Source organism: Eleutherodactylus coqui, chromosome 13 (assembly GCF_035609145.1).
Source record: "Eleutherodactylus coqui strain aEleCoq1 chromosome 13, aEleCoq1.hap1, whole genome shotgun sequence".
Lineage (NCBI taxonomy): Eukaryota > Metazoa > Chordata > Amphibia > Anura > Eleutherodactylidae > Eleutherodactylus > Eleutherodactylus coqui.
Genome location: NC_089849.1, coordinates 21,099,580 through 21,243,758, shown reverse-complemented (window position 1 = coordinate 21,243,758; position 144,179 = coordinate 21,099,580). Strand labels below are relative to the sequence as shown.

The window sequence follows — 144,179 nt, the reverse complement described above, 5'->3', positions numbered from 1 at the left end:
ATCTTTGGAGCGCTGCCTTTGTTTTAATTGTATTTCAGTGCATGTGGCCGTAACGTAAAGGTTTAGTCTCCCCATCCCTCTCCTGACATTTTGAGATGTATCTCACATTAACATAAGGCTGTGTCATCACATCCAGCTTGCCGCTGGCTCACATTAAACACACTTATATATTGTGCAATAAAATGGTCTCATTACTCCACTTGTCATCTCCGATGATGAGAAAGACCTGAGTTTCCTTTCCATTTTAAAATCTGCTGTATCTGGTAGCTTGTCAATTATATCTAGACATCCCATTGCTGATCATCGGCAATTTCTACTCTGCTGATTACATTTGTCCAGGGTCTGTTATTACAGCTATACAGACATCTGGAGCCAGCAAAAAAAATGTTCACTTAAAGCATTTTCCAATGCATTATATCAAAATATTAAATCCCATACCTGCTAGTATGTTCCACTAGAAAATTCACAGGGACTTCATAAATCAAAAGAACAAAGAATTACCAGTACGTACTGCTGCAGACCAACTAGATAAAACGTGTTTGCTGAGTGCGCTGTCTGCTCTTCCACTCTCTTCCCAGCACATAATTGTTAGTTTCTTTTGAGGACACTAATAGCAAAATTGGTAATTAAAATGTCAAGGGGTCCATAACATTGTCAAGAGTGACGGTTACGAGGTGTGTTCATTAAAGATTTCCACTGACCTCGTATGTAGAAACTACAAACTTCCTCACCAAACTTGTTGGATTTCAGTTAAAAAAAAATTAAATTTGTGAGTACAATGTCATTTTCTTTTCACCTTACTTGGTCTCCCTTTGTATTGATTTACTAGGAGTCCATTGAATTCCCCGATAATTTATTTTTGCAAGCATCGTAATTATATCATACGGTTGCCCAGCTGCATTTTCTGTAGTAAAAAGGTGACTACGCCAGATCTCCATGTTTTTGGGAGGCTAATGTTGTAACTAGAGATGAGCGAATATACTCGTTTCGAGTAATTACTCGATCGAGCACCGCGATTTTCGAGTACTTCCGTACTCGGGTGAAAAGATTCGGGGGGCGGCGGGGGAGGCGTGGCAGAGCGGGTGGTAGCAGCGGGAAACAGGGGGGAGCCCTCTCTCTCTCCCTCTCCCCCCCCACTCCCCGCTGCAACCCCCCACTCACCCACGGCGCCCCCCGAATCTTTTCACCCGAGTACGGAAGTACTCGAAAATCGCGGCGCTCAGGCGAAAAAGGGGCGTGGCCGAGTAGGTTCGCTCATCTTTAGTTGTAACACAATATTCTACACAATCCTTTAAAGAGGCACGTAAGATAAAACATATGTGATAACCAGCCACACAGGTTCTGTTACTCATTTTTCATTCTGCATGGTTGATGCGAGTGCCCATTTATGTCTGACGCTCGCATTCTCTAGTCTGGGATACCAGTATCATACTAACTACACATCTTACTATACTTCAGAATCTAAACATTCTATATGGAACTTATTAGATGACTGAACTCCCAGCATCGTTGGGCTTTTAAACCACATTTTTGCCTGTTAGTTCATTTTATACTGTTTATAATAAAGATTGATGTTTTATGCTAGGGCAGACATAATCCTGGGCATTTGTTGCCTTGTAGGCAAGTTTGGTAGAACCTAGTGGAGCCTCGTCTGCCTCCTTTTTCCTTGTTGTATGATAGTAAAAAAAGCATGACCAATGGCACTACTGGACGGGACCATCACTAGAAGCTCCCGACACCAGGGTTATGTCCAAAGGTATTTTCTAGACCTTATAGTTGTATACAGTACAACAATTTCAACCCTCTCTGGGGTCTTCATCATGGACATATCTCTTGGTATTTGGAGCTTCCAGTTACAGTCCCATTGGTAATGGATTTCTGCTTATATATCATTGTGCAAAAATTAGAAAGTTTTTGCTCTTTTTCTGCCATTCTCATGACTTTTCTAACAAATGGACTGGGTTTTGGTATAAGGAGTCAGGACAACTCACGGCCCTACTAATTTACTAAATTATATTACAAATCTATACCAGGTTATAGCTGGTCTAAATTAGAACTTTTTGTGCACGGGACAGCTAGAGATTAATTTATTTACTGTATTAAGATGCATTCTCTTCTTAATAAATTTGTTGCATCTTCATCTGGTAGGCACTGTGTATGCAATGCGAGTCCTAGTACAGATGTCCATAAATGCGGTTGGCCCTTGTGACTAAGTCCAGTTGTAGCCTGGGGATATTTATACACACATATACTGCTAGTTGCATAGTCACCTACTTTACCCATAACTGAGCCATAGAGATCACTATGCATAGGTCCTATGAGGAGATGAGTGGAGCCAAATTATGTACCAGCTTACAGCTGCATTGCTTGCATCCAAGGTTTATGGACCTTAGGCCTCATGCATACTACCTACTTAGGTGAACATTGTAGATTGACCAAAACCTGTAGAAAATAAAAGTTATTTAAACTTATACAAAGTTATGAAAAGTTACACAACTTCCCAATAGCCTATCTGTATCAGAAGATCGGAGCTCGGAACACAATAAAGATACATTATGAAAGTAATCTGTGCAGAATTCTGGACCTATTTAGATAAAAAAAAATAGGCATTTGAAACAGGAGGTCTATTTTAGGTGATGTAAAATACACTAGCCCCATACTACAGAGAAATGAACCAAAGTAGACAGTCGGTCCTTGGTCACCGTCTGCAGCTTGTAAGAAGATAATTAGAGATGAGCGAGCATACTCGGAAAAGCACTACTCGCTCGAGTAATTTGCTTTATCCGAGTATCGCTGTGCTCGTCCCTGAAGATTCGGGTGCCGGCACGGAGCGGGGAGCTGCAGGGGAGAGCGGGGAGGAACGGAGGGGAGATCTTTCTCTCCCTCTCTCCCGCCCGCTCTCCCCTGCTCCCCGCTGCGACTCACCTGTCAGCCGCAGCGGCACCCGAATCTTCAGGGATGAGCACAGCGATACTCGGATAAAGCAAATTACTCGAGCGAGTAGTGCTTTTCCGAGTACGCTCGCTCATCTCTAAAGATAATGTGTTGCTTAAGAGCAATATTCTTCTCACATTTTCCTCAAAGAGAATGTTAACATCTGACCTATAACTGCGTAAATGGATTTTGGAAAGTGGAAACTGAGCATCGGAAGTTGCTAACCCTTATAAGAAAATCAGGTAGTGCGCCATGCAGGGGAATGAAGATGGTTGTTCCTCTCATCGTCAATGAATGTTTTATTATTTAATTGTTATTTAAAAGCATTTTGAGGTCAGTACAAGCGCTGGCACGTTCCTGAGTCTCTCCTTTCCAGTGTCTGAGGAAAGTGTGCAGATAACTATCGCCTTCCATTCGCTATGTAGTCCGGATGATGCACAGACAACAGCATGCTAAATCTCGCCCCTTTCTTTTACAGGTTTCAATGGTTTGCCCATAACCAGGTAAAGAATAACGCTCCCTGTGTTATTTTATGCATGGCTCACAAATAACTGTGTTTCACTGCACCCTTTATTATGTTGGAATATATACAGTGTATATATGGCTTTCTTTGTTTCGTGCTTTTGCTTTATTAAATTACAACTGTGGAGGGAAGGATGAGGATTCCGTTATTGACTAAATGGTGTAATGTCCCTTTGGTGGATTTTCTGTGGTTGCCAAGAATCGCAGTGTCTTGTATGGAAATAAAAAAGACTCTATGTGTAAAAAGTAGTACAGAGTAAATGTGAGGGAGTTTCCTGCAGCAACCACTTGCGTTAACGCTGGTAGGGATCTTTCACGTGGGCAGAATTGTTCCACGGGGCACAGAGCAGTGGCTGATTTTATCAAATAATGCTGACTTTGGAGCGTTTTTTGTTGTTGTTTGTTTGTTTTTAAATTGCGGATTGCATTTTGAGAAATGTTTGGCAGAATTTCTTGCCTTTCTTTTTCCACAAATTTTAATTGCAGGATTATATATGCAATGTTAGAAATCTGCAACAAGTCCTCAGCGCTTTGTTAATTCTGAGCAGTAGCCTTTTTTTGCAGCGGAAAAAAAACATGCAGATTTGAAATAAAGGCGCACAGATTTCAAATGATGCAGATTTCAAGCCCCAGAGGATAACATGAGGCTGCAGAATTGGCTTCAAGGACAAATTCCATCCTGTCAAGGGTTGCTTACGCTCCAAATAGCCTCCAAGAAGTTAATTAAAAATTTGCTATGTTCCATGTTTTCCATGCAATAATTTTACTTGGGCCCCCTTCACACGGGTGTAGTTGCAGAACTCCGACTAATTAGCCATTTGAACTGTTTGTTTGCTGTGCGCAAATGAATGTTTCTTGCAAGTGCAAAAGTATGCCAATGCACATGCAAAAAAATCATCATTTAGTGTGCAAAAAAGCTGCGCTGAGGCGCACGCAAATGCACATGTGCTTATGTGAAGGGTGCTTTAGGCTGCCTGTCCACAGGCGGGTTTTCATTGCGTTCCCCGCGGTGATAATCTGGCCGTGGGGAACGCATTGATAGCTCTCCATAGCGTTGCTATGGAGAGCGCTTCCCCCCTGTCCTTGAGCGGAGAATCATTGCGATTCTCCGCTCACGGCCGGCAAATCGCAGAATGCTGCGATTTGCTGCAATTCTCCGGGGCTCCCTGCAGTCAGCCTATCTGTCAGATAGGCTGACCGGCGTAGATCCGTCTGCTGGCTCCTGCTGCCAGGCGGTGGCTCCCGCGACGGAGATCCGCCGCAGTATACCGCAACGCCCGTGGACAGGCAGCCTTAGGCCCCCTGTCCACGGCAGTGATTTCGCCGGCTGATGCTTACCATCCTTGGCATTGCTATGGAAAGCGCCGGCACCTGTCCACGAGCAGAGAATCATTGCGATTCTCCGGCAGCATGCTGCGTATTGCCCCGATTCTCCACGGTCAGCCTATCTATCTGACCGGCGGAGATTTGGCGGCAGCTCCTGTTCCTGGGCAGCAGCTCCACTGCGGGATACCGCATCGCCTGTGAACAGCCGGCCTTCAGGTAGTTATCCCACCAAGAATATTGTTTATAGTTAAATCCAGTCCATAATTATTTATGACTGTTTTTGTATTTGCTCTTATTAAAAATATGTTTATATCCTCAGATATTCCAGGACTAATGTTAGAATAGTGCCACCTGCTGTTTGTACTGTGTCCACTCTTACAGGGTGGTCACACATGCTCCGTCTTGTATCACATACACGTGTCCCTCTCAACTTGGGGACATGCACCTTTCAATGGTCAACAGTTCTGGGAATTAGAACATTCTCACTATGTCCATGGGGGCCATAACAAAGCCTGTTACAAAATAGTAAGTGCTGGTCCTACACAATCATTAGTGGTTATTACATTTTCCTAATAAACCAACATTTGTATAATGCACATTAGCCATGCACACTAAACCTTAGCAGCTGTGCAACAATCAGCTATCATTGCAACATGACTTCTAATAAACTTAAGCGTTTGCATCATAGACACTATTCACTATAGTATTTCTTCTCATGCACTAGCCACAGCTAAGCATACTTGTCAATACCAGAGCATTTATCCCATCAATCATTAGCATTTATATAGCTCTTCTCCAATGAACATTTGCATACCGAGTCACGTTTCTAACCGAATATTGGCTCTCTGCTGTACGTCATGTCTCTAACTAAACCCTACAAGTATAACATCCATCTGACCTGACTTGATTAACCATTTCTTATCCCCCTACTGTGGCATACTTCATTGGATTCTGTATTACGAAGGTATGCTATTAGGGGAGAATACCTTTGTAGTATGGTGCGGTACAGAGGCACCAGGAGTATGGAGACAACCACTGTGTGGCCGTATAGGCTCTGTGCAAACACACAACTCTTCTATATGCATGAGACCTAAAGTTCAGACTTACCTTTTTCTGGTGTTCTTGGCTGTCAGCTGGTGCACTTTCATATATTAAGACTGCCCGTACATGTGCTTGTTTTTGTCAATAGGCGCAGCACCTGCGACTCCCATAGAGTCCTAAACAGACGCAAAAAGTGAAGAAACAAAACTAGTGGGATTCTCATGCGTTAATACTACGGGCGAGAAAAGATAGGGCAGGACCTATCTTCCCGCTTTTCTTACCTGCGTGGAATAGTAGTGTATTAAGTGTAGGATCATACCTTGAGGGCTTAAACAGATGGGCATGTTTTAGCACCCTTTTGCGGTCATGAAAATCATGGCCACAAAACTGGACTAAACAAAATCATTGATTTCAATACTTTCATTTCCACTATTGGGATTCCCGCATGACTTACCCTATCTTTCTCGTACGTAGTTAATACTACCTCCAAGAAAGATAGGGCAGGACCTATCTACCCGCTTTTTTTTTTGCAAATTAGCATGAAGTTTGAATAGGTTTGTGCACTAATAAGCTTCGTAGCGGCGAGCCTTGATAGTTGATCATTTTCTGCAAGTTGGTCACCTCCATAGGACCACACTACGCATTGTTAAGGCCAATCTACTCTTCCTACTACTCACTTGTCTTTATATAAACTATGAAACTATTTTTTTATGAAAGAGAACACCCCCCCTCCCAGGATATCGAATGTAGTTCTGTATCGGTATCATTAACAATGGAGATGTCCTTCTACAAGTCCATGAGCAAAGCCTTCATAAAAGCAAAAGAGCTAGCTTTTTTTTTCCTTGTGGAGTTGCATTTGAGTTTCCCCTGACCTAAGCTTTGCCTGAAGACTTAATCTATATGCAATATTCCACTGTGAGCAGCTTGTTTGTGTACAGCAGACTGGAGAAGGTAAGGAGTGAGATTTAATAGCAGCGTGAATTGCCCAGAGCACAGTGGAATATGAGGGCATCTGGATCAATATGTTCCTTCCCCCTGCTTGCAGGCACCTCCTCTCACCACCCTGAAGACCTCTCACTCCCGGCTGTTCGCTGACCAGTGTGGACACTCAGGTGGGTCTCTTCTCTTTATTTACACTTCTGAATCCTCAAACTTATCCGTCATGAAATGTAAATACCGACGTACTACTTTTCTAGGCATTCAAGATGTCTACCCTACTGTGACCATACTGCTTGGCCGTTCCTAACCTGCCTCTACTGATTGGCATAGAGAATGGCAAATGAACTATTATGCGGGCTCGTCTTCCGTTTCCTCCTTCCCGGCTGCTTACTGGCAGGTAGGTATCAAGATTCACAACGCCACCATAGTCTCAGACGATTGATACAATCTTTCTTCTAGGACGTAATTTTGTATATACGGTAGCACTGTGTATTCTGTGATATTAACTATGTTGCCGAAGCAGATCTCTATCATTTTCCAATCTGCAAGATATATGAATACTCTCTAAATGTCTGGATATGATTTGACACTTGCAATTTCGTAATCAAAATGTTATAAACTATTCTTTATCATTTTAGTATTATCCCCTAAACAATCTAATATCACTATTTTGCATCCTGAAGCCATTTGCATCCGTTTCAATGGATTCTCCGTCATCTATTTTGCTTACCTGATGCTTATCCCTCTTCTGTCAAAACCAACATATGCTACGATGAAAGGTAGACTTCTCTGCATGTTTTTGATACTGTTTTTCAATTCCAACTACCATGAAGGTTTGCTATAAAGTGTTGAATTGCATATTTGAGAGAAAAAAATGTAAACCTCCAAACAAATATTTTTAGAACTTATTTTTAGTTAACAAAGTTTTTATTAGTTTTTTGGAAAGGTCAAAACATGTTAAACAGGACTTTCAATATTACATTCATTTAAATAGTCAGGGGGTTACAAAGTTGGGCGAAATGCCCAAAATTACATATCCGGTATTACTTCTTACAGAGTAAAATAAAGTTTTATTGCTTTATTACCGTGTTTCCCCGAAAATAAGACAGTGTCTTATATTAATTTTTGTTCAAAAAGGTTTAACTTTTTTATATGTATAGCTACCTGGACACTATTTAAATGGACTTTTTTTAATTACCTGTTAGCAGGGCTTAATTCTGGAGTAGGGCTTATATTTCAAGCATCCTCAAAAAGACTGAAGAATCATTTTGCATCCTCAAAATTCTGGAAAATCATGCTACGTCTTATTTTCAGGGTATGTCTTATTTTCAGGGAAACAGGGTAGATAAACCTCTACTGAAACAAAATATAATCGGCCTGAAGAGACCTGAACCAAGAGTAACATTAGGGGTGAAACTAGTAAAGACAGTAAGGAAAACACATAAGGGGAGGATGAAAACTTTTTTTTAAACTAAGTTTATGTTTATAGAGTATACGTTACTTAAATGATGATATATTAACATTTCTGGCCCTTTGGATGATGGAGTAAAAAAATAATTTTATTTATGTTTTCATTTTTGTCTGATTTTTTTTCTAATTTTTGGTTTATTTTTCTGTTTTTAGGACACACTGGAAAATTTTTAAAGTCTATATACTACACCAGCTTCTTACTACTCCTCATACAGTCGTCTTTCCAAATTGCATTTAATTATGTTCCTCCTCAAGGTAACGTACCTGTGAGCTAGGATTTAATAAAAGTGTGCATTGTGAGGCATAATCTTTAGGCAAGGCTTTCATGGCGACAGAGCAACACCTGTGCATTGCAGTGTGAAATGACAAGATTACTGTAAGGATTCATTCAGCCAAAAACCAGGAGCCGCTGCAAAATATGGAACAGATGGAAATCTTTCTATTACAATTTGTATCTATAGTTTCCATTCTTTGTTTCAGCTTCTAAATACAGAGGCAAAAACACTGACCAAATACTGTTGTCTGAATGAACCTAACGCGGCCGTCACACACCGTCATTTTTTCAAAAACAGGACATTTATTGTCATTTTTGACATAGTTGCATTTTTTTTTTGCTGCAAAAAACTCTGCATCCAGATGTTAGCTGTAGGTCAATAGTAAGATATGAAATGCCCTATAAAAATTGTGGTGTTTTTGTTTTCCCTTTCTTATCACTTTTCCTTCATTTTTGGATCCTTGGTGTGGTTTTTCTTGTTTTGTTTTGTTTTTTTTTCAACATACTCAGGATTTGGAGGCTGTTTTGGTGGTTTCCCATTGGCTCTCTATGGAAAAAAATGGCAGGAAAAAATGTATGTGTGACCATAAAATAATACCCACATAATGGCACTAAAAATGTAAGCATGATTTTTTTTTTTTAAATGCCAGAAAAAATGACTATGCCTGAAGGAAGCCTAAAGGCGTTTAAACACATGGGTGAGTATTTATCCCATTAGGATTATCACTGGACAAAAACTAAACTATTGGTTTCAATAGTTTTGTTTTCATTAACAGTATTTTCGCCCGTTAATAGTGCAGGCAAAAAAAGAAAGGACTAGCCGTGTTTCTCCCTACGTAGTATTAACTACTATGTGTAGGAAAGATAGGGCAGGACTTATCTTCTTGCTGTTCTTTTTTTCAAACTCCTGCACTATGGCGCGAAGTTTGAGTGGCCCAAGAAGGAAAATAAAACCCTGTTCATGCGCAACTGCGCTTTGTATCAGCAAGCGTAGTCGTATATACGGCTGTCTGTTTTTTCCTTAAAGAGAACCTCTCAGGTCCCATGATAAACTAAGTTTATGGCCTCGTAGGTCTGAGCCGCTGAGTCCTGCGGTGGTTTTTTGTTATCTTCACCTGCTTACCTGTTCCACCATGTGAATATATACATAGATTAACCTTCGCTGCATATAGTGGTCTGCAAAACATGGACCAACTATGGAGCTCAAATCCGTGTGTCTGAAAGCAGCTTCCAGGTAGTTTCACACACCTTTGTTTTGGCAGTATTTAATACATTTATTTGAAGCAAAGCCAGAAGTGGATCCAGCAGGACAGAGAAGTAGAAGTGTTTTGTTTATATTTCCCATTCATTTCAATCCACTTTTGACTTGTTCTCAAAAAACTTCAGCAAAAAAACGTATTTTTATTGTATTAAAAAGAGCAAATATATTTGGCAGCAGACAAAAAATAAAAGCTGATCAGAATACTTAGGGCGTTTTACCAAAGGATGGAATATTCCACTGGATGCTGCAAAATATTGCAGCAAGCGTCCAACAGGTGGATTTGGATGTGGAATTAAAAATGGCAGAATTCTGCTGGTAATTCTGCGCCAAATGCGCATTTATTCTCACCGATTTTCAGAGCAGAATATTCTCCAGCATCCTGTGGAATATTTCACCCCATGTAAAGGCACGCTTATAATGAATGTCTATGTGGGCAATGCAGAAACTGCTAGCTATTATCATGTATGTGCAGTGAGATTCCTACAATGACTGTGTTATTTGCTACTGACTACTCAGATTACCTCTGGGAAGAAATCCTGAAACACTTTGGAATTATGAGGTAAGAAGGATATTGCAGTAAGTGATTTATGGAACATTTCATTTGTAGATTTTGTGAACATTTGCAAAGCGTCATTCTGGAATAACTGAAAAAGTACTTTTGCGTCCTCAAGCATTTGTGTATATTCAGATAAAGCAGTTATGTCACATCCTTCTACTGTGACTATTGCAAACCCATGGCAAAATTCATTTAGCTGTGGTTTTAGAAAAACAAAAACAACATGGCTGCTGCGTATGAATACACTGTAAGGCTAAGGGCTCGGTCAGACGAGCGAATTTTTAGCATATGAATAGCCGCGCTAAAAAAATCGCAGATTGCGTGTAGAAAAATCGCGTGACTGGGTGCATTTGCACTCGCATGTCCTATCTTTTGCAGGTGAGATTATTTAGCGCCTCTAAAAAAACGGACATGTGACCGCTTTCATTGAAAAGCATTGGTTCTAATAGAGCCCATTTTTAAGCGCGCCTATTCATGCACTAAAAAATCACTCATCTGACGCGGCCTAAATGAGCAGCCTTCCACCTTCAATTTTTATCAATGTGTCAAACAATTTACCAGTAAATGCTTGAACCGTAGAGATAGTGGAAGGTATTTAGTATCGGGGGTGGGAGGAGGGGTTTGATGACACTTTTCTAGCAGTTTTTCTTCTTTTCTTCCATTTAAAATGTGAATAATCCCTGGATCAAACCCCTCTGAAGTTATCAGTGACTATAACATGTAATATTGTATCGCTAAAGAAAGGCGTCCAGACCCCTCTTGTACTCTGAGAGTTCCATAGTCTTACTGCTTTTACAGTAAAGAACCCCCTTCTATATTGTGTAGAAACTTTCTTTCCTCTAGACGTAGAGGACGCCCTTTTGGTATAGTCCTGGGTATGAACAGATCCTGCTAGAGATGTCTGTATTGTCCCCTGATATATTTATACATAGTTATTAAGTCGCCCCTCAGCCATCTTTTTTCTAAACTAAATAACCTCAATCCTGATAACCTCTCTGGGTATTGTAGTCCACCCATTCAATTTATTACTTTAGTTGCCGCCTTTGTATCCGCTCAAGCTCTGATATGTCCTTCTTGAGTACCGGTGCCCAAAACGGGGCTGATTTCCAGCGGAATACCTGCCTCCCAACCTGCACCATTTGGTGCGGGTCTCATTGAGAGGGAGTGAATTTCGCAGCGCAGCCGGTGACATAATCGACATGTCACGGATTTGAATTCCGTGCTGCGAGTACGTTTCCGCACAGGTTTTGTCTGGGTTGTTTCTGCAGCTTGTGGATGAGATTTTCAAAATCTACTCTAAATGCAACTAAATTTCTGTGAGGGTCCGCATGGAACTTTCGCTGCAATTCCGCTCCGTGTGAACCCAGCCTTACATTTGTACTCCGTGTATATTATCATCATCTTGGTTATTTTGCTTTGTTTAGATTGAGTATGGTCGATGTTTGGAACATAATCCGTCTGTTGGCCTCGGATATCGGCATGCTTTTTGGTGGATTTTTCATTCGGAGGGCCTGTAAAAAACTAGTAAGATCAGGAGCTCCCAAAATTAGTGTTCGTGTGAGCAGCAAGGAGGAAGAAGAAGATGAGGTAAGCTCGTGTTGGAGGTGCTAGACATAAGTGTTTCTATGAGGCATAATTTTAATTTATGTGTTTTGAATGGATTTAACTGTAGTTACTCTGAGACTTTTAGTAGCGCGACTTTCCAATTGTAAGAATTTTTTAAAAACACTGCAGATTCTGAATCCACTTCATGTCTGTTAATGCTGCAGAATTCAACCCTTGAAATACAATAAATCCTCACCCGTTTAGGTGCAGATTTGGCCACTGCGGATTTCCAGTGGAATTGCTGCGTGTATTCAGGTGTGGAATGGCCGCATCTATTTCATCGCGTCAATTCCGGTTTTCAGAAGTATTATGAGGGCAATATTGGGCCGCGATTCACCCGTGTGAAACTAGCCTAACTCTGCTGAGTGATAAATCTGTTGAATTTTGAGACTGTCTGGTGTAACTTTATTCTGCCTTTATTTCGCTTAGTTTGCAACAAAAATTGCAGCATTTTATTGGCGCCCAGACTTAAATTAGGCCACACACCATTTAAACAAAAGAATGCCCCTTTGTTAGATACAGTACAAGAAAGTGTCCAAAAGTGTCATAATAAATGTGACGCAAAGCATGTCTGGCAGAAAGCTGATGAATTTTCAATAGTAAATAAACCTCATTGCTTTATGGAAGCAATGCTCTGCTGATCTGTTTGTGCTGGTCACAGGATGAATGCAGCTTTGGGCTACAAGACGAGCTGTAACTCTGCTACATGATAAGTAGTTCATTGAATATCTGTGGGATTATGATTACTGCTACTCAACTTTTTCTGTTGTTTTGATCAACATATAAAATAAATTCATGTTGAAAGATGAATAATTAGAGCAACCAATGTATACTCCTGCCCTGCTAGTTGTACTTGTACTTCTCCACTAGGTGTCAGTATAATGCTGCCTCAGCAATGTAGGTGTATATTACTTAATGCAGGGCTGCAATTCTGTAATTGGAATTTGCTGTCTTCACCAAATATGCACCATTCCAGCTGAGATAGATCCATCATGGCTCCTTATGGGGTCAACAAGTTGCATATTGTACATCTGCAGCAGATTATTACTAAAGTGCTGTGTTCTTTTTCTATTTTGGATTTTGATTCATAGTGTATCTTTGTCTGGTTGTTCATAACAACTATGATTTTACACATACATTTTGCTGTTAGGACGATCGTTACACGTAAATATGATTGTTTAGTTATTTTATATTACTTTAATGGAATTATCTAGCTGCTCTTTCCGCTTGATCTGACATTGGGCATGGGGAGACGCTGCTGCATGCTAGGCAGGGCAGTAGCCAAGGAAGCTCAGCAAATATCAGGCATGTGTTCTATTAGATCATTTTCACACGAGCATATTGTAACATATGTATAATATGGACGTGTAATAGTTGACACTGCAACAGTATGTCATCATTATTTGATCTGCATTTGCTGTCATTGGTTTAACCCCTTAGTGTACAACCCTGTAAAGGTTTTGCGTATCCAAGTAATTCTGACATTGTTTTTTCGCCACATATTGTATTTCATTTAGGCCTCACTCAGACGAGTGTGTTTACGCGTGCATAAAACCGCGCGTCTATTTGGAACCATTCTTTTCCTATGATGTGTTCACATGTCTGTGTTTTACAGGCGTGCAAACACGAGCAGCTGCAAAAGATAGGACATGCGTGCACCATAGATCTGTGCTGCGCATCAATATTTCCCGTGGGGAGTCCCCTTATCACTGAACACTGTGACAGCACTGTCACAGTGTTCAGTAATGATGGCACTCCCCGCAGGGAGTAAAGAATCCCCTGCCACAGCTGTGGCATAGGATCGCGATGTTCTCCCATTGCTTTCAATGGGGCCGCCGCTGCTGTCAGCGGCCCCATTAAAATCATTGGGCTGCCGGCAACCCCTGCAGTGATTTTCGAAGAAGGGCTTTAAATATAAGCCCTTCCCTGAAAATGTTCCCTAGCTTGTGTAAAAAAATAAAAGTATATACTCACCTATCCGATGCTGTGGGGCTCAAGCGTGCCTAGCCGCTTGCCTCCCTGCACTGCTCTGAAGCTCTTACAGCAGACAGGGATTTAAAATCCAATGAATGACTGAACGCTGCTTGTGATTGGCTGAGAGCTGTGACCAATCACAGGCTGTGCTCAGCTGTCGTTCAATGAACGACTGAGTGCTGCCTGTGATTGGCTGAATGCTCAGCCAATCAGATACAGCCCTTTCAGCAGGCGGGGATTTTAAATCCCCGCTTGCTGAAAGAACTTCAGAGCAGTGAAGGGAGACAAGCAGCTAGATGCACCTAGAGTCCCACAGCGGCGGAAAGGTGAGTATATATATTTTTTTAACTTTTTTACTACAGCCAGGGATGATTTTTCGGGGAAGGGCTTATATTTAAAGCCCTTCCCCGAAAATCACTGCGGAGGTTGCAGTGAATGAAGACTTGCAACCTCCGCAGCACCCAACAACATTGCAACATTGCACCCAAAATGGATCTCCCTGTTTGTCCTGTGTTCACAAACATACCCATTGTGGCCCTAATATTATATCTATATGCACAACGGGGCCCAAACCGAAAGGAGCAGCCTTCAGAACAGAAATTTTCCTTGAAGGGGATTTAAGCCCCATTGCCCACTTGTAGAGCCCTTGAGCTGCCAAAACAATAGAGAACCCCCACAAATTACCTTATTTGAAAAGCATGTGAAAAATAAATAAATAAATTTTTTTTCATAAGTGTCTGTCACTTTCATGACAGTTTCCTGTGTTTTCAGCAGGAAAAACTGGGGAGACGCACCCCAAATTTTATAGTACTAGTTCTGTGTTCAGCAATAACACCCATTGTAGCCCCAATCTGCATACAGGACACATGGCTAGGCTTATAATGGAGGGAACACCCTTTGTCTTTCAGGGCAAAACTGACTACATTCCAGGCTCCATTGATCACTTGTGCGGGTATTTCCTGACCTTAGTGGCAGTGATGGGGTGTAAAAAATGGCGCTCTGTGAGGCTTCGTAATCTTGCTGAGGTGCGGCGGTCTCACACAGAAGACACTTAACAAGCTGCTCCTGGATGTGCAGGAAGGCGAGCGTTCCCGGGGCTTCTTGTAAATTACGTTGGCATTACAGTTGGCAATCTGAATAATGCCGGGCTCAGACGGCCGGGTGTGGAATCTGCTTGCAGAGGCACGCAGCGTATCACAGCTGTGAGCCCGGCCGTGGCCCTACGTACAGCCGCGTAATGTTCTGCGCATAACTGCACACTCACACAGGCGGTCATGCGCAGTACACCTTTTTTTGTTTGTTTATATTTCACGTGCTGTCACTTAGCGATGATGCGGGTATCCACAGCCTGTACACAGTGTAATTGTGTATGGGCTGCAAGTATATCTGCAACCATAGAGCACAATAGGCTTTATGTCGCGGATATCCACAATAAACTAGAACATGGTGCATTCTGTTTTCTGAGAGTGTATTATGTCACTCCAACCTGCTAATGTGAGCGGAATTGTATAATCCAATGCATTTGATTGATCCGCGTATAACGGCGGATAAAACGCATGCAGAATCCGCAATTCCTATCCGGTCGTGTGACATTGGCCAAATGGTAGCACGCTACCTTTTTATAACATTTGATAAGGGCGATCATGTGACGGGACCGCTCAACGAGGCCTCCAGTCACCACAACAGGCTCTCTGCTAACTTTGTTACGCAGGAGCAAGGAGATTTCCACCATCTTGCTGATGGGCAAATGCGCAGAAATCGGATAAAGATCCTGTCAGGGGACAAATCCAGGTGCCTTATCTACATAATTTCATCTCCCCCTCACGAATATAATCCGTGAGGGGAGATGAAACTTTAACTTTTTAAAATTTTACATGATCGCCGTAATCAATTGGGTAACGGCGATCACGTGACCAGCGACTGCATGCCACGGCCCCCCGTGACATCTTCTTGCTCTCTGCTATCTTTGTTAGCCAGGAGCAGGGAGATTTTAAATTTCCCAGGCTCTCCAGGCCCTCTGTGCATGCGTCTGACACCTTGCCGTTGGAGCGCATGTGCAAAAGCCGACGGCGGGTCCTTTAAGCAACAGATAGTGAGCCAGTATACTGAGGGGGAGAAGATGAGAAAAGTGCGGGAACAAGACAGGAAGTGAAGGAGAAGTTAGAGGGGAGTCTGCTTTGGGAGTCATCGGAGGAGGACGTATAGGAGGAGGCCAGCAGAGCGAGCAGCTACAACACGAGATTTTCCAACAGGGAAAATCTTTATCCCAGTAACTGCATCAACAACTTCCAGTAAGCCCAACAGATAACTAAGCCTGTGGGAACTTCTACTGTGTCTCTTCTAGAGATAGAGCGTTGTTCTGTAACCCTGTTATTCTGTCAGGTCTGTTGTATAATACTAATTCTAAAATAGCCGTCCCTCTAGTTGGGTCCTGTACAAGTTGTGTAACGTAATTGACAAAAACTTGTTATCTTTATGAGATCTGCAGGTTTCAGTTTCCCAGTTAATATCCGAATAGTTAAAGTCCGCCATAATAATGACCTCATTGTGATTTGCTGCCTCATCTATTTGCCGCAGTAATAGATTTTCAGTGGCTTCTGTTATATTTGGGGGTCTTTAGAGGATTTTATTGTCGTTTTTCCCTCTATGTATCTCTACCCATTGAGACTCCACGTGTTCATCTCCCTCTTATATATCATCCTGTAATGTGGGTTTTAAACAGCTTCTGGTGTGGCACGTGGTACAGGTAGTATTTTAGAAAATACTACTTTGGAGGTCCTTGCCCTAAGCTTATATCCTATTTCCTTGAAATCTTTTTTAAGGACCCTCCACGTACCCCTATCTTTGTCTTTGGTGCCAATGTGTCCCATGAATGCTGGATCCTCACCAGCCCCTCCAGTAATCTATCAACCTGATCCGTGATGTGTCAATCTCGAGCACCAGATAGACAACACACCGTTCAACAATCCTGGTCTTTTTGGCAGATTGCCCTGTCTGTCATCCTAATAATTGAGTCTCTCACTACCAGGACCTGTCTAGCCTGGCCTGCGCTCCTATTCCCCTTCTTACTGGAGCAGACATCCCCCTGGTGGTCAGAGGCCATGTCGTGCTGCAGCAGGGCTAACCCTGTAATGACATCCCCCTCATCTGCCAACTTTTCAAACTTATTGGGGTGTGCCAGGTCAGAACTCGCCTCCCTGGTTCTCTTCCCTCTACCCCTTCTTACTGTCACCCAGCTAGCTGTGTGCTTGTCCTTCTCTCCCAAACTACCTTCCACCCCCACATTTACCCAAGCGAGTGCCCGCTCAGTGAGCAGCAAACTCCTTTCCATGTGGCCAGTGGATCTCAGTGTCACAAGCTGCTCATTTAGATCCAGGTTTTGGGCTTCCAAATGTGCAACACGTTCACATACAGCAGTATGCACGCTCGAAGGCCTGTTCAAGGACTGCATACATGGCACTAGATGTACACTGGACGGCATTGTCAATCATGGACACATTCTAAATGGGGATCATACAGGTAGATTAGATAAAAGTAATTTATGCAGGAATTCAAATAGATAAGCAGCAAATAAATACAAGTGACTCCTCCAAAGTCCCTGAATCCAAAGTCACTAATCCCAAGTCACAGACTTAGGGTTTATGCAGACGACCGTATATCGGCTCGGCGTGAAAATTCAGGGGGGGGGGGAGGATGGAAAAGCCAGGATCAGGAACTGAGCTCCCGCCCCTCGCCATTATTTGCAATGGGAGAGGCGGGATGGGGCGGAGCTAAGCTCCAGGACTTAGCTCTGCCCCGCCCCGCCCCTCCCATTGTAAATAATGGCAAGGGGTGGAGAGGGGGCGGGAGCTCAGTTCCTGCTCCTGGCTCTTCCATCCTCCTCCCCCTGCAGAGGAGGACACCGTATATATCGGCCTATATAAGCCCTTAAGAAACCACACACTTTAGAATACAGCCATGCACACTCACTCAGCTCACATGCTCACTTATGTTTGCTTTATATAGTACTTATCTGTAATACTTCTGCTCCTACTGTGTTTTAACATGGCAACTAAAAAAATGGTCGCGCATAGAACCTAAAAAAAAAGAAATAAGTAACTGAAGAAAGAGAAAAGTTTATAAGTGGTGATTTCTGGATTCTTGGTAGAAACAATTCCCAGATGTCTAATACTGAGCAATAATTGCTATTCCATCCACTGGAATCTGGTAAAAAATAGTATATGGCGCGGTATACATTTTTTTTTTTAACATCGTAGCCTGTGGGTGATGGATGCCAGTGTATAGTATGTGTTATAGGCATCTATTAAACATATATGCCATGAGCTTTTTATGACGTATCGATTAAATGGATGCCATAATAGGCTATGGGTGATGGATATCTTGCAGAGACATCTGTCACAAATAGGCTATAATGGTATCCCTTTAATGGATATGTCATGAAAAGCTCATGAACAGTTCATGACGTATACAATAAGCAGATGTTGTTATAGCCTATGAATGACGAATGCCACTACTAGACATCTGTGACAACCTCTGTTTGACATGTATGTTGCAAGGGTTTCCCAGCTTATAATAGAGACCGAAAAGGCAATGTGAATATAGCCATACTGACGAGAGAACAAGCAGGAACGTTTCTAATATGTTTATTTTTAGTCATGTGATTTTTTTCTTTTCCTTAGGAATCAGAGACAGAAAGTGAAACGGAAGAAAGCGAGAACGAGACTGACTTTTCCACAGAGGAAGACACCCTGGATGGGGACGCCAATGACACTCGAGCAAAACTCATTGAGAAGATTACAACCTTCGTTTCTGCAATGAAGATTTTGTTTGAGGCTCTGTTTACGACAGCCGGAAAAGTGGTTGTCACTCTTCTACTAGGCCTGTCAGGTAGTTGCAACTCAAAATTCCACATGTGCTTCTTTTTTGGGGACACATGCAGTGAGCCCCTCCCTGTAGCATTGCAGTGTATTATCATTAGGGCTTATTCACATGGCCATATTTTTGGTTTGTGTGCTGTCTGTGTATTTCACGGACAGAACACAGACCCAATATAGCCAATTAGATTATACACACAACTGCTTTTTGACACGGACCACTGGAGATGTGTTTGTGCTCTTTCCAATGTGAGTTGTGCCCAAGAATCTCAGGCGCAACTTACAAATGTGTGAATCTGATCTTATCTACACACGTTTGCTGATTTCAAGGCCCATTATATCACCCAATTGGGTCTTGTAAAGAGGCCAATGATCAACTAATAAACGAGCAAACACTCATTCACCAGCTGATCGTGCTTTATTGGAAGTATAAAATTGCTTAGTTATCAGCTGTGTGAACAGGAAAATGTACAACCAACCAATGATAGCTGTATAAGGACAAACGATTGTAGAAACAGACAGGCAGTTATCTGCCATGCATAAGTGGGCACTGATTAATGGCCCTTTTACACGGGCCGACAGTCATTTAAAGCGACTGCAGGACTGTGGTCGTCAGCGCTCATGCACAGCGTTTAGACTAAAGGACTTCTCACTGGGTTCTCTATGGCTTCTCGCTGAGTGGGGAGCATTTACGCGGAACGAGAAGCCAGCGATGTTCCGTCCCATGTACAAGCACTTTGCACAGGCAGAAAACGCTGCAGAATTTCCACTGGCGGAATTGCTGTGGAATTTCCAGTACAAGCCAAGTGGAGGAGAATTTACAAATTTCCTTCACATGGTGCAGAAATTTTCAGCAGCAAATCTGCAGCGTTTTTAAAAAATGCTACAGATTCGAAATCCTCAGAATATGTATTTATGCTGGGGATTTCTACCGCACAATTCAGCCCTTGAAATACAACAGTTAGATTCCGCAGCTGAGCCGCAATTTAAAACGCGGTCAAATCTGCACTATTTAGTGGAATCGTAGCGCAATACTGACAGTGATTTCATCCGGTGTGAAGATGCTCTTAGGCCACTCACACCTGCGCTCTTTACTGCGATTACCGTGGCGTTTTGTACGCCATGGTAATCGTGTTCTAACATTCCCATTGCTTTCAATGGGGCGTCATAGACAAGCGCTCAAATGCAGCGTTTTTTTTAACGCCGCACTTTCCAAGTGCTGCCTGCTCTACTTTACAGCGTTTTCGTGCTTTTTTAAATGCACCTCATCACCCATCACAATGATGGGGTGCGTTGAAAACCGCGGCCCGGACGCAGGTCAAAACGGCGGTAAAATCGCTGCGTTCTGCCGATGCTATCTGTGATAGTGGCCTTACTGTTTGTTTATTATTGGAATTACTTCAACTCCTGTATGATGATGGAGCTAAAAACTGTTCCAATAAATGCCAGACGGGAGAAATGCATGTCCATTCAATTCGCACGTTATTTTGCTGAAGATTTCGGGTTTATTGTTGCCCTGATCCACTCTGTTCTTATTATTGTAACTCGCTACTGATTGTGTTCCCCTCCCTAAACTCTTCCCTCTCCAATCCATCCCGATTGCAGCAGTTAGAGTCACTTTTCTGTCCATCCACTACCTTGGTGCCTCCACCCTGCACCTGTCACTGCAACTGTGCCAGTAGCTGTACTTATGCCTCTACCCTGTGCCAGTCACTACACTGATGTCTCTATATTGTACCTGTCGCTGCACTGGTTGCCTGTTCACTATAGATAACAATTTATATTAATCATTTTGATGTGTACAGGTCTCCACAGTGCTTCACCGCCCTTCCAGTCCTTCACCTCCCTCCCTCATCTCTGCTTACCACCCTACCTGTGCCTCCGTTCTGCTTTTGACCTCAGACTAACATCCTTCATAATCCGAACCTCCCACTCCTGTCTCTAAGACTTTTTCTGAGCACCGGTCAAGTTAATCACCAATATCCACAGTTTTAAGCGTACCCTAAATACACATATCTTCAGGAGGGTCTGTCACATTCCCTAATATAACTCTTCTCTGTTTACCCCATGTCCATGACAAAGGATAGCGCCATTACCCTAGTCAGATCTGGAGGTCAGTTACCCCCTCCTCCTATCTATTTTGGGGTTGGGTACCCAACATTAGTAAATTTCTTCACTCAGGACCTGCGGCTCAGGCTGACCGGTCCCAAAACTAGAGGTGCAAGCTCACCTCTTTGACAGCTTCTCGACAGAATAGTCATACTTATGCTTACTGTGTTTTTGTCGGTGATGCAAGGACCTCCTTTGGGATACAGGTACGCCTGTACTTAACATGGTGGAGAAGCTACTACGAGTACACTTTCCCCTCCCCCTTAGGAGGAGTAATTGTTGTACATTGCGACTGCACATGACTCCAGGTACGGGCAAGCATGTACCACCTCATTACCCCCTTCCATAGGAGGAGTAATTATTGTACTGTGATAGATTGTAAGCTCTTGTGTCACTCCCATTTCCTCATAGATTGTAAGCTCTTGTGACACTCCCATTTCCTCATAGACTGTAAGCTCTTGTATCGCTCCCATTTCCTCATAGATTGTAAGCTCTTGTGTCACTCCCATTTCCTCATAGATTGTAAGCTCTTGTGTCGCTCCCATTTCCTCATAGATTGTAAGCTCTTGTGTCACTCCCATTTCCTCATAGATTGTAAGCTCTTGTATCACTCCCATTTCCTCATAGACTGTAAGCTCTTGTGTCACTCCCATTTCCTCATAGACTGTAAGCTCTTGTGTCTCTCCCATTTCCTCATAGATTGTAAGCTCTTGTGTCACTCCCATTTCCTCATAGATTGTAAGCTCTTGTGACACTCCCATTTCCTCATAGATTGTAAGCTCTTGTATCGCTCCCATTTCCTCATAGACTGTAAGCTCTTGTGACACTCCCATTTCCTCATAGATTGTAAACTCTTGTATCGCTCCCATTTCCTCATAGACTGTAAGCTCTTGTGTCACTCCCATTTCCTCATAGATTGTAAGCTCTTGTGTCACTCCCATTTCCTCATAGATTGTAAGCTCTTGTGTCACTCCCATTTCCTCATAGATTGTAAGCTCTTGTATCGCTCCCATTTCCTCATAGATTGTAAACTCTTGTGTCACTCCCATTTCCTCATAGATTGTAAGCTCTTGTGTCACTCCCATTTCCTCATAGATTGTAAACTCTTGTGTCACTCCCATTTCCTCATAGATTGTAAGCTCTTGTATCACTCCCATTTCCTCATAGACTGTAAGCTCTTGTGTCACTCCCATTTCCTCATAGATTGTAAGCTCTTGTATCACTCCCATTTCCTCATAGATTGTAAGCTCTTTTATCGCTCCCATTTCCTCATAGACTGTAAGTTCTTGTATCACTCCCATTTCCTCATAGATTGTAAGCTCTTGTGTCACTCCCATTTCCTTATAGATTGTAAGCTCTTGTAGCACTCCCATTTCCTCATAGATTGTAAACTCTTGTGTCACTCCCATTTCCTCATAGATTGTAAGCTCTTGTATCACTCCCATTTCCTCATAGACTGTAAGTTCTTGTATCACTCCCATTTCCTCATAGATTGTAAGCTCTTGTGTCACTCCCATTTCCTCATAGATTGTAAGCTCTTGTGTCACTCCCATTTCCTCATAGATTGTAAGCTCTTGTATCGCTCCCATTTCCTCATAGATTGTAAGCTCTTGTGTCACTCCCATTTCCTCATAGACTGTAAACTCTTGTGTCACTCCCATTTCCTCATAGATTGTAAGCTCTTGTGTCACTCCCATTTCCTCATAGATTGTAAGCTCTTGTGTCACTCCCATTTCCTTATAGATTGTAAGCTCTTGTATCGCTCCCATTTCCTCATAGATTGTAAGCTCTTGTGTCACTCCCATTTCCTCATAGACTGTAAGCTCTTGTATCACTCCCATTTCCTCATAGACTGTAAGCTCTTGTGTCACTCCCATTTCCTCATAGATTGTAAGCTCTTGTATCACTCCCATTTCCTCATAGATTGTAAACTCTTGTGTCACTCCCATTTCCTCATAGACTGTAAGCTCTTGTGTCACTCCCATTCCTCATAGATTGTAAGCTCTTGTATCACTCCCATTTCCTCATAGACTGTAAGCTCTTGTGTCACTCCCATTTCCTCATAGATTGTAAGCTCTTGTGTCACTCCCATTTCCTCATAGACTGTAAGTTCTTGTATCACTCCCATTTCCTCATAGACTGTAAGCTCTTGTGTCACTCCCATTTCCTCATAGACTGTAAGTTCTTGTATCACTCCCATTTCCTCATAGACTGTAAGCTCTTGTGTCACTCCCATTTCCTCATAGACTGTAAGCTCTTGTGTCACTCCCATTTCCTCATAGATTGTTAGCTCTTGTGTCACTCCCATTTCCTCATAGATTGTAAACTCTTGTATCACTCCCATTTCCTCATAGATTGTAAGCTCTTGTGTCACTCCCATTTCCTCATAGATTGTAAACTCTTGTATCGCTCCCATTTCCTCATAGATTGTAAGCTCTTGTGACACTCTCATTTCCTTATAGATTGTAAGCTCTTGTAGCACTCCCATTTCCTCATAGATTGTAAGCTCTTGTGTCACTCCCATTTCCTCATAGATTGTAAGCTCTTGTGACACTCCCATTTCCTCATAGATTGTAAGCTCTTGTGTCACTCCCATTTCCTCATAGATTGTAAGCTCTTGTATCACTCCCATTTCCTCATAGATTGTAAGCTCTTGTGACACTCTCATTTCCTTATAGATTGTAAGCTCTTGTGTCACTCCCATTTCCTCATAGATTGTAAGCTCTTGTATCACTCCCATTTCCTCATAGATTGTAAACTCTTGTATCACTCCCATTTCCTCATAGATTGTAAGCTCTTGTGTCACTGCCATTTCCTCATAGATTGTAAGCTCTTGTGTCACTCCCATTTCCTCATAGATTGTAAGCTCTTGTATCACTCCCATTTCCTCATAGATTGTAAGCTCTTGTGTCACTCCCATTTCCTCATAGATTGTAAGCTCTTGTGTCACTCCCATTTCCTCATAGATTGTAAGCTCTTGTGTCTCTCCCATTTCCTCATAGACTGTAAGCTCTTGTGTCTCTCCCATTTCCTAATAGATTGTAAGCTCTTGTGTCTCTCCCATTTCCTCATAAATTGTAAGCTCTTGTGTCACTCCCATTTCCTCATAGATTGTAAGCTCTTGTATCACTCCCATTTCCTCATAGATTGTAAACTCTTGTATCACTCCCATTTCCTCATAGATTGTAAGCTCTTGTGTCACTGCCATTTCCTCATAGATTGTAAGCTCTTGTGTCACTCCCATTTCCTCATAGATTGTAAACTCTTGTGTCACTCCCATTTCCTCATAGATTGTAAGCTCTTGTGTCACTCCCATTTCCTCATAGATTGTAAGCTCTTGTGGCACTCCCATTTCCTCATAGATTGTAAGCTCTTGTGTCACTCCCATTTCCTCATAGATTGTAAACTCTTCTGTCACTCCCATTTCCTCATAGATTGTAAGCTCTTGTGTCACTCCCATTTCCTCATAGATTGTAAGCTCTTGTGTCACTCCCATTTTCTCATAGATTGTAAGCTCTTGTGGCACTCCCATTTCCTCATAGATTGTAAGCTCTTGTGTCACTCCCATTTCCTCATAGATTGTAAACTCTTGTGTCACTCCCATTTCCTCATAGATTGTAAGCTCTTGTGGCACTCCCATTTCCTCATAGATTGTAAGCTCTTGTGTCACTCCCATTTCCTCATAGACTGTAAGCTCTTGTGTCACTCCCATTTCCTCATAGATTGTAAGCTCTTGTGTCACTCCCATTTCCTCATAGACTGTAAGCTCTTGTGGCACTCCCATTTCCTCATAGATTGTAAACTCTTGTATCACTCCCATTTCCTCATAGATTGTAAGCTCTTGTGTCACTCCCATTTCCTCATAGACTGTAAGCTCTTGTGTCTCTCCCATTTCCTAATAGACTGTAAGCTCTTGTAGCACTCCCATTTCCTCATAGATTGTAAACTCTTGTGTCACTCCCATTTCCTCATAGATTGTAAGCTCTTGTGGCACTCCCATTTCCTCATAGATTGTAAGCTCTTGTGTCACTCCCATTTCCTCATAGACTGTAAGCTCTTGTGTCACTCCCATTTCCTCATAGATTGTAAGCTCTTGTGTCACTCCCATTTCCTCATAGACTGTAAGCTCTTGTGTCACTCCCATTTCCTCATAGATTGTAAACTCTTGTATCACTCCCATTTCCTCATAGACTGTAAGCTCTTGTGTCACTCCCATTTCCTCATAGACTGTAAGCTCTTGTGTCACTCCCATTTCCTCATAGATTGTAAACTCTTGTGTCACTCCTATTTCCTCATAGACTGTAAGCTCTTGTCACTCCCATTTCCTCATAGACTGTAAGCTCTTGTGTCACTCCTATTTCCTCATAGATTGTAAGCTCTTGTGTCACTCCCATTTCCTCATAGATTGTAAGCTCTTGTGTCACTCCCATTTCCTCATAGATTGTAAACTCTTGTGTCACTCCCATTTCCTCATAGATTGTAAGCTCTTGTGTCACTCCCATTTCCTCATAGATTGTAAGCTCTTGTGTCACTCCCATTTCCTCATAGACTGTAAGCTCTTGTGTCACTCCCATTTCCTCATAGACTCTAAGCTCTTGTATCACTCCCATTTCCTCATAGACTGTAAGCTCTTGTGTCACTCCCATTTCCTCATAGACTGTAAGCTCTTGTGTCACTCCCATTTCCTCATAGACTGTAAGCTCTTGTGTCACTCCCATTTCCTCATAGACTGTAAGCTCTTGTGTCACTCCCATTTCCTCATAGACTGTAAGCTCTTGTCACTCCCATTTCCTCATAGATTGTAAGCTCTTGTGTCACTCCCATTTCCTCATAGATTGTAAGCTCTTGTGTCACTCCCATTTCCTCATAGACTGTAAGCTCTTGTGTCACTCCTATTTCCTCATAGATTGTAAGCTCTTGTGTCACTCCCATTTCCTCATAGACTGTAAGCTCTTGTGTCACTCCCATTTCCTCATAGACTGTAAGCTCTTGTGTCACTCCCATTTTCCATAGATTGTAAGCTCTTGTGTCACTCCCATTTCCTCATAGACTGTAAGCTCTTGTGTCACTCCCATTTCCTCATAGATTGTAAGCTCTTGTGTCACTCCCATTTCCTCATAGACTGTAAGCTCTTGTAGCACTCCCATTTCCTCATAGATTGTAAGCTCTTGTGTCACTCCCAATTCCTCATAGATTGTAAGCTCTTGTGTCACTCCCATTTCCTCATAGACTGTAAGCTCTTGTGTCACTCCCATTTCCTCATAGACTGTAAGCTCTTGTGTCACTCCCATTTCCTCATAGATTGTAAGCTCTTGTGTCACTCCCATTTCCTCATAGACTGTAAGCTCTTGTGTCACTCCCATTTCCTCATAGACTGTAAGCTCTTGTGTCACTCCCATTTCCTCTTAGATTGTAAACTCTTGTGTCACTCCCATTTCCTCATAGATTGTAAGCTCTTGTGTCACTCCCATTTCCTCATAGACTGTAAGCTCTTGTGTCACTCCCATTTCCTCATAGATTGTAAGCTCTTGTGTCACTCCCATTTCCTCAGAGATTGTAAACTCTTGTGTCACTGCCATTTCCTCATAGATTGTAAGCTCTTGTGTCACTCCCATTTCCTCATAGATTGTAAACTCTTGTGTCACTGCCATTTCCTCATAGATTGTAAGCTCTTGTGTCACTCCCATTTCCTCATAGATTGTAAGCTCTTGTGTCACTCCTATTTCCTCATAGATTGTAAGCTCTTGTGTCACTCCCATTTCCTCATAGACTGTAAGCTCTTGTGTCACTCCCATTTCCTCATAGACTGTAAGCTCTTGTGTCACTCCCATTTCCTCATAGATTGTAAGCTCTTATGTCACTCCCATTTCCTCATAGATTGTAAGCTCTTGTGTCACTCCCATTTCCTCATAGACTGTAAGCTCTTGTGTCACTCCCATTTCCTCATAGATTGTAAGCTCTTGTAGCACTCCCATTTCCTCATAGATTGTAAGCTCTTGTGTCACTCCCATTTCCTCATAGATTGTAAGCTCTTGTGTCACTCCCATTTCCTCATAGACTGTAAGCTCTTGTATCACTCCCATTTCCTCATAGATTGTAAGCTCTTGTGTCACTCCCATTTCCTCATAGATTGTAAGCTCTTGTGTCACTCCCATTTCCTCATAGATTGTAAGCTCTAGTGTCACTCCCATTTCCTCATAGATTGTAAGCTCTTGTGTCACTCCCATTTCCTCATAGATTGTAAGCTCTTGTGTCACTCCCATTTCCTCATAGATTGTAAGCTCTTGTGTCACTCCCATTTCCTCATAGACTGTAAGCTCTTGTGTCACTCCTATTTCCTCATAGACTGTAAGCTCTTGTGTCACTCCCATTTCCTCATAGATTGTAAGCTCTTGTGTCACTCCCATTTCCTCATAGACTGTAAGCTCTTGTGTCACTCCCATTTCCTCATAGACTGTAAACTCTTGTGTCACTCCCATTTCCTCATAGACTGTAAGCTCTTGTATCACTCCCATTTCCTCATAGATTGTAAGCTCTTGTGTCACTCCCATTTCCTCATAGATTGTAAGCTCTTGTGTCACTCCCATTTCCTCATAGATTGTAAGCTCTTGTGTCACTCCCATTTCCTCATAGACTGTAAGCTCTTGTGTCACTCCCATTTCCTCATAGACTGTAAGCTCTTGTGTCACTCCCATTTCCTCATAGATTGTAAGCTCTTGTGTCACTCCCATTTCCTCATAGACTGTAAGCTCTTGTGTCACTCCTATTTCCTCATAGACTGTAAGCTCTTGTGTCACTCCCATTTCCTCATAGACTGTAAGCTCTTGTGTCACTCCCATTTCCTCATAGACTGTAAGCTCTTGTGTCACTCCCATTTCCTCATAGACTGTAAGCTCTTGTGTCACTCCCATTTCCTCATAGACTGTAAGCTCTTGTGTCACTCCTATTTCCTCATAGACTGTAAGCTCTTGTCACTCCCATTTCCTCATAGACTGTAAGCTCTTGTGTCACTCCTATTTCCTCATAGATTGTAAACTCTTGTGTCACTCCCATTTCCTCATAGATTGTAAGCTCTTGTGTCACTCCCATTTCCTCATAGATTGTAAGCTCTTGTGTCACTCCCATTTCCTCATAGACTGTAAGCTCTTGTGTCACTCCCATTTCCTCATAGACTCTAAGCTCTTGTATCACTCCCATTTCCTCATAGACTGTAAGCTCTTGTGTCACTCCCATTTCCTCATAGACTGTAAGCTCTTGTGTCACTCCCATTTCCTCATAGACTGTAAGCTCTTGTGTCACTCCCATTTCCTCATAGACTCTAAGCTCTTGTATCACTCCCATTTCCTCATAGACTGTAAGCTCTTGTGTCACTCCCATTTCCTCATAGACTGTAAGCTCTTGTGTCACTCCCATTTCCTCATAGACTGTAAGCTCTTGTGTCACTCCCATTTCCTCATAGACTGTAAGGTCTTGTGTCACTCCTATTTCCTCATAGACTGTAAGCTCTTGTCACTCCCATTTCCTCATAGATTGTAAGCTCTTGTGTCACTCCCATTTCCTCATAGATTGTAAGCTCTTGTGTCACTCCCATTTCCTCATAGACTGTAAGCTCTTGTGTCACTCCTATTTCCTCATAGATTGTAAGCTCTTGTGTCACTCCCATTTCCTCATAGACTGTAAGCTCTTGTGTCACTCCCATTTCCTCATAGACTGTAAGCTCTTGTGTCACTCCCATTTTCCATAGATTGTAAGCTCTTGTGTCACTCCCATTTCCTCATAGACTGTAAGCTCTTGTGTCACTCCCATTTCCTCATAGATTGTAAGCTCTTGTGTCACTCCCATTTCCTCATAGACTGTAAGCTCTTGTAGCACTCCCATTTCCTCATAGATTGTAAGCTCTTGTGTCACTCCCAATTCCTCATAGATTGTAAGCTCTTGTGTCACTCCCATTTCCTCATAGACTGTAAGCTCTTGTGTCACTCCCATTTCCTCATAGACTGTAAGCTCTTGTGTCACTCCCATTTCCTCATAGATTGTAAGCTCTTGTGTCACTCCTATTTCCTCATAGACTGTAAGCTCTTGTGTCACTCCCATTTCCTCATAGATTGTAAGCTCTTGTGTCACTCCCATTTCCTCATAGAGTGTAAGCTCTTGTGTCACTCCCATTTCCTCATAGACTGTAAGCTCTTGTGTCACTCCTATTTCCTCATAGACTGTAAGCTCTTGTGTCACTCCCATTTCCTCATAGATTGTAAGCTCTTGTGTCACTCCCATTTCCTCATAGACTGTAAGCTCTTGTGTCACTCCCATTTCCTCATAGATTGTAAGCTCTTGTGTCACTCCCATTTCCTCATAGACTGTAAGCTCTTGTGTCACTCCCATTTCCTCATAGACTGTAAGCTCTTGTGTCATTCCTATTTCCTCATAGACTGTAAGCTCTTGTGTCACTCCCATTTCCTCATAGATTGTAAGCTCTTGTGTCACTCCCATTTACTCATAGACTGTAAGCTCTTGTGTCACTCCCATTTCCTCATAGATTGTAAGCTCTTGTGTCACTCCCATTTCCTCATAGATTGTAAGCTCTTGTATCACTCCCATTTCCTCATAGATTATAAGCTCTTGTGTCACTCCTATTTCGTCATAGATTGTAAGCTCTTGTGTCACTCCCATTTCCTCATAGACTGTAAGCTCTTGTGTCACTCCTATTTCCTCATAGACTGTAAGCTCTTGTGTCACTCCCATTTCCTCATAGATTGTAAGCTCTTGTGTCACTCCCATTTCCTCATAGATTGTAAGCTCTTGTGTCACTCCCATTTCCTCATAGACTGTAAGCTCTTGTGTCACTCCCATTTCCTCATAGATTGTAAGCTCTTGTGTCACTCCCATTTCCTCATAGACTGTAAGCTCTTGTGTCACTCCCATTTCCTCATAGATTGTAAGCTCTTGTGTCACTCCCATTTCCTCATAGACTGTAAGCTCTTGTGTCACTCCCATTTCCTCATAGATTGTAAGCTCTTGTGTCACTCCCATTTCCTCATAGACTGTAAGCTCTTGTGTCACTCCCATTTCCTCTTAGATTGTAAGCTCTTGTGTCACTCCCATTTCCCCATAGATTGTAAGCTCTTGTGTCACTCCCATTTCCTCATAGATTGTAAGCTCTTGTGTCACTCCCATTTCCTCATAGATTGTAAGCTCTGTTGAGCAGGGTTCTCACCCCTGTTGCTCAGTTTGGTTATGTTTGCTCCTGTATGTAATGTCTGATTCTATCTGTCATGTTCCCTCAGAGTTTGTTGGTTCTATAGAAATAAAGGTTATTGTTATTGCTACATTGTGAGCCGAACTGACGAAATACTTATAATCGCAGAGCTAGGAAAATATATTGGCGCTGTTAGTAGAAAATAATCGACAATTATTAGTATATCATTTTGGTTTGGAGGGATGAGTATACAGTGTGAGCCTATAATCCATGTTATGTATATGGCAGAAACCTCCTGTGTGTCTTCTGCAGGTATAGTTTTACCCTCTGTGACCTCGGCCCTGTATTTCTTCATCTTCCTGTTTCTGTGTTCGTGGTGGGCATGTAACCGGAGTGTGAGCCTCGTGGTTTTCAGCAGTCTCTGTGTCCTGGCTGCAATCTTTAGTGCTGGTCACTTGACGGCCATCTATCTGTATCAGCTGCCATACTTTCAAGAAGTAATTCCAACCCAGGATTTGTATGCCAGGTAAGATGGTTAATTATAATTCCGTGCGTCATTTCTACATCTTTTTGGGTAACTTTACTAATACTGTATAATAGACAGTGCAAAGTAGACTGGACAGACTTAAAATGTGCCAGGTTATCATACTGAATTATAAATGTGATGCAGCTTCAGGGTGCGTTCACACGAGCGCAGCGTATAATCGCCGGAAAGAACGTTTTTCGCCGATCACGACCAGAGCTAGAAAGCGTATTTTCGTTTGTTCCTACTTTTCAAACGGTCTTTTCGGCCATCGAATATTCGCCGGCACGTATTTCGGTCGCGTATGTCCGTTTTTCCGCGGGTTGCCGTTTTTACGCGCCGTAAAATCGCCCATGTGAATGAATACATTCGAAACCATTGCCTCAGATGGTCACGTATATACGTTTGGCCACAAAAACGCGCCGTTTATGCGCTCGTGTGAACGTACCCTCAGACTGTCTATACCACCTAGTAGGACAATTTTGGTGCAGTTTTTGACACACAATAGTGAATTTAGATTGCACCCTCTTTTCCCCAAAATTATGCCCATTTTTAGATGCCACAAAAAAGTGTCTAAGGGCTAATGCCCACAGACGGATTTCTGCCGCTTTTTACAGATGGACAATTCTGTAATCATTAATGCAATGTCCGGATATCTAAATTACATTTCCAGAAAATAATGCAACTCCAGACCCTTTTTAATGCCAGTCTATAGAGTCCAGTGATACTCATTACAACGCGTTTCATGTTACCATTTGACATGTCCAAGTGATTATTGCAAATCTATTTATTTGTTTGAAATAGGCTTTTTGGTATGACAGCGATTATCAGGAGCAATCAGACAGAATTATGGGTGCTCCATCTTCACCAAGATCTACACTGGCCAGTTTTCACAAACCCATTTATGCTGCTTGTTCTGTATTATACATTGGTTATGTTGGTGCAGCAGTGGTCTAAACATCCAATGGTAGGTCATGAAATGGTCCCAGTACTCTATGCTACTACCGTAGTCATATATTGGAGAGATCTATAATTCTGCAGTTATCTGTTGAAGGAGGAACCTGAAATTTGCAAAGAAGATGGCCCTAAAGACGATCACCATATGGATGGGATGCTTTGGACCTCAAATGCCGATCTCATACAAGTGAGTGTGTCCACGCAATTGTCTCCTGCATTTATGAACAAATCTATTTTTATTGTTCAAATAAATTTTATTATATTTTCAATAAGCAAACAAACTCAAGACATCATTTGGGCTTAATTTTTCTATATGCTCACATTAACTAGTAAAACAATAGCATATTTTTTCAACATCATCTGCCGTCCCCGTAAAGAGGGTCCCAAACATATATTACTATCACTGCATTTTTTAATGCAAATATCAATGGGGACAAATTTGACTTTTAATTTGCAGGAGGCCAAAACATAACAAAATGTAGAAAAAGTGAAAGGGTCTGAAGACTTTCCAAATGCACTGTATATGCAGATAACACAGGATCCACCATACACAATAGATCAGTAGCTGTGACTATCTACTCCCCTCCCTGCAAAATGACCACTGAACACATCACAGAGAATGTCTAGAACAGTTTCCCATACAAGTTCCCATACAATGGTCTCCTTCTGTCCAATGTATGAATGGCCCATGAGGCTGCTGTAAAACATATCTCTTAATGCTGTAAATGTAGCTCAGGTAAGTTGGCCACCCCCATAATCTTGTATAAACAGACAGACAGAAGTTGCTCCAAGGGTGAACTTTCTGAGTCTCATTTGGACTCCGATCTGAATGAGAAACAGGCCTGTGAACGCTCCTCTCTAGTTGATAGCCTGATAGTGGAGGTGAAAGAGACCATCAGTTGAATAATCAGCTACTGACTGCATCTCGTTTAGGTGTCTGAAACATTTTCCGAAAGTCTTCCCTGCCCATATGGAATTTGAAGACGTTTTAGTCCGGGAATGGAACCTTCCCAACAAACGCTTTATCCGGCTAAGCATTTGGATTTCATGTATCCCTTTCTAGGGGATTTGGTGAAGAAGTGATCCTCTTCACCAGTAATGGATCCCCCAGTGTAAAGAACATACTGTCTTGCCTATGCTTAACGCTTCGTCCCTTAAGGAAGTACAGGACACAAAGCTAGAATCACTTGCTAAGTTTCCTTTGAGGCTGTGGGTTTGGCACTTTGGCCTGTGTTTGCCTCTACCTGGGTCAGTAGCATCACTACTGAATGGGCTAAGCAACTATGTCAGAGCATTCTTTCTGGCTCGCCTCAAGACGAATTAGACAACATTGCCCAGCAGATCGACCTAGTGGAAAAGTTTCTCTGCAAAATTCTTTAGATATGGCTAGACTATTGGTTCTCTCCTCAGCTGCTTCAGTAACTTCTCAACAAACACTTGTGGTTCAAATCTTGGGCTGCAGATGCCATCTCTAAGCAGTCATTTACTCACCTTAACTTTGTTGGCTCATGTGTTTGTGGCTCCAGACTTGACAGAGATTATTTATCAGGCCACTATGGGGGAAGAGTTTGCATGTTCCACAACATAAAGCCTTCCATGCAAGCTCTGTACAAAAGAAACGGCCTCCGTTTTGTTGGTCTCATTGCTCCAGCCCCAGGTGTTTGGATATCAAGAAATCCTTGCAGGACCAAAAGAAAGAAGATGAGATTGTCAGACCTGTTCTGGATCTGAAAAACTTGAACCACTTTGTCAGGGTTCACCACTTCCGCATGGAGTCATTGAGGTCAGTCACAGCATCCGTGGAACTGGGAGAGTTCCTATCTTCTATAGACATCAAGGACACTTATCTTCATGTACCCATATGTTGAGCGCACCAGCAATTCCTCCGCTTTGCCATCCACTCGGATCATTACTAATTCATGGCTCTGCCATTCGGGTTGGCCATACCCCCCAAAATTTTCACAAAGGTTCTAGTGTCAGTGGTGGCTCTCCCCCACTCCAAGAGAATAGTAGCCATTCTCTACCTCAGCGACATTTTGGTGAAAGTTCCGACAATCTGTACTTTCATGCATGGCCTTTCCAGTGGGCCATTCTCTCCCGATGGAACAAATCGTCAAGTTCTCTCGGTTTGAAGATCCGACTACCTTGATACCTTTAGCATGATCTTCTCTGGTGGCTGGACTCCCCACAGATTATTCTGGGCCGCTTCTTTCAAACACTGCACTGCCTCTTTCTCGCAACGGATGCCAGTCTACTTAGTATGTTGCAGAAACTCATTGCACAGGGCACTTGGACAGTACAGGAGTCCACCCCTCTAATTAAATGTCTTAGAACTTTGGGCCATTCTTCTTTCAATTCAACGCTTCACACCCAAGGTAAGAGGCCTCCCCGTCCAGGTCCAAAATGAAAATATGACAGCCGTCGCGTACATAAATCACCAAGGCGGGACTCACAGCTCGACGGCCAGGGCAGAAGCATCACTCTGTCAGGTGAGGTCATCTGGACGTCGATTTGATGGCTTCCAGATTTAACTAAAACTTCCAGTCTATGTGTTTAGGTCTCAGGACCCTCAAGTTCGAGCAGTGGATGCTCTAGTAAATCCTTGGGCAGAATTCCAGTTCCCGTTAAACTTCCCTCCCTTTCCTCTCATACCTCGACTTTTCAAGAAGGTCAAGATTGAGGGCCTGCCCGTGCTACTTATTGCACCAGTCTGACCTCATCACACATGGTCTACGGACCTCGTCAACCTGCTTTATTTCCAATTGGAAATTGGAATAATCCCTGGATCACCAACGCTTCTGAAGTAATTAGTGACTATAACCTGTAGTAATGTAACGCTCAAGAAAGGCATCCAGGCCCCTCTTAAACTATTTTATCCAATTCGCCATCACCATTTCCCCAGGCAGAGAGTTCCATAGTCTCACTGCTTGTACAGTAAAGAACCCCCTTCTATGTTGTGTAGAAACCTTCTTTCCTTTAGACGTAGAGGGCGCACCCTTGTTACAGTCACAGTCCTTGGTGCAACTAGATCGTGGGAGAGATCTCTGTATTGACCCCTGATATATTATACATTATTAGGTCAACCCTGAGCTGTCTTTTTTTTTTAAGCTAAATAACCCAAATTTTGATAACCTCTCTGGGTATTGTAGTTTGCCCATTCCATTTTACTTTAGTTGCCCACTTTTGTACCCGCTCACTGATATGTCCTTTTTGAGTACTGATGCGCAGAACTGTCCACAATATTCCATGTGTGGTCTAATCAGTGACTTGTAAAAAGGAAGAACAATATTCTTGTCATAAGCCCCTAGAACTCTTTTGATGCACCCCATGATCCTATTTGCCTTGGCAGCAGCTGCCTGACACTGGTTGCTCCACTTAAATTTACACTTAACTAAGAATCTTCAAGTCCTTTTCCATGTCAGTGTCCCCCAGTGGTTTCCCATTTAGTTTGTTAGGGCTCCTGTCCACGAGCGACTGTGCATTGCGTTACTCGCGGCGATAATCTGGCCGCGAGTAACGCAGTGCACGCTTTCCATAGCGTTGCTATGGAAAACGCAGCCACTTGTCCACAAGCGGAGAATCGCTAAATCGTGGCATGCTGCGATTCTCCGCGGTGAGTCTATCTGTCAGATCCCCAATTTATCCAGATCGATTTGCAACCGAATTCTGTCCTCTCTTGTGTTAATTACTTTTTATAGTTTTGTATCATCTACAAATATTGATATTTTACTGCACAATTCTTCTACCAGGTCATTAATAAATATATTAAAAAAGAATGCTATGCATTCCTCTTCTTCATATCTTAATTACATGTAGAACCACATCGCACAACACAAGAATAGTAAAGGCCCTTTTACACACAAAGATGATCGCTCAAAACTTGGCTGTTGAGTGATCATTTTGCATAGTCTACTAATTGGTACTAATGCAAATTAGTAGCTTATTAATGCGTGCGAGCTGCCAGGAGCTGTATTCAGAGAACAGCAGGTGGTCTGTTCTCTGAATACAATCCCTTTATTCTGCCAAGGGTCTGACAGCCGAGACAGTGTTATCAGCGATCCACGTGGAGAACACAGCGCGAAATCCTTGCTACCAGCTCTTCTGCCGAACATTGGATTTTATGCCAAACATAAAATCATCGTTCGGCAGAAAAGTAAAAGATGGGCACATTTACACGCAACGATTATTGCTCAAAAGATTCGTTGTTGAGCCATAATTGTTGTGTGTAAAAGGGCTTTAACTCCATTCCTTCTATTACTGACATAATCAAATTACTTAATAGCAATTGTTGGTTTGAAAGTATGCACACAAGTGCTTTAATTAGAAAAGAAAAATTTAGAAGAGATTGGACGGCCGGGATCCAAAGCTGCTTTTGCTATTTGCCTTAATAATTTAATATAATTTAATTGTCTATTTACTTTTATCTGCCCTACTTTATTTTGCTATTTATTTACAGTAAGAAGTCATATACCGATAATCTGTTAATTTATGTTTTTATGCTATTATTTACCTTTTTAAATATATTGTTATATTTGTCAAAGTGCCTACGAAGATTTTAATTCGTATATCAATGTTTGCATTTTGTCTTGCATCTGTTGAAAAATGTTCACAATAAGGCCTTAGTCAGACGGGCGTTTTTTCGCGCGATTTGCGGATCGCATGACGGATGCGCATCCGCAAATCGCGTGACCGGTGCGCGCAAGTTGCCTGAAAATCTGCTCCTAGCCGCGTTTCATTAGAAACGGGCCGGAGCTGTCCAGCGCATTGCATTCAATGGAGACGGCAATAGAGCCGTCTCCATTGAAAGCAATGCGCTGCGGGCGAGCCCGGGATGAATTGTCGGTAACGGCTTAAATATATAAGCCCTTCCCTGCAATTCATCCTAAAATGTGTTAAAATTAAAAAAAATTGTATACTCACCTTCTCCCGGCAGCCAGAGCTCCGCGCGGCCGTCCTGCAGTGGGTGTGAAGGGGGTGTGAGTCAGACCTGCCCCCTGATTGGCTCAGCGCTGAGCCAATCAGAGGCATGCCTCACTCACACCCATTCATGAATTCATGAATGGATGTGAGTCAGACCTGCCCCTGATTGGCACAGCGCTGAGAGGCAGCAGTCACTCACCCATTCATGAATTCATGAATGGGTGTGTGAGTGAAACCGGCCTCTGATTGGTCAGGGCTGTGACCAATCAGAGGCAGATCATTCAGCAGGCGGGGATTTTAAAGCCCCGCCGGCTGAATAGTGCCGAGAAGCAGTTCAGGAGAACTGACAGCGGCCGCGGCTGGACTCAGGCTGCAGCGGAAAGGTGAGTATACAATTTTTTTTTTATTTTAACACATTTTAGGATGAATTGCAGGGAAGGGCTTATATATTTAACCCCTTCCCGACAATTCACCCCGCGCACGCCGGCAGCCCATTGCTTTCAATGGAGCGGCTGTATTGCCGCTCCATTGAATTCAATGGGCAAACATCGTTCTTCTCTGCCACAGCTGTTACAGCTGTGGCAGAGAAGAATGATTTGTCTTCTTTATGTTCTCAATGGGGTCGGCGCTGCTGCCGCCGGCCCCATTGAGCGCATATACAGAAGAGAACAGGAATCGCAGATAGGTGCGATCTGCGATTTTTTGTTCTATAATTTATCGGACGAAAAAGCGCTCATGTGTCCGATACCATTGCAAAGCAATGGTTTTATAAAATCGCCGGACGCATGCGCATGCGCAAATCGCGGCTAAAAACGCCCGTCTGACTAAGGCCTTACAATAAAAACCTATTGTTCAAGAAAAAAAAAAAAAGAACAAGGCCAATGCTGCCCTATGTGGTACCCCAATAGTAACGGTTACCTCTCCAATATTGACCGTTGTGGTACCCCATTAGTAACCCATTCAGATTATGTACCATTAACCCCTTAACCCTTTCCAATCCACTGTCTGACCTCTGAAGACATTATGATTTAAGGCTGTACAGCTCCGATGTTGGAAGACGTCTGTCGGGGTTCTCTTACTGTATATTGCCAGCCTCTCTGCTGTCGGGGGCCTATCCAACGTGTCACCTCATGCAGTACTTGCTTTAGCCAGCATATAGCGCCATTGTATAACAGCAGGAAAAGAGTAAGCCCCCTAGTGACGCAGCCCCCTTTTTTTTTTTTCAATTTTCATTTTTTCCTCTCTGCTTTTAAAAAATCGTAACTCTTTATTTATTCATTGACGTCGCTGTATGAGGGCTTGTTTTTTTCGGGACGAGTTGTATTTTTCAATGGCGCTATTTAGTGCACCATATAATGTACTGAAAAACTTTTAAAGACATTTAATTTTTTTAAATTATTTTCTGCCGCCATCTTCTGCGCGCAATAGCTTTTTAATTTTTTCGTCGAAGTAGTTGTGCAAGGGCTCATTTTTTGCGTGATGTCCTGTAGTTTATGTTAAAACAAACGGTCTTTTTGATCGCTTTTATTGCATTTTTTCTGGGAGATAGGGTGACTGAAAAAGTGCATTTCTGGCGTTCTTTATTATTTTTTTCGGACGACGTTCACCGTGCGGGGTAAATAATGCACAACTTTGATAGATCGGATTTTTACGGACACAGCGATGCCAAAAATGTAGTTTATTTTATGATCTAGATTTTTTTATTATAGATATGGCAAAAAGAGGGTGATTTAAACTTTTATAGATTTTTTTTTTTACAATTAATAAAACTGTATTGATCTTATTTTAACTTTTTTTTAACCCACATGGGAGACTACAACTAGTGATGCTTTGATCGCTCCTGCAGTATGACGTAATGCATTACGTCATACTGTGATTTGACAGGCAGTCTATCAAGCCAACCCACAGGGATAGCTTGATAGACAGTCTGCTAAGACAGCCCTGGGGCCTTTCAGAAGAACCCTGGCTGCCAAGACACTTATACGGCTCCCTGCAATCTCACGCATGGGGGGCCATAGGGGACCCCTAAATATCATGCTGGGGATTTAAATGCCGCTGTCAGAATTCTGACAGCGGCATTTAAAAGGTTAATAGCCACGATCGACTGCGCAGCCGATTGCAGCTATTGCCCATGGGTGTCAGCTGACGCCCGCACTGTATAAAGAGAGCTCGCGCCGCAGTCTCTCTTCATACATACCCCAACGCTGCAGGACGTAAATGTACGTCCCGGAGCCATAAGGGGCTAATAATCACCCTCTGCTTACTATCACTGACCAATTATTTACACATTTACACATATTCTCTCCCAGATCAAGCAATCTCACTTTGTATACCATCCTTTTATGCGGCACAGTATCAAACGCTTTGGAAAAGTCCAGATTACATTGCGAGGTGCTGATGGCTGACGGGCAGAGTTACCTCCTCCTGTTACCCTCTTACATGCTGTGATCGCTATTAATCGTGATATGTAAGGGGTTAAACGGTCGGGAACAGAGGTTTCTCTGCTCCCAGCCCTTAGTTGACAGCTCTGGCTGTAATCTCACATTCAGGACCCAGCTCCTCTCTGCATGGGATTCCCGTGCTGTTCTTAGAATAGGCAGCTCTAAACACATGGCAGCCTAGTCTAAGTAAGGCCCCATAGTGGCCGCCTTAAAAACACTTACGGCTGCTCACTAATGGGTTAATGCATTTCGGCTTGAGGAGTCAGCTCATTGACTGCCTCCGTAATGCTTAATTTAATGTATGAATTATTGAGCATCATATTTAAGTACATTTTGACTTTGGTAGTAATTGCCTGTTTTACCCATATTTTGTAGCCTGAATATGTAATGCATAATGGGTGGCAAGAATTACCCCTGCTGAAGTGTGAGGTGCCACAAGTAAATACTGAATTCTCTGTGCCCATATACATTGAAGATGAAGAGAAAACTATGGAGACAGGTCAGTTTGCCACAAAAAAGCCTTAGACCACTTTCATGGATCAGTATTTTGCATCAGTATTTGTATACAATAGCCAGGAGTGGAATCTACCAAGAAAAAAATACAATGAGGCCTACTTATAATGCCTTGGATGCTAGAATTCTTGTGTCCACAAGTCGCAGTTTTGTCATACACGCCAAAACTCAGGTTTTTAAGGTATTAATGCTATGTGCCATCACTTTTAGAAAAGTGGGCAGAGCCCAGCTTTAGGGGCGTTACTGCACACAGAATAAGGTAGCTATCTTCAGTAGGTGCTACTACAGTGAGAGTTTTCTGGGGGGAAGCTAATTTGCATAATTTTTCCCATCAAGCATTGTCCTATCAGGACCCCTATCAGCTGAGTCTCTTCAATGAGAACCAGCACCTCCCATGAGAAACACTGATGCAAACTATTTAGCAAAATGTTGCCATGTGAAAGTGACCTTATGGTTAATTCTCTGATTAACACCTTGTGTGCACACTGATAGATATCATTGATGCTGCACTAAACAGAGATCATATAGAGTCAATATCTCATGCTTTTGGTCTATATGTATGCTCAGATTTGTTAAAGTCTGTTATCTAATAATAATCTTTAATAATTATAATCTTTATTTGTATTTCGCCAACTTATTCCGCAGCGCTTTCAAAGCATAGGGGAGCTCAATCAGGACGGGTGGGGTGGTACAGGGGGTATTGGGGTAGGGAATGTATATGATAAGTCTGGAGAGTTGGTGTACTTCTTTGAAGAGGTAAGTCTTTAGGGCACGTCTGAAATTCTGTGCATCGGGGATTGTCTGGTTGTCTTTGGGTAAAGCGTTTCATAGGGTCAGTGCTGCTCTGGTGAAATCCTTGATCCGAGCATGTGAGGTTCGTATTAGAGGGACATCTAGTCTGAGTGTGTTGGCAGAGCAGAGAGCGCGGGTTGGGTGATGTATGGACAGGAGTAGAGTTGAGCGAACATACTCTGCCGAGCTTGATGCTCGTTAGAGTATTAGCGTACTCGATGGTGCTCGTTACTCGAACGAGCATCAAGCCGTGTTCGGCTCTGCCCCAGTTTTTGGCTCCTCCAAGCTGTGACGTGCCTGTTTTGGCCCCTCCCTGCCGCGACGCAGCGCACGTCATTGGCAAATTTTTTGAGAGAGAGACGCACCCGGCGTCCCACATACAAAAATGCTCGAGCCTCCCATTGTAGTCAATGGGGTTCGTTACTTGAGTAGAGCTCTCGAATTTTACGAAAAGTTCGGCTCGAATAACGCGGACTCGAGCATTTGGATGCTCACTTATCTCTAGACAGGAGAGAGGTGATGTATGATGGTCGGGCGCCATGGAGAGCTCTGTGGGTGAGGTTGAGGAGTTTAAATTGAGTTCTGTAATACATGGGCAGCCATTGCAGTGACTGGCATAGTTCAGAGGGGTCTGAGAAGTGGCTGGACAGGAGTAAGTCTAGCTGCGGCATTTAGTATGGATTGGAGAGGGGAAAGTCTTGTGCAGGAAAGGCCAATTAACAGTGAGTTACAGTAATCAAGTCTGGAATGGATGAGGGCGACAATGAGTGTCTTTAGCATGTCCGTGGTCAGAAACTGAGGGATTTTTGCAATGTTCCTGAGGAGCAGGTGTGATTGTTTTCAGTGAGAGAAACCAAGTAATCTCGTAGATATGATACCTTTTAATGGCTAACAAAAATGCATGATGTTACAGCGAGCTTTCGGGGATATCTCGCCCCCTTCGTCAGGCTATAGAATGAAACTGGTTTGGATGGCACATAATTATAACATACAGATAAGTTGCAGGGGGCATGTTCTTGTCAGAGATTGGATGTGGGGGTTGAAGGAGAGGTCCGAGTCCAGTGTGACCCACAAGGCAGCGGGTGTGCTGTCTGGGGGATATGCAGGAGATAGCAGTGTCCTTTAGGCCGATAGAGCGAAGCATAGCAAGGAGGAGGTTATGGTCGACAGTGTCAAATGCAGTGGACAAGTCAAGGAGGATTAGTAGGGTGTAGTCGCCCCTCGACTTAGCCATCATCAGGTCATTTGACACTTTTATGAGGGCGGTATTGGTCGAGTGGAGGGGGCGGAAGCCGGACTGGAGGGGGGTCAAGGAGAGAGTTGTCAGAGAGAAAGCTAGTAAGGCGGGAATAGACCAGGCATTCAAGTAGTTTGGAGATGAACGGGAGGTTAGAAATAGGTTGGTAGTTGATAGCATCAGTAGGGTCAAGGGTTGGTTTCGTTAGAAGAGGGGATATGATGGAATGCTTGAATGAGCAGGGGAAAATGCCAGAGGACAGGGAGAGGTTAAAAATGGTGGTGAGGTGGGTAATGACAGCTGGGGACAGGGACCAGATGAGGTGTGAGGGCAGAGGGTCACTAGCACAGGTGGTGGGGCCAGCAGCGGAAAGCAGTCTGGAGACTTCTTCCACTGTCGTTGGTTCGAGTACAGATAGTGAGTGAGTAAGTGAGTGATGGATGCAGTGCTAAAGAGACCGGATTAGGGCTAGCTGTGCATTGTTTGGGGAATTTTTTACAGCTAATTTCAATTTTTTCTTTGAAATGTGCGGCTAACTCTCCAACACTGAGGTCTGTCACATGGGCCTGTTTTTTGGTGCTAAGGAGGGAGTGGAAACTGTTGAAGAGTCATTTGGGGTCGTGGGTTAGTGAGGAGACAAGGGAGGTAAGATAAACTTGTTCGGTGTGGTGGATGGCGGGATTCTAAGTTTTAAGCATAAATTTAAAGTGGATGAGGTCCGCAGGCTGTTTGGATTTACACCACAGCCGTTTCATCCGGCAGTGCTCCAGGTGTTCCAAACGCATTTGGGGAGTGAGCCATGGTTATCGTGGGCTGTGGTGGATGGCTTGGGTCAAGGGGGGTGCTGCTTTATCCAGGACGCGTCTGAAGGTGGTGGAGCTATGTTCGGCTGCCAGGTTGGGTCATGGAAGGAGAGAGATGGGGGACAGGGAGGACTGTAGGCTCTTGGCGAACAGTTTGGTGGGGACGGTCTGGAGGTTCCTGGAGGTGAAATAGATGGGAGGGTCTGAGGAGGTGTTAGGGTGCCTAATAGAGAGGAAGAGCGGGTTGTGATCCAAGAGTGGGAGGGGGAAGTTAGTAAAGTGCGAGGCGGAGGAAAATTAGGTTGAGAGTGTTACCATCTCTGTGAGTGGGGGAGTCGGAGAATTGTGATAGGCTGAGCTTCCACCTTGCCAATGCAAGCAAGAGGGGTGTCATTATACCTGTGTCTATCACTTTATTTGAAGTAGCAGTGATAGCAATAACCTTTAATTGTTGGAGTTCAAGTGCCATGAGCGCTTCTTTGTGAAGTATCCTCAGTGTACTCCATTTCTGATTGATGGATACCGATGGCATCCAACTCAGAGTATAGCTGTCGATCAGAACTGTGTAGGAGATCAAAGCACAAAGCAGAGGGCACTTCTTAGAATGGGACTTGTGGCAACGATATAAATTCATAGACACAGGTAGGATAACATTCATCTTCACTGCCCCTACTTAGCACCATCAGCAGAAGATAAACTCCTTATAAACACAAACATTTTTTCAGCAAAAACTCACCACGTCTGTTTTTAATGATGTATGAAACATTTTTGCTTAATGCATTCACTGATATTTCAATTTCACAGGTTTTGCTAACTATATTTTTAGAGAATAAATGTTGTGTTTCATGTCACTCAGAGAAGGAGGAAACAGAGAAGACTGCTCCAGCGGAGTCAAAACCTGGTGGGATGGCTTTCCTTGGGCAGTTTATCATGAGGCAGAGTTACGTCAGTGCCTTAATTGTCATGATGGTAAGATGATGTATCGGGATTGATGCAGATTCTCATGCAGTAATACAAGGTGCAGATAAAAATTATTAGATGATAGAGAACTGATCACATTAAATTTATCATTCCCCATCGAAAATCAAGAGGCCCTTTAGTGTAAATTTAAGAATGTAAAAACCTTTTATTTTGCAGTCTACATCTTATATTGATTGTGCAGCATTCTCACATTCTGGGTTTGAAGTGTACAAAAAATTAAGAAAGAGAGCACAACATAAAAAGTCCAGGGCTCCTCTGTATCTTCTCTCCGGTCCCCGCCACCGGTCTTCAGCATCTCTTCTGGACGGAGATTGGAAAATCCCCGCATCCAGGAAGCGCTCGCTGTGATTGGCGGAGGGCCTCAGCTCAGCCAAACAGAGCTAGCGCTCAATGAACCAATCACAGCCATACATTGTATTCATTGAATGGCTGTGATTGGTTCAACATTGCTGTCTTGGATTGACTGAGCTGAGGCCCCCAGCCAATCACAGCCAGTGCTTCCTGGAGGCGGTGATTTTCTAATCACTGTCCAGAAGAGATGCTGAAGACCAATGGCGGGGACTGGAGAGAAGATACAGCGGAGCCCCAGACAGCGTCAAGGGGTTAATAAGGTATCAGGAATTACCATGAGTTTGATTTATCATTATTAGCATGCATATTTTCAATGTCATGAAATATCTTTTTCACCTAGATTTGGAGCATCACACACAACAGCTGGCTGACATTTGTCCTGCTGATATGGTCATGCATAATCTGGATGACACGGGATCGGCGTCGTTACGCCATGTTAAGTGCCCCATTTTTGGCTTTTTATGCAAACATTCTAGTGATCCAGAATTTTTTTGTTGGCCTCAATATCGCCCAAGAAGAGCTGTTCCCCGGAATACCCACCCCTGTCCTTATAGATTTTGACCTGAAGCCATATTCTCTACCTTGTGTGCATCTCGGGCTAAAGGTGAGACAAAAAAGATAGCTTTTTTGTTTTGATCAGTGAATGAAATGAAGATGCATTCATATGTTCGATATTCTAGTGCGGGTTCTGTCCATAACTCTAGTAGAATATATCCCATCCACTACATTCTAGTACAGTTCATTAAGGCCTCATGTCCACGGGGAAAATCAGGCCCGCCGCGGATTCTTCATGTAGAATCTGTAGCAGGTCCCTCCTGCCCCGCGGACATGAAGCCTAAAATTCAGAATAAACTCACCTGCTCCGGACGATGCGGATCTTCCTTCCTTAGCGGTCGGATCTTCTTTCTTCGGGCCGGCGGATGTGCTCGGCACGCCGGCAGCGTACCGCGCGCATGCGCCGGGCACATCCGCTGGGCCGAAGAAAGAAGATCCGGCCGTGAAGGAAGGAAGATCTGCATCGTCTGGAGCAGGTGAGTTTAATTCAGGTATGGGTGTTCCGCGGATCCGGGCGGCTTCCATAGGCTTCAATAGAAGCCTGCGGGAGCCGTCCCCGCGGGTGACCCGCACGAAAATGGAGCATGTCCATTTTTTTCCCGCACGCGGATCCGCACCGGACGGGAAAAAGGACATCCGCAGGTATTTAACTACCTGCGGGTGTCCAATGCATCCGTATGCGGGAAAAACGCTGCGGATTTAAAATAAAAATTATCCCGTGGACATGAGGCCTTATTAGGATAGTATTCCCTTTTATATGTTGCTCCAGCACTGAAAATCATGCCTCTCAATTAAACAATTGTTTTTCAGTCAGTTATTGATCATTTTATTTAGCTGATAATAATGATTTATTTTTTTATTCAGTTAGTTACCAATTAACTTTATCTGGCCTGTTATTAATATTCAGTTTTTTTAATATTTTTATCTATAATCTATAATTTTTTTATATTGATATTTTTATTTTGGTTTATAGGCAATTTTTTAAATACACATAGTATGATGAAATGAATGGAGCATAATTAATAGATCATTGAATTCTGCATTTTTCTGTTCTAGTTCCAGTATGTCTTGAATAACTTATTTTATATTAATTGTTGTACATCATGCTTGTGTTATTTAGACATATAATATATTTACTCCGCCTGCATCACTTTATTTATCCACTCCTCTATGAGTATCTGTTTTTATCACATTTTGAGGCATTTACATTGTGCCCTGCAGGTTTATCAATTGTTATGTTATAAACACCAATCATGTTTGCTGTCTTTTCTAATGGTCTTTTTTATAATGGTGATATGCATCTGTATATATATTTACATGTATATTTTATGTATTATTTTTTATTCATTTTGTTTCCTTCCTCTCTTTTACTATTACATCATATCCTATTTTTATTTGTATGACCATATCTAGGACTCTTTACAGTAATTTCCAAAGAAGGGGCTGCATCCCTGAAACGCGTTAATATTGACCATTTGTTTTTAATTTCTTAATAAAGACGAATCGGGTTTACAACCAGTTGGAATCATTTTTGTGTGAGGGTTGCACTTTCTAGGTCCACATTTTTTACATTTCCTTATGGCCTATACGTTATGCTCTGTAGTATCTGGTTGGCATTAGTGGACAGGCAGCACCTCACCCTATTTCCTAAAAGTCAAATCAGTCCTATATCTGAAGGAGCTCCCCTGTCTTTTCTTGGTCTTATTGTTAAACTGATATTTTATTTTTCAGATCTTCTATGCCTTTGTCTTCTGGACTTTGTTAAGGCAGCATCTAAAAGAGCGACAAGAAGAAGGAGAAAAGGAATCACTAAAAGAAGTTCTGGTGGAGGAAGGTGGTTAGTAGGCAACGATGGATGGAGGGAATGGATATCCTCACTAGAGTCATTGTATTAAAAATCATAGCTCAAAATAATTCTTTACACCAAGTCACAAAATCTGCCGTAAAATTACTATCCATTAATCTTTTTTTAGTAATTTTTTTATTATCTATGCCTGTTGCCTATTTTTCTCACAAAGGAGAAATTTGGAATATTAGATCCAGGAGTGTGTAAGGCTAAAGATAGGCTCCTGCAGTAAGGTACACTGACATGCCAAAAGTCTTGGGTGCTCATGGCAAGACAATGCAAATTATGCATATTTGAATTAGGTCCGACAATGAGTGCCAGACGGATGGGACATTCCATTTCTGAAGTTGTGCAGGCATTTAATATTTTATGATCCACAGTGTCATGTGTGTACCGGTAATACATCATAATAGGCATTTCCACCAACAGTGGGTAGCACCAGTCACAGGTGCTTAATGTTCATGACCAACATCAACTGGCTCGAATTGTCGTTGCAAACAGACAAGTGACTGTGGCTGAAATCTCATCCACATTCAGTGAAGGGCCCCCACACATCCGGGGTTCTTTAGCTTGCATTGGCTATGGGAACAGAAGTCCTGCGTTAACACCATGAAGCTGAACATAGTGCCTCACCTGGGCTCAAGAGGTTGATAACTGGACCATAGAGGACTGCCAACACGCAGCATGGTCCAATGAATTATGGTACCAATTGTTTCAGGTTTGTAATAGGGTTCGTATGTGGTGCAGACCCCATGAAGCCATAGACCCCAGTTGTCACTGTGCATGCTAGTGGCGGCTCCATACTGGTGTGGGGTGTGTTCTTATGGCATGAGTTGAGTACAGTGGACTGTCTAAACTCGTCATTAACTGTTGCCTACTATTTTCAGCCTTTAGTAGACTTCATATACCCCCAAATGATGGGATATTTCAGCAGAATAGTGCATTGTGCCATAAATGGCTTCCTATGAATGGTGTGACCTACATGTTCACCCTATATCAGCCCAAGCTTTTATGGGATGTGGTGGAGAGGTCGATTTGCACTCGAGATCCTGTACCAATCCCATGGAGCTGTGGTTGGCTATCTAGACTTCATGACTCAGCATCCCTCCAGATGTCTTCTGTCCACTTTTGGAATGTATGCCACATTGAGTTGCTACACTTTGCCAGGCTGAAGGGCATTCTACATGATAGTTCCTGTCCAATGACTTTTGGCATGTCAGTGTATGGTGGTAGTCATCAGAAAGTAGGACGAACGATGTAAATAAGAGTTCTCTTTACTGATGAAAACTTTAGACAAAACACTGGTGGTACATTCAGGAGTGGTGGAAACAAACCATTAGGTTCACTTAGGCCTATTACTTTTGGCTATGGCTCTGAGGTGCCGATATTCACTCAATGCTTATCCCCAATTAATTCTTCTTCTCATGGGTCAGCTTTTACTCCTCTAACTGTCTTAATGGGTATGTCCTAGCTTGTTGGCACCTCTCACTGCTTGCAGTGCTGTATCACACATACTCGCCCACGTGGAACAAGGCTTAAGTTCCGCCTCTCTCCAGGGCCCATATTCCTCAGACATCATTACAACTCCAGCCATACTCCACCCAATTGTTTGATCTGCCATTATAATGCCAAGTATAAAAGGTATATCAACAAATAAAGAATAACAAGTCATAAAACGCAAACAATTAAATACTTGCACACCTTTTCAAGTGGATTAAGTCACTAAAAAAATCCTTTGGTGGGCTTAGATTTAGACATTATATAGGGGGTCTAAATGTGGCCATCCACTCATACAAGAAATATTCCACAGGGAAATCAAAGCATGCTAAGGCTGGGTTCACACGGGACAGATTTGCCGTAGATATTCCATGCAGAATTTCTGTGCGGCAAATCCGCCCACGGCTCCTAATACCAGGATTAGCCAGCCAGATGGTGGAGATTTAGCAAAAGTCTCGTCCATACGGGGTGGCGAATCTGTCGCTGCAAAGCTGTGCGTAACTGGCGATGCGGCACGGAATTGACGGCTGCAGCATGTCAAACCTTTTTTTCCTCTCACTCCTCTCTATTGGGAGAGAAAGCCGTAACGGAATACCGGTGGCCGAACTGCTCCAAAGCCCACGGCGAAATGCCACGGGTTTTGAAGCTGCGGCTCTCCTGCGAAAATCACGCGACTTTTCAGTATGGCCAAGCCGCGGGATTTCTGTCCCGTGGGACTCAGGCTAAAGATGTTGAAATCCACAATCTGCTCATTGTGTTATGGAAATGTACTGGAGATTTGCACTGTGGATTTTAACTTTTTGCAAAATATGAATTTTTTCCAGCAAGTAAAGCCAAGTAATTTTTGCAATGTATGTGTTGAAAACCTCTGCAAATTATGCCTAAATTTGCATGTAATGCATGTAAATTTTTCTAAAAATTTGCAATGGATTCACAGCAAAATTTACAGTGGAAATTATTCCTCTGGACTCTTCCGAAAAAAGCCTAGCTACACAGGGTCCATACAATTTAGCATGGAGTGAAACTCACAGTGTATTGCTCTTGGCTATTTCAAGTATAACTTATCAATCATACATAAAATTAGCATAAACCATGAGTTATGTTTATAGACAGCAGGCGCCTCGTAGATTCCTGTAACTTTATAGATGCTTTTTCATTTTTATTTTGCTTTCTGCAGAAACTGAGGAACCTCCAAACGCATTCATGGAAATGGTCGGCTCCGTGGTGCGGGGGACACTGGTGAAGTACTGGATTTACTTTTGCTGCGCCATGTTTTTTGTCGTCAGTTTTAGTGGAAAGGTTGTGGTGTATAAGATCCTCTACATTGTGCTTTTCCTCTTCTGCGTGGCTTTGTATAAGGTGAGAGCAACTTTTGATCCACAGCAGATATGTAGCTAAGCTCTAAGAGGGCAGCTTCTCATTTTACTGATCTCAGGAATAAAAAATCAAAGTTACATTTTCACAAGTTTTGGGTTTACTAGCCCTTGTACAACATTGGACTGTGTACCAGTAAAGGAGCAGTTTTTATGTTTTTTCCAAATGTTGCTTGCATAATTTGCAGATTAATTATGAATGGTGGAGAAGAATCCTAAAATATTTCTGGGTCGCAGTGGTAGCCTACTCGATGGTGGTTCTCATTGCTGTCTATGTCTACCAGTTCAAGACCATCTCTGGATTTTTTCTACAGATCCTGGGAATGTCAGAGGAGGGGTGAGAAAACAGAACTTTACCTGGCATGGTAATATGAATTAAGTTCAAAGAGTTCATCGCTTGACTCACATGGGACAAGATGCTATTGCTTTTGGTAAAGCATCAAACCAAAGCACATGCAGGGTGGTCCAAAGGTATGGACCACCCTGAATAAATGGAAAACGGTTATTGGAAATGCAATACTGTGTGTGGCGTTTTGCTTAGAGGAAGGGAGCAAATGTGTGGAGCGCTGTCTAACATAGCCGCCATTTTGAAAGCCACCATTTTGGAAACAAGTCAGTTTTTTTAAATGGGTTGGGGCACATCTGATGTATGTATATGGCAGGGATTTTGATTGGGAACCCAAATCTATTCTTAAATGTGACATACCTTTATTTCCGCTAAAGTTATCAGTTTTCTCTTTATTACAGGCACAGATATGGCTATAAGATTGAAGGCTTAAACAGATGGGTGTATGCTCAACAAGGTAAAAATCTTTTTTCTTTACCTTTCAAACTCTGCGCTATTCCGTGTGAGTTTGAAAAAAAGCGGGAAGATAGGGCAAGTCCTATCTTTTCTCGGGCATACTATAAACGCCCGAGAATACTGCAAGTGAAAATGAAACCATTGAAATCAATAGTTTCGTTTCATCCCGTTATGCAGCCGTGATTTTCACGGCCGTTTAACGGGACTAAATCACACCCATCTGTTTAAGCCCTAAAGGTAAATCATTTGCTCACTAAATCGTTCAGTCGTTCACTGTACCAGTGAATGAGTGGGGCATTAAGATAGTGGACTCATTCTTCATTGACTATACCTTGCTGCTGCCAAGTATCTGCAATTGTTATGTGACAAGGTGCTCCCGTCACTGTGCAACAAAGATGGCACATTCCCAGTGTTCTTCCAGCAGGATGGTTCCCACTCCCCATGTTATGAACCTGATGTCCGTGAGTTTTTGGAACAACAGTTTGTGGGGAAGTGGATTAGGCCTTCGTGGCCTGGAGAAGTATTCACCACACTCGTTGGATCTCACACCCTTGGACTTCTACCTGTGGGGTGATGTCAAGACAGGGTTTAAACAGTGATTTGGATTCCTCGTGAAATTCTCTATCAGATACATATGTCACATACACCTCTTCCCATTTGAAAATATTGACTTGGTTCCAAGATAGTGGCTTTCAAAATGACCGCCGTGTTGGGCACTGCCTCTCACAGATTTCCCCTCTTCCCTTTAGCAGCATGCCACACAGAATGGTGTTCCCAACCACTGTTTTCCATTTATTCAGCTGTCTCCCTACCTTTGGACCATCCTGTATTCATACAGGACCCAATTTTTTATTGCACTTCAGAAGAAGTAAATACATGGTATACAGTGTAGAACAAGGCTGTATATCTTATTAGTGATAAACTCTTCTCTCCAACTCATTCCTTATGGTCAGACTGAGAGACCTGGGTTTGGAGCAGTACAGCACCGTGGAGCTGTTTGCCGGCATACTTCTTCCATCTTCGTTCCTCCTGGCTTGTATTCTTCAGCTTTACTACTTCAATGAGGACTTCTTAAAGCTAACGGATCTCAATAACATCCCAGTCAATGAAGGAGGCGTTCTTGACAGGTCTGTATGTAAAGCGCAGTCTGCAATGGTGATAGCACAATAAAAGTATCCAAGTATTTTATATTGTATTCCTCATGTTTCCTCATGAAAACAGCAAGAAGAAACTGGAGAGCCGTGTCCTCATTTTGGCCAAGATGTGAGTAACACAATTATATATGCAAATATATATAGTGTGTATCATGATAAATGGGCCATATGTGCTTTTTGTCGCCTTTTCAATTTGTGCATATTGCAGGTTCTTTAATTTCTTAGCCTTAAGGGCTTTTTACATGATGCCTATGATGAGCACCGATTGACATGAGCCGATGCAAACTGGGGACAAATGGTCAATAATTCACTTTCATTGTTATTGACATCTTCTGTTTATGTGGGGAAATGTGCTGCCAACAACGATTTTTGTGGCCGCGTAAAAGATGCAAACGGCAGGCGGCTGATTTATGCCCTATTTACAAGGGGCAAGCGTTGTACCAAAAGGGAGCCTGCATCTTTTAATTTTTGTCACTGTTAGACTATGTCCACAGCAGATTGTGGTGCAGATCTTCATGTAACACGTGGATTTTGATGTGGATTTCACCCTTTAATTTCAAGAGGTGAAACACATGCTAAATATTTGCTGCATAACTTGACACGCTATGGAGTTATAATCCGCTTTGCGGGTCAGGTAATGCTGTAGATTTTTCCACAGTGTATGGATGAGATTTCTTGAAACCTCATCTACAACGTTTGTACAATAAACTGTTGTGGATTTCCGCTATGCAACATTTCCATTATAAGTGAACATACCCATAAATATGGACAAAAATAGGGAAAAGGAATCCTTTTTTTTGTCTTGTCAAACATGAAATACCAGCAGAGTTGGGCTACATTCACATGGGCAAGCGTGATATTGGGCGGAGAGACTCGTCCCGATATTGCGCTTGCCAATGTGCATTTTTCTCGCAGATGTGAGGTGCTTTTCATTCAAAAACACCTCATATCGCTTTTGTGAAATTGTGATCCTCACGTGTGTTTCTCAGGTGCGTCAGAGGATCACAAGTGTTTCCTATTGTTTTCAAAAGAATGGACTTCTTATTTGTGCGGGTTTTCTACATCTTACAATGCAAAAAAACCGCGTGAGATTCTCGCTTGTGTACATGTAGCCTAAGGACTTCTTCAGTTAAGCGTATGCGCTGCTACGGAGCGTAGTTGCACATGAACAGATTTTTTTTCAGACTATTCAAACTCCACGCTTCTGCGCGCGACTTTGAAAAAAAAAAAGCGGGAAGTTAGGTCCTATTCTATCGCTCTCGTACGTAGTATTGACTACATGCAAAAAAGATAGGGCAAGTCCTATCTTTTCAAGTCCATCAACCTCTTAACGCTATAGGACGTACATTTACATTCTGCAGCATCGGGGTAAGTATGAAAGGAGATCGAAGGCGATCTTCCTCCAAATAACGCAGGCGCCCAGCTGTTTCTTACAGCGGACACCCGCCAGCAACAGCTCCGATAAGCCACGTGGCTCATCAGAGCTGTTGATCCTTTAAATACCGCAGTCGATTCTGACAGTGGCATTTAAATCCCCTGGCCGATGTTCTGGGGTTGTTGCAATTTGTGCACCGTAAAAACAAGACGCACCCAAAAATGGCGGAATTTCGTGTTTTTTTTTTTTTCATTTTACTCCACTTAGAATTTTTAAAAAGTTTTTTAGTACTTTATATGGTACTTTAAATTGCACCATTGAAAAATGCAACTCATCTCGCAAAAAACAATCCTTTAGACATCCATGTCGATGAATAAATAAAACAATTACGATTTTTAAAAAGGGGGGAGATAAAACCGAAAATTGGGGAAAAAAAGGGCCATGTCCTTAAGGGGTTAATGGGTGAGAATACTGCTTGTGCTATTTAAGGGCTTTAACACATGGGCCTGATTCAGTCCCTTTATGTGGCCGTGATAATCAAGATCGCGTAACAGGACGAAACAAAACCATTGATTTCAATGGTTTCGTTTTCACTATTGGTATTCTCGACCATTAATTGTATGGGCGAGAAAAGATAGAGTAGGACCTATCTTCCAACTTTTTTTCCAACTCGCGCGGAATAGTGCAGAGTTTGAAAGGTAAGAAAAAAGATTTTTACCTCGTTTATGTGCAACTGCGCTCCATAGCAGCGAGCGTACTTGCACATACGCTCATGTGAGGAAGCCCTAAAGCTGCTTTTTTTGCACCACTATTATGAGCGAGTGTTCAGGTCTGATGGCGGGTCTACAGACATGATCACGCAGTATCATAGGGGATCTCTGATCTTGGGAATTTAAGTCAGTTGACCCACAATCAGGGCAGGCACAGGCCCATAATACAGGCACAGAAATACTCCAGCATTACACTCATGTAAAAGTGGCCTTAGGCTACTTTTACACTGGCCAATAGTTGCCTGAGTAATCACTCAGAAGAGTGATAGGTTACTATTGTCCCATGTAAATGCAGAACCCAACAGGGCAAGGGAGTGAGAATCGCTGAGTTGTTGGTGTCACTTGATTTTTAGCTTACCTAAAAATCAAGCGACTTTCGGCCCGTGTAAACAGGCAGCCATTCATCTATGAATCTGCCTGTTTACTGTGAATGGAGGTCGGCGGATGGACGAGATCTCCAGAACGCTCTACTTCCATTCAGTCAGCGATCATCACTCCTGTGTAAATGAAGAGGAACAGTAATAATCATCGGGATGGCCGTCAGGCACTTAAAGGGGTATTTTAGGCACAGACTAACATTTTACAATCTACATCATCACAATAAGTCATTCTATTCTCGACCTGAAAAATATCTGCACTTCCTCTGACATCTTGTCCGCATTTGCTACTTCCTCCTCCGTCCATAGCCTCCAGCATCCTGTGAGCAGTTGCTGATGGAAGGACAGGGATGGAAGTACTGCGCTGTATTGCTCATGTGCAGTTCAGAGTGCCAAAAGGTCTTGTCTGTCTGCTTTAGCAGCTTTCTCTGGCACTCTCAGTAAGAGGGGGGTTGGTAGTGGTAAATTGCAGGACCTGTGATCTGGGGGCGGAGCTACAGCACTGGCCAGTAAACAAGTTCTATGCATGCTGGGAGTTGTAGGTAACAGTCTGTCGGGTTAACTGCAGAAGTGCTGAATGTAAACACAGCGGGAGAGCACAGCTGCACGGGACAAAAAAGAGGGTCCAGAGTGATAGATAAAAGGCACAGGTTGCCGCTACTTAGCTGTACCTCCTAGATTTCAGCATTTGCAAAATTTCCATTTTGTGCCTGGAAAACCCCTTTAAGCGCCCAAGCGTTGTCCCATGTAAAAGTACACTTTGCGGGAGTTCTCTTCCTTGGCTATCCTTTGTTCTTTACCTATTTACCTAATTCTCTATGGTAGAAATCTATTTCTGAGTTTTCTCTTTGCAGGATAAAAGACAACCTTGGCAATCTGAAGACAACGTAAGGAACACCACTAGTTTTCTCATCAGGAAACTCTTGCATCAAAAATTCAATGTCTAGGCTTCCATAGTTTTATGCTTTCCATGGAACGGGTGATAGAAATAGTTCAAATAAGTGTTGTTTGTGTACCATATTAAAGGGGTTGTCTCGGTACTGTTGTATCTTGTCTCCACCAGAATGATGGGTGGAGACAACGGATAGTCTGCTTGACAGCCAGGTGACGCCCCCGGTTCCTGATTGGCTGCAGAAGCCTCTCACTGTACCCGATGGCCTTTCATGCTGCTGCTGGGCTGCCAGCGTGTCCTCTGCTACTCTGCGCCATGCGATGAGTGCTGCCAACTCCTCACTCACTTAACCCTCCGCCGCGTGGGCAGCCGTGGTGCAGAGTGAGAGCGCCGCTGGGTACAGTAGTGTCCTCAATGCTATGCATTGGAGGGGCTGTGGCGGGGAACAGAGTGCTGAGGCCGCCGGGGACACTCACCACGTGCAAGTCAGCACAGCATGCCATTCAGCACAGCTCTCACAGTGCGGCAGCAGAACCTGAGATCGCAGGCTGAATGCTCCTGTCACAGCCGAGCAATGATTACAGCCCGCCGGGCATGCTGTTGGTCCATAGCCACCGAGGGGGTCACACCGGAAAACCCCTGAGCACAGCCACTGCTGAAGTCTCCCAGCCGTAGCAGATCAATCGCCTTAGCGGGTACACTGACAGCAGGGTTGTCTAGGATTAGAAAAACTTGGCTGCTCTCTTCCAGAAACAATGCCACATCTGTCCATGTGTTGTCTCTGGTATCACAGCTCATCTCCGTTGAAGGGAATGGGGCTGGACTGCAATGCCACACACATCCATGGACAAAAGAGTGGCACTGTTCTTGAAAGAGAGCAGACATGTTTTATGATCCTGAACAGTCCCTTTATTCTATTATGCCTAGAATGCAAATGTTAAATATTCTGATGTGTGTTTGCTGTACTTTTAAAGGTGTAGCCTGGTTTAGAAAACCGATTTTCAAATACTGTATTAGGACATTAGTTAATAGTGGAGGGTCCCCTGCTTAGGATTCTCAACTTATAGTTCAGCTTTGAAGAAGTGTGTAGCACTAATGTTTCCAGCAAAAGGACGGATACCTTAGTGGAAACTGAGAGATTGCAATGTAAAGGTGCATTAACACACACAGATGATCCCTCAAAATTCATTAAAAAACTGACAGTTTTGAGCGATCATTTTGCATAGGTACTAATTGGCTAATCAGCCCTTTAGTACTTCATTTGCATGTATTTAGAGAACAGTGAGTAGTCTGTTTTCTAAATACATTGCTATTGTTCTCCAGCGAAACAGCAGCTGTTAACAGCTGTTAAAGAATATTATCAGCGCTGCCTGCGGAGAACTCAGCATGCCGTCCCTCTTATCAGGGACGATGGATTTCATGCTGACCTGAACTCAGCGATGGACGAAAAGTGCACGGTAAGTGCACGATGGGCACACATTTTAACACAACGATTATCGCTCAAAAGATGGCTTTTGAGCGAATTTTGAGTGATAATCTTTTTGTGTAAAAGGGCCTTTAGTCATCGGACATCTCTGGTGATCTGGTATTGTGTGGTGGTTTCCTTTTATAACTGAAAGCACAAGTCGAATGTGAAGAGAGTTTTAAGGATTAACATTGACTTGTTATAAAGCCAACTATACGTGAAAGTATGGCGACCGTAAATCCCTTGTAGAGCCATGGTTGTATGAACCTAGAATATTTCATTTACGCCAAACCGTGTACTGTCTCATGTATGTACTTATATACCTGTAATGTTGATTTGTGCATGGTTTCTGTAGTTTGGGTACCGATAAAAGCAAAAGTGCAAGTCAGAGCACATTGGAAAAAGTTGATACTATAACAGAGGATGGATACACGACTGAGGATGATTTGCAGTCTCCTGGTAATGTACTGACCTTTATTATTATAATATTCATGATATGCTTGTGCATAAAATTCAAGTGGCTATTTTCATGTTGTGTGGACTGAATCAGAAATGTGTTTCTTCGCCATATTTCATTAATGTCCCAGTTCAGCACCTATTAACCCTTTCCAATCCAATTTTGTTCAGTGTAAACAGCAATCGTTGACTTTTGAACGACTGTCTGCTTACTGTCAATGGAGGTGGATGGGGGAAGAACGCTCCCCAGCTCGCTCCGCCTCCAATACGTTTGTCAATATAGTGTACTGTATATTTGTTATTCGTTGGGTCTAAGGAGATGTCTATGTGTTTCCTGTATAACTTAATGCAATCATGTTTGGTTAGTGAGAATCTTCAGGTTGCAAGGAGCTAAAATATTTTGTATAATTCCAGATAAAAACCCCTGGGTGCCGGTGATAGATAAGCTAATGTCCTTACTGCTGACTCTGCTCAATGCTATTCATGATGTCCAAGTGCTCTTGTGGAGACTGCTGGAACTGCACATCATCAAGATCGTCTCCACCATAGTCATCTGGATCACACTGCAAGAGGTATTCACCCCTTGACAACTGGCCTATTTTGGGCTTTCAGGACAAAGCAGTTTTCATTTTTTAATCAACCCATTACAAGGGTATTACATATTACTATAAAATATTCCAAAGCATTATTGCTGGTCAGTGGAAAACTAACAGGCGAACTCAGGGGCATAACTAAAGGCTCAGGGGCCCTGATGCAAAAGGTGAGCTGGCCCCCCCCCCATCTGTATCTGTACCCGTACCCATACCTAAACCATGCTGCACAGAGGCATAACTTGAAGCTTCTGGGCCCCAATGCAAAACCTGAAACAGGGCCCCCAACTATAATGCTTTATTCATAGTACTGGGCTCCCTATATGGAGAAGAGAGGCCTTATGGGCCCCCTAAAGCTCCTGGGCCCGGGTGCAACCGCATCCCCTGCACCCTCTATAGTTACGCCCCTGGGCGAACTATTTGGCTGCACCTCCTAATGTGACCTTGTAGCTTGATGTAAAAGGGAGACCGATAGTGATGGTTGTCTGAAGTTGTATATCTGCACATATAGAACAGTTTCAGGCTCTGTTACTGTAGAATGTATCTATTGTTCCAAGTTATTCTCAAATGTTTTTGTGATGGCCATTAGATAGCATTGCTTCAATGGCTGTCTATGTTTTATTATTAAATCGGTGTTAATTTTCACTGTCATTCCATGTTCCCAGGTGTCTTTAATGAACTGCTTTTTCTACATGCCCTGGGTGTTTGCATTGCCGTACTCACACCTCCGTCCACACGCATCCAAGATCTCCACTGTGTGGTCCTGCGTGATGGTCATCTGCAAAATGATGTACCAGCTGAAGTTTGTTAAACCGCTAGAGTTTTCTTCGAATTGCACCGAGGTCTGTCTGATTTTGCTGACTGATATTTTCCCATTTCAATGGTTCACACCTGTTTCTTTAGAAAAAGATATTCCCTTTATTTCAGGGTTTGTATTTCAATGGAAGTCTCTACAGTCCAATCTCAGACGAGTTACTACAGAAATCTATACTGTATATTGCCCCGGTAGACCCAGCTCTGTGGTGTGGAGGACTGATCAAATGTGCAGACAGTGTTCTACCCTGCCTCCAGGTAACTCCTGCTTCCTTATGTTTCCAGATCCACTTACAGTCCTTATTATACCTCTCTTATGTATGAGTGAAGGGAGAGATGTTATCCTTATGTATTCATCATAAGGAGTAGCTGAGGTATATACACTGAATGGCCACTTTACTAGAGGCGCCCATCTAGCAGCACATTGTAACTCCTCTCTCCTTCAAAACCACAGTAAGTTGTCGTGGCGTAGATTCCACTAGGTGATGAAATCGTTCTGCAGACATATCGGCCCCTGCGGACAGGAAGCTTCTTGTAGTGAGTGCAGATTAGATGGGACATGATCTGACCAGCTGACAGGAAGGGATCACAGATTCATGCTGCTTGTTCAAATTTGCCCCTTCCATCAGCACCGTGAAACAGAAATCTGGATTGATCTGACCAGTCGATGTTTTGTTTTTTTCTATAACAATAGTTTTTATTGAATTTTCAATTATACATACAAGGGCATAGCAGTATCAAAATATTTCCAGTCATAACATAAGTGATGTTTTTTTTTACTGCTCAATCATCCAATTTTCATGCTGTTTTGCCCACTGGAATCCTGCCATTCTATTTCTTTTAGACACAATTGTACTGGAACTGGTGGTCTGCTGTTATAGCCCATCTCTACTAAGGAACAATGAGTTGCACTTTTAGACACATTCATTGAAGCAACAGCATTGCATTTGGCTTCAATTTGCTTGACTGTGAACTGCCTGTTCATTAGAACGGTTCCTGACATCCTCTTCTGACCCCTTTTGATGATGAGTTATTTCTAGAGATGAGCGAGTATACTCGCTAAGGCACATTACACGAGCGAGTAGTGCCTTAGCCGAGTATCTCCCCGCTCGTCTCTAAAGATTCGGGGGGGCCGGCGCCGGTGACAGGTGAGTTGCTGCCCCCCGCCGACCCCCGAATCTTTAGAGACGAGCGGGGAGATACTCGGCTAAGGCACTACTCGCTCGAGTAATGTGCCTTAGCGAGTATACTCGCTCATCTCTAGTTATTTCCATTCACAGGATCCTCCTTCGCTGGATGTTTTTCCGCGATCACTCTATTTTCGGTATTTTCTCTACACTGTCACACGAGAAAATCCCACACAGTTTGCAGTGAAATCCTGGCCACGGCTAGTCTAGCACCGATGACAAGGCCTCTGTGGAAAGTGTTCAGATCACATCTAATGTGGATTCACACTATAATTAATCCACAGAACATCTGTCATGTAATTTTATGCTGCACTCCGGGGTCACAGCAGTAATTTCGATACATGAAAGCGTCAATCATGAAAGTGCCGTTGTCTCTTTTAAAGTGGCCATTCATTGTATATGTAGGTGACTAGTACTGAATGGAAGATTGCTACACTAATATCTGACTACTTGTTTTTATCTATAGAACCATTTGACTATTCTGGCACTGATGGCCATCGAGTCTACCGTGTATCGACACCAGCTGTATTACCGTGTACACAACAAGCTCGCTACGCCCATCACTGGCAGCATTTTCGATGATATTACCCGCCAGAATCTTGATGATGGTCTTGTCAGCTGCTTTAAATATTATGTCAATTATTCCTTCTACAAATTTGGTCTTGAGGTTAGTTGTGGGACTAATACCATTTAGAGAGAGATGACATTGTTCTTAAGGTATACAGGGACTTATGTATGAAAGCTTGTACAAAGTAGATCTGAAAATGTTGTCAGTATCGAGGACACACATTACTGCTGCCATCTTCTAATGCAGGTCAGCTCTCTGGTTGCTGTGAGCAGCGTCTACTTAGTTGTCATAATCATTCTTTTAGATTCATTCATTTGTATTGAAATCCAAGTTCGCTTGTTCAACTTTCCTAAACTTTATGTCGAAAAATACAATTATATCATAAACTTTTTTTTCCTCTTAGGTTTGTTTTGTGATCGCAGTAAATGTTATTGGCCAGCGGATGGATTTCTATGCAGCCTTGCATGCTGGTTGGTTGATGTATTTGCTTTATTTGCGTCGTAGAAAAACGATTGCAGAAGTCTGGCCGCGGTACTGCTGCTTCACGGCTAGTTTTATGACTCTCCAGTATCTACTCTGCATTGGCATTCCTCCAGCATTCTGCATAGGTAATGCTGAATTCTTTTACAATGTCACTGTTACATGTAAGTAAAAAAAGATAAAAAAGGAGGGTGGAGCAAGACCCAGTGAGAGCGGGGAAATAGTTCTGGAGTACAAAGTATTTTCAAATGATGGAAGTGCTGCATATAATGCTATTAGAGATGAGCGAGCATACTCGCTAAGGGCAATTGCTCGAGTGACCATTGCCCTTAGCGAGTACCTGCCCGCTCTAGAAAAAGGTTCGGGTGCCGGCGCGGGGGAGCGGTGAGTTGCGGCAGTCAGCAGGGGGGAGCGGGGGGGAGAGAGAGATCTCCCCTCCGTTCCTCTCCGCTCTCTCCCGCAGCTCCCTGCCCGCCATCGGCACCCGAACCTTTTCTCTCGAGCGGGCAGGTACTCGCTAAGGGCAATGCTCGCTCGAGCAATTGCCCTTAGCGAGTATGATCGCTCATCACTAAATGCTATCAGTGCTGCCCGCAGAGAACGCAGCATGTCACCCCTCTTATCGGGGATGACGGCTTTTATGCTGAGCTGAAGTCAGCGATGGACGAAAAGTCCACAGTAACTGCATGATGGGCAATGCTATCAGAGCTGCCCTCGGAGAACACAGCATGTCATCCCTCTTATCAGGGACGATGACTTGTATGCTGAGCTGAAGTCAGCGATGGACGAAAGGTGCACAGTAAGTGTACAATAGGCACACATTTACACGCAACGACTATCGCTCAAAAGCCGTCGTTTGGACAAATTTTGAGCGATAAGCGTTGCGTGTAAAACAGCCTTTATAAATGACTGTATTATAGTACTACTCACATATAGTTATCGTTCTGATCACACACCATGTAGTCTGCTAGATTCATGTAAATAATGGTTTCATTGTTTCCTGGTACAGATTACCCATGGAGGACACTGCAACTTAAACCCAACTCAAACCTAATCAAGTGGCTGTATCTTCCTGACTTTGCTAAAAGCCCCGATCCAGTTTTTCTGCTTTGTACGTGAATTAGCCGTGCACTCCTGCTCCGTGCTTGTAATATGTATAAGATAAGTTAATATTATGCTTATGATTTTTGTGTTTTTCCTGGATAGTAATTTGCATTTATACAAAGACATTAGACAATATGATGATGTTTAATGGTTTGTGCAATTAAATCATTAGTAAATAACTAGATTTTAGGAGAGTAAACCACCACCCTGCTGTTATACAGCTAGGCAATATCTTTTTATTAGAGATGAGCGAGTATACTCGCTAAGGCACTACTCGCTCAAGTAATGTGCCTTAGCCGAGTATCTCCCCGCTCGTCCCGAAAGATTCGGGGGCCGCCGCAGCTGACAGGTGAGTTGCGGCGGGGAGCGGGGGAGAGCGGGCGGGAGAGAGGGAGAGAAAGATCTCCCCTCCGTTCCTCCCTGCTCTCCCCCGCAGCTCCCCGCCCCGTGGCGGCACCCGAATCTTTCGGGACGAGCGGGGAGATACTCGGCTAAGGCACATTACTCGAGCGAGTAGTGCCTTAGCGAGTATACTCGCTCATCTCTTTTTATACATACCAATCTCAACATTTTATTATTATTCAGCGTGGTCCACGGGAAAGTAGCCTGCCTCTAACAATACTGCGATGGGAAGAACAAGCAAGTGGAATTTTTTCTCCAGAGCTTTATTGATTTACCCATGTTACAACAGATGCTGGAAGTGGTCCCCATTCACTTCTATGCACTTGTGGGCATGTCGCAACATGTTGGCTGATATTGCCTGCAGCTCTTCAACGGTGATGCTGCAAATAGTGTTCATCATGTTTTCCTTGAGTTTCTCCAAGGTATGCGGATTATTGGCACACACATTCTGCTTTAAGTTTCCCCACAGATAAAAATTACACGTTGACAAGCCTGGTGAACATGGTGGTTCATAACCCCTTGCTCACAGTTTGCGCATCCGTAAATAGTTCATGAACCCATGACAGTAAGTCGCAGGAGGTGTAGCATGTTGCCCCATTTTGTTGGAAAAGCAATACATTCTTTTTTCTGGTGTTAGTTGGTCCTAAAACTGTTCAAATGTCCATGGTATTCACAGTTGATTCAAAGAAAATTAGCACCAAACGACAATTTTCTGGTTGCACAGTGGTTTGTGCAATTTTCCTGTGGCCCACCCTATATATGAGGAGTTATAACACAGGGTACTATATGTAAATTGATCACCAAATGTCATCTGGTTGGTGCCAGTGCAGTGAAGAGTCATGTAATCCTGACTGTAATCATGCCAATTTTCTTTTATTAGCCCTCCTGTTGGGCATGTAACATCAACTCTAGCCGTGGATTCAACAAGGGAGTCCGCAAAATGATGCCCATCAGCTGACTGCCAGCGCTTTGTAGTCATCTGCCTTTGTTGCGCTTGATAACATCTTCATTATAGAGAAAATAAGCATTATTCCATATACAAATGAGCTGGCAAGTGCCTCGAGGGCGGTCACATTTCCAGGATGTACTCCGGTTCTCGCTTGCTACCTTCCTCCAGTATCTCCCCTTTTGCTCTCATTGACAGCACCAACTTTTGTTGTTGTTACTGTTTTTGGCTTTCATATCTTACGCATGCAGTGCTTGTTCCTGTTGAAGCTCTACCTGTTCTTCCACGTGTAGTGAAGGCGGCACTACCTTTGCGAGTACGCTGTCTGCAGTAAGGAGTATACAGCGCATGCACCAGAGAACTAATGGAGCATGCATGTATTTTCACATCCAAACATTGTAACAACTACAAAGGTTGGTGATGTCAATCAGGGCATAGAGTGAGTTGCTGGGTGGTGCTACCAAGTGAGAACCGGAGCACTTGCCCGAATTCGGGCCACCACCCAGACACTTGCTGACTAATTTGCATGTGGAATAAAATGTACCAGGGGATGCCCAAAAGAAGCAGGAATCTTCTTCTGGTTGGCCAGGCATTACTAGTACAGGCTTCTTCTGTCTGCGGAACCCTTCTGAGGCGGTCTACCAGACAATGTTGTTGGGGAAGGTTGTATTCGGCTCCAGTGATTTATTTTTTCAACAGTTTGTTCAGTTTTTTGCCTATTTTGTGAGTGCTGATTCATACAAACAACATATGAACAATGTTAATTTGTATCTTTGATGTGAGAAGGAGAGTGCACTCAGAATTTGTAACACTGGGTCAAACAGTTAACCAAAGTCTTTATTTGAAAGGATTGAAAAGGTTGCGTCATGATGTACCGCGAAAACGTTCCTATTTGTGGCAAACAGGTGACTGGCTCTCCCATCATGCTCACACAGTGCTGAGTATTAAGCAATTTTTGACAGCCTTGCCTCACCCTCCGAATTCACCCGATCTCGCTCAATGCAACTTTTTTTACTTCCTCGGGTTAAAATAAACCTCAAAAGAAAATGTTGGCTGATGTTGAATAAGTGAAACAAAAACCATACAAGTACTTAAAGACATCAATAACGATGAGTTTAACAAATGCTTTGAGCAGTAGAAGAAATGTTTGGATAAATGTGTTGCTTCAAATGGAGAGGACTCTGAAGAATACTCAAGTGTCAAAATGTACAAATAAATAGATTATTTTTAATAAATTAATTCTTGTTTCTTTTGAGTACCCTCTTGTATTTGCTCCGCAATGAAGACGTTGTGAAGGAAAACAATGGTATGTGTCAATCTGTGGCTAGGTATCCTACTAAGCGCTGGCAGTCATTTGGTGTGTATAGTTTTACTGATAGACTTCCTTTATTATTCAGTGACTTGTGCTGTGCTGCATTCTGGTAGAGTTAGTTTTCCTACATTACATTACCATACAGTGCCTAGTATATGATATAAGGCTGGGGTGCGCAACATGCGGCCCACAATGCTATTCTCTGCAGCCCTGGTTATCTGGACACTGAAATTTCTATGTGTGGCTGCTCGGGGTGAAGAGATGTGACACATAGCAGGGCAACAGAAATGGACAAGTGCTAAGGGTGCACTGTGTAGTCATGTTTGACTCCCCAATATATTATTACAAGTACTAGGGATACACTGTGTAGCCATGTCTGGGTCCGCTATATATTAGGACAAGTACTAAGGATACACTGTGTAGCCATGTCTGGACCCCCTATATATTAGGACAAGTACTAAGGGTGGACTGTGTAGCCATGTCTGGGTCCCCTCTATATTAGGACAAGTACTAAGGGTGCCCTGTGTAGTCACGTCTGGTCCCCTATATATTAGTACAAGTACTAAGGATACACTGTGTAGCCATGTCTGGACCCCCTATATATTAGGACAAGTACTAAGGGTGCACTGTGTAGCCATGTCTGGGTCCCCTCTATATTAGGACAAGTACTAAGGGTGCACTGTGTAGCCATGTTTGACTCCCCAATATATTAGGACAAGTACTAGGGATACACTGTGTAGCCATGTCTGGGCCCCATATATATTAGGACAAGTACTAAGGGTGCACTGTGTACCCATGTTTGACTCCCCAATATATTAGGTCTCGGTCTCCTATATATTAGGAGAATAAAGTCTCTTGACCTGTTTGGCACTATAGGAGTTAGAGGCATCGTATATGCATGTAGCTCTCTAGATTGTAATTTTTAGGCCATTACCTCAACATCCATTGAGTACAATGCAGAGAGCCGCATGTATTGTCTCCTCCTCTCTGGAGTGCTGATTTGGAAGGAAGGTGACCCCCATTCTCCCAAAAGATGGGAGTCCTGGAAGCGGATCTTACTTTGATTTATTATGGCATATACTTAGGATATACCATAAATGTCTCAGATGGGAATACCATTGTGGCCCTTGGAAGTGATTCAGTATGGTAATGTGGACCCCTGATATAAGGACTAACAGAGCAGCTCTGTATAGACAGTGAGCAAGCAGGAACAGCTGGGAGATACTATATAAGCGTATACAATTTAGGATGAGATTGGGCTATAGGGCATGTTGTGAGATAGTAACTGTACTGTTATTATAATTTTTTTTTCTTCCTTTATATCTCTCAGTTAACTGTAAAGCGTAACCTGTCCCTTGATAACATTATTCTCTTCTCCATTCTTGTCCAGATGATGCCATGCTGCTGCTCTTTGCTTCTCTGCAGTGGCAGGTATTTGAGGATGAGAACTTGACTTGTGTACGGATGCTTGCGGGCGATAACATTGAGATTAGTAAGGACTTGGATCCTGCAGATTTGAGCCAGTATAGTCCTGTACCCAACTTCTTGCACTGCAGGTGAGTGCTGACCGGCACATGCGGCTTCTAAAAGCTCAATCTCAAGTTAGGTTTTTGCTTCTTCAATATATTATCCATTGCAGATAGCGGACACATGGCTCCTAAAGTGAGGAAGTGTTTCATGCTGCTACATTTGGACCTTTCAAATAATTATATTCATAGCCCAGCAACAGAGATATATAGCAACGTGTGTGAACACTTTTATCTTGTACTCATTTTTCTTGCAGCAGAACACACATGGTCCAGAAGAATGGAGCACTTGGTATCATGCAGTATTAGTTTCCCAGAAGGGGATGTTCTTGGAAGGCAACATGAAAAGACAAAATCAGACATTACATACAGCACTGAACTACTGAAGGCACTGCTCACAAGAGCTTACGATCTATGAGGAAATAGGAGGGGTGAAGGGGATCAGTTTGTGAGAGAGAATGTAGAAGAGGGGTAAATGGATAAAAATTAGATTAGGGAAATGTGATAGGCTTCCTTAAAGAGATTTAAGGTGCACCTAAAACTATGGGTATTGCTGATTAACCTGATTGTCTGGGGTAATGTATTCCAGAGAACTTGTGCACATCCGGAAAAAGTCTTGAAGGCGGAAGTGTGAGGGTCAGATTATAGATGATATTAGCCCTGGCACAGGGTGGGGGCATCAGTGTAGTGACTGGCACAGGGTGAAGGCTTCGATATAGTGACTGGCTCAGGGTGGAAGCATAAGTGCAGTGACTAGCACAGGGTAGAAATATCAATGCAGTGATTTGCACATGGAGGAGGCAGCAATGGAATGACTAATATATGGTGGAGAAATTGATGCAGTGACTGACACAGGATGGAGACATTGGTGAAGTGACTGGCACAGGGTAGAAGCTTCGGTATAGTGACTGGCACAGGGTGGACATTAGTGCAGTTGATGGCACCACCTGGAGACATTGATGCAGTGACTGACACAAGGTTAGAGGCATTGGTGTAATAATTGGCACAAGGTGTTGACCTCGATGCATTGACTAACGCAGTGTGGAGGTATCGATGCAGTGAATAGCGCAGTGTGCAGGCATCAGTGCAGTGACTAAAACAGGGTGGAGGCATCGGTATAGTGATTGCCACTGGGTGGAGACAGCAGCACAGTGACTGGCAGAAAGTGGAGGCATTGGTATAGTGAGTGCCAAAGGGTGGAGACAGCAGCACAGAGACTGACACAAGGTGGAGGCATTGGTGCAGTGATTGGCACAGGGCGGAGGTGTCGGTATAGCAATTGGGCAGAATGATGGGCTGAGCTGCTGCATTCAGGATATATTGTATAGGGGGGACTTTAGTGAATGAAAAACCAATTTACTCTCTTATTCCCTGTGTGTTGTCAGAGTTCTCCAAGTGTGTTGGTTTTGTATGTCATAAAATGAGCAGATATCAGAAAACTGAGTCACTAAGGCAGAAGGATCAAGAAAAATAAAGATCCTAAACTATTCACTGTGTTGATCCTTTTGAGATGCAAAAATATAACTTTTATTCTGTATCTTTAAAATAAAGAGCCTCTAGAATAATAGGGACAGACAATGAACATATATAGAACAACACAAAACGTGGGACCAGCTTTCGGAAAACTGGGATTGGAAACATGAGTTATATTTGAATATCATGCCAACATTTTATAATTAGATCTGTAATTTTTTTTCTAAATCAAACTGCAAAGTTTACTAACATCTCAACATTATGTTCTTTCTGTACAGGTCCTACCTGGATATGGCTAAAGTGGTGGTATTCAGTTACCACTTCTGGTTTGTGCTGTGCTTGATTTTCATCACTGGTACAACCCGCATAAATATATTGTGTATGGGATACCTGATGGCCTGTTTCCATTTCATGCTGTTTGGTGGTAGCCTTCTTTTGAAGCCAGTGCGTCACGTTCTGAAGCTGTGGGACTATCTTATTGCCTACACGACATTTGTGATTACCATGAAAAACCTACTTTCGGTCAGTGTGAAAAAATTAATTCTTGGTAACACAAACTATTATGGAAATATTAGTTAATATCCCCGTATATTTCATTTATTTGCAAAATGAATAATTAAATTTTCTTTTTTCTTGCAGATTGGAGCATGTGCCTATCTAGATAAGCTGATGAAGAATAACTGTTGGCTCATCCAGACATTTAGTATGTTTTGTACTATCAAAGGCTATGACCTGAGTAAGTTGGAGTTCTACTACGGTACATAACTGATACTTATTAAAGGGATTGTTCCATCAGAGACAACCATTTCAGGCCAAACAGCTAATCACTCCAGATCCCGCTACTGCCTCAACAGCCAACCAGACATTTTCCCTACAGTGGCCACTGCTGGGGAAATGTAGTATTACATGACGGCCATTAAAATGAAAGGTCATCCTGTAATACAAAGCCAGCTCAATGGGAGCTGCTGTTACAAGAGCAGCTGTCTTTTCTAGGTCGTAGAGGTCCCAAATGGGGTCTTCGTTCTGTAACATTCATATGCCCTAATAAAACATATGAATAGGAGTTGGGATCTTGATACATCTCCTTTAAATCCTTCTTGAAACTTCATCACCTTCCATACCTTGTCTTATAGACATCCCATCCGATGAGACGTGTGAACTTCCAGAAAATGAAGCAGGAATTGTGTGGGACGCGATTTGTTTTACATTCCTTTTGATCCAGCGTCGGGTCTTCTGCAGCTATTACTTCCTCTATATGGTGGCTGATCTGAAAGCCTCCAAACTCCTGGCTTCTAGGTATGACTTCTCTGTCACATGGATCCTGCTTCCTTAAATTATTTCTTAAATCAATTTATTTCTAACAATTGGCAAAATCTTTTAATTTTACTTCCAAGTGAAAATGGTTATTCATACTGCATTCTGCAGTGTTCGTGGGAGGTACATGTCAGCATGCTTTCTCAACATATATCTCGGATGGATGCCATGGCATAGGTGTACAGTTGCATCCATTGTCTATAGGCTCCTATTGTAAAAAAAAAAAAAAAAAAGGATACCCAATGGTATATACAAATATATAAAAATAATTACCTTACTACCACAGGATTGAACCAGTCCTCATATGAATAAAAAATAGAGGTGCAGGGAAATAAAACACTTACATCAGCAGCGAAACGACAGTTCACAGAAAAAGCAGGAATACCAGCACACTCTAAAAAGGAATGCAGTGGTAAGCAGAAAACAGAAATGCTGACCTGTTTCAAGCCATATAACCCTGCCTCTTTGTCATAAAAGCCATGATAATATGGCTTGAAACTTGTAAGCATTCCTGTTTTTATCTCCTGCTTCCCACTACATTGCCTTTTAGAAGATGCAATAAAAGCTATGTTTTATTTATGAGAGGACTAGAAGTTCTGCTGCTCCTATACCTTCTATTTTAATTTTTTTTGGGAGGCAGCTGTATGGAATAGCATAGCTGAATAGTAGACTACTACGCCATACAAACAAAAATGTATACTAACATATGCCAGCCAATAGAGGCCAAATTCTTTTTAGCCTCTGTTGATTAATGGGGCTTATGGATACCATTGACACATATATATAACAGGAGCTTTTCTGGCACACACAGCAAACAGACCCTGCAAAACTGGACATGGCAGATGGGTGCATATGTTTTGTTCAAAATATGTACCAAGCAGGGGCGTAACTAAAGGCTCAGGGGCCCTGATGCAAAATGTGAGCTGGGGCCCCCCCTCTATCTCTATCTGTACCCGTACCCATACCTAAACCATGCTGCACAGAGGCATAACTTGAAGCTTCTGGGCCCCAATGCAAAGCCTGTAACAGGGCCCCCAACTATAATGCTTTATTCATAGTACTGGGCTCCCTATATGGAGAAGAGAGGCCTTATGGGCCCCCTAAGGCTCCTGGGCCCGGGTGCAACCGCATCCCCTGCACCCTCTATAGTTACGCCCCTGGTACCAAGAATCTTGGCTTTTTATGCTGTTAGTATATAAAGCAGTTTTATTAAGATATTAATCGTGTATGAGTGCTGAGGCAAATGTTTCAGTTACTGCAGCCATGGCTTACGTACGCTGGTGCATTTATTTTATTTGTTGAAAGTGCGGATTTTGTTTTTTGTTGCAGCTGCAAAACTCAATGTAAAAGCAACCCCTGCTTATAATGAGGCCACTCCGCCAGTCCGCTGATACTTTTAGTAAATGGGGTTGGACTGGGATGTACCTGGCCAGTTGCCTCCTCTCCGTCCAGCTATGCGCCTCTGGTGCTGGGTGTAGGGGGATGCTAACAAGCCACTTTGCATTTGCTAGGTATTCAGCTAACTATGTTTTTTTGTGAACTATCATCAGCTATCAGCAGAATTTATATATTTTTTAATTCTCTCTCCTTTTCTTTGTTAAAACGCTTAGAGGAGCCGAGCTGTTCGAAGAAAAGGTTAAAAAAGTAGTGGCTGTCCGTCTGGAAGAGGAAAAGAAATGTGCCCAAGCGATGAAAAAACAGTAAGTGCTATATAATATACAGGGGTGTTTTTTGTCTGTATCTTCCTGATGTTTCTGCTAGAGATACGTCCTCACCTGCAGGTGGAATAAGAGACGGCACACCGTGTCTGATAACCAAGAAAAAGCTTGACTTTACTTGGCAGCTGAATCAGTGGTGCATTCACTTTAAAAAGACACTAGTTAAGAACCTTGCAATAAACTTTCGGAACACTTTGGCGATGCTGACTATATTCTTTAGCAACAATACCTCTTACCTCTGTTACATGGGCTGTACAGGAACAAGTCCTAATATAAGGCCACAAACTTCTCATATATGCACAGTCAATTAATTATGTTGCAGGCCACTCTAGTTATATACAGTCTCTTAATGATTACCAGCCTCTTTAAGTTACTCAAGTTTCTTAGTTAAACTCAGACCTCTCATGTCTCTGTGAACATTCAACACGTTGCACAGTGTTTTAACACTCACAGTCCTTGTTTTCAGCGTTCTCTCAATCTCTTAGTAAAATAATGGAAAATGACCAGAGCTACCTCAGATTCTATGGTCCATTGTTCATGCACTCTCTTCCGGACAGGAGGCTCCAGGGATTCTTTCACAGCTCACACCACTTGGCTGCTACCAACCTCTTGCACAGGCTGTGAGGGTTTCACACGTGAAACTAGACTTGGCCATACGTAACCTTGGAGCAGCCACCCATGATTGCTCATGCTCCTTACCACCGTAGCAACAGAGCAACTTGCATACCACAACCTTTTTTTATACCTCACTCAGCATATCCTGTGAGGCACAACATGTCTTCCGATTTACTCAGTCACGCACAAGCCTAACCCAATATCTTCGTACCACACATCCTTCAATGAAACTGCAAAAACCACCATAAATCTTGGACTCTGTATGTGCATGAACCCTTATCATCATTGGACTGCTCTGTTTCATTGATACATCTCATCTGTGTATGTCTTAAAAACCATCAGGATGGAACAAATCAAGTTGAAACAGAAGGCGCAAGAGGAGGCTAAAAAGCGAAAGGAGAGTGGAGGAGGAGAGGAGACGTCTGAATCATCAAAGGACAAAGGTAAAAGAGAAGTTTGCAAAGCAGAACATATATCATAATCATATGTACATGACTATGGGGCGGCTATCTTGCCTGAGCTGTAGTTAACAACATTTAGAGATATGCTTTACAGCAGCCTCATGGGTCACAGACACAATGGAAGAGAGGGGACCCATTGATTTCTATTGGAGAGTGTTGTGGGCATGCTCTGTGATCTGTGCAGGGAGGAAGAGGAGATGAGTTTTGACATCACCTATTGTAAATGGTGGCTACTGTCTTAGCTATAGATATGTGTCACCTTTCAGTGTCGCCCTGTCTGCGATGATGATGAGATGACAGCTGCGAATTTTTCTCTACAGAACAAGAAGTGTCAGACTATTATTTGGCTTAGTGGAGAGTGTGGGAACTGCAGGATTTTAGGATTTTAAGCAATAGGAATATGTTCTTTTTATGTCTCTTCTGGTAAGCCCCTCTTTTAATATTTTATTTTTTGAACATGCAGATCATTCATTTTATTTTTAACCCACTTTACACCCCAGTGTTAATGTTAATGAAATCTACCTAGTTAAAAGGATAATCCATGGGCTACAATAATTCACTCTGCGTTTGCAACATTGAAATGATTGCCGGCTGAGGAGCAACAATATTTTTAGTGCTGGTTTGTTATACTATTAATAGTTGTGATTTTACTGCTACTATCATAGTAGACAATAAAGTTCTCAGCATCGGATTGCAGCATCTTATTTGCAACTTAATTGCCCCATGTAAATGGGCCTTGATCTGTGCAAGCTGTATTTTTGCTTTTAAGACATTTCTGTATGACCATCGGTTCTGATGTGTGTTTTCTTCATTTATATAATTACAGATGACAGTGAAAAAAAAGACAAGGATGGGAAAAAGAAGTGGTGGCAGCCCTGGGTGACTCACACAACAAGTGAGAAACATAGATTTCTTTAATTTTCAAGGGTTACCTCCGGATATTTTTGCAAACTCTTTTCGGCTGTAAAACGTGAAGTGACATTAGTTCTCACTTTTAGAAGTTCATCTCATTCAGTTACATAATACTTTTGGTTGAAGCAGAACACCACGAGTCTGTTAAGGTCATCTCCTCAATTCCCACAACTTCCTCTCATTTCAGAAGTGAAACTCCTTTAATTTCTTCATAAGTATACATATATAAACTTAGGGGAAGTCGGTCACATGTGTTCTGCATATCCAGTTTCTTATTATATATAATGTGCCACTAAAAGATGAATCCAACGTTCCGTTTCTCATATTCCTCAGTCCTGCAATTTTCCAAAAATCTGTGTTTTTTCGCTCTTTCCAAGTGGTATGTAAATGACTTTTTGCCGTCCGATAGGTGGTTGTACTGTCAGACTCGTCCAGTACTTGCTTCCCCCTCCAAATACTAATCATACCCCCCAGACTGTTGATTGAAGTCTCCAGCTCAGGATAGCTGGAGACGCCATGCGTCAGTGATGCACTTCTGCTCTGGTGCATGTGCAGTAACAACCATACATCTCTCCTGACTGTCATCACTGCGCATGTGCTGAAGAAGAGGTGCTAGACAAGCACAGTCCATCAGTTACACACAACGCAACCAACAGCCTGGAGGTCATGGTTGGGCATTGGAATTCCCCATCAATTAGTCCAGAAGTAATTTACATACTACATAGGAAGCACAAAAATCTGAAACAGTAGTGTTGAATTAATCTGTTATGGCACATTATGTGTATATGTTAATGCAAATGAATGTACAGCTGAGAACATATGACAAAGGGGGTAATTCACCCCAATAGCGGAACTCATTACATCGAGTAAAAGAGAAGGAGTTTAGACATATTATCAGTAGGCTTAGGGTTCCCGAAATGAAGGATGAGAGTAGGCGTGGAGGGTAGGACGTGAGTGGGAAACCGCACCACTGACCCCATACCTTGTCAAATTTTCCTTGGCATCTACGCCCTTTATAAACTATATAATTATGTGGAATAACGAAATTGACCAATTTCCACCACATTGCCACTGAGGGATTTCTATAATTCATCCAACGTAGTGCTATTACTTTCCTAGCTAAGAAAAGTACCTTTGTTCTGTCTTCTTACACTTTCACACAGTGTGCAGTCCGACATTCAGTTTAACCATTTCTGTCTTCCAAATAAACAAACTGTTCTTCTTAATCTGACAGGTTTATTGGTTAACAGATCATAGCATACAAGTGTGCATTCGATGCGATTGATGCTTGTGATTGTGTGATTGGTAAAACTATAAGAATACAGATAATTGACATAAGTATGATGCATAGGAAGCATGCATAACATTACATAACAGTAACATGAAGATACATGGTAAAATGGCTGCTACATATAGTGCTGCATGGCTAACTAAACAGTTCAACTCCCTGAGTAACAACACAACTGACCACTGAATAACTCTGCATAACATACTGTCTCAGAAACAAAGGTAGCTTTCTTACCAGATATACTTTTACAAGGATAGTGGAACTTGAAGTGGAGGGTGCAAAGGCAAGTCTGAACTCTGTCTGTCTCTGGCTGAAAGTTCCTTCTTCCCACAATGCCTTGCAAACTAACCATAATGCATCAGTCTTTATGATAGAAAAACAAGGTGTCATACATTTTTAACACAGCTAGATCGTGCTGTAACCACTAAACACCTAAAATGGGCTATTACGTTACTTCGATTTCTGCTGGGCAGAATAACCTTTCTCAAAAATATTCTAAAATGGTGCTACCAAATCTCCTCATCGAGTATCCCGAAGAGGCATATTTCAGGGCTTGTAGGGACAGGGATTTCCAAAACCTCCGAGAGGAGGTCTGTTACCTCTCCCCAGAAGCCTCGAATAACGGGACACTCCCAAATCATGTCCCAAAAATCAACAGCATCATACGGAAATCTAATACACTTAGATGATGAAGTAGTAGTAGATCTTGAAAGGAGTTGTCTGTCAGAGTTTGTATCAGTGTTTTCCATTTCAGCAGGGCCCGGGGAGTATTGTTGGAGGTCTTTGATGCGATTAGATGGGAGTATAACGTGGATATGAGGCCCTGTGGACCTTGGAAGCATAGTATACCTATCAAGGGGTAGTGTGATATAGAGGGTCCAGGAGATGAGAATTGTGTCTGTAGTGCATGTCTGATTTGTAGGAATCTGAAGAAATGGGTACGAGAGGGTTCGTATTGAGCTTGTAGTTGTTCGAAGGAGGAGAAAGTGTTAGATGTGTACAGATCACCCAGGGTTCGTATTACATAGTTTTCCCATCCAGAGACGTCCTGCATGGGAAGCAGCTCTGTCAGACCAAGGTTATGCCATAAGGGAGTGTCAGCCACAATATCTGTATATTTATTAATTGATTTAGATTGTCTCCATATATTACAGGTCAGTTTATGTATTGGGAGTGTTGTACAGGTTAGTGAGGAGGGGGACTCCAGCACCGGCCATAGATTGGGGAATTTAGGAAATGAGCCAAACGTGACTCCAAATTAGGGAGCGGGTCATCTACCAGCCAGCATCTTAACCCTTTGCAATCAAATTTTGGATTCAGGGTTTCCTACGGGGTTCTTTCTTTCTGTCATTATACAACGGCGCCATCTGCTGGCTAGAGCCAGTACTGCGGAATAGGACAAGCTGGAGAGGCCCCCGACAACAGAGCGGCCAGTAATACACAGTAAGAATACCCTGTTGGACGTCTTCTGACATCGGAGCTGTACAGCCTTCAATCAGAATGTCTTCAGACGTCAGACAGTGGATTGGAAAGGGTTAAGTGGGCGAGTTAGCTAGCAATGTAATATAGGAGTAAATCTGGGAGAGCGGCCTCAGCCTCCAGCCTCGCTCTCTGAAGAGTGGAAATTTTTTGTTTCGGACGGGAGCTTCCCTTTATGTAAGATGTCCTAACCGAGTTCATTGACCTGAAAAATCGGGAAGGTATTACTATTGAGGTGTGTTGTAGGATATAGAGGCATTTTGGCAAGACTATCATCTTTATCAAATTGATGCGCCCAGCCACTGAAATTGCCAAGGATCCCCAGGTTTTGAATTTAGTTTTGAATGTCTATCAGAGGATATACATTCAAATCTAAGGACCATCCTGAGTTATTAGAGATCTGAACTTTCAGATATTTAAAGGCATCTGTAATATGGAAACCATATAGCGAGTCAGTTACACAGCGGGGGTCGTTCTGGATAGAGGCATTAAGGCAGATTTCGCTCAGTTAATATGGAGGCTCTAAAAGCCTCCATATTGCTTCAGACGTTTTATGGCATACGTAAGAGATGTTTCTGGGTTCGATATGAATACCATGAGGTCGTTGGCATATAACTAGAGATGAGCGAACGTACTCGGATAAGCACTACTCGTCCGAGTAATGTGCTTTATCCGAGTATCGCTGTGCTCGTCTTGAAAGATTCGGGGAGCGCCGCTGCTGACAGGTGAGTTGCGGCGGGGAGCAGGGGAGAGCGGACGGGAGAGAAGGAGAGAAAGATCTCCCCTCCGTTCCTCCCCGCTCTCCCCTGCAGCTCCCCGCTCCGCGGCGCTCCCCGAATCTTTCAAGACGAGTACAGCGATACTCGAATAAAGCACATTACTCGGACGAGTAGTGCTTATCCGAGTACGTTCGCTCATCTCTACATATAACGCAACTTGATCCTTTCACTCCCCTATGACCACACCCTCAAGAAATGGGCTCCTCCGAAGCATAATGGACAGAGGTTATATAGCCAGGGCAAAAAGGATGGGGGACAGAGAACAGCTCTGTCTCCTACCCCTATGTAGTTGGAAATATGGAGAGCAGGAACTTTTCACTGAGCTATATGCCGGGGCGATTTATAGAGCATTGAAACCCAACTAACAAAAACCTCTCCATAACCAAACCTCCATAATACTTGGAATAGGAGATTTGACCCCCTAGCTGGGGCCAGGATTTCACTACCAGCCTTGTGGGGTTTTCTCATGCAGCGGTGTGGAGAATATACCGAGAATGGTATACTCCAGCAAAAGGCGATCCTGTGGATGGAAACCACTTGTCACCAAAAGGGGTCTAGGGTGGATGTCAAGAATCGTTATGGCGAACAGGCGCTGCACAGCCAAGCAAATTATAGTTAAATACAATGCTGGTGCTCCAACTAATGTGTCCGAACACACAATGTCTTGTTCCTTAGACTGTAAATAACAGACGACCAGTTCCAGCGCTACTGCTGCGTAAGAGAAACAGAAAGTCGAGACTCCTGCAGGCAAAAGAGCACAAAACTTGTATCACTGAGCAGTGGAAAAACACTGTCTAGTCAGATGGATCCAGATTTCTGTTGCCCCGTGCTGATGGGAGGTCAGAATTTGGCACAAGCAGCAGGAATCGATAAGCCCTTCCTGTCAGCTGGTCAGAACATGTCAGCACCTCCGTCTAATCTGCAGAAAATACAAGAAGCTTCCTGCATATATGGGCCGATATTCATGGAGAACAATTTCTTAGTGGAGTCTACGCCACAACTAATTGCTGCAGTTCTGAAGGCCAAAGGAGGCCCAACGTGCTACTAGATGGGGTCTATTATAAAGTAGCCATTCAGTGTATAGCAATAGTAGGGAGAAACTTCTAGCTTATGCAATCATCTGCAAATTTTTCTCTTAATGCATGTAACCAGTGCCTCACCTAAGGTATATGCACACAGCCTAAGCTATGGTCTCCTTGTTCCGCTGATTTGTGCTTGTAGGACCCTCACCAATATATTGTTCAGGGCCCATCCTAAGGGTCAGCATCAATGTTATATTTCAGTAACCCGCTTTAAAAATGACATAATCTGATAGCCTTCCAGGCTTCCTCTCTAAATTTACATTTGTATTCTTCAGTGGTTCGCGGTGGTAGCTATAGCCTATTTGATACAGACAGCGAAGATGAAGAAGAGGAAACTGGAGAAGAAAAAAAGGAAGAAGAGCTGCCCAAAAAGAAAACAGCATTTCAGGTAAATTATTTGGGATTATAGTTTTGCCCTAGGCTCTAATAAGCACTGGTCCATAATTCTTAGACCTGATTGTAACCTTATGTAACCTTTTGCAGTTGCCATGTGGCCTTATCCTTGAAGTATAACCCTATCCGCTGTCCTATATACTTGATCTACTGGTGCTGTTCATACTTAATATTGCGTATATTACAGTTATTAAAGCCAAGCACTAATGTTCTAGAATGAATAATGTATGACCAATCTGTTATTGATGTGTGTAAATGAACGTAAAATACACAGATGTTATATGTGTCACATTGTCTCCAGCTAGCATATGAAGCGTGGACCACAAGCTCCAAATCTGCATTGAAACTACGGCAGAACGATGAGCTGACCATCCGAGAGCAGATCCGCAGAGAGATGGAGAAACAGCAGCCAGATGGTACATTGTGATCAGCATCATCAGTCTGTCTGTTGTGAAGCATTTTAATGGTTGTAAATGAACAATTGTGATAGACCTTTTAGTTGGCTAATCATTGTGTAGCAAGTTTATGTTACTTTCATACTACATATTCACATTTTTATAACTTACATGTACAATTAGCAATTTTGAAAATTATTATTGCCTTATTTATTTTGTACTGATCTAGAATTGCATTCTGTATCTAGAGCTGCACTCGCTATTCTGCTATTGGATCCACTGTGTACATGCATTACTTATCCTGTACTGATCCTGAGTTACATCCAGTATTATACTCCAGAGCTGCACTCACTGTTCTGCTGGTGTACATTCACTGTGTACATACATTACTTATCTTGTACTGACCCTCAGTTACATCCTGTATTATACTCCAGAGCTGCACTCACTATTCTGCTGGTGGGGTCACTGTGTACATACATTACTTATCCTGTACTGATCCTGACTTACATCCAGTATTCTACTCCAGAGCTGCACTCACTGTTCTGCTGGTAGAGTCACTGTGTATATACATTACTTATGCTGTACTGATCCTGAGTTATATCCTGTATTATACTGCAGAGCTGCACTCACTGTTCTGCTGGTAGAGTCACTGTGTATATACATTACTTATGCTGTACTGATCCTGAGTTACATGTTGTATTATACTCCAGAGCTGCACTCTCTGTTCTGCTGGTGTACGTTCACTGTGTACATACATTACTTATCCTGTACTGATCCTGAGTTGCATGCTGTATTATACTCCAGAGCTGCACTCACTATTCTGCTGGTGGAGTAACTGTGTGCATACATTACTTATCCTGTACTGATCCTAAGTTACATGCTGTATTATACTCCAGAGCTGCACTCACTATTCTGCTGCTGGAGTCACTGTGTGCATGTACATACTGTGCGTTGATGCAAACAAGAAATAGATCGCAGCATGCTCTATTTCTCTGTGTACCACGCAACGTGAGTCCTATATATTTGTATAGGCAGCGTATGCAAATGTTGCTCATCCGCGATGCATGTGGGCGGTGTTTTCATAATCAACCCTGCTATGAAACAGAGCGAGGAAGTTAAAAAATATATACACAAAATACGCAGACATGCGCAGTGCACTCGTAGCCATACACTGTCCCTGCCGGCAGAGCCGGTATTTACAAACATCGGTAAAGCACTGCGGAGACATCCGCAGCATTTTACCTATACATTTGTGGACATGAGGCCTAAAGCCATTTGATATTTGTTTGGCAAATAGGAAATCAAGAGAAACCAGAGGAACCGCCACAAGAGGAATCACAGACTGAAAGTCAGGAGGATACAATAGATGAGCCAGGTACGCTGGGGCAATGGAGTGATCCTTCATGTTTCTTATACCCACCATTGGCTCACACTGTTCTTATGTTCCCACCTGACAGAAAATATCATTCAGAGGATCATCAATATCGTCAAGTTTTCCTGGGTCTTCATCCAAGCTCTCACCGATGACACCATTGAAACTCTCAACTCTTTCTGTAAAAACAGCGTGGACATCGCCACCGTTTTGAGGATGGAGTGCTGCATGTTACAGAGGAACCTGGACAGGGTAAAATGCCAAATGATTTATATCATACATGGGCCCTTATTTATGAAGATTGGCATATATTGTGGAAGTTCTTTTTAGAATTCGAAAGTCTTAAATTGCACCAAATTTACAAAAGTGGCACAATCTGCGCTTGACCAAAAATAGGAAGATGAGCCAAAATGGCTCAAGTTTTCAAATAGCAGTGCTGCAGGCGCCACAAAATGCGCTACTTTTTGAGTAACACTATTATGTGCGACAAAATTGTGCCAGTTTACACTCGGAAATATGTTTTGCGCCAAATATTTTATTTTGCATCATCTACTAATATTAAATAATTAGTGGAACCAAACCATTAACCTCCCTTCCTAACTTGCTGACACTCCTTGAAAAATTTAGTTTGATCTCAGGCCTTAAAATTAATCAATCAAAATGGTAAATCCTCTTCTGTAACACTCCCTCCCATACGCAAAAGCTGATTGAGCTTAATTTTCAGTTTAAAACTCGGCACTACTATCTTTCTTATCTGGGAATTAAACTTACATACACATTAGGAACCCTTTATAAATGGAATTATGAGCCAATTAACCAGATGGGAATGCCCATACCTTTCATGGTTGGATCGTATCTAGAGATGAGCGAGCACGCTCGTCGAGCGAGCATCGCTCTTCTTGAGTATCTACCTACTCGTCTGAGCAAATGCGGGGGGGGGGGGGCAGCGGAGGAGAGCGGGGGGGAGAGTGAGAGAGATCTCTCCCCCCCCTTCCGCTCATCCCCTGCCGCCCCCGCGCATTTGCTCGAACGAGTAGGCAGAGAAGAGCGATGCTCGCTCGAGTATCTGCCTTAACTGAGCGTGCTCGCTCATCTCTAGTCGGATCCATAGTGTAAAAATCACCTTGCTACCAAAACTGCTTTACCTCTTCAGAACACCTCCCATTCCTGTACCTGCAGCGGATCTCCAACTATTTCAAAGAAAAATCTTAACGTTTATCTTGGCACATAAATGCCCCAGAATATCCAAATCCATAATGTAACCGCATAAGAAATTTGGGGGTCTCTCCATCCCATGTATTTTTAAGTATTATAAAGCAGCCCACTTGGCACAGATTCCACCCATCTATGCTGGCTCCCAGCCCCCATTATGGCTCCCAGGCCCCAACCTAAATTGAGGCAATGCAATTCTCTCCTTGTAACTGGCCGTCCCTACTCTGGACTAAGCTACCCTTTCCACCTAACTTTAGAAGCATAGCGCCATTTTCATTTTTCTCTATTTTATTGTGGGGACAGGTTAGGTTCAAATGGTCCCCCAGTAATATCCCATCCACTCACACCCCACTGCTGTATAATCCGGCCTTTTCACCTGGCTTAGTTGCTGAACACTTTAAGTGGTGGCAAACAAATAAGCTTACCTCTTTATATGATTTTCTCATAGATGGTAAATTGATCTTGTTATCATCCTTTAATAGCCAATATAAACCCCCTCTGGAAGAATGGTGGAGAACAATGCAGGTCTTCCATTTTTGGTCCTCTATTATGCTATCATCGACAAAAGTAGAGATGAACCACATGGAAGCCATATGCAAATTTTGCCCCATACATCCAGGCACCTTATCTCACTTCTATAATATCCTGATTGAGACTTCCAAGCTTCCCTTCATGCTTCAGTGGGAGTCAGAATTACACTCCTCATTGACATTAGAGCATTGGCACCACTGCTGTGAGACTATGAGCAAAAACAGCTGGCAGGTCTCCCTGACCGAGACATCCTTAAAGGTGCTGCACAGAGCTTATCTTGTTCCCACGAGGCTTCATGATATTTACCCGGAGGTCTCCAGTTTATGTTTCCGTGGCTGTGATGACGAGGGGTCCCACCACCACATTTGGTGGACCTGCCCAATTGCACAGACTTACTGGAAAAGAGTCTCTCACCTCATAGCCTCTGTTTCTGGGATAGAGTCCTGGGCTCAACCCCTTTGGCTTATTACTAGGAGACTTACCTGCGGGTATTCACAATGCCCCCTTTAAACTTCTGCAGTACATTACAATGGCAGCACGTATCTTGATAGCACAACAGTGGCGAAAACCAACACTCCCATTTGAGCCACTTATATCTTGCATGAACAAAATTCTGTTAACCCTTTCCAGTCCAATTTGTATCCTGGTTTTCCTAAGGGGCTTACTTTTTTTCTGCTGTTATACAATGGCGCTATATGCTGGCTAAAGCCAGTACTGCATGAGGTGACACGTTGGATACGCCTTGACAGCAGAGAGGCTGGCAATATACAGTAAAAGAACCCCTACGGATGTCTTCCAACATCGGAGCTGTACAGCCTTAAATCATAATGTCTTCGCAGGTCAGACAGTGGATTGGAAAGGCTTAAAGGGGTTGTCTCGCGGAAGCAGTGAATTTTTTTTTTTGCCCAGTCCCCCTTATTAAGCATACATTACTAAGCCCCCCTGTAAATGACTTTTCTAGCTGGTTTGTACTTACAGTTCCAGCGTTTCAGCAACTTATAAAAAGTTTCCCCAAGATGGCCGCCGGCTCTTTTCCCGTCGCTTGCTGTAGCCCGACGTGCACGCTTCCGAGACGCTACCAGCTGTGTCTCCCTGACAACCAGACGCCCCGCAGCCGCCGACCGGACCCCGGGATTGAACGCGGCCGACCAGTCACCCACCGCCAGGCAGCAGGTAACCGGCGCTAGGCCCCGGCTTCCCTGCGCTAGCCCCGGCTCCCAGCGCTACGCCCCGGCTCCCCAGGGGTAGGCCCCGGCTCCCCCGCGCTACGCCCCGGCTCCCCAGCGGTAGGCCCCGGCTCCCCAGCGGTAGGCCCCGGCTCCCCAGCGGTAGGCTCCGGGGCCACAGCGGTAGGCTCCGGGGCCACAGCGGTAGGCCCCGGGGCCCAGCGGTAGGCCCCGGGGCCCAGCGGTAGGCTCCGGGGGCCACAGCGGTAGGCTCCGGGGCCACAGCGGCAGTCCGTCACGCGTCACCCCCGTCAGTCCGTCACCCATCACTTACCTGGGCGGCTGGGCTGGGCGGCTCTGCTGGGCGGCTCTGCTGGGTGGCTCTGCACCTTCCTCTAAGAGAGGATGGTAGCAGAATGGCCGCTCCAGCGCGCTCCCGAGAAGATACAGCTCTTCTGCGCATGCGCAGAAGAGCTGTAGCGTCGAGCACACTGATGCGGCTCGTGCTCAGAGCAGAAGACCGGACTGCGCAAGCGCGTCTAAAAAAGAAAGCCGCCAGCGAATTTAGACGGAACCATGGAGACGAGGATGCCAGCAACGGAACAGGTAAGTGAATAACTTCTGTATGGCTCATAATTAATGCAGAATGTATATTACAAAGTGCATTAATATGGCCATACAGAAGTGTATACCCCCACTTGATTTCGTGAGACAACCCCTTTAAATGAAAACTGTCTTCTCCCCCTGCGTGGGGTCTTTGCGGCAGAGTGTTGCCATCTTACTAGTTAAATCTCAATAAATTCTTTTGAAACATAAAATAATTAGTGAACAGCCGAAATAGTCATAATAAAACAAAACATTGGGGCAAAATCAAGAAAAACTATCCAGCTAATTGGATCAGAAAATGCGGTAAAACGAGCGTGGGCAAAAAGCTGCACCAATTGCCTTTTCATGTACACCAACTTTTATTAGATTTTATTAGCACCACTTTTTACGGACATTTTCTTGTAATAACACTTCATAAATGCGTCAAAGATAGACAGAAGCTCGCTACGCCCGCTTTCAGAGAAAAAAAGAAAAATTGACGAGCTTGTCGGATCTTTTTCTTTTTCTTGGCACAAACTTTTTGTACACTTTTCTAAAACTCTGTGCGCCTTAATTCTCACGCAATTTTAGATACAAATCTGTCATTAACACATTCATAAATATGGGCCATGCTTTTTGGAATAATTGTGTGTTCCCCATGTGTGTAAACATTAAAACAGAGTTTTGCTTTCAGGGTAAAGTAGCCTCTCAGGAAAGCATATCTGAGTATTACAAAGCCAAGCAGCTGTCCAGGACTCAAACCTTGTCCAGTGAGGAGAACGATGACCATGTTACTTGTACACAAGAAGACACTGTTCAGTCCAAGAGGCTGGAAATCTGTAAGATCCTCAGCGTTGAATCACAGCAGTCTCAGGACAGTTTTGTCTCCAGGTAAAAATAAGAGCGTAGAGCTAAAGGGGATGTCCAGGGTTAGAAAAACATGGCTTTTTTCTTCCAAACACAGCGCTACCCTTGTCAGTAGGGTTGTGCGTGGTATAGCAGCTCGTCTCTTAATTGACGTGAAGGGGAGCTGAGCTGCCATACCAGACACAACCCACGGACAAGGGTGGTGAAGTGTCTAAAAGAAAGAAATCATGTTTTGCTAACCCTGGACATCTCCTTTAACCTTGTACATTCAGAGAACTGAATCCCTGAATTAGCTCTAGTACCCTAATGGCCACTTTATTAGAGCTCCCCATGTAGTAGTGTGTTGGACCTCCTTTGGCCTACAAGACCACAGCAATTCATTGTGGCATAGATCCCACTAAGTGTTGAAGTCGTTCTGCAGGATTGTCGGCCCCTGCGAACAGGAAGCTTCTTTTAGTTTCCGGAAATTAGATGGAGATACTAACATGCTCTGACCAGCTGACGGAAGGGGTCATCGATTCATGTTGCTTGCACCAAATTCTGACCATCAGCACGGTGCAACAGAAATCTAGATTTATCTGACCAGGCGAAGTGTTTCCACTGCTCAGTGATACAATTTTTGCACTTTTTTGCCTGCAGGAGTCTTCCCTTTCAAATTCTCTTAGACAGCAATGGCTGGAACTGGTCATCTGCTGGTATAGCCCATCCGTGCTAAAGGAACAACGATTTAAGTTGCCTGTACACAGCAGAGGCGGATTCCACAAGCGGATTTCCACCACGGAAGACCTTCGTTGCAGAAATGAATTTAAAATGCTTGCGAACGATCGCAGATTGAGTGGTTTTTCTGCACAGATGTAAGCGGATGCACAGCGAATTGTCCATGCGGAAATGGCCACTGCACTTGTTTGTTCAAAGAAGCCCTGCCTTCCCCCACCTTTCTGCCTGGTCTCCAAGCTACCTGAGAAGTATCCGCCTACAAACCCACAATGCATCCGCAATGTAGCTGCAGATGCATTGCGGATCGAACGCTTCCATTGAGGTCAATAGAGCCCGTCCGCACGGAATCCGTGCTAAAAATGAAGCATGCTGTGTGTTATTTTCCGCTCGTGGAATCCGCAATTCAAATTTGCATGTGTGCACGGAGCTGCAGAACCTCATGCTTTCATATGGGTAACTTTAACAGTGGATCAGCCGCGCGGGTGTGATTGTGGATTCCGCAATTCAAATCCACCCATGTGCAGGCAGCCTTAGTTAGAGCACCAGCATTGTATTCAGCTGCAATTTCATTGTCTATGTTGCACTTGTTCATCAGAACAATTTTTGACATCCTCCTCTGACCCCTTTGAGCAAGGAGTTGTTTCTGTCTTCAGGATCCCCTTTTGCTGGATGTTTCCGCTCGATCACGCCATTTTTGGTACACCCTCTATACTACTTAGATAGTCTAGCATGGATGATGAGACCTCATTGGAAGTCACTCAGATCGCTGGATTTTCCCTTCTAATTTGGATTCACACAGAAACTGATCCACGGAAAACTTGTCCCGTGATTTTATGCTGCTCTCCGGGGTCACGGGGAGAATTATTTTCACATGAAGGTTCCCATCGTGAAAGGGCCAGGGCTCTAGTAAAGTGGCTATGCAGTATATATGTATGGGGAGACTTATAAGTATCACCATATAATGATGATTTTGTTTTGGCAGCTGTGTTACAGAAGATTTGGTTTTGTCCTATGAAGACCTTGCTGGTCCCGTTGAAACCCCAAAAGACCGAAAACCCCATCGTATGCTTGCCTTTGATTCAACTTCGGTTGAAAGTTTGGATTCAAGGTAAATGTAAAGTGGATGACAACCACAATGGGGTCACATAACCGACCAAACTACATTACTAATAGAGGATTTTCAACTCCTGGAAATTTTCTTTTAACTCTCTATGAAGTGAAATTAAAGCTCAGTATCAGAACAACAGTGCAAAGCATTTGATGAAGGCTCACTTAGAGCTGTACATTATTTATTACAGCCTAAAGGGAACCTCTTACCTGCCTAAAGTACTATAAACAATATTATGGTGCTGTTAGGCGAGGTGACGGGGGGCTGGATGATGTATTTTTTATACTCATCCGCTTCCCGGGTACATACGGTGCCCGCTGCTGGAGTCTGCGGGTCGGATAAGAATCTGACTGTTTTCAGAGACTCATACATGCGCTCTACTATACAAGTCTATGGGATAGAGTGCACACTGGATTCTGAAGAGAGTCACATTTTTGTGCAAATAAGTAAGATGGAACAGTACCTCTGCAGCGCCACCTATTGGATGACAGCATTCCTTCAAATCAATGTATAACTCTTTAACAAGTCTGTAAAACAATGAATTCCTATTCCCAATCATTGTTTTACAGACTTGTTAAAGAGTCGTACATTGATTTGAAGGAATGCTGCCATCCAACAGGTAGCGCTGCAGAAGTATTGTTCCATCTTCCTTATTTGCATAAATTACCCAGCAGAGCGTGCATGGCCTTATAAGTCTCACCTCTCAGGTCTCTACCATTCTGGGTGCTCTCCTTGGGGAGAGATGCTTCCCCATCCCAACCCACTCACCCCTTAGGTGTCTCCACACAGTTTTTGGGTGCTCTCCTTAAGGAGAGACGACACCCCTCTTGACCCACATTCTAGTTCTAGCTCTAGTTTACGGCTGCACAGATGCAGATGTATTAAATATCCAGTAAATGAAAGAATAAACAGATAAAAATGGAATAATTTCCTTTTTTGGCCATTCTGCATTAAGAGCAATGGACAAAAAAAAGCCTTGCAGTTCACTCTTTTTTTCTATTAAAAAATCGGAAACCAAGCAGAACGGAGGCAAAATGAAGTGAACTGAAAAGAAAAAAAGATCCATTGAAATCAATGGGGAGTTTACAAGATGTGTTTTTCCCCCCATTTTTCTGCTTTCAGGACAGAACTATTAAACGGACAACTGAACGCTGATGTGAACATAGGCTTAAGGGAATCCTGTCACGTCCCCAAAGCATTATAAACTAAGTTATGGTGCTGTTAGGGGATGTGACAAGGTGATGTTTGTTTTTACTCACTCCCCGGATTCTGCAATGTCCCCTTCTGAAGTGGCTGCACAGCACAGAATTCTGACTCTTTTCAGAGTCTCCTACAAGTCTATAGGAGAGCATGTGCATGGGACTCTGAAAACAGTCATGTTTCTGTGCCGTGTGCCTACTTCAGATGGGGACACCGTGAAATCCAGGGAACAGGTTAGTATAAAATATACATCACGCGGTGCCCGGTCACATCCCCTAACCTGTCACATTACCTGTGGGGATCTGACAGGTTCCCTTTAAAGTAAAGTGAAAAAGGATGTGAAAAGAACTGGTATGGTGGCGCAACCCTCTAAGCTACTAGAAGATGTAGATCAAAGTCCAATGTGTGATGGTGAAAGCATTTCTTTTTTATTATTTTTTCACAAATTAAAAACCAGCAATAGAATACGCGTTTCGGGGAAGAACCCCTTCGTCAGTTCGGCTGGATAGGACAACAGGATGCCTGGGGGTGACACGACTCCAAAGCACTTTTTTTCTCCCCTGCCCTCCTGCACACAGGACCTCCGACACATCCAATACATCTTTGGAGTCGTGTCACCCCCAGGCATCCTGTTGTCCTATCCAGCCGAACTGACGAAGGGGTTCTTCCCCGAAATGCGTATTCTAATGCTGGTTTTTAATTTGTGAAAAAATAATAAAAAAGAAGTGCTTTCACCATCACACATTGGACTTTGATCTACATCTTCTAGTAGCTTAGAGGGTTGCGCCACCATACCAGTTCTTTTCACCTCCTTTTTCGCTACACTCACGCCCACACTGGTGGAGCGTCATCTGGTTGGCAGCACCTCCACCATTCAAAATACTCCATCATTGAAAGCTCTTTGTACTCCATAAATATTCCACCACGCTCACTGGGCCTTGCTCCACCCTCCTTTTTCATTTCATTTAAAGTAAAGTGATATTTCTGTCTTTATTATTCTCTTTGCACATTGTTCCTCTAAATCCCATCTCCCTTAGTCACGGCCTACATGAAGATGGTAAATTGGAGCTGGGTCAGGAAGATGAGGACTACGAGGCAGATGCAGAAATGACAGAAACAAGAACAGATCTTCCACCGTCATATAGCACAATTGTTCTAAAGGAAGATCAGCAGTCCTCCGAAGCTGATGAGACAACCCAAGGTCTGGATGAGGGCAGCAGGCCATTGGTGGAGGTTCCAGAGTTATTAACTGCCAGCGAACTGCTGCTGAACAAGTAAGATGGGCAAAAACCATCATTGATTATGTAACTAGTCCCCCAGTATGTATGGTCGGCTAGTATTACCTGGTTTAGTTAGTCTTTTCCATCTGAAAACTCCTGGAATCCTTCTCATTGAAACCACTTGGGAATTACTTGCCTCTCTGTTCTCTCAAGCAGTCATCAGAACTACCTGTTTGATGAAACTGCATGGGCTGTATCACACAGCTTCTGCCTCTTCACAGGGGGGGGGGGCAGAGACTCCTATCACAGTTCCTGCTGATTATTAGAGGCTCCTGTCACACAGTGAGAATCAAACAGATGATAGTTCAGCCTCCTGACTGTTTACTTATGTCTGTAACTTATTTAGAAGAGGACAGTGATAATCACACTGTCTTCCCAGCAGACAGAGATGGTACGGGCCCTAGCACATCATGTGATGCTGTGCAGATGTCTCATGGGATTGCTAGCACAGAATAGAAGATGGAAAAGCAGGGAAAAATCGTAAAATTAAAATAGTGTTTTATAAACATCAAACAGGACGCTGTACAGCATGGGTGTGAGTGCAGTATACATAGGAGACGTCCAGAGGGTGACATCACGTGAGTGGTGCAGGGATGGGAAAAAAAGTGTTTTCGCTGGAGTGACCTCAATTATATAACTTCAGAAGTTAGGACATGTTTTTCTAAGGTTCCTTTTCCATGGCTCAATTTGAGCCAGATGACAAGCGTTGATTGATAATATCAGTGCTTGTTTAAAGGACCTGCACACAGGTTAATGCAGACTGTATGGGGGGTGAACAATCGTTAATATGACTGTTCAGCTCCCATACACTTTCATCATTGTCTGCAGCCCATCCCCATTTTATGCGGATATATATGCTACCGACTGATGATTTTTGGTACAGCACAAGTACCTGACAACCAGGAGTTTGTCATCATGTGAAGGCATCTTCACATGGGGCAATGATCAGGTTTATGAACATCCAGACAAATGTTGATTCCCAATTGTTGACCCATGCAAAAGGACCTTAAAGAGAAGGACCTGTCATTCATTTGGGCCAGTGGGGCCAACTGCATAGCTTTGCATCCATGACCCTTTTAACTCTAGTGCAGCTTTTACTTTGTGTTCTCCCCTGTTTTTCGGCACCGACCTCCATTACTTTTGGCTCCTGGTGCTATGAATCTGTCAAAAGGGGAGTTTCCTCTGTTCACTGTCAGTCGGTGACATCAGGTTTTCTCTGCCCACTGATATCACCCATTGACTGTGAACAAAGGAGATCATCCACTTGCCATATTTACAGTGCCAGGAGTTGAAACTAACGGAGGTCGGTACCGGAGAATAGGGGGAATTACAGACATAAGAAGCTATATGCCCAGCTCTGCTGACTCCAGCAGAGCTGGGCATATAGCCAGACAACACTATTATATCTACAGTATGTAGCAATCATTATATTGTCATGAACCTATGTGAATGTTTCAGACAAGATTGGTACATCGTTAGCCAGTAGAACAAAATGTGATTATTCTCAGTAAGCGTAACAAAGTAATCTTGTAGATATGATACCTGATAATAACTGACAGATAGACATGATGTTACAGGAAAGCTTTCAAAACTTCACCTGGCATCCTCAAGTTTCATTGGTGTTTTAGGGTTTAAATGTTGATCTGCGCTCATTCACCATCACCCCTAGACGAAGGCTGAGACCCAAAACATACATCGGGGCCTTTGGCCATATAGACACCTTTTATGGGTTAAGTATATTCAATATATGGTTATATGGTATTGTAATCCTTTGCTATATGGGGTCGTATTTACTTTGTATAGCTCTCTGACTGAAATTTCTTGTGACACCTCATCGTTTATAATCTTTTACATTTGTTTACTCAATAAGGAATCATATTTTTTATTTAAATTTGGCATTTTTGCACGTTTTTTTCTTTTGAATACTTCTTCATCACTATTCTAATAGATACAGATATTTCCTATTAGAAACCTGATGATGAAACAAGAGTAATTTCGAAAGATTGCTGCAACAACATTTTTTTGTTATCCATTAACCCCTTAAGGACATGGCCTATTTTGGGCTTAAGGACGCAACGATTTTTGGCGGATTTTTTGGCGGGAGGTAAATGTACGCTCTGGAGCGGGAAGGGGTTAAAATATATCATATCTACAAGATTACTTTGTTTCTCTTATAGAGAACCATCAATTTAGTTGCTAAGTGTTCACATAGTCTTAATTGATTTGCTGCACTAGTCAAGTATGCATATTTAAGTCAGTTATACAAATCCCAATGTATTATGACAATTGCTCTTCTGCGATGGATGTAATTGAACATTTCCTATTCTTGGCATGTATAATGTGTCCTTAGCAATCCGTCACTCTAAATATAAAGACAAATGAAATCTATGCATTATTTATAACATTGATAGTTTTTCATCCTACAATCATGCCCTATCTGCTCTCTCCTGTCCCGCAGGATGTATTATGATGAAGAGCTGGAAGAGTCAGACAGGTTTTATCAGATGCTCCCCCGCCCCCTGCGCCTCGGCTTCGCTCTCTATAATACTATTGTATCAAAGTCTGAAATGCTTTGTTACTTTGTCATCATTCTTAACCACATGGTATCTGCTTCTATTCTGTCCTTGATTCTACCTATTCTCATTTTCCTCTGGGCAATGCTGTCTGTGCCTAGACCCACAAAGCGCTTTTGGATGACGGCCATCATCTATACGGAGGTATGAGCTCCGGCCATTTACTTACAGTATTCTAGAGATGAATCATTTGTGCAGCTTAATGTGACTGATGGTAGTCACACTCTCATTACTTATAAAGGGTAACTGCATTTTCGTAATATTTGGCTATGTCAAAGTGAGGTGTGACAACATTTGATCAGTGGGGACCTGGTGTTGATTATTACATAAGTATCTCTTATTTTCCCGATTGTCTTCTTAGATTACTGTTGTCCTCAAGTATTCTTTCCAGTTTGGCTTTTTTCCATGGACATCTACAGTATATCGGAGCATGAATGCAGATAAACCCTTCCGACTCCCCAACATAATTGGCATTGAGAAGAAAGACGGCTATGTACATTTTGACCTAATTCAGCTTCTTGCTCTGTTTTTGCATCGCTCTATCCTGAAAGTAAGTTTAACACATATACATCTGTTAGCCATAAAATTGACTTTTTATCCGAGCTGTCAATTTACAGATATACCTGTCTACCTGTGGTCATACAATGCAAGGCAGAGGCTGTATGTAGCATTGTAGTAATGATAACCCTTGTGTGTAGTGCCACGGTCTGTGGGACAATAAGGAGGTCTGTCTACCAGAGTCCAAAAAGAAGAAGAAGAGTAAGAAGCAAAAGAAAAGAGGGAGTAAAGGAGAGGATGATACCAACTCCGGGCTGGTTCCATGGAATCTATTTAAGCATCAGAATGCTTCAAAGAACGTCTTCAGAAAGAGGAGAGCATCACAGAAACCGGTGGTTGAAGGTACCAGAGCATCAAATGGTGTGTTTTTTAAAGGGAGACTATAAATATATGTATTCTTTCCATTTGTCCCCTATTTTTACCAACTTGCTTTCAGTGCGTTAGCAAGACTTATGAGACAATGGAAGAGAATATGCTTTATAATAATTATTATATCTGGATTTTTCACATGGAATTTCTACAAAGAAAATCCACAGTATTTACAGCAGCTGCAAAATGCATGAGATATTGACGACCTGCGGTGCAGATCTGACATCTGCAGAGAGTCCATGCTGTGGCTTTTCACGGATGGTTTTCACCTTTTGCAATGCAAAGAGGGAAATCTGTGGCAATTCTGTAGTATTTCTGCAACAAAAACAGCACCATGTGTTGTTGTTTTAGGTATTGCAGATTTTCATCAGACTCGCTGTGTATTTTCTGTTATGGAAAATTCAAAGCAGACCATTATAATAGTACTAAGGGCTTGTATTTTCAGTCGGATTAAGTTGTTTTTAGGGGTCTGGATTAGTTGAACTTGGAACAGGACAATTGCGGGACAATTGTTGAGCGCAAACGCGTGTGACAGTTATCCAATAACAGTTATCCAATCGACTATCGCTCCTGAGCAACTAATCAGTGGTTTGTCACTCAGTACCCTATTGGATCCTTTGTTTACACAGGCAACCATCATTCAAAATCACATGTTTGAGTTATTTTCCAGCCGATAATTGTCCCATGCACAGCCACTCTTGTATGGATACTGTTAGAAAAGCTAGCAGCATTCAGCTTCATGTGAATGGGACTAAGATGCTGTCCCGGGCACACCAACTACAAAATATATGGAGCTGTGCCTGGTAGACAATGAAGGGGACCAGCTCTTGCTGGAGTGCTGCAGCCCCTTGAATAAGGCCATCAGTATCAAAGTTCTAGAAAGTTCTTTAAGTGCAAGGCAACAGATAGAAAGGCCTGTTTTTACATATGTTGGTACAGTGGGCTATGTGCAGGCAATTTTATACATAATCTGGAAAGAACATAGAAGTCAAAAATACAAAGCAAATTCTTCAGCCGCCTCTTTGTTCTCCCCTCAGGTACGCCTCAGAAGAAAGACAATAAAAGGAAGTGGAATTGTTTCAGACGTAACCCAAAAAAGAAACGTCAGTCAATAAAGCAGAGGCTGAAGCAGCAGTGGATCAAACTGAAGAAACTGACAGTGAAAATGTAACGTTTTACAATTGTCTTTGTAGGAACAAACTAGCAAAGTATCTAGATCAGAGTCATTCCAAGATCTTATGTAGCGTTTCACTTCTGTCTTGTGGTTGGATTATATGGAGCTGGTCTGCTTGTCTTTTCACAGAGCTCTGCAGATCTACTTGCCAATCAGACAGTTCTTCTATGACATTATACACCCGGAGTACAGCCCAGTGTGTGACGTCTATGCCATTATGTTCCTGGTTGATGTCATCAATTTTATCATTGTCATTTTTGGATACTGGGCATTTGGGGTAGGTGCTCTTTCAGGAGAAGTGTTTTCTTCTCTTGATGAGGTTTTTCGCTTCTAACAAAAAAAACTAAAAAGAGCTTGTAAAATTTAATAAAAAATAAATAAAAGGACTTTTCTCCACCCCACCATCCTACACACCAGCAATCCCTTAAGTCTTTGATGCAGGCGGCTGTTACATGACCTCTGCAGCCAATCGGTGGCCTCAGCCGTCACATTCTGTAGTACTGGCATCATCACTCCGTACAGCACATGACTGCTAAGGTCACATGCCGGCCGCTGCAAACAAAGACTGGGGGACTTCTGGTGCATCAGCGCTAGAATGGCTGGGGGTGGAGGTGGTGACACCTTTTAACTTCTTGATGTCATATGTTTATATAAAAAGATAAACTTAAAGGGGTTGTCCCGCGCCAAAACGGGTTTTTTTTTTTTTCAATAGCCCCCCCGTTCGGCGCGAGACAAACCCGATGCAGGAATAAAAAAAAACAAACGGCCAGTACTTACCCGAATCCCCGCGCTCCGGCGACTTCTTACTTACCTAAGTAAGATGGCCGCCGGGATCTTCACCCACGGTGCACCATGCGGTGCACCGTGCGGTCCATTGCCGATTCCAGCCTCCTGATTGGCTGGAATCGGCACACGTGACGGGGCGGAGCTACGAGGAGCCGCTCTCCGGCACGAGCGGCCCCATTCAGAAAGGAAGAAGACCGGACTGCGCAAGCGCATCTAATCGGGCGATTAGACGCTGAAGATTAGACGGCACCATGGAGACGAGGACGCCAGCAACGGAACAGGTAAGTGAATAACTTCTGTATGGCTCATAATTAATGCACGATGTACATTACAAAGTGCATTAATATGGCCATACAGAAGTGTATACCCCCACTTTGTTTCGCGGGACAACCCCTTTAAAGTGTACCTGCAGCAGTACATGTAGTCATTATATTGTATTCTGCATTTATCACCGGATTACTGCTCTGTTGGCTCCATCTCTAAGGCCTAATTCATTGGAGCATAAGCAATTTTGGTTTGTGAAAAACTCATCATTTTCACTTATGCGCACTTTTTATGTCCGTTTTACATCGGCATTCACTAGGTTTTTCCCTTGTGCAGCAAAAAGAAACACAAGGAGGCTCAATTGATGAGACTTTTTTAACTGTCTCCTGGCACCATGCATAATGAAAAAATGCAGTGTATATGCATGTAACACCCGTTTTCACTGTGATTTTTTTACATTCCCATAGATTTCCATGAGTGATTTTGGTCCTTGATTCAGGCCAAAAAGACATGCTGGAATTTTTTTTACATACTTCTGAATACACAAATTTAATTCATTGGGTCTGTATTCAGTCAGTAAAAATACAGACTGAACACTGACAGTGATTGGGCCCTAATTCTCAGCCTTTCTCGAACTGTTGGGTGAAACAGTCTCTGTATGATTTCTCCATACATTGCAGAAATAGAGAAGAGGAGATCTCTCTCCCCTTTTTCTATCTCTCCCATACATTGCGTACATACAATGGAGGAGCGCGTGCTCCACTATTACTGTCTCGCATATTCAGAGAAGCAGCAGTACTGAGCAGTGTAGATGTGATTCCAATAGCTGTGAGACAGTGAAACACTACTAGCTGCAGCAGCATTTCTGTATGTGTGTCTCTCTGCTTCTTTCTTTCTTGACATCTTCCTTTTCTCTCCATGGACGTCTATGGGCAGCTTAGAATCTGACCTGTCAGTGTGCTGTTGGTCCATTTTATCGAGCAAGATGGATTTTAGCAGTATTTTAGAGTGGGTAAATGGTTTAGGAGGGGGTAAGTGGAGAAAGAGAAGCATTTTTCTCTTATCAGTCTCCTCAATCACCTCCTAGGTGCTCACCCTAAGGAGTGATGCTATCCCTCCCGAGTCACATCATAGGCCTCTTACTAGCCAGAATCCTACTGCACACTGATAAGGGGCAAACCCACGGAAACAGCTGTCTGTGTATGGATTCTGGCTTTGTTTTCAGTTCCCAATCATTGCTCTAAAGACCTGTCTAATGGGTCGGACATTGATTTGCAGGAAGGCTGCCATCTTATAGGTGGCGCTGCAGAGGCATTGTTCCATCTCTCTGGCAAAATACATTGCAAAGTTTCTTCTACTCGCCTGTAGTATTGATTTATGCAAAGTCTATTGAAATAACAGTACCTATTCAAGCGCAGATATTGAAAGCCTAAAATTTTCATTGACAGAAACATTCAGCGGCAGCAGATATAACAGAATCTCTGTCTGAGGATCAGGTTCCAGAGGCCTTTCTGGTTATGCTTCTACTACAGTTTGGCACCATGATTGTCGACAGAGCCATCTACCTGCGAAAGACAATGTTTGGAAAGTGCGTCTTCCAGGTTGTCCTCGTGTTTGGAATCCATTTCTGGATGTTTTTCATCCTTCCTGGAGTTACTGAAAGGTACAGCACTTGGCTAGCAGTAAAACAAGCCATAAGTACAACCTGTTCTGCTGTTATAGTGAGTTGTACCTGTTATACAAATCTCCAATTGTTGTTCCATTGTCCATTTCTATAACTGCACAGTAATTTCTAGTCAGTAGCAAAGTTGTAAGTCTTATTCTCGTTCCGTTATCACCAATATTATTACCTCCTGACAGTTTAAATGCAGTCTGAATTCACTTTATTAAATGTGTATTAACCTTCTCTGAAGCTTGTGGTTGACCTAATAACTGTGCCGTGTTGACTTGCTTAAAGGGGTTGTCCCGCGCCGAAACGGGTTTTTTTTTTTTTTCAATAGCCCCCCCGTTCGGCGCGAGACAAACCCGATGCAGGGATAAAAAAAACCAAACCAGATAGTACTTACCCGAATCCCCGCGGTCCGGCGTCTTCATACTTACCTTGTGAAGATGGCCGCCGGGATCTTCACCCTCGGTGGACCGCAGGGCTTCTGTGCGGTCCATTGCCGATTCCAGCCTCCTGATTGACTGGAATCGGCACATGTGACAGGGCGGAGCTACGAGGAGCCGCTCTCCGGCACGAGCAGCCCCATTCAGCAAAGGAGAAGACCGGACTGCGCAAGCGCGTCTAATCGGGCGATTAGACGCTGAAGATTAGACGGCACCATGGAGACGAGGACGCTAGCAACGGAACAGGTAAGTGAATAACTTCTGTATGGCTCATAATTAATGCACGATGTATATTACAAAGTGCATTAATATGGCCATACAGAAGTGCTTACCCCCACTTTGTTTCGCGGGACAACCCCTTTAATTACATTTTTCTTCTCCATAACACGATTGTCCTGGGAATTATCTAGTCGACTTTATTGACCAAATGCTCATTCTCCACTATTGTCTGTTTTGCAGGAGATTTAACACCAATTCCGTAGCACAGCTGTGGTACTTTGTAAAGTGTCTGTACTTTGGTCTGTCGGCTTACCAGATTAAGTGTGGCTACCCTAACCGAGTCCTGGGAAACTTTTTAACAAAGAGTTACAACTGCATCAACCTTTTCTTATTCCAGGGGTGAGAAGTTACATTCATACTTGTAGACCACGTGGTGTAAGGGTGATTTTACATTGGACAACTATCATCCGAATAGTCGCTCGATAGAGAACAACAGCTGTTCAGTGTAAACACAAACCAGGTGACAAGCGAGAATTCGTTTACTAGATGCTTTTTCAGTTCACCTAAAAATAGTTGCTGGTTGATTATCGTCTGGGGTAAACAAGTAGTCGTTGTTTTTCAACAACTAGCCAACAATTTTGCAGAGTGGTGTGCTCTTGTTTGGTGTGCACCTCCCACCAAATGCTGATTGGCCCTTGCCTTTTTTTTTTTACATTCTGCCCTCTCTCTTAATGCTGATTGGTTCCCAAAGCACATAAGTACATGCAAGTGATCCTTGACTTAACAGTCTCTACTGGTCTTTGAAAGAACACTTGCCCCTGCAATTTCAGTCTGGTTTTGCTCTTTGAAAATACACTCGCTGCGGCTCCGACTGTTCAGTTAAACCAGTGAGACATCGCAACAGCAAGTGCTTACTCACAGACTGCTTGCTTATGTTTATGCGCTTTCAATGGACTTTGCAGCCAGTGAGCGTGCATTGAGGAGTGGTTAAAATTTAAAATATATGCCTGCTAAAGAACCTCATGCCCCCTAACTAGTCAATGAATGAAGTTTTAGCCCATGTAAGTGCTCCCTACATTCAGCGATTGCGAAATTGAACAGCAAATGAGCAACAATTGCTTTGTGTAAAAGCACACAAACAGTCATTTTAGTGACTACTTAGATCAACTATACAGATAACAGTTGTCCCATGTATAGCCACTCTTGGCTACGTTACTTGGTATGTCATGAATCTTACGATTTTTTTTACTCTTCTCCCATAGTTTCCGTATGGTACCTTTCCTGACAGAGATGAGGGCGGTCATGGATTGGATTTGGACAGACACTACACTCAGTTTGTCAAGTTGGATATGTGTGGAAGACCTTTATGCTAATATTTTCATTATGAAGTGCTGGCGGGAGTCTGAGAAGGTAAAACCTACGTTTGCATAACTTGTCCATATCGCATTCAGTGTGTATCTTGGTGCGGTTGCAAGTTAATTGTCCTCAATGTCTTGTGAGTCACTATACTAACAAATTGTATTTTGTACCTTTGCAATATCCCTATTTAACATTGTTGCTTGTCTGCATGCTCCTGGGAACTAGTGTTTAAACTTTTCATTTTCTACATATGTCCGTTTTCTATGATTGCAGAAAAGGAACTCCAATTGGGAGCTAAAGGTCCTTTTACACATAACGATTATCGCTCAACATTCGCTCAAAAGCCATTTTTTTAGTGATAATCATTGCTTGTAAATGTATGCCTGTCGTGCACTTTGCATCCCTCGACGAGTTCAGCTCAGCTTAAAATCCATTGTCCCTGATAAGAGGGACCGCATGCTGAGTTCTCCACTGGCAGCGCTGATAACATTCTTTTAGCTGAAGTCCTGCTGGAGAATAATAGCGATGTATTTAGAAAACAGACCGCCCGCTGTTCTCTAAATACATGCAAATGAGGCTAGTTAGCGCTGATGCAAAAGGATCACTCAAAACTGTCAGTTTCTGACGAACTGTGAGCGATCATCTGTGTATAAATGGGGCTTTAGACTTCTAAAGACCAATACAGAAAAGGCTTTATACACACTAAATCCTAGTAATTGTGCAGGGCATTGTGTCATCTGTATTTTCAGACTTATTTCCCATTTCTGTTTCCTGTAGAAATACCCAGAGCCCCCAGGCCAAAAGAAGAAGAAGATTGTGAAATACGGAATGGGTGGAGTCATTATTTTTGCTTTGATCTGCATTGTCTGGTTCCCATTACTCTTCATGTCATTGGTTAAGTCTGTGGCCGGCGTTACCAATCAACCACTGGATGTTTCTATTCGGATCAGCATTAGTGGCTATGAGGTACAAGAACATTGCAAATGAACTTTTCTTAACTATATACCAAATCTTCAAAACACTGACAGAAGCTAACCTAAATATCACAAAGGTCCAATACGCATACAAAATGCTACACCAACTAAGATAACATGCTGGACATCATTAATAATCCTAAAAATCCAACAGTTTTATTAAAATCCATAAAAAAATTAATATAGTACAACCAAGAACACACAGAATTATCAGATAAAAAGTCAGGCGATCCCTCTGATGTACATTTCATAAGCAAAAGCAAGTTGATCAATACCAAATAAGGATCCCAAAAAGTGCATAAAGCTATAATAAAAGTTGATAGACCATAAATATATATACTAAAGTGCCAATGCTTATACAGCAAATAAACATAATAGGATATAACTACTTTAACCGCTTAGACCTCCCTCACACAGACATTTTCTTCAGCACTTAGAGCACAGCACTAAACGCTCTCAGCGGCTCCTATTGTTTTCAGTGGAGTCTCTCAGACAGCTGCTCAATCGTGGTGCTTTTTAGCGGAATCTGTTCTATTTTAGGGTTTTAGCCATCTTCATCGATAACGAAGAGTGGTAGAAGCCGGCGTCGGCCGCAGCAGCGAAAGTTAAACACGCAAAGCGTCGCAATTTAATTTGTGGCGCTTTGCCACGTTCGTGTGTGAGGGAGCCCTCATAGTGACCAAGCCTGTTTGCACCTTAATGACCAGGCCAAATTTTGGAAATCTGACATGTGTCACTTTAACATACAATAACTCCGTTAAGGTTTTGCATATCCAAGTGATTCTGACATTGTTTTTTCGCCACATATTGTACTTCGTTTAGACGGTAAAAATAGAACAATAGAATTTGTGTATATTTATGTGCCAAAATTGGGAACATTTTGAAAAAATTGTCACTTTTTCACATTTTCAATTGCAATATGTCACATATGTCAAATATGTGCAGATATTTTGTACACATTTTTCATAAGATATATATTTCCATCTGTTTACTTTATTCTGGAAGCACATTTGAAAAACTTTTTCCCCCTTTTTTTTTCTTTTAACCATTTAGGAGACGTACAAATTTAACATTAATTATTAACATTTTGAGGAACATTTTGTTTTCCAACACCAAGCCAAGATTGCAAAGGCTCATAGGTGTCAGAATGATAGATACCCCCACAAATGAATGTATTTTCAAAAATACACTTCTCAATGTATTCACTGAGGGGGTCAGGAGTATTTTGACCGAACAGCTTTTTTTTCAGGTGTTAATGCAATTTAAAGGAGATTAAATGAAATTTCATATTTTTGCAAATATGTCATTTTAAAGACAGAGTTTTTTTTCCACAGTGCACTAAAAGCAACCCACAAATGACCCCCATTTTGAAAACTAGAGCCCTTAATGAATTCATCAAGGGTTGTACTGCATATTTTAATTCCACAGTTTTTGAATGAATCTAAGTAAAGCAGAAGGAAACAAATTAACATTTTTTTTTTTTGGCAATTGTGTCATTTTAAAAACAGTTTTTTGTACAGCACACATATGAATGACGACTTTCACCCCAAAATGGATAATTCTGTTTGTCCTGTGTTCAGAAACATACCCATCGTAGCCCCAATCTGCTGACTGGACACATGGCTAGGCCTATAATGCAGGGAACACCCATTGGCTTTCAGGGCACAACTGAATAAATTCCAGTCTCCATTTCACACTTGTGCAGAAAAAAAATTGACTCCCTAAAAAGAATTCCCCCTTCCCAAGGGGTAATTACGGAGGCCTGACTGGGATGGTACACAGGGCAATAAAACCGGGTATTTCTCCTCCCTTGCTTGCTGCAAACCCATCACTTTTTTGGGGGGAATTTCTTGACCTCAGGCAGGGATGGGGTGTAAAATGTGGCACTCTGTGAGGCTTCATAAGCTTGCTGAGGTGCGGCGTTCTCACACAGAAGGCGCTCAACAAGCTGCTCCTGGAAGTGCAGGAAGGCGAGCGTTCCCGGGGCTTCTTGTAAATTACGTATTAGAGGTAGCGGTCTGAATAATGCCGGGCTCACACGGCCAGATGTGGAATCTGATTACGGAGGCCCACAGTGGATCTCAGTCCGGTCGTGGCCCTGCGTACAGCTGCGTAACGTACTGCGCATAACTGCATAATCACGCAAGCGTGCGCAGTGCTCCTTTTCTTTGTTTATATATCCCCCGCCGTCGCTTAGCGATGACAAAGGTACCAGCAGCCCGTATACATTGTAGTTGCTTATGGGCTGCGGGTATATCCGTGACCATAGAGCACAATGGGCTTTATGTCGCGGGTATCCGCAGTAAACTAGGACATGCTGCGTTCTGTTTTCTGCGAGTGGATTATGTAATTCCGACCTGCTAAGCGGAATTGTGTAATCCATTGCATTTGATTGATCCGCATATTACCACAGATCAAACACATGCGGAATCTGCAATTCCTATCCTGTCGCGTGAGACCAAAGTAAGGTAGATCGCTACCTTTTTATTACGTGACTAGTGACCACTCAGGGAGGCCACTAGTCACTGCTACAGGTTCCCGGGTGCCGTTGGTAGCCAGGAGCAAGGAGTTTTTTAATTTTCCGAGCCCCTCCCTGGCTTCTGCATGTGTCTGTCAGTTTGCCGGCGGGCGTGGAGGATGATTGCTTTGGAATTCAAATACCGAGGCCTCAACTTCAACAATTTTTTTTTTCAACTTTTACGTGATCGCCAGTATCTATTAGATAACAGGGATCATGTGACCACTCTCTGTGGCCCTTGGTCACTGCTCCAGGCTCTTGGCTATCGTTAGTAGCCGGGAGCAAGGAGATTTTAAATTTACCTGGCCGTCCCTAGCTTCTTTGCTTTTGTCTGGACATTTTGTCGACCGGCACTTGTGCAGAAACTGGGGAAAGGTCCACGGATAAAGATCCATAGAATTGCAGAGTTGGAAGGGACCTCCAGGGTCATCGGGTCCGGCGCCCTGCTCAGTGCAGGATTCACTAAGTCATCCCAGACAGATATTTGTCCAGCGTTTGTTTGAACACTCCCATTGAAGGAGAACTCACCACCTCCCGTGGTAACCTGTTCCACTCATTGACCCCCCTCACTGTCTAATATCTAATTTGTGTCTCCTCCCTTTCAGTTTCATCCCATTGCTTCTAGTCTTTCCTTCTGCAGATGAGAATAGGGCTAATCCCTCGGCACTGTGACAGCCCTTCAGATATTTGTAGACAGCTATTAAGTCTCCTCTCAGCCTTCTTTTTTGCAAGCTAAACATTCCCAGATCCTTTAACCGTTCTTCATAGGACATGATTTGCAGACTGCTCACCATCTTGGTAACTCTTCTCTGAACCTGCTCCAGTTTGTCTATACATTTTTTAAAGTGGGGTGCCCAGAACTGGACACAGTATTCCAGATGAGGTCTGACTAAGGAAGAGTAGAGGGGGATAATGACCTCACGTGATCTAGACTCTATGCTTCTCTTAATACATTGCAGAATTGTGTTTGCCTTTTTTGCTGCTGCATCACACTGTTGACTCATGTTCAATCTATGATCTATTAGTATACCCAAGTCTTTTTCACATGTGCTGCTGCTTAGCTCAATTCCTCCCATTTTATATGTGCTTTCTTCATTTTTCTTGCCCAGATGTAGGACTTTGCATTGCTCCTTGTTAAATACTATTCTGTAAGTCGCCGCTCACTGTTCAAGCTTTTCTAGATCTTTTTGAATCCTCTCTCTCTTCTCTAGTGTTAGCTATCCCTCCTAGCTTTGTGTCATCAGCAAATTTGATTAGTTTCCCATCAGTTCCCTTCTCCAGATCATTTATAAAAATGTTGAACAATACCGGGCCTAGGACAGAGCCTTGTGGTACCCCACTTGATACATTCTTCCACTTGGATGTGCAGCCATTTATGACCACTCTTTGAGTACGATCACTCAGCCAGTTGTGAATCCACCTAACAGTTGCCTTGTTATTCCCATATTTGGTCATTTTTTCAATAAGTATGGTATGAGATACTTTGTCATATCCCATTGGGGGACATCGCCGGAGGACTTAGTTAAATAATTTCACCTTCCCTCATGGAACCGATCTGTGAGGGGAGATGAAACTTTTATAACTTTTTTTAAGCTTTTATTTTAAACTTTACATGATACCGCGGCCCCCTGGTGACATCTCAGTGCTCTTGGCTATCTTTGTGAGCCGGGAGCAGGGAGATTTTAAATTTCCTGGGCTCTCTGACCTTTTATGCATGCGCCCCACATTTTACGTCTGGTGTGCATGTGTAGAAGACGGCGTCAGGTCCTTGCAGGACCAAACTGCTGCAGGCCATCACGGTCCTGGAAGTGAGTAGTTTCAGCTTTCCTCACGGATCTGATCTGTGAGGGGAGATGAAGCTTTGACTTTAACTTTTTAAAAACTTTTCTGCGATCGCCATTATGAATTGGATAACAGCAATCGCGGCCCCCAAAGACAGCTCCAGGCTAGCGGCTACCTCCGGCAGCCGGTAGGAGGGAGCTGTCATACAAACCACGCAGCTTTAATCTACATAGCCTGCGTGTTTTTTTACGGCCCTGGAGATTAAAGCACAGACACCCAGGACATGAAAACATGTATGGATGGTCACTAAGGGGTTAATCTGTAATTGTCATAGGCTGCAAGTGCATGTAACATAATAAGAGGGAGAACCCACCACTTTTGTGAAGTCTGTGGCCGGTGTTACCAATCAACCCCTGGATGTTTCTATTCAGATCAGCATTAGTGGCTATGAGGTACAAGAACATTGGAAATGTACTGTGTTTACTATATACCAAATCCTATAAACTAGCATGCTGCCAAACATCAATCTGTTTTCCGGTATGACTTCCATGTTATAGGGATTTTTCACTCAGTAGTAAAATACCTTAAAACACAGCAAATGTTTTCAGCCCATGACTTCCATTCTGCATCCTCTGAAGACTCCCAGCTGCCAAAGACTTCTTCTGTTTTAAGTCAAAATGTGTTTTTTATTAGAGACCTTTACAAAACTTACAAGGCCGACATAGCCTGGAAACTGTGCAACATCAATACAAAAAGAACATTTCCGGAGGTAGGCTACACTCTAAGTAAGCATTTTACTGCGGTCTCTATGTTTTATGTAATTAACACCTAACTGACTGTTAACGCCAGGTCAACAGCTGGGGAAACAGCAGAGAAATTATTACTAAACATTATTAACCTGTAAGGGAGGTATGTAAACCAGTTTCAATCCCTGTGGACTGGTATTCCTGCCTGGAGATCTCTGCATAGGGGCAGGAACAAGGGAAGGAGCCGGTGGAAGGGGTATTGGGGGAATACACGAGCCCTCAGGTACGCTGGGGAAGAAAGGGATGAGAGGGATAAGAGAAAGGAAGAGAAGTACAAGAGGGGAAAGAAGAAAGGAAGAGAAAGAGAGAGATTGAGAAGTCACCTTAGTTCGACTGTAGTAACATAGACCCTATTCTTCTATTAGCTGGGTAAAACCCCATTCATCAACCACTGGTCATAACCATTAGACGTGCGAAACGTCATCCAGACCTCCCATGTTGTATAAAACACCATTCATTTATTATGGATTTTGTCCAAGGCTGTCTCCCAACTCATTTGGGTCAGAGAGGCCCGCGACTTCCAAAGCCGTGGAATCACCGTCCTCATGGCCAGGAGAAAGAATCTAAGGATGTCTCTATTACTGGTCTTGATGGAGCCCGGAAGAATTGACAAAAGGGCCATTTCTGGAGTGAGCACTAATGAGCCCCATCTCAGGGTCTTATACAGGGCTGATATTTCCGACCGCAGTCCAGCAATAAGTGAACAGAAACACTAAATATGTGTGAACGTGCCCACCCCTTCCAAACACCTCCAGCATCTGTCAATCGATCTGGGATACATTCTCGCCAAGCTGGCTGGAGTGCGATACCATCTAGTTAGGAATTTATAGTTCAGCTTATGGTGCTTACCTGAAACCGACATTTTATGGGTTAGGGTTAGAGCTTTTGTCCAGTCATTGTTTGGCAGAAGCAGGCTCAATTCACTTTCCCAATGATCCCTGAGCCTGGGGTTAGTGTCCTGCACCACCCCGGCCACTAGAATTCCATTAACTGTGGAGATCTCACCTCTCAGGCCCCAAGGCACCAAGCATAAATTCTTGGAAGAAGTGGATGGGACGGTCAATTCTGGAAGTGATCCCTGGGCTTGGATAAAATAGCATAACTGTGAATATTGGAACCACGCACCCAGTATGGGTCCGCCGTCGCCTAGTAATGCAGCTAGCGGCCTAATGCCATCCTCCCGGACAATATCTCGGATTCTAGGCATGTGAGTTTCCAGTCTGTCAAAGAGTGGCAAACCTAAGTCTCCCAGTGGGAAGTCTGGATTCCACACCAGGGGAGTCCATGGTCCAGGGGCAGTTATACCGCTCCTCTGTGCAAAGTCATCCCATATCCTCAGGATAGAGTTGAGGAAAGGTGAGACTCTCATGCCCTGTCGTCCCAACCCAGTGAAACAGTGTCTAAAAAGACTGAGACCTCCGGGTGTGTTCACACATTACGTAAATGCTGTAGACTTCCCAGATGGAATTTCTGCACAGAAAATCTGTATCACTAGCAGTACAAGCATGTGGATTTGACAGGCAGCGCAGACTTTAAGGATATGATCGCACATCATGGAGTCAATTAAATCTATATGTGGATTTTCCCCACGTAATTGACTTATTCTATTGCAATGAATGAATTCTGCAGTGAAAATCTGCAGCATTTCTGCAACACATATAGCACATGCTGAGGATTTGAGAATATGCAGCATGACTGTCGTCCTCTGCAATTTTTACATTCTGCAGCTATTCCACTGTGTGTGAACCCACCCTAAGTAAGCAGCATATTAATTTAGGCTGAGAATTTGCAGCGCGGGTTCTACCTCTTCATATAATCCACATCAAAATTTCTCTGTAACGGATGTGGATTGTGATGCTGATCCACACCAAGATCTGCTGTGTGTTAATATACCCTATTAGACGCCCTATTATCTGTGCAACATGATGCCTGGTCGTTTAATAAGGCGGGAGGACAGGACAACAAATGTACGTGGAGGTTCATCTGATGGTGAAGGTTCAGTGTATAAGTGGAACTGGGCTTTAAAGGGGTTGTACCAAGTGGGCAATGGCTTCTAAATAGGAGTAAATCCCCACACTATTACCTCCTACAGTCAATCTAACAATTTTTGCAATATTCTCCTAATTTCATTGCATTATTCACAATCTACAGTTTAGGGGAGAAGAGATCTCAGTAACGAGGTGGATTATTTCTCTTGTTTTACCCTTCAGCCCTTATTCACCATGAGCGCTCAACAACAGAACCTGGTCCCCTATTCTCAGGCAGGATATGATGAACTGACGTATAGATACGCATTACATCCTGTGAGTATACATGGATTTGATGGGATTAACATGGGATGTTTTACTTTTTTCTATGCTCTCCAGCATTCATACTAGCCATAGCTGTAAGTATCACTATTGGATCATTCAGAGTTTTCAGGTAAGTACCAGGCCCACTTAAAGGGAACCTGTCACCATTATTTTTCAGCCCTCCCCGAGAACAGCACAAAGTAGTGACAGTCACAGGAAGTAGTCCTCGATATTCGTGAGCTGCATTATGGTTCCACCCACCTTTGGTCAGCTGTTTCTCTATGCACAGTAATAGGCAGACAGCAATTAGTGGTTGGAGGGCCAGGGGGTGGAGCTATCCTGCAGCTCATGAATATCTAGGTGTAAGTATTGTCCTCTGGGTCAGGCTGCTACTAATAAAATGCAAGTTTCACCCAAACTACTGCACAGATACATACAGCACTGTAAGCAGCGTGTCCGTCACTACTTTGCGCTGCTCTGAGGGCTCTTTCACATGGGTGTTGTGATTTTGCAGCAAAAATCACACGAACAAGAGATAACTGTGACCAAGTCGCGGCTAAATCTCCCATTTTTCGCCCATTCAGACGGCCAGGCTGCGGTGTATATACGTTGCAGCCTGGAATTCCGTTGGCTGTGGGAAGAGACCTTAGCGCTGCTAAAGTCTCTGCCCTTGCTGGCTGATCACGGCAATAGCAGCTCACATACAAGCCTATAAGAGCCGTCAGGAAGGGAAGGGACTTTAGAAACGCTTGCTAAATTCCCTCCTCCTCTCTCCCCAGCCTATGGTAGCTGCCAGCAAGGGGAGGGGGAAGGACTTTAGCAACACGAGCTGCTGCTGCTGCTAAACTCCCTCCACCTTCCCTTTTCTGACGGCTCTCATAGAAGTTTTTGGGAACAGCCGCCGTATTTTCCGGCCACGCAGCGCACTTGATGCGCTTTTCCATCCAGCTGATTTCCCGTGCCGAAAAATCACCCATCTGAATAGTTGCATTGGAATCCAATGCTTCAGACGGTCGCGATTTTTGGCTGGTGTTGTATTGTGACCAAAAAACCATGATAAAACACTTGTATGAAAAAGGCCTAAGAGAAGCTGTAAAAAAGATTCCCTTTAATCCTGACTATGGATAAGATATGGTATGTTTGCACAGACTGACTCGCTGTATGGCCAGTATCATTGGACTATTGAATTACTTTGCTTTCTACCCCAACTTCATACGCAGTCTGCAATGCAGTTCATTGTTAATTACATGCCGGAGGATATTGTAATCGCCAAGATAAAGAGCAATGCCAGCCTGCTGTGGACCATAAGCCCAGCCAGCCGTGATGCAATGATAGAGGAACTGTCACAGTCTTCTCAGATATACTTTGACATTCACTGGAGTATCCTCAGGTAAGTCCGCATATGTAGACAACAGCTGTCATACTGGTGAAACAGGCCAATCAGTCAATCCTGATGCTCAGAACTTCTTGTGTTCCAGGAATGCCTCTATTGTAAAGAGCGCAGAGACTATTGGGAAGCACACCGTATGCTACGAGGATGCAGAAACCCGCGACCAAATAGTCCAGATGCTGAAAGGAGAAAGGAAAGAGCCAATGTATGTATTTCATAGGAGACCTGCGGTTACTGCACTACAGTGCAAAGCATGGACTTGGCCTAATATTTAGATCATAAGAAAATTATCTTACTAACCCTTTCCAATCCACTGTCTGACCTCTGAAGACATTATGATTTAGGGCTGTATAGCTCTGATGTTTGAAGACATCCGTCAGGGTTCTCTTACTGTATATTGCCAGCCTCTCTGCTGTCGCAGCCTATCCAACATGTCACCTCATGCAGTACTGGCTTTAGCCAGCATATAGCGCCGTGGTATAACGGCAGAAAAAGAGTAAGCCCCGTAGGAAAACCAGGATACAAATTGGATTGGAAAGGGTTAAAGGGTATGTTCACCATTTCTGCATTCTGTCAGTGGAAGCTATAATGTTAAAAAAAGGTTTGCAAAATCTTAAAGGGGTTATCCAGACACTGAAATACTTACCCGATCCAGCAATGCCAGCGGCCATCATTCCATTCATACCAAAAGATCGGTTAGTGACAACTTGGCAACATGGAAGGGAGGCTACAAGGAATAGTCTGTAACCATGGAGATGCAGCGGAGCCGGATACGCAAAACAGTGTTTTTTAAATTCAAGGCTAGTGGCGGTTTTGTGGCGATTTTATTTACCATAAAGACATAAATGGCTGGAAAAAAATGCATGCTTTACTGCTAGGTGGTAAATCTACAAACAGGGAACCAGGGTTAATTAAAATAACACGTCTAAAAGTCTCCGCTATTGTATTTTCATCAGCATGCTAAAGAATATTTTGCCGAAACACCTCAGAGCAAACGCTGGGGCTGAAGCAAAAATCGCTCACCGGCTTCAGACAGGTAAGTTCAGGCAATCGCCGAGTGCGGCCGTCAAGCATCTTAATATAAAAGATTTAATTTTCTTCCTTTACTCAATTTTCAGAATATTCAGATAAGGCAGAAGATGTCCAGAAATATGCTTTCTTCCGGAATTTAACCCTTAAACTGCAGCAGCTATCTGTGAACACCTCAACAAGCCAAGTGACAGAGTGGTGGCTGATTCAGGAGTGGAATCCAGCATGTGGCCCGAGCGGCTGCAGCAAGAACATTGAGCTGATGATCTACAATGATAAAGCCAGTCCTCAGAGCCTGGGATTCCTCGCTGGATACGGGTGAGAGGTCTTCGTATTTGACTATGCAAAGAGGTGGTCTCAATCATGTCTGCCATGTCCAAATATATGTCAAACATGCCATTTAACTAAAGCCTTATTGGCACAAGAATGTTTGATTTGAGTGCATGAAAAACTAAACGTTACAATTAGTAGATGTTGCTCCTCATATATACTTTTCTCATGCGCAAAAAAAAAAAAAAAAAAAATAAAATAAAAAGGAGGCTAAATTTCTTATTCTACAATTAGCAGTAATTATTGAAAAACTGTACACACTGGGGTCCTGGTTTTTCTTTGTTGCACACCCATTGACTTGAATAGGCGCCGATCGTGTGGGAAGAATAGGGCATTGTAATTTTTTTTAAATTTATGGTCAGTAAATGAAAAAAAAAAAATGCATGTGAAGTCAGCTGCATAGATGTGAAAATCGACAGTGTGAATGCGCCCTAAAACTACATTTAGAGAGCTTGTGGATAAATGCCAGTTCTCAGAAAACCCTTTTAAATTATGTAAAGTCAGTTTCCTAGAGTACATTTGTTAAGACATTACCCATTCATCAGTGGTCTCAGCCCCTAGGACACTCCCCAATCATGAGAAGAATGGTCCTGTGCCCCCCTGGAGTGAGGAAGGGCTTGAATGGAGCAGCAGCCAAGCTTGCACAGTGTCATTTCAACTGAGACTGTTGCAGATGGAGTACAAGCACGTGGCCTTCTCTAGCAGTCCCATAGAGAGGAATGGTGCAGCAGCACACATGGTCGGTCAGCTGCAGCTCCATTCAAGCTGACAGGTGTTTTAAAATGCCCATGCTCCATGAGAGTATCACCATTTGTATAGCTGTATATGCAATTCGCTACGAATATTTACCAGCTAGCTGTAGGATACTTGATGAATGCGAGTCCTCTGTGCCTGCTTTTCTATAAGACCAGGGTGGAACGGAGTTGTATGGACCAATGGCTGACAATGGTCACAGTCCACTACATCCAAGGCTACATGAAATGTGGAAACAAACAGTTGTGTACTCCACTGGTTTCACATCACCTATAGACTTGGCTGAACATAGTATATTCCCCTATATACATTTCCTTACCAACCCAGCAGTCCGTAGGAAGAGGACCAATGGTCCCTTGTTGTGGCAAGTGGCAGAGGTTTCATACACCTCACTGATCTAACATGTAAACTGCACCGACCTAAGGCTCTGTTCACAGCTGTAGCATGGGCTCTGTTATAAACTGAAACCATGATACATTCAACAGTGCCCCAGATCCGCACTGACTTATGGCTTCTGTCATGTCGATGAGAAAACTACTACTACATGCTGTGCCATTCTTCCCGTCAAAGATGATGTGATCTGCAATGGAGACGCCTGTCAGAGAATGAGCATGCTCTAAGCAGCTATGTAAATAGGGCGGTGTTCAGAATTTAACCGTTTTTGAGCTACTACCCACTCTCTACATTGTACAGTTATAAAGAGACCAGTCAATTCTACAACTAATGCATTATGTATCTAATGGCTTGTTAATTATTTGCAGCATCGTGGGCCTTTATATGTCAGTCGTCTTGGTTATTGGCAAATTCATCCGAGAATTCTTCAACGGCATCTCCCGGTCCATCATGTTTGAGGAGTTACCCAACGTTGACCGCATTCTGAAGCTCTGCACTGACATCTTTCTGGTTAGAGAAACTGGAGACCTAGATCTGGAGGAGCAACTGTTTGCTAAACTAATCTTCCTCTATCGCTCTCCTGAAACCATGATAAAATGGACAAGAGAACGGCATGATGAGTGACATGCAGATGTAAACGGGCAATGGATGATGCTGTCATTCACATAACTTTGTAGAAGACTGAAAATTTGTCATATCTTTTATAAACTAGTATTTATAGTGAAAACCTAAAGCCGACATCAGGTTTGTATGTCACCAACGTGTAAAAGGACTTCACAAGTGCTGCCAAGTCAATATTAAAAGCTACTAAAACCAGATTACGAGTGAATAGTGTATGTAGATCTGCACTAACAGACATATTAAATGCAAAAATCAAGTCCTGGATGTGGATAGTTTTAATAAAAACAGCAAGTTATGTAGAAAGACAGACACTAGTACATCCCATGGGGGAGGAGTTGGCCAAATACAAAGAAGAGGAGTGCTACCTAGAGAGGGGATACCAGCCTGTAACTTCCAAGCCTCCTGTAATCAACAGTACTAAAAAGTATCAGGAAATCAACTACAGGGGCCGTGTACATCAAAATGAAATTCGGATAAGGGAAGTCCATTCACATCCACATATACCATTAACAAGTGCCAGGAATACAAATGGGTCAGATCAGAGACAGGAAATCCCCTGTGCCCAAATCAGACCAGCGATTCTTTAGTGGTCAAGGATAAGGCGGTCACACCAGACGTCTCCTTTTGGTATCTCTCTCAGGAGTCTCATCTACTTCATCCTCTCCCAGAGGAGAAACCATGTTTAGTAAAGGGTCCTTCGAAGCACGGCCAAACAGAGAAAGAAGTAATGCAACACCAAAGCCGGTGGCTCGTTCACCCTGCAGACAGACACAGAATCACAAAAGTTGTCAGAAAATACACCATACAAAGAAGTGTCCGAATAATAGATGACCTTAAAAAGGGTTTTCTGGGCAAATTCTACTAATGACTTAACCTCAGGTAGATCATCAATAGCATTTGCCTGGAAAACCCCTTTAACCCCTTCTGGCTTATGTCCTGGGTGGGAAGGCGTTTCCACAATGTAACTTTAGTAGTGTCACAATCGTACAAACCTGCAGAAAAAAATATAAAGCAACGGCATTTATAGCCAAGTTTCAATTCACTTCTGTGGCACGGAGGATTGCTGAGCACATTACTCTCTTTCTGTCCCACAGAAATGAATGGAGCCATTTTGGGGATTTTAATCTCCACTTTTCAAAAGCCATAACTTATTTTTCTATTGACGCGGCCGTATGAGGGCTTGGTTTTTGTGTGGCAAACTAGTTTTTATTGGTACCATTTTTTTTGATTACATATAGTGGATTACATCAAAAAAAGAAAAAAAAAAAAAAAGGTTGGACAGGAGGAGAAAAACAACAAAAAAAAGGCAGAATTTAAGAACATTAAAGCAGTAATAACAATGTTTTTTCTGCGGGTCGGTAGGATTATAGGGATACCAAAGTTTTTTTTTTCCCCCATGGGCTTGTGAGGGCTTGCTTTTTGCATGATGAGCTGTCGTTTATTGATACCATTTTGCCTCTAAGTATTTTTGTGATGCAGAAAAATATATATATATATATATATACACACACTACCGTTCAAAAGTTTGGGGTCACCCAAACAATTTTGTGTTTTCCATGAAAAGTCACACTTATTCACCACCATGCGTTGTGAAATGAATAGAAAATAGAGTCAAGACATTGACAAGGTTAGAAATAATGATTTGTATTTGAAATAACATTGTTTTTACATCAAACTTTGCTTTCGTCAAAGAATCCTCCTTTTGCAGCAATTCCAGCATTGCACACCTTTGACATTCTAGCTGTTAATTTGTTGAGGTAAGCTTGTGAAATTGCACCCCACGCTTCTAGAAGCATCTCCCACAAGTTGGATTGGTTGGATGGGCACTTCTGGCGTACCATACGGTCAAGCTGCTCCCACAACAGCTCAATGGGGTTCAGATCTGGTGACTGCGCTGGCCACTCCATTACCGATAGAATACCAGCTGCCTGCTTCTGCTGTAAATAGTTCTTGCACAATTTGGAGGTGTGTTTAGGGTCATTGTCCTGTTGTAGGATGAAATTGGTTCCAATCAAGCGCTGTCCACTGGGTATGGCATGGCGTTGCAAAATGGAGTGATAGCCTTCCTTATTCAGAATCCCTTTTACCCTGTACAAATCTCCCACCTTACCAGCACCAAAGCAACCCCAGACCATCACATTACCTCCACCATGCTTAACAGATGGCGTCAGGCATTCTTCCAGCATCTTTTCATTTGTTCTGCGTCTCACAAACGTTCTTCTTTGTGATCCAAACACCTCAAACTTGGATTCATCCGTCCACAACACTTTTTTCCAGTCTTCCTCTGTCCAATGTCTGTGTTCTTTTGCCCATCTTAATCTTTTTCTTTTATTGGCCAGTCTCAGATATGGCTTTTTCTTTGCCACTCTGCCCTGAAGCCCAAAATCCCGCAGCCGCCTCTTCACTGTAGATGTTGACACTGGTGTTTTGCGGGTACTATTTAATGAAGATGCCAGTTGGGTACCTGTGAGGCGTCTGTTTCTCAAACTAGAGACTCTAATGTGCTTATCTTCTTGCTTAGTTGTGCAACGCGGCCTCCCACTTCTTTTTCTACTCTGGTTAGAGCCTGTTTGTGCTGTCCTCTGAAGGGAGTAGTACACACCGTTGTAGGAAATCTTCAATTTCTTAGCAATTTCTCGCATGGAATAGCCTTCATTTCTAAGAAGAAGAATAGACTGTCGAGTTTCAGATGAAAGTTCTCTTTTTCTGGCCATTTTGAGCGTTTAATTGACCCCACAAATGTGATGCTCCAGAAACTCAATATGCTCACAGGAAGGTCAGTTTTGTAGCTTCTGTAAAGAGCTAGACTGTTTTCAGATGTGTGAACATGATTGCACAAGGGTTTTCTAATCATCAATTTGCCTTCTGAGCCAATGAGCAAACACATTGTACCATTAGAACACTGGAGTGATAGTTGCTGGAAATGGGCCTCTATTCACCTTTGTGGATTTTGCACAAAAAAACAGGCATTTGCAGCTAGAATAGTCATTTACCACATTAGCAATGTATAGAGTGCATTTGTTTAAAGTTAGGACTAGTTTAAAGTTATCTTCATTGAAAAGTACAGTGCTTTTCCTTCAAAAATAAGGACATTTCAATGTGACCCCAAACTTTTGAACGGTAGTGTATATAGTGCATTCAATGGATTGTTCGTATCCGTAAAAAACTGTACAACCTGCAAACTGACTCCTTTACATGCTGCGATGTACACAGATTGTGGCATGTAGTGGATTGCTATTCTTATCGATCACTGCTGTTGCAGCGGGAGGCCGACTATCAGTCAGCCTGCTCTTGTTGTGGGATGGCACAGGCTCACTTTTGATCACGTGCCATCCACAGGGTGTAAGTCTACATCCTGTAGCATTATGGGGTTAAAGTGTAACAGCCCTTTAAATTTAAAACACACACACACACACACACACACACACACACACACAGTTATTCTAAGCATTCATTTTTTTATTACCTGTTTTGCAGATTTTTTTCCTTCAAAACCCCTCTTCTGCTATGCAGCTAGGAGAATACGTTGATAGGGCAATCCGTATTCACCTCACTGAATAGCAGAAGAGGCAGTAGAGGGTGCTCCAGCTGCGTCTGCATCTAGTACAGCAACAGCTGTATCCATTATAACACTTAGGCTGGGGTCACACAGGACATATTGCCGGCGGAAATCTTGTAGATTGGCAGCAGCGAAAAACTGCAAGATTTCCGCTGGGAAAGTGCCGCTTCAAACCCCTCAGCATTTAGCTGTGGGTTTTGGAGCAGCTTGGCCACACGCTTTTCCATTGCGGACGGCGCTCCCATAGAGGAGAGCGCGGTCACAACGGGGGGGGGGGGGGGGAATTGACATGCTACAGCCGGAGAACCCGCACTGCAGCGCTGGCCAATCCCGGGATTAGACGCCACAGGTGGATTTGCAACAGTGAAATTCCGGACGGAATTTCCATGGCAAATCCACTCTGTGTGAACCCAGCCCTAATGTATAAAACGGCCTTTATGAATAGAGTTACACACAATTCTTGCTGTGCCCACATTGGTCCCCAGCGCTCTTATTTCTTCTGTCTCTGCTGCTCTTCCCCCAGGCAGCCCATAGTGTATGGAGAATCTGTTCTAGCCAATGGCTTCTGCATTTCACAGCATTCGTTCCAAGGTGGGCCCAATGCACTATCAGGGCTCTCCGTGCATCAGGTGTACAGTACTATATGTCACCACCCGATGCACCAACACCCTGACAATGCAGAATCGTGTTCCATTAAAGTGATAAATTAAACTATTCTCATTCATTTCTCTACTTTCAGTGCGCATTTTGTATGAACTCTTAAAATGTGCTGCACTTTGAGGAAGATTGAGTAAAATTGGTAAATACTCACCGCATGAACAGGAGACGCTATATCAACGTGCACCCAGACTCCCGGCCAGTCAAAGCCAATGTGAGAAGCAATAAAGAGACCGGCACAAGAACTCTGCGCATTCTCCCGATCCTAGAGAGGTTACAAACATATCAGTCTACACCACTTAATACCGCACAGGTCTGAGGCCTTCATTGCCACACCATTTTTTTTTGCGATTTTCTACTCATGCCAATTGAATGGCCATAACTTACTTTTATGCTATAAAATGCTAAATGTTTTTATAGGGACAGATTCTCCCCCGTATAGATTTCTGTCTGATACGATCTAACATTTAGTTGGATACATAACATGCCCTAGTCATTAGAATTGCATCATGGCATATGTAGAATAAAGCCCCTTAGCAGTTGCAGTTAAGTACACACATGGCCAGTTTTTAAAGCGACTCTCCCAGTTCAGACAAAGCAAGATGGCCGCACCACTTTTCTGACTACCTGATGCACATTGACTAATGGTGCGGCATCGGTAGTCTGCAGCAGTGTTTCTCAGGGACCCCAAACAGGTCATGTTCTTAGGATATCCTATAGTAAGAAAACCTGTGGCAATGTCTGAGGCACTGGCAATAATTACATCACCTGCGCAATACTGAGGAAATCCTGAACACATGACCTGTTGGGGGTCCCCGAGGACTGGAGTTGAGAAACACTGATCTAAGGCACTACATACATGCTGCTTGATTGGTCAATGCTGCTTATGTGAACACCACTGGCCAATCAGAGCAGCGTTTGGGGTCTTGCATTAGTCTTATCAGGTAGTCAGAGAAGCTGTTCAGTCATCTTGGTTTGCCTGGGACTGAAGGGTCACTTCTAGAGGCTAAATGACAATGAACCCTAAAAGTGTGCAACTTCACACGCACTGAATTATAGTAGACAACGGTTTAATGTGAAGACCTGAAATGCAAGCAGTCAGAAATACGAGGAGCAGGAATAGGAATCTGTAATTAATGAGGATACCAGAGAAACCTGAGCTATGGGTATGGCTTAGAATGGATTCAACTAGTTATACAGTACTACTCACTGCCACAGAGTTCTTCATATCAGCCACAGCAGAAGTAAACTCGCTAAAGTGCAGCTCTGGACAGTAAACCAGTGGTTGAACCAGGTCTCCGCACTTCCGTCCAGCCTTCACACAGGCCATCTCCCACTCCTCACTATTGGTCAGTACTGCAGCATGGTACTTGCCGGTTGCAATGCCCTGAAAATTAAAGAATCAATAAGAGAGACGACCCCACAAGACTCAATCTATCTCGCCATTCAAAAGGGTATTCCCATCTCATATATGCCATCACTTTATGAGAAGAGAATACCCCTTTAAAACCAGAAGTTACGGAGATCACAGCCAGAATATAAATGTATAGATCAGTCACATATAACCTGCACCCGTCTCACCTGAGCACCTGTCAAAGTCGCCATATCCAGAATGATATCTGCATTTAGGTCCTTGCAGGCGTAGGACACCCCATCAGCCAGCACCAGCCTCCCCTCCGCATCAGTGTTATTAATTTCAACCGTTCTAGGTAAAGAGAACATTTCAACGTTGGTACGGGATAACAGAAGAATATTCTGCCACTCATAGTGCTAGTAATGATAAACACAGAAATTGTGGTAATTAGCATTTAAGTGGAAAAAACCATTGTCCCAAAGGTGTCCATAGTCTTTAAAGCGACTTTTCGGACATCTTTGTGACTCCAGGCTCAAATGGCTTCATTGACTACCAATGCACACGGTGCATAGCATGCATTGTTAGTCTAAGCCACTGCATGCTCTGACGGGCTAGCACTGCTCTTGTGGGCACCATTGGTTAGTCTATGCTGTCAGTGTAGTGTCTTAGTCCAATGATGCCAACTAATACACAGCGTCAACGAGCTGCTGTGGCCATCTTTGTCTCTCCAGGCCTGAAAATTCACTTCAATGATCGAACCTGTATCAGCTGAATATGATTAAGACAGAATTCTGACCATTAACTATAAGCAGTGTATTTCTCCATTTACCAACAGCTAGCAGAGATCCTTCTTGCTTTGCCTTAAGGGATCTCACAAGAAAAGTAGTAAAAAAAACTGCTTCATAGAAACCCAAGTCTCCAGTTAAAGTATCCTGCCAATGCAAGAAAACTTCTGTCAGGTGTAGCCTTACCGCGCCGCAGATCTTGCTGCAATCCACAGTGACACTGGGAAAAATCAGTGGCACGTCTGCAACAAAGCGAGCATGCTGTGGATGTGAAAATAGAGCATGCCCGTTTTTCAACACGGAAAGGTTTCCCTTACATGTGGATGGTGTTTTCAAACCCTGAGCCGCAGCTATTGTGCTGTAATTGGCTGCATACCACAAAATCACCACGCCTGAACTCGTTACTTTCCTGCCCAATCTGAGTGTTGGCTATAGATAACAACCAGCAGATATTGGGCACAAATCTTACCTAGAAAGTACCTGTGCACAATACTTACTGGGCGGCATACACTAGTGCCTCTCTACACCCAATCTGCAGATTTGGCAGGAAAGTAAAATTAGAGGGACACTTCTGTGACAAGACAGAAACCCCATTAGTGCGCTAACACCACATTGTTTCCATGGGGCCTCAGTCTAATTCCATCCAAAAGTGACAGAAGACCAAGCAGATTCCTTACTTTCCAGAGTACAGCAGGTGGATGTCATCCGGTCGAGTTGCATTTGGTCCAACGGAGTTCTCTGCCAGGCAGAACAAAGCGTGCAGGTTGTCTTTAAAACCCTGAAAATAGAAGATGAGAATCCACAGTTCGATCCTGGCTACACCGTCCTCTATTTCATCATGGCACGACTCGTCATCCGTCGCTAAGGAATGGACTATGCATTCTAGCACACTGCTTGTCAAACAGGGCAGCCGTTATAGATGCTATACAGTCTTCAACCCTTTAAAGAGACCGTCACCTTCTTTTAGCCCTATAAGCTAAGCTCATTGGCTGAAAGTAGGTGACCCACTGAACCCGGGGATGTAAGTGTTAGTTATACTGTCAGTGTTGTTCCCCTGGTGACACCACTGAAAGACGCCGCTCAATGCACTGAGCGGAACGCTAAATGGTCGGCACTAATTTTATAAAGGCCGGACTACTTAGCAGCACCGCTCAATACACTAGTGGTGGCTTCCCTCGCTCACATCGGGGGAACAATGAGGGAATTAAGTATAATATCTGCGGACTCAGCGGGTCACCTACTTTTAGTGCATAGGCTCATCTTATAGGACTAAAGGTAGGCGATGGTCTCTTTAAGAGGTAGAGGTGGCTTAAAATAGATAAAAGCACGATCATCACTGTGTATCTATTACATGTGGGGGCCAGAAACCTGTGAGGCATTAATTGCAAGTTACTGCTGCCAGTGTCGGGATACGATCGGCCACCATCTAGAGTCACAGGCGGCTTAAAGGGGTTGTCTCGTGAAATCAAGTGGGGTTCAGCACTTCTGTATGGCCATATTAATGCACTTTGTAATGTACATTGTGCATTAATTATGAGCCATACAGAAGTTATTCACTTACCTGCTCCGTTGCTAGCGTCCCCGTCGCCATGGTGCCGTCTAAATTCGCTGTCTTCTGGCGTTTTTAGACGCGCTTGCGCAGTCCGGTCTTCTCCCTGGTGAATGGGGCCACTCGTGCCGGAGAGCTGGTCCTCGTAGCTCCGCCCCGTCACGTGTGCCGATTCCAGCCAATCAGGAGGCTGGAATCGGCAATGGACCGCACAGAGCCCACGGTGCACCATGGGAGAAGACCCGCGGTGCATCGTGGGTGAAGATCCCGGCGGCCATCTTGGTAAAGGAAGAAAGAAGTCGCTGCAGCGCGGGGATTCGGGTAAGTAATAGAGATGAGCGAACGTACTCGTTTCGAGTAATTACTCGATCGAGTACCGCCATTTTCGAGTACTTCAGTACTCGAGTGAAAAGTACTCGGGGGTCGCTGGGGGGCGCCGTGGGTGAGTGGGGGGTAGCAGCGGGGAACAGGGGGGAGCCCTCTCTCTCTCCCCCTCTCCCCGCTGCAACCCCCCCCACTCACCCACGGCGCCCCTCGAATTTTTTCGCCCGAGTACGGAAGTACTCGAAAATCGCGGTATTCGGGCGGAAAAGGGGCGTGGCCGAGCACATTCGCTCATCTCTAGTAAGTAATAAACTTTTTTTTTTTTTTTTTTTTTTAACCCATCCCTTGGGTTTGTGTCGCGCCGAACGGGGGGCCTATTGAATACGTTTCGGCGTGAGACAACCCCTTTAACTAAAGGTTATTGAGTTGCATTCACTCTATTTTATGGCCAGGATGATTCTTCGGTCCACAGTCGGCGTTTTAGGCAAACTCAGCACCAAACAAGTATGCTTTGTGTGTAACTCTGCTTCTAACCTGTTTCACAGCAGCTTTAAATGCTCCGAGGACGGCGGCTGCGCCTCCACAATCTCTCTTCATACCCGGCATCGTAGTCTGTTAATAAAAGAGAAATCCATCAGAGAACTTTCTGTCCACCTCCGTGTAATATGAGATTATAGGGCAGCTGCCACCTCCAGGACCCGTCCCAACCCGCTGGTACTAGTGAGTTACAGTAATACCAACACTACGCCTGTACAACGTCCCCATGTAGGGAGACTGGTTCCAACAAGAGGGCAGTGAAGAGGTTTTCTCATTATATAGGTTACAGGCAATTTGTGAAATAAGTCATTGTATGGAATGCAAAGCATGAATAGGTCACACATTTCCTAGGTAGTCTATGCCATGCCAAAAAGGCAAACTGGCAGAGTATAAAATACTCCCACAAGCGGTGGACTGGCCCCACACCACAGACACCCCATTTTTTCCCCCTACACCAAAAGATAGGATTCCACCCTTTGTACCATCATCTTCATCCTTTTCCAAGTTGCGGTCAGTTGCCAGCCAGGCCTCCTGCTGTCTCGCTCCTCTACTGCACTCCGTGACAGACAGTCCAGACTTTAGAGCCTGCAGGCTGGCTCCGTTTGTCACCGTGATGCTACTGCCCGTATGCTGTCGGGATGCGGGTGCTCTTCGGCTCCCCTCACTCAGTGCCCCATGCGCTGCCACCCGTTCTGCCAGCACAGGGACCTGTGTCTCCAGCAGTGATGCTTCAGCTGTCGGGAACTCTTTGGATAGGTGTCAAGACCCATCCACCTCCTCACCTTCCCCGGCCACCATCACTTTGGACCCTTTCAAGTGCAGATGCCCAACACATAGGTCGTCCCAGCGCTAATCGTTCCTCTGCATTTACACCAGCCTCCATGCACAATAAACAGGCAGTTGATCATAAGTGAAGGACTGCCTGCTTACAGGGGCCGATCCGCTCTAAATGACAAATGAAGTCTCCTTCAGTTGAGGCATGCATTAACAGGGAACGATTCATCGCCTCGTGTAAAATGGCCCTCGGAAAATCTGACTTTGGGCCCTTTTACATGGAACAATTATCATTCAAAATTGGACTGTGCAAATTTGGAGGATAATCGTTCCGTGTAAACATGGCCGACGAATGAATTCATTCACTTATCGTACATCGTTCGCTTTATGCAGGCATACAAATCATTGTTGGCTCGTTCGCATCTCGTTACGTGTAAATGGTGAGCCTTCAGTCCTTTACATCCACTGGTACAACATCTAAACGCTATTCTATAATTGCCAATTGCCTCCTCTTGTGGATTTGAACACAGGCCAGGCTGACCCTTTAACCCTCTCAATGCCATGAAAATATTTACACAGCATTGAAAGGTCTCCCCTGCACATAAGCAAAGTGTTTCACGGCTCCGAATACATCTCTGTTAGGAGGCGGCTGCGACGATTATTGGCCGTTATAAACCACATGGCTTGGTTTTACAGTTTTGATTGGCTGGGTATAGTTTTATCGCTCCTTGGTTTCACTTTCACTATTGCTGTGACTAAGTGGTAATGCGTAAGAGGGTCAGTATATTATGTCAGTGAAACTTAATTAACCATGTATCTAATATAGTTTATATTGGTATTTTGGCGTTTGATATCACATTTATCTCTAAAAATCCTTCTCTCTGGGTCATTCACTGGGAATCCGTGCCCCTCACCCCCCGACACCATACACCAGTGAAGGCATTGCCCGGATAAGGGTGCGTTCACACAATGCTGATTTGGTGTAGATTTTGGTGCAGATGTGAAGCAGATTTCACCCTTTGAATTTATAGTCAATCGAAAGGGTGAAGTCCGTTGTGCATCTGCACCAAGTCAGCTCCACGTGCACGCTCCCTATCTACAGATGGGTGAACGGACTGCATAGTCATATTTCTCTCTGAGACTGCAGACTGATGCAGCAGCAGCAATCTGTGTTTAGCTTCCAGAGCATGGTCTATACTGGACATAATGGCATCTACTAAGACCAGGACTAGATATGTACAGGTTTACTGCCAGGTAAGGTATGCAAGAATGTTCTCATTCACTGACTGCAAACTAAGAGCTTGACAATGGTCAGGAATTGAAATAAAAGTATTTTAGAACTAGTCATTGAAAAAAATACATCAATCCAGAAAACCTATCTAAAGGTTTAGACCTGAACTAAACCACCCAGTCTGGTATCCTATTAGGGAGCATTCAGCTTACAGAGTTGGGCTGCTCCAGTCTCGGCACCTCATTATGACACAGTGGTATTTGATGTATGCAACGTTCTAATTGCAGCTGCAGATCATGAAAGCCGAAGGATACTAAGGCCTTATGTCCACGGGCGAATTTTCACTGCGTTCCCCACGGCGATAATCCAGCCGTGGGGAACGCAGTGAACACTTTCCATGGCGTTGCTATGGAAAGAGCAGCCCCCCCTGTCCACGAGTGGAGAATCGTAGTGATTCTCCACCCGCGGACGGCAAACCGCAGCATGCTGTGAATTGCTGTGATTCTCCGCAATGAGCCTGTCAGCTTCTGCTCCCCGGCGGCGGCTCCCGCGGTGGAGATAAATAAGACCACAGCGGTTGGTTTCTTGCAGTGGAAGCCACCAAGCAAACAAGATGGAGTACAAATCTCACCACCCCCATACAGTCACACAGCTCGCTCCAGACGATGAATAGCTACCTTTCCCTTAATGCTGAGCCCTCCAGTATCGTACACAATGCCCTTCCCGACCCAGGCAATGGTCTGTGTGGCACCTTCTGGGGTATGGCTCAGGATGACCATGGCAGGAGGATGTTCTGCTGCTTTGCCAACACCATAAATACCTACAAGACACCGAGAGACTCATCAAAGCACATTCATTATTGCTGCGAAGCCAGCCGTCACGTTCCCATCACTAAAGTACGATATCTACAAGGTGGAAGAATACGTGTAACCAGATAACTCCTCGCTTTACTCACCTCCAAAGCCTCTCTCCTTTAGCTCTTCATCTCGAATAATCGTCGGAGTAATGCCAAGCTCCTTCCCAACCGCTGCAATCTCCTGCAAAATTAGAAGAAAACTCATTGCATACCGGGAAGCGTTAACTGGGCAACAACCAATGACGTACATGTAAATCACTGATCTATGATGAGAGTATGGAATGGGTTCAAGAGCCAAGCACACCGATACCCGGTAGCAGCCGATTAAACACTTAGATCCGTAGTCTATACTTGCAGTGTCCAACCAGCTAACTGGCAGGAGAAGGGGAGGCGCCATGATGCAATTTTGGGTAACAGACGAGTAGTTATGGCAGCCTCGGGTCTAGTAAAGGCTCCCAGACCTACCATTGAACTTAGCCTATTAAGCCTTGTGGAAAGGCTTAATAGGCTGCTGTCAATTGTCAATATACTGCAATACTAAAATATTGCAGTATATTGTACAAGTGATCAAACGATCATGAGTTCAAAGTCCTCTATGGGGGGAAAAAAGAAAAAAAAAAATCGTTTAAATATTGCAAAAAGTTTAAAAAAATAATTTTAAAAATGTTCAAAACCCCTTTTTCCCCCCCTTCACATATAAAAAAAAAATCATAATAAAGTAAATATAAAATTGGTATTGTCACAGACGTAAAAGTATGATTAAAGTATTGCATTACTAATCTGCGAGGTGAAAAAAAAAGGCTGTAATGCCAGAATTGCAGTTTTTTAGTCATCCCGCCACTCAAAAAAAAAATGTAAGAATGATCAACAAGTTGTACACACTCCATAAAAACACCAAAAAAAGCTACAGCTCACCCCACAAAAGACAGGCTTATAGATGGAAAATAGTGAAGGAGCTGGCATGAGGCTAGTGGTTTACTGCCTTGAAGCGACCCTTGAGTTTTCAGACAACATCTTGTCCCGGGACAAGAGGGGGGTGTATTACCTGCAGTTCTTCTCCGCTATCCCCGGGCCCGGTTTTCGACCATTCAAGACAGTTGCAGGAACTTTCTAACTATAATGCGCACTGTGCACTGCTCTGATTGGCCAGCACTGATCACTTGATCAACGCTGGCCAATCACAGAGCAGCTATAGTGCATTGTTAGTCTGACACTACTAATGCACTGTGGGGATTAAGTAGTCTGAAGATCGTGACAACCGTCTGATAACTGAAAGCAGGACCTGGAAATGGCAGATCAGACAGACGGCAGAGAACAACTGCAGGTGAGCCACCTCCGGCCCTCTCCGATCCTAGTACAGAATTGTGTCCTGAAACCAGAGAGGCGGTTTAATCCTCACTGGTAGAGGATTTCATGACATACACAGTTGTGCCACTAGATGCTGTGCATGCTGATAACTGTCTGCTCATCTCATAGCGGGTACAACCTCTCGGGCTCGTGTGCCCGTCCCATCCAGAATTACACACTAGACCTGTAGATTATCAGTCTTCTCCATCACGTACCTCAATGAAGTGGTCCGTGTTCATCTCATTGCAGGGAGTATCCACAATACGTGCTGCCAGTCTCACCCCTTCAGTGGCACTTTCCAGGCACTAGTATGAGAGAACCAGACTGGTATGAGAGGACATAAAACCCTACAAAGGAAGAAGCAGCTAGGGAAGGGGTTCATACTATACCTTTAGGGTGGTCACTTCCATGGGTCCATTGTTCTGTCCAACGAGCAGAAATTCAATGGCAATGCTTTTTTTCTCAGCGTGGCGGGATGCACTAGAGCGGCGGGTGAACAGCGGGAAGGTTCGAGCAATGGCACAAGCACTGGCAAACACCTCTGATCGCTCGCATACCATCTGCGGGAGGTCATCATACCGTTATACATTGGCAGAATTATAAAATAGAAACATACATACCCCGTTACATCAAAAATAAGATCTACCGTGATTTTTCGGGGAGGCTTGAAATACAAGTCCTATGCCAAAAATAAGCCCTAGCTGCATTAGATTTTAAAAAAGGAATACATTACCTAGCAGGCTGGGTCCAGGTACCTTCCGCTGCTCTCCAGAGCTCCAACGTGCTTCTTACGGTCCTCGGCTGCCCACAGAAGATCACTTCCTGGTTATAGGACTCATAAATCCCACTTCCAGGAAGCGATGGCATGATTGGTTCGTCAAGCGCTGCATTGTTTGGCTGAGCAGCGGTCGAAGAACCAATCACAGCCATCTTGTTGTGGAGGCGGGATTTATGAATTGGTCAATCAATGGCGTGGCCAATTTTTAAATCCTGCCTCAACAACGTGATGGCTGTGATTGGTTCTTCGACCGCTGCTCAGCCAATCAATGCAGCGTTTGATGAACCAATCACAGCCAGAGAGTTCTCCTTCAATGGAAGTGTTCAAACAGAGGCTGGACAGACATCTGTCTGGGATGATTTAGTGAATCCTGCACTGAGCTGGGGGTTGGACCAGATGACCCTGGAGGTTCCTTCCAACTCTACCATTCTAGGATTCTATAATCGAGCACTGCATTGATTGGTTTATGAGTGCTGCTCAGCCAATCAGAGCCATTGTTTCCTGGTGGTGAGATTTATGAATCCCCTAACCAGGAAGTGATCTGTGGGCGGCTGAGGATTGCAAGAAGCGCGTTGGAGCTCCAGAGAGCAGTGGGAGGGACCTGGACTGAGCCAGCTAGGTAAGTATAATAAGACAATCCCCGAAAATAAGACACAGCGCTTCTTTTGGGGCAAAAATTAATATAAGACAGTGTTGTGTTTTCGGGGAAACAGCATATACATAGGTGTGCAGCACAGACACCCCAGAAGTACCTCAATGGCTTACGCTTGGGATTATGGAAGGGAGTGTAGTAGCGCAGCAGTCTGCAGCCATCAGCTGTGGTGAACCTACAATTCCCAGCATGCCACATCAGCCGCTGGACCTTGTAGTTTCTCCACAGGTTGCAGACTGCTTTCACAAGATTACATTGAGGTGTAAGCTCCTGAGAACAGTATTCCATCATCAACCGGATGCACAATCTCAGCACATCTCCATTGTTACTTCCAAGGACTGCCTAGAGAGCTCTACTCACCACTCCCCTGTTCAGGCGCCGTAGTAATGATCACTAAGCCGCCATTTTTTATTTGCGACCGCCACCACATCACACAAAAATCGGTATTTTTATAATTCCAATTAAATAGCTAGCCTACATCTCGCTGGCCCGGGGTCCAGCATCCTAAAACCCTGCCGTCTGCATGACGGCGCAGAATGCCGAAATCTTGGCCTGTGCCTTGGACCTGCACCTATGTGTATAAAGAATTATCTGCTTTCTTCATTTTTCTGGATGTGCAGGAAGATGCTGGTGGTGCACAGTGATTGACGTCATGTGGCACGGCAGGGCATTCCAGCGCACGCACCCCGGGTACAAGACGATATCAGGGGTAAACGAGGATATTTATGCACTGGTGCAGCAGCAACGTATCACAGCACCCGCGCGGGATTTCAGCAGCGCCAGGAGATCAATCACACTGTCAATCATAACCCTGGAGGCTTCGGCAGCTTGTCGCTCCATGACTTAACATATAGTGTGGGAAGTAATCTGGACTGATCTACTAATGTAAATGGGCATGTTTAGGTACGAGAAGTGTCGGATCAGATTATTTCCATTTCCCCTTCTCTCGGTTTACATATAAAATCAGGACAGGTTCCCTTTAAAGGGGATGTCCAGTTTAGAAAACCCGTATTTAACTGGGTATGCTGGGTTAATAGCAGGCGGTCCTGTGGTCCGGACACTCATCTTCTGGCCAGAGCGCCCCTCACTCTGGAGGACTGTATTACACAGACAACCCACTGATATGAATAGACACTGTGTAACACTTCATGCGCCCAGTGGAGGTGCTGCAGGGAAAGTGAACCCTTACTGCCAGGTTTCCCCACCGATCACAGGAGTCCCAGTAGAGTAGACACTTTATGATGGGGAACCCCTTAAGCAGCAGCATAATTCCCCGTGGCAGATGCTGCGCGACTTACCAGGATGCATCTGGATGTTCCCGCTGGGAGGCAGCTGCGGATCAGACGTGTGATAAAGTGGGCAGCGGAAGGGCTGTTATGGCGGCTGACGCGTGAAGGCAGAGCAGCGACCGTGGCCAGCTTCAGGTAGAGAGGGCAGCAGTCTGTGGGGTTGGGGTTTAAGGTGCAGAGAGCGTTCTTCCATACCTGGAACGACAGACAGAAAAGTATAAATGACCTCATGTATAAAAGGTAAAGCAAGCAACAAGCCAATACCGAAAACAGCCAGCAGGGCGCCTCAGGACAGCAGAGGTAAGTAAAGAGTCGCGGCGCTTTAATAAAAACTTCTGACATGTCAGCGTAACGTGCCAGTATGTTGGATCAGTGGGGTCCGGGTGCTGCGAGCCCACTGACCGCGGAGATCAAGCACTGTCCACTGACTTTACGCCGCCGGAAGGAGGCGGCAAGCAATGTTGACAAAGGGGACCCTGAGCTCAGGTGAGCGCTGCAGCCCCGCATGTCTGCAATCAGCTGGGGTCTCAGCAGCCAGACCCCCACTGATCAAAACTTCTTACCTATGGCTTTGACATGACAAATTGTAGCTATTCTTTAAACAGGGGTTATATGAGACGAGTACATTGCTGGTCACATCCAAAAACAGCGCCACTCCTGGCCATATGGGTCCATTTAAAGTTCGCTCTTTTTGTTTGTTTAGTCGAACTCCACAGAGATGGGGGGGCGCTAGTGGGCCGGAGGCCTAAGGGTTAATATAAATGAGGCTCTTATAGCAGAGCTCTAATGTCTCTTCTGAATATATTACTGTGGCCCCTTACACTCTGAGAGGGCCCCATACAATGCCTGGCAGACAGGGGGCGCTGGTCCTCCCCCTTGCAGATCTATGTAAACACCTGGAGCAATAAAAGCAAAGTCTAATCCAGACAAGAGGGGTAAAGTCTAACCTCACCCCAGTCCCTGGACCCAAGTACAAAGGCCTCTGGCTGCCATCCTACTACAACTCCCAGCATGCTCCCACACAGGCATGCTGGGCTTTGTGGTCCTACGCCTACTATAGCGACTAGCAGTATAACGCGGCCGTCTCTGCTCAGGAACAGGGGGAGAAAAATCAGATCAAAGCTTGTAATCTGCAGCTGCTGCAAAACTACAACTCCCAGCATGCCCTGACCGCTGAGCAATGTGAGGCCATGCTGGGAGTTGTAGTTATGCAGCAGCCACAGGTTGCAAACTCCAGTCATGTACTGTGGGAACCAGTTAGACCAGTTCAGGAAATGCCAAACCACTAGACTCCAGGGCTGCACTGTGGACAAGAATTGTTCAAATGGCGGCAAGACTTTTCACTCTTGTCGCCATTTGCAACCAAACTGTAAGCAAGGTGCTGCGCCGTCACGGGGGGCTAAAAACACACTAAAAGCCCGGCTTTGTGGCCAAACCACAGATGGGCGGAGGGGGACGCGAGGAGTAACATCACTGCACTGCAGGGGGCGCTCTGGATGTGGTGTACAGCCCACTAAGGCTTCTCCATTGACCGGGCTCACACCACGAGTTGAATTCCGTAGCGAACGCCCGCGATCATTCACAGAACGGAACTGCGGATGCGAGAGTTCCGCCCCGCGGTATGTCTGCTGAGCACCGCGCATCGTCCGCACGGAATGTGGAACTCACAGCCTCTCTACTTCTTCTTATTATTGGTCCTTCCTAAGTGGGCGGAGTTCAACAATATCCCACCCCCTCCGGACGACTCTTCCATTCTCCTCTAATATTCGTATGAGCGGCGTTGCTGCCGCTCATACGCGATATTAACGGGCGACAGCAGACTCGCAGCCTCTGACATCGCCGGGGGCCGTCCGCGTGGGATCTGCGCTAAAATATCACACGCCGCGATTTTTCTTCCTCTCGCTGAATCCGCAATTAGTATCCGCGAGTGTGAAGGAGGAAGCGAGAGCACGCGCCTTACAATGCGGATCGTCCGCACAAATGGCGGCCGCGGAATCCGCCCGTGTGAGACGCTTTTATTCGAGGTTTCCCGGGTTACCAAGCCTGCTGGCACTTGTAGTGCAGTGACCACCGCAGGAGCGCCCACACCCTATTTGTAAACAAAGGGCAGGAAGGTCGCAGCTGTGAGGGGCGCCGATCACTTCCGGCCCGCGGAACATCTCCTCACCTCCTCGGTGACCCTGGACTGCAGCTTCCCCTTCACATCGCTCCACAGCGCCCTCTGCAGGTTGGGCAGCTGCCCCAGGATGAGCACAGGCCTGCTCTGCGGGTCCGCATCCCCAGCGCTCACTGTGAACTCCAGCCGAACATTGGCCATATCACAGCCTTCTACCGCCTGAGTAGCGGCGCGCCAGACCTGACAGAGACCTCAAGTCCCGCCCTTCCGTACAGCAGCCAATCACAACACTGAATAGAAAGGTTCCGCCTCCAGCCGACTGGTAAACTGCTCGTTATTTGCTATTCTTGAACTCCGCCCACTTAAGAAAGACCAATGAAAAGAAGTAGAGAGGCTGTGCGTTCCACGTTCCGTCCTAATAACATTCCCGTCGAAACAAGACCCGGTCTTTGTGTTCCTACTTGATGGTTTCCTGCTGGGCACAATTGGAAGTCAGAATAAACCCGGAGCCCAGATGTGATCCCAGCTACAAACTGCGGCCTATGGGGATCCCGGCTATCCGTGTTACAGGGGCATCCCCAGAGTGTGATGGGGGCTCCATGCTTCAGTAGGTTTACAGGGGGGCAGCATCTCCATTCACTTATATTATGGTGATCTGAGGGCAGTGAGGAGAGTTCAGGCCGCACCGCAGCGAAAACATTCCCACGTTATAGCCGTCTGAGCACCGTGTAATACATGTTGACTGTGCAAAATATACAGAACGTACACAGTGACTCCACCAGCAGAATAGTGAGTGCAGCTCTGGAGTATAATACAGGATGTAACTCAGGATCAGTACAGGATAAGTAATGTATGTACACAGTGACTCCACCAGCAGAATAGTGAGTGCAGCTCTGGGGTATAATACAAGATGTAACTCCGGATCAGTACAGGATAAGTAATGTATGTACACAGTGACTTTACCAGCAGAATAGTGAGTGCAGCTCTGGAGTATAATACAGGATGTAACTCAGGATCAGTACAGGATAAGTAATGTATGTACACAGTGACTCCACCAGCAGAATAGTGAGTGCAGCTCTGGAGTATAATACAGGATGTAACTCAGGATCAGCACAGGATAAGTAATGTATGTACACAGTGACTCCACCAGCAGAATAGTGAGTGCAGCTCTGGAGTATAATACAGGATGTAACTCAGGATCAGTACAGGATAAGTAATGTATGTACACAGTGACTCCACCAGCAGAATAGTGAGTGCAGCTCTGGAGTATAATACATGATGTAACTCCGGATCAGTACAGGATAAGTAATGTATGTACACAGTGACTGCACCAGCAGAATAGTGAGTGCAGCTCTGGAGTATAATACAGGATGTAACTCAGGATCAGTACAGGATAAGTAATGCATGTACACAGTGACTCCACCAGCAGAATAGTGAGTGCAGCTCTGGAGTATAATACAAGATGTAACTCGGGATCAGTACAGGATAAGTAATGTATGTACACAGTGACTTTACCAGCAGAATAGTGAGTGCAGCTCTGAAGTATAGTACAGGATGTAATTCAGGATCAGTACAGAATAAGTAATGTATGTACACAGTGATTCCACCAGTAGAATAGTGAGTGCAGCTCTGGAGTATAATACAGGATGTAACTCGGGATCAGTACAGGATAAGTAATGTATGTACACAGTGACTTTACCAGCAGAATAGTGAGTGCAGCTCTGAAGTATAGTACAGGATGTAATTCAGGATCAGTACAGAATAAGTAATGTATGTACACAGTGATTCCACCAGCAGAATAGTGAGTGCAGCTCTGGAGTATAATACAGGATGTAACTCAGGATCAGTACAGGATAAGTAATGTATGTACACAGTGACTCCACCAGCAGAGTAGTGAGTGCAGCTCTGGGGTATAATACAGGATGTAACTCAGGATCAGTACAGGATAAGTAATGTATGTACACAGAGACTCCACCAGCAGAATAGTGAGTGCAGCTCTGGAGTATAATACAGAATGTAACTCAGTACAGGATAAGTAATGTATGTACACAGTGACTCCCCCAGCAGAATAGTGAGTGCAGCTCTGGAGTATAATACAGAATGTAACCCAGGATCAGTACAGGATAAGTAATGTATGTACACAGTGACTCCACCAGCAGAATAGTGAGTGCAGCTCTGGAGTATAATACAGGATATAACTCAGGATCAGTACAGGATAAGTAATGTATGTACACAGTGACTCCACCAGCAGAATAGTGAGTGCAGCTCTGGAGTATAATACAGGTTGTAACTCAGGTTCAGTACAGGATAAGTAATATATGTAAACAGTGACTCCACCAGCAGAATAGTGAGTGCAGCTCTGGGGTATAATACAGGATGTAACTCAGGATCAGTACAGGGTAAGTAATGTATGTACACAGTGACTCCTCTATCAAAAGTATTACAATTTATCAATATTTCTAGGATGCCTTGCATGCACAGCCCTTTTCAATTCATGGTACAGCATCTCCATAGGGTTAAGGTGAAGACTGTGACTTGGGCACTCCAAAACATATCTTTTTCCACCATTCTTTAAAGGGGTTTTCCAGTGAAATACTATTGATGATCTATCATCAGTATAGGGCATCAGTAGTTGATCGGCTGGGGTCCGTTGCTCGGAACCCCCACCGATCAGCTGGCGGGCGCATGCTGTCAGCGCCGCAAATACACAGAGTTTGGAGCGGAAGCCTCACTGCTGACCTCCGTGTAGTGGCCGTTGCTTGTAACTGCAGGCACAGATATTTAAATCAACACGAGCCATCCCTGCAGTTACAAGTGTTGGCTACTACATGGGAGGTCGGCGCAGAGGCTTCCGCTCTGACCTCTGTGTATTTGTGGCGCTGACAGCGTGTGCCCGCTCAGCTGATAGGTTGGGGTCCCGAGCAACTATTGATGACCCATCCTGATGATAGATCATCAATAGTATTTCCCTGGAAACCCCCTTTAATGACGTCTAGGCTTTGGCTCTTTGTCTGGTGGCATCACCCAACGTCTCTTCAGAAGATGTTCTGATCCACCTTAGAATTCATTATTCCCTCAATGATCACCAGTTGTAAAGGCCCCGAGGAGCAAAACAGCCCCAAACCATGTGATGCTCCCTCCACTAGGCTTCACAGTTGGAATGAGGTTTTGGTGACAGTGATCTTTTTCTTCTATAGAATTGTGCATTTGGAATAAAATAAAATTCCTCTTCCGTCTCATCTGTCCATAGAACGTTTCCCAGAAGCATTATGGACCATCCAGGAGGTTTTTGGCAAACTTGAGAGATGCTGCGACAACTTTTTTTTTCACAGCAGCGTTTTCCTTTGTAGCATCCTTCTATGGATAGGGAAGGGTATAATCTCCCCTTAAGGAGAGCACCTAGAACAGTGATGGCAAACCTTTTAGAGGCCAAGTGCCCAAACTGCAACCTAAAGCTCACTTATTTATTGCAAAGTGCCAACATGTCAGGGGGCGGGGCTTATCACAACGTATGATTTTACCTCCGTCATTATAAAAAGGACAGGGCTGTTTCGAAAAAGGTTGCAGATTTTGACTGCTTTTTGGATGCAGAATTTGCCACAGAAATTTCTGCTGAGGACATATTGCAGCATTTCCACCACGTGTAAACATACCCTAGTAGTAATAGTGTACCCCAAAGTGGCCTCAATAGTAATAGTGACCCCCACTGTGGACTCAGCAGTAATAGTGACCCCTACAGCGGCCCTAGTAGTAATAGTGTTCCCCACAGTGGTCTCCGTAGAAATAGTGACCCCCTCCCACACACACACACAGTGCCCTCAGCAGTAATAGTGACATTAAAGATATATTTGGAGTTGAGAGTTGAAAACTCAGTTCACAACCCCATGATGCAAACTTATTTCATACTTTGTGTTGATAGTATTTTTCCTACTAGACAGTAAAGTTTGGATCACCCTCTCTGAGAGACCCTTCTCTAAGAATATGTTTTTTTCAGAATCCACACTAAAAGATGAAAGTTTAATACATTGTGATAGGTTAATGGACCCTAGGTCAATAAATCTGGAAGGGTTGGAAGATACACTGGTTCCTGGATACTCAGGCTTTTTAGAAGGGAGAACCAGCTTCTCCAAGCCTAGTCTATTACTAGAACAAATCTGCAATTTATTAGTTAAGCCTTATCCGTTTTAAAATGAATCATAAACTCCGAAGATTGTGTTCATAATTCATAGTCTGGTTCCCAGCTTCCCTTAACAGCTGGTGGTGGCAGCATGTGCATGTGAGCGGCATTGTAGTGTGCTGGAGCGCGTTAGGCTCAATCAGCTAGTGCTTTGTGTTTTCGGGCTGCAGGTGGCAAGACCCCGTGAAAGCTGGTTACAAATCCACCTGTAGTCTGGCGACTCCACACTCGCAATCCCACTAGGATGATTAATCTAGGCTCTGCTGCGATATGTGGTCATAGCGGCGAAGCACTCGGAACAGTCGATCTGTGACAAATTAGTGATAGAGGTGGGATCTGTCGGGGTCTCCCCTCTCCTATCCGTGATAAATTGGTGGTAGTGGTGGGATACTTCAAACGTCTGTGCCAGAATTACGCAATTAATTCTTGTGCCAAAAAAAAAAAACTTAGAGGACTCTTTGCGAAGATCGCCGCAGAACTTTTATAAGGCTTTGACTCAGTGTTAATATATAATCATTTTTTGTTTGGGAGTAAGGCTATATTGTGTGTACCCTCAGGCAGTCCAGTCCAGCCCCCCCCCCCTTTTTTTCTTTATACTACTATTTGTCAAGCAAAACGCAGAGATGGCAACTAGGAGCAAGACGGCCGCTAAGCTAAAGGGGCAGATGACCAAGTTGCTGGAGAAAGACTATGTCCAGCACCAGCCCATTGTGGACCCAGAGCCAAATATGGATGACCCCATAGGAGAGCAGATTATGGGTCAGAATCGAGGAGATCCTGGCAGCAAAGGCCCTCAGGTGGACTCTCTCTGGGACTTGCCTATACAGAGGGCCCTAGAGCAGTTGGCCACAACAGACCCTTGAGCGGCACCTGCAGATGGAAAAGTATGAAGCTGCAGACTGCAAGGCAGAGCGAGAAGCTGCAGAATGTTGTGCAGAGAATGAAAACCAGCTGCAGATGGCAGAGTTCCAGGCTCAGAATCCAACACTACCATTAAGTGAGGCCAGCGGTACAAGAACCAAGCGACCCCAGCAGGAACACTTCTATATCTTAGCAAAGGACAGGGACCTAGACACTTTTCTGAGGCAATTCAAAAGACGTGTCGCTGGTATTGGCTACCCCCGAGCAATGGGCTAAGTACTTAACTCTAGGACTTACAGGCAAAACCATGGAGGCATATGTAGCTCTCCCCAGGGAGCAGGATGGGGACTACGAGGCCATCAAGGCAGAATTGATCTGCAAGTACAACCTCACTCCAGAGGTGTACTGTCAAAGGTTCCGGACCCTGCATCTCGGATCCCCGGACAGCTACATCGACCGGGGAGATGGCTTGACTGCTACCTTCCAGCAGTAGACCCAGGAACTGTCCATCACCATCTACGATGGGCTGAGCGATCTGATGAAGCCACCTCTGTTATTTCCCATAAACCATCCGACTCCAAGGCAGATTATTGGGAAAATATTTTAATAAGGGTTATTAGCCATGCAAAGGTCCTATCCCAATATGGGATATATTTTTGGAATCGGATCGGCCCGCTGAATGAAACACATCTACCCATGTTGCAGTTCAAGCTCAGTATCACCCCTGAATGGTGTATCTGCATACCTGGTTATAATTTACGTGTCATGCTTGATGTCACTGAATAGATAAAATCATGACCAGAAATATGCCAGGCCTATATATTCCCGATCGGAGGGCCTCACGCCGAGAAATAGCTAAAATAGGGAATTATGATTTTTCCACAAGGGACGCATGCCCACACCCAACCTACGCAATGACATAAGAGGGGGCAGGGGAAGGGGTTTTCTAAGGAATCCTTTAAAATTCGGGGCTCTACAGACCCTTGTGGTCAGACTACAGATAGGCCTTGGCATAAGGCTGCTGCCATTGCTTCAGTGACTCTGCATGGATCAGAATCTGGGGTATGACAAATCTCAAATCTGGTATCTTTTGTGTATATATAAATATATGCACTCCTTGTCTTTTTCTATAATAAATTAGAAATTTATTAGTTAAGCCTTGTTCATCTTAAAACGAACCATAAACTCCGAAGATAGTCTTCATAATTTGTAGTCTGGGTCCCAGCTTCCCTTAACAGCTGGCGGTGGCAGCGTGTGTATGTGAGCATTATTGTAGCGTGCTGCAGTGCGTTAAGCTGGATCAGCGGGTGATTTGTGCTTTCGGTCTGCATGTGGCAGAACCCTGTGAAAGCTGGTTACAAATGGACCTGTAGTCTGGCGCCTCCACACCCGCAATCTCGCTAGAGTGATCATAGCAGCAAGGCACTCGGAACAGTTGATCTGTGACAAGTCGGGGATAGAGGCAGCATCTGTCAAGGTCTCCCCTCTCCCATCCATGACAACCCCAATTCTGTGTTAATGCATCTACTGCTGCCGGATGGTCTCATTGATTGAGACCTGTGGAAGAGACCATTCTCCAGGATCCAGTATTTGGCGACTGAGAAAGTCCATCTTTTTGTTTAGAGTTCCTTTCAGGTGAATTGCGGAGATAGAACGAACATGTCGCTCCGCCCAACTGAATATCTTTTGCGCAAGGCTCTGTAGGGAAGTATGCCTTGTCCCCCCTTGATGACTAACAAAGGCTACTGCTGTGGTGTTGTCCAAGAATATTTTCATGTGATGATTCCTGGTTATGTCTGCCGACTGCAGAAGAGCCTTCCATATTGCGTCAATTTCTCTGAAATTCGAGGATTGACACTTGATGCTTTAAGAGCAAGTTCCTTGATAATAAAAAGGTTTTCTATCTGAGCCCCACCAACTAAAACTACTGGCATCTTTTGTAATCTGAATTCTGGGGTCCTGAAACCAACTGACCCACCCACTTAGTCAGATTGTGATTCGATTACCACCAACGTAGAGAAGCTTTTCCAGTATTCCCTATTACCATCTTCTTGTCTAAGGAAGTCTGCTTCTTGGCCCAGACACAATGAATTGGGAGAAGATACACTGGTTCCTGGATACTCAGGCTTTTTAGAAGGGAGAACCAGCTTCTCCAAGCCTAGTCTATTACTAGAACAAATCTGCAATTTATTAGTTAAGCCTTATCCGTTTTGAATCATAAACTCCGAAGATTGTGTTCATAATTCATAGTCTGGTTCCCAGCTTCCCTTAACAGCTGGTGGTGGCAGCGTGTGTATGTGAGCGGCATTGTAGTGTGCTGGAGCGCGTTAGGCTCAATCAGTTAGTGGGAGAGTTCTTGTATAAAACTGGTTTCATGTTACTGCAGGGATGCAAAAGGTTACTAGCCCTAGAAGGGACATAGCTGACCTGATAGAACAAGTCCTTAGTTTTAGAAAAAAAACTTGATCTGAAGTTGAAGGTTTTGCATTTTTTTTGTGGGGAAAAAATAACATTGTTTCTCCAAGTCCAGGATGATCCCGAGAAAGGTCTTTCTTTGACTGGGAGTAGTTTCCGATTTTTCACAATTGATTATCCAGCCCATAGATTGAAGAAGCTAGATGCTTATTACTAGATGAGAATTTAAGAGCTCCTTGGTTTTGGCTACAATACGGAATTATTAAAATTGATTTTTTTTTCCTTCGGATGACAACTAGTTCCACCATTATCTTTGTAAAGGTACGGAGGTCAGAAGATGTCCCGGAAGGTAGACATTCGAACTGAAAATGACAGATCTCTCTCCCCATATGGGGACGAGGGGGCAAGACAATATTGTGAAATTTTGAGGCGGGTGAGAAAGAAGTTCTATACGGTCTCCCTCTTTTATGTTTGAGATCCAGGCACTCTCGCAGATCTAAACCCACTTCCTTGAAAAGAATAAAAAATCTATAGTCTTGCCCCTACCGGGATGGTGTCATTGTTTTGGTCTTTGATCATTCTTTTGATTAGGGTTAAAGAGGAAGCTTCTCCCTCTATCCACTTTTGCGTAACTCTAGCCAGTATCCTGTTTTGCCTTTACCTCTCCTTGTCTCTTGATTCTACCCTGAGGTATGAGAATAGGACTTCTTTTTCTGTAGTCTTTCCTCAGGAAACCCTCTTTTCCTGTCTGAAGCCTTCGTCAGGATTTTATCTACATCTGGTTCAAATAGAAATGGACCGTGAAAGGACAAAGAATGCCGCTTATTTTTTGATGCCATATCCCCTGACCAAGATTTAAGCCATAAAAGCCTTCTAGTGGAATTAGATAAGACTTCGGTACCTACTGATAGTTTCTCTGACTCTCCCGTCACATCTGCCAAGTAGCTTGTGGCCATCTTAAGAATCGATAGTGAATCGGCGGTGGTTCTGTTCTGAATATATAGTTCTAATTGGTTTAGCCAGATATGAAGAGTCCTAACCACACTTGTAGCTGCCCCTTCTGGTTTAAGTAAGGTTGACGCCACCTCCCATGTCCTTTTGAGAAGACTCTGGGCTTTCCAATCCCTGGGATCTTTTAACTGCGTAGCATCCTCAAAGGGTAAGGAAATACATTTGGCAACTTTAGCTACTGGGACATCTACTCTTGGTATGGCCTCCCAGTCTGCACAATCCTCCACTGAGAAGGGGTAATCCCTCTTGTAATAAAAGAACGCATTTCAGGCTTGTTTCATTGTATCTCGTGGAGTGTGAACGTAGGTTTAGGTCTTTCTCCCAGGCCACCAAAGTTTTTGTCTTGGCTGGCTCTCAGCCTTTTTTGCTCATCTATCTTAAGAGTAGCTCCAATTGCCCTAATTTGTCTATATCATATGGATTTAAAATACGTTTTTTGTAGTCATCAATTATCTGAGGAATCGTTAGAACGTTCACCTTCCTTAGCCGCAGAGATTATACTTTTAAGAATGCATAATTACCAAACCTACTTGTTATCTACTTGTTGTAGATTGTATCAAATTTTGAGATGCTAAAGCTGAGCGGCCTTAATCTCTAATCAACATTTTAATATCATTCATAAAGTCCCCAGACTCCTCCTTTTTGACTTTGACTATTAACATTCTTCATAACAATTTAGTTTATACTGGAGATAATGTTTTCGTTCGTGATTCACATCTTCTCGGCCAGGTTTTAGCAGCCCTGGCCAAGTTCTTGTCCCCCTGACAAAGAGCAGTAGAGAAAAGGAACAATACACATACTAAGAGCATGGCTTATAGGACGCACCCAACAGGTCACTTCGAGTACCAGGAAGTGTAGCCGGTTCTGGTGTGTCGGGTGCTGGAGTGCTTATCTGCAGGTAGCACTACGGGCACACTGGGTAATTCAGATGAGGCTTTGTTGTTCTCTGCCTCTTATTTTTACATTAGCTAAACCAAGTTCCAACTTGGCGCCATCACCGCCGCCCCCACGGTAGACTCCGCTCTGTGAGATCAGCAGCACATAACGCTGCGTCAGAGAGCTGCGCCCGTACAGTGGGGACAACGTGTGCTCCAAGTCCAGGCAGCTCTTAAAGAGGGAAGCTGGAGCACGGCTTCCAGGTTCTGCACATGAAGCTGCCCTCGTCTGCGGTGAAGAAACTTTCAGCACGGGAAAAACTGCCCCCACAGCACCCCAGGTAACCAGCTCTGGGGAAAAGAGAAACCACAGCCCCCGCGGCCTCCGATCCACTAGGGTGTGAGGAGAAAAAGAAAGCAAAAAAAAAAAAAAAGGGGGGGGGGGGTAACCTTGGCAGGAACTCCAGGGAGCTCCCACAACACCTCTCTGGATCCCTGCCTACTGACAGGACAGGAATAACACTGAGGAGAGTGGGCGTTTTTAACCTCTCTCAGGTACGGAGGCAAGCGCAGGAGGTGCTGTTGTGGAGTCACCTAGGGAAAAAGTTTTTACTTTTTTTTTTTACTGTAAAAACGTTTATATGCCACGGTCAGCAATGACTGCGGCAGCTGTGGGGTTAAACCGTGTAGAGGAGTGATTAGATTCACTCCTTACCTGGAAAAAAAAAAAAAAAGACTTGTGACAAAGAACAAATATGACCCCATTGATTGGGTAGGGGAAGAGAACATGAACAAAAATTCATGTCACCACTCTCCTGAAAAAGGGGGAGAAACAGGAGAATGGCCGGTCTTCTCTGTTGCTGCTGGTTCCTTCACCTCTCCTCTGCATGCACTGACTTGAAACGACAGCTGTAAAATTCAGTATTCCCAACCCCACTTCAAACAGCTGTAGCTCCAGTTCTTTAAGAACTATGAACATGCTTTTGGTGTCATTTTGAAGCCCTAAGAATCTTAGTTTTAAAATGAGACCAAAAGCAGAACTGACGCTTCAGCCATTTAACCCTTTCCAATCCAGTGTCTGACATCTAAAGACATTCTGATTGAAGGCTTCACAGCTCCGATGTCAGAAGACGTCCGGCAGGGTATTCTTACTGTAGATTACTTGCAGCTCTGTTGTCGGGGGGCCTCGCAGTATGTCACATACCGCAGTACTGGCTCTAACCAGCAGATGGCGCCATTCTTTAAGGGCAGAAAGAGAAAGCCCCCTAGGAAACCCTAAATCCAAAATTGGAGTGCAAAGGGTTGTGAAATAGCAATATGAGACGGGGTACAAGAAGGGATGTTCTAAAAATAACAGAAAAATAGTCAGATAATAGACAATCACTGCAACAGTTTAATGACAAAAATAAACAGGACGACAAGAGAAGAGTCTCTGAGAATGATCCCACCGACGGGAGACATGCACCCCACGGGCACAACGCCCACAATGAACGGAGGATTCCCTCATCGTGAGCAGATAGCGGCAGCTTCTCCCATAAAATACATTTATCCCCCCAAATACTTACAGTCTTATAAATTACAAATATACACAAATCTTGTCATCGTCTTCACGGGTCACAAACTCATCCGATGGGAGTCGCAATTTTTTTTTTTTGGTTTATGATTTGCAGCCATAAAAGATGTAAAAAAAATGACAGCGAAGTGCAATAATTTATCCAACGTAATAACGGTAAATCGCGTCATCTGTCCGGGGCGGTGGTCGTCCTGCTCATGATAACTACTACAACTCTATTAGAATATGGGCAGGGTACATGAGATAACGAAGATATGAAATTCCAGCATCCAAGTAACAGAATCACACGCGTCATAAAACCCACCACAACTCTGCAGCTTACACGTTTCACGCACCGGTGGCCCTTAGAAAGGGTTAACCTACCTTTTAAAACTGATGGCCTCTCCTCAGGATAGATCCTCCATATCCGATGGGTGGGGTCCGCTGCTTGAGATCTCCACCGATCAGCTGATTGAAGGGGCTGCAGTGCTCCTCTTCAAGGTTTACATCGTGGCACGATCATGGTCGTACTGCAGAATATCGTATAAAGGGCGATTCACACGGGTGATTTTCTGTGCTTTGTGAGATCCACGCGGAAAGAAGCCATTGTTTTTAATGGGAATTTCCATGTGTGATTTCTCTCTTGCAGCGCAGTGAGAAGCAGCAATGCAAGAGAAAAGTTGCAGCATGTCCTGTTTTGGGGCAATATCGCCCATCCTACTCTATAGGAGCTAAAAGAAAAAAAAATTGCACTTTTTTCTTGGTCCCATAGGGCATAAGTGCAGTTTTTCACGAGCGCTGCTGTTTTTTTTCTTGCAAAAACGTATCGCACTCGCATGAAAGCTGCATCTTTGTAAGTACAATATCAGTTTGGGTTTCTCTGCCCGATGCCTCATTCGCATGAAACTTGGCAGTGTAAATGCACCCTAATTAATAGCAGCCGGTCTGAGTAATACAGAACCCATTCACTTCCATAGGACAAGCTTGTAGCACTCAGAATGGTCACAACAATAATGCGGCGTTCTGCAGTACAAGAACGATCGTGCTCAGATGTTAAGAGTGAAGAGGCTGCGGCGCTCACAGGAGGGCCGGGGATCGCCGGGCGCTCACAGGAGGGCCGGGGATCGCCGGGCGCTCACAGGAGGGCCGGGGATCGCCGGGCGCTCACAGGAGGGCCGGGGATCGCCGGGCGCTCACAGGAGGGCCGGGGATCGCCGGGCGCTCACAGGAGGGCCGGGGATCGCCGGGCGCTCACAGGAGGGCCGGGGATCGCCGGGCGCTCACAGGAGGGCCGGGGATCGCCGGGCGCTCACAGGAGGGCCGGGGATCGCCGGGCGCTCACAGGAGGGCCGGGGATCGCCGGGCGCTCACAGGAGGGCCGGGGATCGCCGGGCGCTCACAGGAGGGCCGGGGATCGCCGGGCGCTCACAGGAGGGCCGGGGATCGCCGGGCGCTCACAGGAGGGCCGGGGATCGCCGGGCGCTCACAGGAGGGCCGGGGATCGCCGGGCGCTCACAGGAGGGCCGGGGATCGCCGGGCGCTCACAGGAGGGCCGGGGATCGCCGGGCAGCTGAACCCACTGATGAGTCTGATGGCTAATGCTGAGAACAGGCAATCAAGTTTGAAAAGTTGGCTGACCCTTTTAAGGGCCACTTGTGCCTGAAAAGCGTAAGCCGCAGATTTGGGGTAGCTCCTGTCCGGATTTTACGGAGCCTGGAATTCTGTTACTTGGATGCTGGCATTTGGTATCTGCGTTATCTCGCACGCCGTACAGTTCGGTGCATCTATTATACGCGGTGAGCAGGACTGTCATTATATAGCATGCACAATGTATCAGAATCGTCACCATTTCCACTAATTCTAAAGTGAAGATGGCAAAGTGCAGGTGACCGCTCTGGGAAAGGGGCGGCAGTCCGCACTACTACAGTGCCAGCTACCTGGGCACATCCCGAACACTAGTGCCAAAGAAGGAATGAGCGGTCAGGCTTGCTAATCCATACTGGAAGGGGAGGGTGCGTTAGATGGGTTTTTGGTTTTCAGGAATCATTTAACCATTAAAGAAAAGTTCTGCAACTTCCCCAATACTTAGTATTTTCCTTCTTCATCACTTTCAGTACCTCTGCTTCATGTTAGTGAATTGGAACATGCTAACACACCTTATACCACCTTCAACTCTGACAGGCATAAGAAAACATGTGCGCCAAAGTGGTCAAAGCCACAACAAAGCAACCATTCAGGTTGCCTTAATTAGCAAATGATGCACACTTTCTAGAAGGTGCTCTAAAAGGGAACGGTATTTTCTGAGAAACAAATGAGTAGGTGGTTTGCCTCTGGCACGGCACCCCCACCAATCAGGTGTTTGAAGGCACCACAGGTACACAGGTGAGTGTTGCAACCTCTTCACTGAATACTAGGCACAGCACTGTACATTGTATAGTGGCAGCGCCTGGTATTGCAGCTCAGTCCTAATCACTTGAAGTCATCTGGCCAATGAAGAGGCCGCAGTGCTCACCAGGCGCCGCAACCTCCTGAAAAAGCTGATCGGTGTGCGTGTCGGCTCCCCGGTAATCTGATATCGATATCCCATCAATAACGGATAGGTCATCAAACCCAGACAAAAAAAAAAAAAGGGGAAAAAGTGATGTGAAAGTGAGGAACTGAAACAAAGTATATTAGAAAGTTGCAAAAACTTTTCAGAGGTGAATTAAACTTTAGTTACATAAACCCAGAAGACCCCTTTAATATGAATCTGTCTAGTAGTCTTTATATGTGATAGAGATTTGCTCGTGACTTGGAAGTTGCAGTTTCTGTAACTGGCACAGGGGGCAGTACAGTACAGACGTTTTAATCACCACAGGGCCCGGAAGCCCCCAGATCTCTCACTAGGCTATAAGATCCAGAGGAGGGCTTATAAAGCCATTACTCAGCACCTCCTACAGGCCAGACCTCAGATTGCACCCACTGATACCAGTGAAGCTCCGATCCCCGTGTGAAGCATTAGTGTTCTCTTTTTCATGCAATGCAATATTTTAGTCCAATGCTGCTTTGGTCCAAATATGAAAACCCCACAAATGATCATAAATCACAGCAACCGAGTAAAACGCCCGCGTAATAAACAGAAATTGGGCTTCTTCAGTGTTAAAAGGACTTCAGCTGCTCAAGAGGAAAATAAAATGGTGACGCTGATGGACACGTGGGAAGGCACGAGGGAAGGAAAATAACCCTCAGAATTCGCAGGAGTGTCCAAGCCGAACAGTCCGAAGTAATACGAATGATCTTAGAATGACCTACTTAAGACTTTACACCGATGAGCACGACGATTAGAATAATCACAAGGACAAACAGAATTAAAATGGCCAGCATCTTGCGGTTCTTTTTCTGATACTGCTCCGCCTGCAAGACAAAAACAAGACCACGTGGAACAAAGGTAGACTAAGCCATACAAGGGTACGACCCAACAATGTGGAAACCGCATGCGGACGGTACCCTGCTCACCTATAACAGCCGATGGCCACATGAACTTAAGGTCGTGCATCTATTGGCTGTTACAGGTGGGCGGGGTTTGAAATGCTTGCAGTTACCGCATCCTTTGACTATACCCTATTAAAAGCTGGACAAGGATGGGTGGGGCGGGGCTTCTCTCACCTCAAAGAAAAGGCTTTTTAAGCCCTTAAGGACCAGGCTGTTTTGTACCCAAAGAACCGGACACTTTTTAGGGATTTTACCCATGTGGTGGTTTTACGGTCCTATTTTTTTTTCCTTAAGCGGTGTTTTTTTTTCTTGTGACATAGAGGGATATGTTTTTTTAATATCTTTTTCGCTGACTTTTTTTTACTCCGGTTTTTAGTTTTATTGGGGAGTAAAAGGCTTAAAAAAAAAAAGTTGTTTTTTTTACATTTATGGCTTTTTTTTTTTAAATTAGCAAATTTACGCTAAAAAAGTGTGGGAACGGGTTCCTCATTTTGTTTCAGACGTTTTGATATCACATGCATGGTTTCGGATTACAGGGCGCTTACAGCGATGGTTTTGGTTGGCGTCGGCTTTGGGCCATTTTCTTTTTTTATGCATATATGTAATTCTGTAATTATTTTTTACTCATTTATGTAACATTTTTATTACCATCTGTGTCCCCCCTGATGTCATACAATAACTCTGCGGGTCATTCATCTTTTTCTTTTACACACTTTTCCCCTGTAGCATCCATAGGAGCCCCAGTTAAAGGAAAAACATCAGCTTGTAGTGACAATAGTCACTGGCAGAGCTGATCGGGATCTGCTAAGACCCTGCAGCTCTGCTCTAACAGGGAACACCCAGCGGTCACATGATCTCTGGGTCGCATAGTTGAACAAACACTTTAACCTCTTAGTACATGGCGCTTATTGAGCGTCACGTAGACTGGAAAGGAAAAGGCAGAAGTGGCTAAAAACCGCTACTCCCTTCTCCTCCAGGTTCTCAGCTGTGACTAACAGCTGAGGACCCGACCTACTCCTGATTGATTGCAGGAGCAGAGGCTTTAATCCCGCACTGTATTTTTGATAACAGCCAGGATTAAAGCCCAGGACCAAGCGCCGTAAATTTACAACGCTTGGTCCTTAAGAGGTTAAAGAGAAACGGTCACCTCGGAACAGCACTATAAACGAAGTTACAGCGCTGTTTGGTTGAACTCCATACAATGCACTGCCTCTCCATATTGCACAGACTTCCTTGTGACAATGATTTGTTCTCATGATGAAACCCGACAAGGTGCGGCTTGCCTGAATACTGAGGGGCAGGTTACAAGTTACTGTATAGTCACTTACCTTCTGCAAATGTTTCAACCCCTCCTCGGTCTTAACGCAAGACTGCTCAACATTGTAGTCAATCCGGTCGAGAACTGTGCCCTACGACAAAACAGAGACGTGCTGAGGAGCGGATGGGAGGTGGCGGTAATAAGACGGTAGGGAGGGCTGACAGTACCTGCTCCACCACCATGGTCGACAGCTCCCGGAAGATCTCATTCAGGTCGGAAATGGACTGTACAATCTGCCGGATCTCCCGTTCCCGCTCCTCCACAATTAGCGTATTCTGCTGCACTAGAACCAGCTGGTCATCTGAGAAACCCTGGGTACCAAGAAGACGACACGTCTCAAGACTCTGCCTGCAGTGTAGCAAAACCAGAGGTCCTCAAACAACTAAAGCAGCGGTTGAGAAAAGCCCGCTACCGCTCCATTTATTTCAATTAGACTACCGGAGGTAAGCAGAGTTCAAACACTTGGCTACCTCTGGCAGTCCCATAGAGATGAACGGAGTGACAGGGCGCACGCTCAACCATCGCTCGACTCGTACCGTGGGGGGGGGGGGGGGGAGACATAGCACCACTGTTCTAGAGTCGGTCTCAGTGGTCAGACCCCTCACAGATCAGCTAGTCATCCCCTGTCCTGTGGAGAGGGGGTAACCCTTTCATGACCAGCGTGTGTTTTGGCTCTAAAATGACTAGAAAATTTGTAGTGATTTTATAAATGTGCTGGTTTAATGACTATTTTCTGCTGTTTTTTTAAGACTTTTTTCACAGATTTTCCCCCTTTATCAGGCATAATCTGTGCAAAAAGTTATTAAAGGGAAAAAAAAGTTATTCGAAATTTTTAAAGTAAGCACATCAGCGCTAAAATAAAGTACAGGAACGGGTTCCCATGTTGTTTTGATCAATAATTTGTATAATAACATAACATAGTATGTTAGGCTGAAAGAAAACAATGCCCATCCAGTTCAGCCTGTTTCCACCCCCCTTGTTGATCCAGAGGAAGGCAAAAAATTAAAAAAAATGAGGCAGAAGCCAATTTTTCCCCATTTTGTGGGAAAAAAAATCCTTCCCAACTGGCAGCCAGAATAATTCCTGAATCAATACTTGAAGAGTTTCCACCGGACTCCAAGACCGGATGTTCCCCATGACCACATATAAGACCTCTGGGGAATATTTACAATGTCAATAGTTTTCCTTATTTTGCAGTTTCCACTGTAGCTGCAGCATCCATAAGAGCCCCAAGAAGTTAAAGGAAAAAAAACTTCGCCCTTATGTGACATTAGTCACTGGCAGAGCTGATCTGGGTCTGCTAACACCTAGCAGCTATGCCATGGGGTCATGTGATCACTGGACCAAATAGAGGAAA

The 144,179-nt window shown here is 43.9% G+C and overlaps 3 protein-coding genes across 5 annotated transcripts in view; 1 reads left to right on the top strand and 2 right to left on the bottom strand.

Annotated features, from left to right (window-relative positions):
- The first annotated feature begins 31,492 nt into the window (after positions 1 to 31,492).
- On the top strand, positions 31,493 to 109,531 carry LOC136588040 (piezo-type mechanosensitive ion channel component 2-like). The gene is made up of 47 exons (XM_066586939.1): positions 31,493 to 31,571; positions 31,659 to 31,748; positions 39,298 to 39,421; positions 43,124 to 43,236; positions 43,940 to 44,203; positions 45,886 to 45,991; positions 48,675 to 48,856; positions 49,059 to 49,207; positions 50,626 to 50,799; positions 50,894 to 50,935; positions 54,203 to 54,235; positions 56,061 to 56,164; positions 56,576 to 56,733; positions 57,417 to 57,593; positions 57,679 to 57,822; positions 59,218 to 59,418; positions 59,723 to 59,927; positions 60,809 to 60,910; positions 64,954 to 65,119; positions 66,841 to 67,084; positions 67,202 to 67,298; positions 67,696 to 67,858; positions 69,487 to 69,576; positions 70,552 to 70,652; positions 71,497 to 71,565; positions 76,486 to 76,598; positions 76,905 to 77,019; positions 78,296 to 78,373; positions 78,456 to 78,622; positions 82,559 to 82,755; positions 84,431 to 84,556; positions 86,794 to 87,030; positions 89,495 to 89,753; positions 89,971 to 90,159; positions 90,308 to 90,509; positions 91,574 to 91,703; positions 91,840 to 91,987; positions 94,209 to 94,423; positions 95,329 to 95,487; positions 96,351 to 96,498; positions 97,225 to 97,413; positions 104,738 to 104,830; positions 106,039 to 106,208; positions 106,297 to 106,413; positions 107,165 to 107,244; positions 107,327 to 107,555; positions 109,082 to 109,531. The coding sequence occupies exons 1-47, from the start codon at positions 31,509 to 31,511 to the stop codon at positions 109,335 to 109,337; spliced, it is 6,978 nt and encodes a 2,325-aa protein (XP_066443036.1). The 5' UTR covers positions 31,493 to 31,508; the 3' UTR covers positions 109,338 to 109,531.
- Positions 109,532 to 109,591: 60 nt separating this feature from the next.
- NPEPL1 (aminopeptidase like 1) lies at positions 109,592 to 127,392 on the bottom strand. Its single transcript, XM_066586940.1, has 12 exons — positions 127,194 to 127,392; positions 125,036 to 125,221; positions 122,697 to 122,867; positions 122,523 to 122,612; positions 121,060 to 121,141; positions 120,782 to 120,924; positions 118,097 to 118,174; positions 116,367 to 116,467; positions 115,132 to 115,255; positions 114,761 to 114,937; positions 113,705 to 113,815; positions 109,592 to 110,092 (listed from the first exon to the last, which is right to left on the bottom strand). Exons 1-12 carry the CDS (start codon positions 127,341 to 127,343, stop codon positions 109,940 to 109,942), a joined length of 1,566 nt encoding a protein of 521 aa, XP_066443037.1. The 5' UTR covers positions 127,344 to 127,392; the 3' UTR covers positions 109,592 to 109,939.
- A 10,459-nt stretch (positions 127,393 to 137,851) lies between these two features.
- STX16 (syntaxin 16) overlaps positions 137,852 to 144,179 on the bottom strand; it is a 14,661-nt gene continuing 8,333 nt past the window's right edge. For all 3 annotated transcript variants that reach the window (XM_066587463.1, XM_066587464.1, XM_066587465.1), the window contains exons 6-8: positions 142,990 to 143,133; positions 142,833 to 142,913; positions 137,852 to 141,426 (exon numbers count right to left, since the gene is read on the bottom strand). In XM_066587463.1, the coding sequence (XP_066443560.1) occupies positions 141,325 to 141,426; positions 142,833 to 142,913; positions 142,990 to 143,133 (327 nt within the window). In that variant the 3' untranslated portion in view covers positions 137,852 to 141,324. The remainder of the gene's footprint in view (positions 141,427 to 142,832; positions 142,914 to 142,989; positions 143,134 to 144,179) is intronic.

Excerpts from the sequence above, each read along its gene's own strand:
- LOC136588040 (XM_066586939.1), top strand. The coding sequence starts at position 31,509 with ATGCTGCTTGTTCTGTATTATACATTGGTTATGTTGGTGCAGCAGTGG. Across the intron at positions 59,419-59,722 it reads TCTACAAATTTGGTCTTGAG|GTTTGTTTTGTGATCGCAGT; the intron begins GTTAGTTGTGGG and ends TTTTCCTCTTAG. Across the intron at positions 107,245-107,326 it reads CGCTCACCGGCTTCAGACAG|AATATTCAGATAAGGCAGAA; the intron begins GTAAGTTCAGGC and ends CTCAATTTTCAG.
- NPEPL1 (XM_066586940.1), bottom strand. The coding sequence starts at position 127,343 with ATGGCCAATGTTCGGCTGGAGTTCACAGTGAGCGCTGGGGATGCGGAC. Across the intron at positions 122,613-122,696 it reads TGGAAGTGACCACCCTAAAG|TGCCTGGAAAGTGCCACTGA; the intron begins GTATAGTATGAA and ends CTCTCATACTAG. Across the intron at positions 110,093-113,704 it reads TAGCGTCTCCTGTTCATGCG|GGTGAACGAGCCACCGGCTT; the intron begins GTGAGTATTTAC and ends GTCTGTCTGCAG.